General features: G+C 42.6%; 3 protein-coding genes and 2 long non-coding RNA genes across 6 annotated transcripts; 4 read left to right on the forward strand and 1 right to left on the reverse strand.

The window, feature by feature from the left end:
- Positions 1-28,322: 28,322 nt before the first annotated feature.
- On the forward strand, positions 28,323-101,779 carry LOC146576966 (protein NLRC3-like). Of its 2 annotated transcripts, XM_085268158.1 has the most exons (8): positions 28,328-28,526; positions 28,678-30,475; positions 31,670-31,843; positions 32,051-32,224; positions 32,399-32,572; positions 37,890-38,063; positions 44,088-44,134; positions 44,283-45,118. In XM_085268158.1, the coding sequence occupies exons 1-8, from the start codon at positions 28,490-28,492 to the stop codon at positions 44,831-44,833; spliced, it is 3,129 nt and encodes a 1,042-aa protein (XP_085124284.1). In that variant the 5' UTR covers positions 28,328-28,489; the 3' UTR covers positions 44,834-45,118. The 2 variants fall into 2 exon arrangements, with proteins under 2 accessions (XP_085124285.1, XP_085124284.1); XM_085268159.1 differs by lacking the exons at positions 31,670-31,843; positions 32,051-32,224; positions 32,399-32,572; ... (1 more) ...; positions 44,088-44,134; positions 44,283-45,118 and adding exons at positions 80,535-80,708; positions 89,764-89,937; positions 100,731-100,777; positions 100,926-101,779 and having other exon boundaries at positions 28,323-28,526.
- On the forward strand, positions 54,246-55,062 carry LOC146576967 (uncharacterized). The gene is made up of 4 exons (XR_014891620.1): positions 54,246-54,335; positions 54,427-54,487; positions 54,598-54,711; positions 54,972-55,062. It is a non-coding gene; the product is annotated as an uncharacterized LOC146576967 (long non-coding RNA).
- On the reverse strand, positions 58,884-64,994 carry LOC146576968 (uncharacterized). The gene is made up of 2 exons (XM_085251657.1): positions 64,321-64,994; positions 58,884-61,218 (listed from the first exon to the last, which is right to left on the reverse strand). The coding sequence occupies exon 2, from the start codon at positions 60,901-60,903 to the stop codon at positions 59,392-59,394; it is 1,512 nt and encodes a 503-aa protein (XP_085107783.1). The 5' UTR covers positions 60,904-61,218; positions 64,321-64,994; the 3' UTR covers positions 58,884-59,391.
- LOC146576969 (uncharacterized) lies at positions 67,369-68,995 on the forward strand. The gene is made up of 4 exons (XR_014891704.1): positions 67,369-67,437; positions 68,450-68,570; positions 68,655-68,753; positions 68,893-68,995. It is a non-coding gene; the product is annotated as an uncharacterized LOC146576969 (long non-coding RNA).
- On the forward strand, positions 73,126-75,266 carry LOC146576970 (protein NLRC3-like). Its single transcript, XM_085268182.1, has 2 exons — positions 73,126-73,316; positions 73,468-75,266. Exons 1-2 carry the CDS (start codon positions 73,280-73,282, stop codon positions 75,264-75,266), a joined length of 1,836 nt encoding a protein of 611 aa, XP_085124308.1. The 5' UTR covers positions 73,126-73,279.
- Positions 101,780-115,899: the final 14,120 nt, after the last annotated feature.

Raw genomic sequence — 115,899 nt, forward strand, 5'->3', positions numbered from 1 at the left:
TTCACTATGAACAAACTGCTAATGCAGCATCACAGGACGTCAGCCATGGATTGGCCTCCCCAGACCTCAACATTACTGAAACATCTTAACAGAGGATGGAAACAAAGGGAACCAACATCCAAGAAAAGAGCTGCTGCTGAAAACTTCCTCACAGAAAACACAAACAAGCTTGACTAAGAGACTCCAGGCTGTGCTGAATTATAAAGGTGGACTGACCTCCAGGGTCCTTAGTATCATATAAGCTCAGTTTGTGTCTTATATACTTTCCATTTATATAACAAAATATATAGAAAGGAGGGTGGTTTAAGATGTGTGTAGAGTTTTATTCATTATCTTTAGACAAACAAAGAAAGCACCATCCATTCGTCTCCAGTCTGTATGAAAAACAGGGGAAAGGTCAAATTAAACCTTTGAAATTCCTTTCACAATAAATCCATAAATAAACAAAATAAAACATAGAAAAGTGTTTAAACCCACTTTTCCATAAAGCTGTCAATAGGAAATGTTCCAGTAAACATGTCTGTGTTTCTGCTGTTTTCCTTTCATGCGTCCACAGCTGACAGGTAACCCTATTGGAGTCGCCATAGTGACGGGTGGCGTCTCAGCTTCAGCGTGTTGATGGGCACAGCCACGGTTACCACAGCTGGAGTTGGTGTACGGCGAGCTGTGAGAGGACAGAGATGGAGAACGCACATTTAACTCTTTAACAGGAGATACGTTACGACTAACAGACGACTGCTGTCTACATGATGTCTTTGCAGCCCTTATGCTACATGTTACACAACTTTTCTTCATGCCAACAAGACTGAGGTGCCACATAGTCGACACATACAGCTGATTATGATGCATGTTTTACTATTGCTATGTTCACATCATCTGCTTGGCTTTATCACTGAAAGCCTGGAGATCCTCTGACGTGTGCATGGCTGATGTGAAGTATGATTAGTCCTACATGACATCAACAACAGAGGCAATGAAAGCTTTGTTGTTAACAGGTTGTAGGTAAAGTCAAATGTCTACTTCTACACTTGTGTTGGGTAAAGTTCTTCTCACTGCAGCAGATTTATATCTGTGCTTTCACAGGGCGTGATGTGGAGCTCAGCGCTGAGGTGCAGGTCTCCTTGGAGACGGCATCCTGGCTGAAATATTATCATGCTTCCAAAACATTTCAGCTTTTATTTTGAAAGAAACAAGACTTGAAAACGAACCCCCTTCTTCCTCTTTGTCTTTGTTCTTCAGAGGAGTGTCACCTGGACAAACTCAGGGCTGTTCTAGAGCCTTTGTTATTATTTGACTCCATAGAAATAAAACTGAATCGAATCAAACAAAAACTCCCAAACAGCTAAAACACTTTGCTTTATTCTCTTTTTTAACAAATACGTTGAAGTCCATCCACAACAACACAGCTGAGATCTCCTTTGTAATCAAGTGTTTACATCCTTTGTACAGATCTGCATACAAAACAATCATTTACGTCCCACAGAAGTCTAGTTACACGTAACTCTACAAGAACTGGTGAATGACAGAAACATGAGACACATGATCACAGGTGATAACAAAAAGAGAAAGAATTCATGTGTTAGTGATGTTTTTCAGCCCTGATGGCTCATGTTGGAGAAACAAGCTGAGGTACGTGGAAAGTTCACACACACAAGTGGGCGTGAGCGCACACACAGAGAGAAACACAACTGAAGCATCTGTTTGCTGTTTCTGCTTTCATCATCTCTGCTGCTGTGTCAGGCTGGGGTCTCTCAGTGACGTGGTTGAGGTGAAGTATGACGAGTATCCCTGATTCAGTCCATCGAGACAAAGGGCAAAGAAAGCTGTTGTTAACAAACTCTATGGTGATGTGGCATTTAGCTCTGACTCTACGCTCTGCTGAATCCTTTGAACCTGCTGATCAGTAAAGCTCTACGTGCTGCAGCAGATTGAGCTCATCTGTGTTCACAGGTGTGGACCTCAGCGCTGAGGTGCAGGAGACTTTCATTCAGTTCTCCCTGCAAACAGCATCCAGCCTGGAAATACTGTCATCTTTCCCACAAATGGTGCTCTTATCTCAGAGAAGAAGTCTGATGTAAATAACTGCAATCAACAGTGATGTTCTGCACAGATCACTTTTCCATTTTGCTCTCTAGATGAGTCAGCTGCCTGACCTTGTGTCCAGGTGATCGTCTCACTGAGGAGCTTTTGTTCTGAAAATCTCACGTCCATCACCTGTTTCCTTTTTACTATCTCTGCTCTTTCTTTATTCACAATGCTCATAATATCACACAATTATATTCATCACCTGCATGTTTTTATCCAGCTGCTGTTAGAACCAAACAAATAAAAAGGATGAAAAGCCTGAAATCCTTTGATTTATTACATTTGAAACAAATATGAGAGCATCCCTAACAGCACAGCTGAGACCTTTGTTTTAATCAAGCCTTTGTATCGACACACTTGTAAAGATTCATATACAAAACATAATAGAATAAATCAATATAAAATACACATAACCACAAAAATGCAGCCATGTTGTGAGTTTGCATCTAAAACATGCATGTTTCCCTTTGTACAGGCAGATTTACAGCAGACAAAGCAACACGCTGATCGACTTTGACCGCTGCAAAAACAAAATACCCACCAAGTCTGAAGTCGATCAGAGGAACTGTTGACAGACTGACAGACAAACAGATGCTTGATTCATTAGTGCGATTAAATGTTCTTCTTTAGCAGCATCACTTCATGTGTTTGTGTTCCAGGAATAAAGGTCTGTTTAAACTGGACGTCTCCTCAGCATCACTCGTGCTGTCATGGTTTCAAAGCTGTGCAGAAAGAATCTGAGGGATGATACAGAGGTGACCAAAGTTACAAACATCCAGCTGTGCTGCAAATGTTTGCAGAGCTCCAAACTCTTTGGCTTTCTGCAGAGCAAGTATGGAAGAAGCACCTGAGCTAACTTCAGTTTAGACGATATGAGGAAAAATGCTGCTTCCCAAAGTTTCCTACAAGTATCCAGTTTATATTTAGAGAAGCGAAGGCTCTTTATCCTGACAACTACTCCCTGGTGGATCCCTGTCCTGTGACAGCAGCAAAGACTGTGTATCAGTATCATCAAAGCCACTTCAATAACCAGTGTTTAAAGCTCTCTAGCAGATGGACTTCACTGGCAGCAGCCTCTGTCTGCTGTGTACAGAAGGTTCTCTGATGAAGCACACAGCAGATGCTGCACTACAACAGCAGCAGCAGCTCAGCTTCAGTTTGCTTCGACGCCCTTTTTGACCTGTGAAACAGCAGAAAATGAAACATTTCAACACCCGTTTGTTAGCGTGAGCTATTCTGCTGTTTTTCATCATTTCACAGGTGAAATAAAATCACAGTAATTTACTTCCTGTAGGAGTGATCGTGTCCAGCCTGACTGAGACCATGTGCTCCATCCTGCACAGGTAATAAACCTCTGACATGAAGGGCTGTCAAGTAGTTTTAGACAAATGGGGGTAAAAGAGATGTTAAAAGTTTTAACATCTCTTTTACCCCCATCTTTTATGAAGGAAATTGCCGTCCCGGGTTTCCTCCGTGGCGTGAGCGATAAGCAGAGTTCTGTCCTTTCCTTCTAAGATTCCTAATTATTTAAAGTAACACTCAGGTATGCCATTCAGCGTGTTAGTACGAGCTCGGGAGCAGCTTGGGAGAACAAGAAAACAGAGACTGCTTTAGGTTGCCTTCCCAATCGACTCAAAGGTTTATTTGATACACAGCAGTTTATATAGAGGAAAAAAAGGTTCGTGTGTCAGCTTTCCCAGTTCAAACCGGTACAGACCAAATAAGGAAACGTCTTCCTGCCTTGTGAGCAAAGTATCCCTTGTGTAGTTTATCAGTTCAGCTATAATTTATGATCATCCCAGCAAAATACACTCCTAGACATAAAATACAGAGTTCTTTCATCAGTGAATTCTGAAACAAACCACCTAGCCTTTAACGAGCCTTTTCCAGGAGATAAAGAAAAAGGGAGGATGGGAGTAAGGAAGTGGTCTCATCTCTGTGGTGTTTTCGACCTTGGGGTACCAGCTTGTGAGTCCTACACATTAATTCTTGGGTCACAGAGAAAGAGAAAAACAACTAGTAGATGGGCCATATTGAGTAACAGTTTTCCTGTATAAAACAATATCCTGTAAATGCTACTATGGTATCAAAATATCATAACAGTTCTCCCCTTTTATCATGAAATGATAACATAGTATAAAGACAGAATGTAATAACATAATATAAAGATAAATCATAAATGTGAAACAAATCATAAATGTAACTAGTCCTTTGAGGAAGCTTAATATCAAAATTTTAAAAAGAAGAAAAGAAAGAGAAGAAAACGTCATCCTCTTCTTGAACAATCGAGTAATTCACAATCTAATGCTCAATACATACATCAGGATCATCATCGATGACATCTGACACATAATCTGGGTCAATTTGTGCCAATTGCAAATACATTGAAGTAGCTGTACTAGTAGCTATACGGGTTATCATTGAACGTACACAGGGTACCACACAACAGACAATAATCATCAAAAACATGCTGCAACGGTTACAAAGGCTACAATTAGTTCCTTCCATCTTCCAAACGTGTCCTGTAGCCACTTATGTAGCCACTGACCGTGACCTGTATTGGCAATTAGTTCTATCTGCAATGCTTCAAGTTTATTCATAGCTTGTGTGAATGAACCGTTAGGAGCGGTATTATTGGGAATGAAAGTACAGCATACATCAACGGTCACTAGACCACAGGTACCGGTCCAATTAACAGGTAAAGCTAATCTAAGGGTATTATTGCACAACCAATAAGCATGTGGGATTGGTCTGGTCAGGCGCGTGACCATGTGTGATTTAACTAACTCCCCCCAGTCAGTATCATTTAAGACACCGTCTGGGGGAACAATGATCGAGTCTCTGCTCGAACTTGAACTGTGTGTGTGTTCCTCCAGATATGATACAACTTCAGCCACAGAGACAGCTAGCCATGTCTCATTACAGCGTGCACCTGGGGAGTCAGAGAAGAATATGTAGTTATCCTTTGTATAATCTATGTGTGTGTCTGGGCCAGTTAACTTTAGTCTGCGCAGACATATCATACTAGTATTAAAATGGAGAGGGATCTGTCCTAAGGGCAGTGAGGGCTTTAACCTATTCTTAGGGCGTTTCATTGGGGCGCAGGTCCCTGCGGTGTCATTAGATAACTTCAATAATTCGCCTAATGGAGTCTCAGGGTTAGTTGGTGTGTGTGTGTGTCTAAGTAGGCAGTCGAGAGGGCTCAGAGTCAACTGTAAAGCGTCTTTAAAGAGAGCATTATTTCCACCGATTTTCTCTAGTCCCTCAGTGAGGGGGAAACCGGATATGGGGTATCCTACTATTACCTGTTCTGGATTAGCCTTTGAACAGACATAACAGTTACTGTTTCCTAAATCACGAGCGGCTGTTCTGGCATTTTCATACCAGGCGTTAGCTCCTGTTCTAGAGGGTGCATAAAATGGTTTATTAGTGGCGTCTATGTTGCTATTTACTGATTTTAGGGAGCGTGAGGAGTGCATTAAGTAGGTGTCTTGCAAAATGGAGCATGAGGTATAGTCAGCAAAATATGACCTGCAGAAATGTGAACATGGTTGCAGTTTACAATACAAAATAGCAAAGAAAAATCCTAAGGTTAATGCGATAGATATGATAGATAACCTAAATATATAAGACAATATATAAGAAAAACAGTTCTTCAGTCGTCTCCTGGCCTGGTCCCAGGTTCGAGAGACATTGAATAAGCGTCGTATGATGACAATGGGCATTTCATTTTCTCCATTATCAGGATGGAATGAGTCTGGCTTTATCAGGTTAGACATCATGTGGTACTTTTGGCTTTCTGTTCCTGCTGGATGTTTGAGTACCTTGTTGTTGTTCTTTCAGGCGTTGTGTGTTAATCAGTGATTGTGTGTGTATGTACATTGGATCCTGGCGCTGGCTCGCCGGAGATGTCGTCTGCTTGATCCGACGCCTGAGATGGTCCGATTGGGCTGGTCTTAACCCTGCTGGCATGAACCCACTGAGGTTGTCCGTCTGTGAGGATGCTGGTTCTTCGTCACTGCCAGTACAGTCTGGGGCTGGAACACGCGCGGCCTCCCAGAGAGTCCTTGGTTTTAGTGGCTTCTCCAACATGCATCTCCTTGTCTCCACTGGTGGAACTGTGGAGGGGAAAGGCTGAGAGAGACAAACTTTCTGATAGTTATTATTCAGTTTTTCTATCAGGTTGTGAACATCAGTGGACAATGCAATATACATCACCTTCTACTAGCGGTGCCCCTCTGGAAGCTGACCATGGTGTTGGAAATAGTCTTATTTCAAATGGAAATAATTTGGTTACTGCAGATTGAGTCATTCTAATCTCACACAGGACTTGAGTAAGTAATTTGACCCAGGTCATTAAAGTTTTAGCACACTTTTGAATTACTTCTAATGTGAATGAAGATCCTCTATCACTGTTAATCTGGTGAGGTATTCCGAATCTGGGTATTATTTCATTGCACAACTTTTGACAGACTACTTCTGCAGTTTCTTTTGAGGTTGGATAAGCTTCTACTCATTTACTAAATTGATCCACTATTACCAGTAAGTACTTGATGCTTCCTTGCTCTGGCATGTGTGTAAAATCAATTTGTAATGTATGAAATGGAAAATCTGGTTGTGGTAAATGCTGATGTTTTGCTTTTGAGCTACCTACATTAGTTCGCGCACATGTTAGACAGGTTGCTAATATGCTTTTTACTGCATGTGATGTTTTCTCAATTACAAATCTTAATTTTATTGCCCCTATTACCCCTCTTTGTCCGACATGACTCACACAGTGAAAATGTCGGGCAAGGACTGGCATCAGGGAATATGGGAGGGCAATCAAACCCTTAAGATTTTGTATAAGCCATCTCTGTCATCTAAGGTACAGTCATTATTCTCCCAATAGGTGTAATCACATGCAGATGCTTGCTCTTGTATGAATTTTAAATCAACATTTGTGTCTAAATAGTCTGGGAGTGTAACAAGTGGCAGCTGTAGGGGTACAGATAATACTTCCTGCGGAGGTGGGAGCTGTGATGCAGCTGCAGCCTTGGCTGTCACGTCTGCTAAGGCATTACCTGTTGCTTCGTCTGTGTCAGCTGTACTGTGTCCATTCGTTTTTACAACTGCAACGGCCGATGGCAGCTGTATAGCCTGAAAAAGTCTTCGAACAAAATCAGAATTTAGCAATTTATTTTCCATCAGCAGATCTAAATCCTCTTTGTCTCCACAATGTGCCAAAGTCATGCACAACGCCAAATGCATAGCGGCTGTCTGCGTAAATCGTCACATGCTTATCCAAATGTAGCTCACAGGCATGTATTAAAGCCATGAGCTCTGCTTTTTGTGCTGAGTGAAATGGTAATGAGTGAGCCTCTAGTATGATGTCAGGCACTGTTACCACTGAATAGCCACAAAGAAATGAGTTGTCATTCGGCCTTGAACAGGACCCGTCCACATAAACCGTGGCTGAGTCTGGGATAGGTGTTTGCTCTAAATCTGGACATGGTGCTGTGGATTCCTGTATACGTGTCATGCAGTCATGATCATCAAGCCTGTCTGAGCCATCCTGTCGGTCACAAGAACACAGCATAGGATCAATAAATGTGCTGGCGAATTGGGTGTGCTGCTCGCTTTTATGGTGAGATTTGCATATGTTGTGTAGTTATGTTTGCTAGAATGGTCGTGACCTGGTGATTGGTGTGTAGAATAGTGTCATGTGAGAGTGTGAGCTTCTCGCAGTCCCTTATCATGATAGAGCAAGCTGCTACTGCCCTCAGGCAGGCCGGCATTCCTGAACAACCACGGACAGCACCTTTGAGTGGCGGAGATCAGCACTCCCTGTAATGCATTGAAAGAGGCAGTCATTTCTGTGGACCACAGTATTCGAGGAGGCTTGTCTTTTTTTACAACAGTCACGCAGAATGTGGTCATGAAAAGAACAGTCTGGTATCCACTGTCTGCAATAGTTCACCATGCCCAGGAAGGACAACATGTCCTTCTGTGTAGTGGGACGAGGGACGGAGGTCACAGCTTTGACCCTGTCTGCAGTCATGGAACGTTTTCCGTGAGACAGTGTGAATCCCAAATATTGAACAGAAGTCTGACAGTACTGCATTTTCTTTGCTTATGCTTTGTGGCCAGTCTTTTGGAGGTGCTGGAGAAGCATGTGTGTAGCAGTTCGACATAGTTTTTCACTTTCAGCACAGAGGAGGAGGTCATCCACATGTGGATCAGGGTGCAGCCCTGGAGGAGTGGAGCACCATTGAGAAAGCAGCAGAGCTGTCTATCATGCCTTGGGGCAAACGAGTCCAAGTGTACTGCTTATTTCTATGTGTGAATGCAAATAACGGCTGTGTGTCTTACTGAGAAAAAGGAGCGGAGCATAAATCCACCACGGTAAAGTGTGTATGCAATGCATGTCAATATGCTGTGAACATCTGAAACGAGAGGTGGCAGAGGAATGTTGACTGCATTAATTTGCCTCAAGTCTTGTATGAAACGCCATACGCCAGGTTTGTTAGGCTTTGGCACAGGATTGACAGGAGTGTGGGCTTTATTGCTCCTGTAGTCAATAAATCTCCTATGATGACATCTAGAGCTGCGGCTTTTTCCGTGGAAAGGGGACATTGCCTGACATATACTCGCTTTTTGTTTTTTAGCTGTGCGTGATAAGGTATGCAGTCAATAAATCCTATATCATTCTCACTTTTAGACCACAATGTCATATTCTGGTATTCAGCTGGCAATGTAACTGCAGAAATAGTACAGTGGATAGGGTAGGTTAGATCTATGTGACGACATATTTCGTAACCTATGTCTGAGTTATGTAACAAAATCACTGTTTGACCTTAGAGAAACAAAAGTGTGGCTCCCAGTCATGGGATTACCTGGTAGTGGCGTCTGTACACGTTTTTTTTTGGCACAGTGTGTGACATAGAGTACCGGACAAAAAGGATGTTGAGTTCATTCTCTGCTGAGGGTCCAGCTGACACAGAGGATGTTCCTTCTCCATCATGTCGGTACATAGGGCAGAGAAAACATAAGCTGTTATCAGTGTCAGCAAACATTTCACCCTTTATGTTAAATGAAATACACAAATTCATTTTTGCTTTGGGTGTCTGCGGCTGCTGGAAAACTGAGCTAAATTTGCACCTCTAGCTTGTCCAACAGTGCATAAAGCGTTTTATGAATACTAGGATAGATTCATCAGGCTTCTGTTTACACATAGTTACTGCATTTAAGTCACTTTTGTCTCTGGACATTGTTAGCAGGAATTTCTTTAGATTCTTAAAGAAATCGGCGACTTTGTCATTATTTACCCTCCTTTTGTCCATAGCGGTAACATTTGATGCATCACGTCGCAGCATTCTATCATATATTTTCTACAGGACTTTTTAAGCAGACTACTTTTCTTATCACAAATGATATTCAACATTTCTACTGACCTGTTTTCTGGCGATAATCGTTCGGGATAAGGCTCCGAAAAGAAATTAGAATGCATTGAACTTCTTAAGTTGTAAACAAAGTCAGTCACATAAGCACTTCCGCATGTTCTGGATACGTGATCATGGACGTCTTCACCGATTCGCGGACGTGGGTTACACGTAACCGGAAATGGGAGTTATACTGAGCCGTTATTTGAGACTTTATTTTGTATTTTATTAATTTTTTGGTTTTACAGGTACTTTAGATTTTTTATCGGACCTGTCTGTGGTCTTTGAATAATTCTGACCCATGTTCAGTGATTTCCAGAGGGGTTTACACGCTAGGAGGATTTATGTTAGTATTTTCGCTGCGGCACAGCTGAGGTCACTTTAAATTTATTGCTAGCAATTTTTTGTTTGTGTGAGCAACTCTCACTTAGCGAGCAACTTCTCGCTTAACGAGCAACTTCTCGTAAAACAACAGGCAACTTCCTGTGTCTTTCTGCTTTTAATTTACTGCTTTTAACCCTTGTATGGTAATCGGGTCTGTGAGACCCGTTTTCAGTTTTCTTTCGTTTTTTTTTTTGTTTTTTTGTTTTTTTTTAACAAAATTAAATTTAATTATTTACTAGCTTTCTCTGAGTGAGCAACTTCTCACTTTTTAACGTGCGTTTCAAGACAACAGGCAACTTCCTGTGTCACTCTTTGGTGAGCAACTTCTCACTTAACGAGAAGTATTTAAGACAACAGGCAACTTCCTGTGTCACTCTTTCTGAGTGAGCAACTTCTCACTTTTTAACGTACGTTTAATTAAACAATTAATTATTATTATTATTATTTTTTTTAAACAAAATTAAAATATTCAAGACAACAGGCAACTTCCTGTGTCCACCAACACCACACAAGGGTTAATTTACTTTATTCGGGGACTGAGGAAGTCGTCAGTGTATCTCTCTGGATCACTAAGTGAAACTTCGTCAGCATATCCCGTTTTTTTATGGATCGATCACTGAGAGAGGTATAATAGGTCTTTATATAAATATGAAAGACGCATATTTACCTTCTGTCAGTCCATCCCACTTCTGACACCAAAATTGAAGGAAATTGCCGTCCCGGGTTTCCTCCGTGGCGTGAGCGATAAGCAGAGTTTTGTCCTTTCCTTCTAAGATTCCTAATTATTTAAAGTAACACTCAGGTATGCCATTCAGCGTGTTAGTACGAGCTCGGGAGCAGCTTGGGAGAACAAGAAAACAGAGACTGCTTTAGGTTGCCTTCCCAATCGACTCAAAGGTTTATTTGATACACAGCAGTTTATATAGAGGAAAAAAAGGTTCGTGTGTCAGCTTTCCCAGTTCAAACCGGTACAGACCAAATAAGGAAACGTCTTCCTGCCTTGTGAGCAAAGTATCCCTTGTGTAGTTTATCAGTTCAGCTATAATTTATGATCATCCCAGCAAAATACACTCCTAGACATAAAATACAGAGTTCTTTCATCAGTGAATTCTGAAACAAACCACCTAGCCTTTAACGAGCCTTTTCCAGGAGATAAAGAAAAAGGGAGGATGGGAGTAAGGAAGTGGTCTCATCTCTGTGGTGTTTTCGACCTTGGGGTACCAGCCTGTGAGTCTTACACATTAATTCTTGGGTCACAGAGAAAGAGAAAAACAACTAGTAGATGGGCCATATTGAGTAACAGTTTTCCTGTATAAAACAATATCCTGTAAATGCTACTATGGTATCAAAATATCATAACATTTTACATTTCTCTTTCTTAAAGAGAAATGTAGTTTCTCTTTAAGGTTTTAACTTAAAACCTTAAAGAGAAACTACATTTTCTAAGAACTGTCTGACGTTCACCTCTCACACAGTGGATACGATTCTGCCGCTGCAGGAATAATCTTTGTGGTTATGAAACTGTCCATGTGTTTGCAGAAAATGTCACATGTTCAAAGCCATCCCAGCACCTGGGGTTTGTATAAGTGCAGCTGCTGGTGGGGAGATAGTCTCACTCTTCTATATAAAGAGTCACCAGGCAGCAGATCTTCATCTGTGATCTCCTCCATCATCACATCTTCACTCTTCAGCAGCTATGGCTTCACTTCGTGCCCTTCTGGGAGTGGTGCTGTGCTCCTCATGGTTTCTGCTTCTGCCTCAGCCGGACTTTGATTTACAGAGTCATCCATAATATTTTTTATTTTTTATTTTACTGCCCATCTATTTTCATACAAATGTCTCCGTCTTATGGAAAAGGGGTGGAGCTTATCCAACGAGGACAGGCAGGGCCCCCCCAGACAGTTTAGCAGTCTATACAGGAGGCTGACCTTTGCAACATGTACTTCTATAATGACTTCACCATTTAGGTTATTTGGTTATGTTTCACCCTGGATTTTGTGTGATAATATTTATTTTGTCCACTGATTTAAAAACAACAAACTATATGAATATAAAACAGAGTGAACAACAAAACATCAGCTTTGGAAACTTTGATGTAAAATTCTGCAGTTGTTTTCTCAGATATAGCATAAATCAAACTAACATACATCAGTGTATTATTAATGTGCACACACACACACACACACACACACACACACACACATGTTACAATAAACAGCTCTTATGCTTCTGTATGATTCTCAGTGCTTTCCATTTGCGTGTCCACAGGTTGCTGTAAGTGGTGCTTGACTGCAGTTTGCTCTCATTTCAAGTGGTTTGCTGTCACAAAGCCAACAGGAAGTCCGGCCATGGTTGAGCCAACTGAAGATGGGTTTGAAGGTGGCGTCCTCGTTTCCTCTGTGAGTGCGAGAGGACAGACAAAGCAAACACCGTTTGGACAGCATTAAAATATTTACACTGATGATTAATGTTGTGTCTTTGCACCTGTAGCGATACATGTTGGAAAATGGAGACTTTAGCCACCAAGACTGACGTGCCTGGAAACTTCCCTGTGAGTACGCCCACAAAGACAGGAAACAGTTTAGCCACCGCGGTTAATCCTCCATCATCATCATCCAGTATTTTTCACATCTTTTCTTCTGCTGTTTCCCTTGTTGTCAGTCACGGGGTTTGTGACTGAAATGCGTGTGGTCGACGGGAAGCCTGACGAGTACGGCCTGAATCATTCCATCAACACCGGACGGAGTGAAACCTTTGTTGAAAACAGATTATATGGTAACGTTGCATTTAGCTTCAGTAAACTGTGAAGTTACAGCAGCAGATTTACATCACGTGGCTTCACAGGAAGTAGTCTGGACCTCAGCGCTGAGGTTCAAGCAGCTCTGCTTGCAGACGGCATCCTTCCTGAAAATGTTCTACATCTTCCTAAAACCAGAACTTTTACATTGGTGCTGAAGTTCTATATAAAAACAGCCTGAAATACAAAGTGATGTTGTGCACTGATTACCTCACACTCTCCATGTTTCCTTCTACAGAGGAGTGTCCGCCTGAGTGTTTTGTCTGATCTGTTGTTGATCGTCTCATTGACACTGCATGCAGATCTGACACCAGGGCCCTGTTTCAGGAAGCCGGTTTAGTGGAAAAACTGAGTAAGTACACCCTGAGTTAACGAAAACTCTGGGTTTTCGGTTTCACAAAGCGAGTTCAGCTGAAGCCTGAGTGAGTCACTATGACGACACACGCCGTGAAGCTAACCTGCCCCCTAGCAGGTTTACTTCAACTAACCCTGACGTTCTCCGCCTCTGTGTCGGAAACCTGACTGTAGGAAGTGTCAGACATGGCGTGCCCCTTCCTTGAAGAGCCAGTAGATGTTGAAGCCCAAATTCTCCGCAGAGCTCTCCGCCGGGAGAGAGTGATCAGAGCGCGTTTGGACATTTTATCATTTCCTGATGATTTTCTGTGCGAACGTTACCGTTTCTCAGCACAATCTATAATTTATTTGGATAACATCCTCAGGCCATATATTACGCATGTGACACATCGCGGACATGCTCTCAGTTCTGTACATATTATTTGTATTGCACTTCGTTTTTTTGCAAACGGGAGCTTTCTGTATAATATTGGTGACGCTGAGCACGTTTCCAAGGCTACCGTCTGTCGGGCAGTCAGGAATGTTACAGTTGCACTGAAACGTCTCCTGTACTCGTTTGTGGTGTTCCCCGGTCATAGACCCACAAGATTTATCAAAGAGGGATGCCACAAAATTGCAGGTATCAGGATGACCAAAACTTAATTCATGATGTGGTGATACTTGAACTACTACTTAAATTTTACATTTATTTTCAGGGTTCCCAGGCGTGATTGGCTGTACAGATGGCACTCACATTCCAATCATTGCTCCTTTAGTAAATGAAGGAGACTATGTGAACAGGAAGTCTTTCCACAGCATTAATGTACAGGTACATAGTTCCCTGTAGCATTTCAAACTAACAAATTATTTTATCATAGTAATGGATGCTAATTTGTGTTCTCTGCACTGTGAAGATCATATATGATGCTGCCAACATTATCACAAATGTGGAAGCCAAGTGGCCAGGCTCTGTTCATGACTCACAAATATTCCGTGAATGTACACTGAGCACAAAATTTGGACATGGTGAGTTGAGAATACTTTAAAATATATAAAGACCAATTGCTTCAGGGACATTTGAACTGAAGTGTATCCTTCTGTCTTAGGAGAGTTCACTGGCTACTTGCTTGGTGATAGGGGGTATCCATGTTTACCCTATTTGCTTACCCCTTACCCTGACCCTGAACCGGGCCCACAGCAGCGATATAATCTGGCTCATTGCAGGACAAGAGCCAGAATTGAAATGACTATCGGAATGCTTAAGGCCCGGTTCCAGTGCCTGCAAAGACTCAGGGTCACCCCAGAAAGGGCATGTGACATTATTGTGGCATGTGTGATTCTTCACAACATTGCCACAATTAGAGGAGAACACTGTCCTTCTGAACCAAACATCAGCAGTGATCCAAACCATGAACATCCTGACCCTCCCACGGACATACAAGATGGAAGTGCAGTCAGAGACACCATATGTCACAATCATTTCTTTTGACCCATCACCTCAACATGTTGAAAGAAGAATAAACAGATTTTTTGTTCAACTGGCTTTATTGGTCGCCTGTATTTCCTGTACACAAAGTATTAAAAGATGTAAACCTCATAAAGTGTCTCTGTTGCTTCCTCCTCTGTAACAGCTGTCAATGTTTCTTCATTATTTTCCTGTAGTAAAGAAATAAACAACATTGCTGTTCTACTGTAAACTCATATAATCTGTGGAGTATTACTCACAACTGCATGTTGGTCTGGCTCAACAGGAGGCTGCACCAGATGCAGTACACCACCACCATCAACTGATAGAATATGAGGTTTATACAGGTCACTTATAACTTACAAGGGACCAAATGGCAATTAACAAACATACCAATCACCTTACACTTCATTGTCATTATGCTCTCAAAGACAACCAAGACTGAGGGAAGGCAAAATCAGTAGGAAAATAACTTCACTACAAAATAATTCATTATGGTAAAGAGTTTATCAAATGAATGAGCAGCACTGCAAAGGTGACTGTGAAGAAAGGATGTATGCACATCATGTATTATTTTGAATTTACCCCTTATGTAGGCACTTGTGTCTTGCGGGGTTATTGACTCAGAGGATGTCCCCGCAGAGATGCCTTCGGCCACAGGGCGCCCACTGTTTTGGCTGAGGGCCAACTGCTCAGCCTCTGTGAGTGGTGGTGGTGGAGGACCCCCACCTGTTTTTCGGGCCTCCGCTTTTTTTCTGTTGGCTATAACGGGCCACATTTGAGCATACAGAGTAAGCAAATATGTACTTGTAATGTGCTCAGATAATTTCAATAAGTGCTTACAGAAAGGAAATTAATGTAGCCTCTAACTGCAATTGATTTACATGGGACAAACAGACCAAGCACTATGGCTCATAATACAATTACACCTCACCTGTTTGGACTATATTTTTATATTTCATTTTTACTTGCTGCCAGGAACGTTTGGGGCCTGTTGGGTTGCACCTGCGCTCACATCACATCACAAAATAAAATGTATAAAATAACAAATAAAATAACATATGATAAAATAACGTGTTAAATGGGTGGAAATCCCTAGATCAATGTTTAAATTAACACTCACGCATTGACTCTGTCAGCTATGTTTTGCCATGCATGCTCCCTTTCTTTCGCAGCTGTGGCTGTGTTACTTTTTTCCGCGGAATTTGCGTGTTATCGGCATATGCTGCCATCAGAATTTCGGCCTCAAGCGCTGTAAAATACATTGATCACGCCTTCTTTCCCTCCGTCTCCATGGTGACTCGCTTAATCTGTGCTCCGCTTATCAGGGCTTTATGTATCCTCGTCCGCGCGCTTCACTTGGGGTTAAAGCAACTCCGCGTTGACTGAACTAATTGTTATCAGCCTTTCTGAAACCGAATATTCCGAGTTGGACAGTTCGGGATTACTCAACCCTGCGTATCGTTTTTCACTCTGAGTTTTCTAAACCGGCTTCCTGAAACAGGGCCCAGGGCTGGACTGGGACAAAAAATGGTCCCGGGCATTTTGACTGGAGACCGGCCCCCCAGGTATTAAAGGAAAAACCATAAAGCCTTTGAATGAAAACAAACGCTGTTGTCACAGTGATGGACGCTGTCTTGTTGGTATACATGCATCAGTCTAATAAACTTAAACCTGCACCATCCTCCCTGTCCTGGTATTCTAAACAGGAAGTAGACTGTTGGTCGAGTTAACCTCCTGAACATCTACAACACACGGTGGAAACCTGACATTAAGACAGAGACTAGAGGTGAGACATGATCATTGCTGATTACTGATGACAGATTTAGATATATTTTCATAAACCTTTCATTTGCCACATCAATAAACAGCACGGCAGGGCAAAATATGTTTTCCAACATGGCAACCTTTAAAAAGTGAAAGGAGACAGAAAGACAGCTGAGAAAGAATCAAACGGACTTTTTGATGCATTTTACACACAGTACTGATGCAGAATCTAGAAAATGTGGGAAACACTGGCATCATATGCAGTACTTACTTCTGAAGAAATTATGATGGGACCCTAAAAAAATGACTATGTACAATAATGGATTTCTATACATTTTACATCAGATGGAAACGTTTGTTGTAAGATTCAGATAATTATTTATTAAAAGTGAGACATTTTAAATGAGAACAAGAAAGAAAAGTATGTCTTTGTGCCCCCCTCTCCCTGTTAATGCCCTACCTGCCCCCCTGGCAACACTTTGCTAGACCCGCCCCTGCACAGTTACCAGCTGTCAGCTACACAAAAAGGATCCTGGTGTTATTTGTCTCTCAGAAACAGTTCATAACTTCAACTCATTTTGGTTTTGTCATGTTTTGTTCTTTACATTGTCTTTCTTCTATATAATTGTTAAACATTTAATAAATATGTCTACAAAAAGATTTTAAAAATCAGACATTTCACACAGACACCCAAATGATTTCTGACTGATGAAGGGGGCTGAAGGTGCCCTGCTCTTGCCCAGCTTCTGCTGCTCTCTCCCTGCTCACTGTCAGCAGCTGGCAGCCTCGGTCCTGCCTGAGACTCTTCATCTATCAGTGCCAAAGAATAGGGGAAATAGCAACGCACAACATGCACATTACAAAACAAGCACATGAATCAGCATTACATTCATTAGTGAAGTGCTGACGTTCGTTCCTAAACTTTGGGCCTTAATTAACATCACTGTGAACTAATGTTTGCTTTGCTTCTTAACCAGTGAAGCAGCGAGGGGCTTTCTGAGGTTCCTGCTCGTAAATGCCCAAAATGAGTCGAGTATTTCTCTGCAACTACAAACTCTGTTTTCATCAGAGGTGTAAATATTACAGCACTGTGTCAGAGTCACTGAGGCTGGAACACAGAAAAAGGAAGTAGATGTATTTATTTTTAGGCTTTATTGCCTGGAACCACTTTAAAAATACGCTTTGGGTCACAATTAACTGCAGAAAACCAGGAATCCACATATGAACATTATCTGTGCAGAGATTTATGCTTCTGAAGGTAAACAGTGAAAACTTGCAGCACTAAATGCACAGATAGCCAGGCGTTTCACATTTTGGGACCATCTGCCAGTTTTCATTTCTTAGGTATTGAAGAGCAGAAATGATTGAATTTTATTTACATGCTTAAAAATGTTTGCTTTTGAATATTATTTGAAGAATTACCCACACACTCAGGCACTGTGGGCCTGTTTCCCTTTGCACAACCGAGTGTTGGAAACGGGCCTTTTCTCTTTAAACTCTGAGGGGCTGTAACTTTGGCTTCTATTGGCAGATTTGCATGATTGACCCTCTTTTTAAAATAGTTTTAGCCAAGAGAATCAAGCTAACATCACTGTTTTTACGTCAGCTCACGTCACACGAGCTGTTTCAAGAAAAGTCCTCCTGTCACACAGCAATGCCTACATGAATCACACCACTCTGCTTAAATAATAATAATAATGTTTAGTGAAGCAGGTGAAGCAAAGGGCTGCTTTTAATAGGCTGGGAGACCCAGGTGTGCTGCTTTAGCTGCTGAGCCTCTCATGCTAGCCTCCATCTATAAGCTGGGATCACAGGAGCACTGCAGTCCTGACTAGATCAAGGATTGTTATTCATGCAGGTGACAAAAGTTTACATTCACAGAGTCATAGGATTGAGCCTCGTTTGAAAAGCAGCTGTTTAATGCAGCTGCTTAGAGTTCACACACAGTAGAAGAATCAGACTTGAGTCACATTTCAAACACTGGAAAAATACTCAGCAAGTAACAATGAAAACAGCACAGACTCAGTATATCCTGTTCAGTCCTGTGTTTGATATGAATGTGCTGTTCAGAGAGGATCTCATGTCCTCTTTTACAAAGCCTTTGTTTCATGATGTTTGTGTATAAATGAATGTAGGTGTGTTTCTAAGTGTGAAGGAGCCCTGGGAGAAAAGACTGAAGCTTGTGCCAAAGAACAAACAGGAAAGAAAGATCAGCATTAATGAAGACGAGCACAGAAGGAGCCCAAGCACGTGTTGCTTTTTCAGATTTCTCTAAAAGTGTGTGTTCATTTGTTCCATCCTTCACAATAAACAACAGCTGACAGACACACATGCACTCTGTGTCACTTCACAGGGGCTGATGAAAGTGGACACAGTAAAGGGAGAGCTGGACCTGCTCTACACATCCTGCACTCTGTTAACAGACTTTATTCTGCAGCATCAACAGATAAAAATATATGAAAATATAGAAACGTTTAACATTGTGACTGTTCACATTAGTGAAGCTGTTACTTTGCTGCCAGGTGGGAAAAGAAGCCTAAAGCTGAGTCTGATTAAACATCTGCTGCACCAGAGAGTTTCATGGCCCTGCTTTATCCTGTGCTTGCTGACCACCTCGTCCTGAAACCTCTTCATCATCCTCACAGTTGTGTGAAGAAAGAGGGAAGCAGGTGGAAACCATCTGTGCTGCTGTGTTCACTTGTGTGTGTGCGTCTATGGTCATATCTAATGTGTACCTACAGACAAACACAAACACCTGGCATTGCACAAGAGTCTCTATGGAGCAACCTGCAGATGTCAGAGATGTGATTAGAGGGTAAAGTGGACTAGTGAGAGCATCTATGTTGTTGTTGTCTGCTGGGGGACAGCATCAGCTCCAGAGATGCATCAGGATCAGCAAACTAATCTGCAAGGCTGCAAGTGTCACTGAAGGAGTTTGAGTCAGTGAGGGACTCAAACTCACACAGCTGCTCAAGAAGGCTCAGCAGCTGCTGTATTTCCTGAGGAGGCTGAGGAAATTTGGTATGTTGGCCAAGATCCTCAGCAGGTTCTACAGCTGCACTGTGGAGAGCAGCCTGACAGCTGCATCACTGCATGGTACGGCAGCACTACTGCAAACCGCAAACACCTGCAGAGAGTGATAACAACTGTGGAGAAGATCATCAGGACCCCGCTGCCCTCTCTGCAGAGCAGCTACCATCACAGAGTCCAGAGGAGAGACACACCTCTGCCCTCGAGACGAAGGTTGTGTGAAATGTAGAACATCCAGACTCAACAACTCCATCTTCCCCACTGCTATCAGACTCCTGAACAGCTGACCGACCTCAAACTGCAGTTTGCACATCAGGTCACTTTGCACACTAAGTTCATTTTGCACATTAAACTCCATGTACATCCATGTACATCGACATCTGCAGATCACACGTGTCTTCAGTTACTTATTTGTACTTATTTGCAGTTATTTATCTTTTTATTTTATTTTTTTAAGTTATTTTTTATCCTTATTTTATCTTTTTATTTATTCTTATCTTGTTCTTTTAACCATTATCTAACTTGGCATTGTGCACGGTGTGTTTAGATTCAGTTTAAATTCAGGGACATGGAGCCCCTGTTGATCCTCTACCTAATCACACGAGCCACGGTGTGAGAACGGGTGTGGGTCTCAATCAGCCAAGGTTTTGGGTGAACCCATTGTGAGATCTAGCCCCACGCTATCATGTGATTTCCTGTGATCAAATGTCCCAGGATGTGAGTGGGCGTTAAGACGTCCATGTCCCTCTTCAAGCAACTTAAAGAAGTCCAGACGCTTTTCTTTCCAAGCTCCTTCAACAACATCATTCATAGAACAGCTTCCAGCTTCTTTTGCTCGGCTACAGTTTGGATGGATTTGCATTTAAAGATGCAACAAGACTAAAATGGTTAGGGTCAGGAGGTCAAAGGTCAGAGCTCCTGTGGGTCTGAGGGCGGCCTCACGCTGGAGAAGGATGAAGGAGTCTGACCTGAGCCAGTGTTTGACATGAACACATCAGCACTGCTGTCAGTGAGCCTAACGACAGCCGTTAGCATCATTTCAGTGTTTCAGTCATAAAAACACTTCCTGTCACTGTGGTGGTTACAGTGACATCATGCAATTTGTGCTTTGACCTCCAGAGGGCGACAAATCAGCACAGACAGAGAGCTCCATTCAAACTTTGCTGCCATCAGGAATAATTCTTCAAATATAATCATCAGTGTTTGAGCAGTTATGATATCAGGGACAATCTAGACATGTGTGACAATACTGAACATGTCACATGACACACCTCAAACATCATGTGATCCACTCTCAGTCTGCACTTTCATTCATGACTTCAACAGGTTGAAATGAGCTTTGAAGAAACATTCAGTGAAATAAATCTTTCATGGATTCATGTGAGCAGCAGGTGAACTTTGTACCAACAACATCTTCAATAACAGAGTCTGAATGAAGCTCAGGTGTTGATGCTGCTCACTGATTGGACGCTTGCTTTCAGCTCTGCTCTCAGTCTTTACTGCACAGGTGAAGGTAGAAAGTGTGACTGGATCTATAGACTGGAAACAGAGAAACATGCTGAACATTTGAAGCTTTGCAGCAGAAATGTTCATGTTACAAATACAGCAGAGCTGATCTGGGATCAGTGTGTTCACACCTGCAGCTACAACAAGGTTTCATGTCTCCACACGTCAGCATGTGAACTTTACTCTGACTCAGTCTGAGCAGTCAGACGGCATATTTTTAAAGTTAACACATCAGCACACACAGAGCTGAGCCCCTCCCACCTGTGCTGAGTTTCAGGTGGAGCCCCGCCTCCTTCCAGGAAGCAGCTCACCTGTGTGTCCGTGTTTAGTGTCCAGGTGTGGAGTGGAGCTTGTTGTTGGTGTGTGAAGAAACTGTAAGTTTGCTTTGTTTCCTCCTTTAACAGTTTGTCTTTAGGAACTTTACTGTTTGTTCAGCTCGTGTTTGATTTCTTCACACAACAAACTGTGTGTGTTTGTATTTCCGGTCTCTCCATTAAAGTCAGTGTGTAATGTTTCCTGGCTAACATCAGCTGTGTGCAGCTTAGTTCAGCACAAATCTGCCGCTCCATAGTTCACGGTAACGGACTCACAGCTGGACCAACGAGGCCGAGTGTGTCCGCCACTCTGAGCTACGTTCGTGTTTGTGTACTTGTAGTTTGTACTTTGAGTTCAGTCAGAGCCCACAGAGGACGCAGCGTACGTGATGACGTCACAGCCCTTTACCTCCTTTACTGTCACTGTGATTAATATTTACACACGAGACACCTGCAGAGCTCTGACGCTAAGCTAGCACACAGCATGCTAACACTAAGCTAACGCTAAGCTAACACTAAGCTAACACTAAGAGTTCTTACAGACACGAGTTAAAAAGCTGCTTTTAGTTTGTGATCAGAGTCCAGGAGTGAGAGCAGCAGCAGAGCTGATGGATGATGAATTACTGGATGGAAGAAGCTTCTCATTAGCAGTGAATCAGTGTGTGTGCAGTTCTCTGCAAACTCAGCAGCAAGAATTAGTGTGAAGCTTTAACTCTGCTGATCCTCTTTGAATCCTGGATCAGCTGAAATGTTTAAAATGTTGTTCACACGTGTTGGACTGACTGAAGCTTCCAGTCACAGTGAATCAGTGTGTGTCAGTGAATGCATCGTGTGTGCTTCAGGCTCCATCTAGTGGACTGATAGCAGAGCAGCTGATGGCAGCTTCCTCTGCCTCACACTGCTGTCTGACTGCATCCAGCTGACACTGAGATGAAGCAGGAAAGAAGCAGCTGATATTTGGACAGCACACATGATGAAAGGAGGATTTCAGCTGATGTGCACATGAATGATTTGTGTTTCCTCTGCAGGTAGAAAGTGTGTGTGAGCTGAATTGAGCAGCATGGATCAGTGTGAGGACAGAGAGGAGGGAGTCCCTCCCTCTAAAAGCACTCTGTGTGGGGAACATGAGAGCCAGACCAAAGCTCAGAGGTGAGATGACCATCTCTAACTGTCCATGACTCTTCTCCATGTCACAGCTCAGCACTCACATCACTGCTCCATCATTATTCACAGGAACCAGCCTGGACCTCCACCCAGCTCTGTGTCCTTACAGAGTGACGCGTCTAAAGATCTTCCCATTGATTTTAAAGTCCAGCCTGTGTCTGCTGCAGAGAGGTGAGCTGTTAGCAACATGAACTCTTTGATTAAACTGCTCGATGTTGTTGGATATAAACTACAAACACGTCATTCCCTCAGTCCCATTTAAACTGTCTTTTTAAACAAGCCTTTGGTTTCTAAACAACTGAAAACCCACTTCAGCAAACAGGAAGTGATCAGAGCGTCCGTCCACTTCCTGTCAGGCCCTGCAAACATTTCATATTGAAGAAAAGTCGTTGACATCTCACATTTTTACTCCACCACATTCAACCATTTTGACATTTTACAGCATGAAACTCTTGTCACATGACTCCTGTTATGTTATAGAGTCATGTGACCACCAGGGAGGGATTTGTATGGATGAAACACATTCAAATCAATCTGATTCATCAATGGAAACATTTTTGGTGTAAATGCAGCAACACTGAAAACGCTGAAGATAAAAACACAACAGATGAAATATGAACAAATCGAGGCTTTGAATACACGTGTGTGTGCAGGGCTCTAGACTAACTTTTTGACATGGGCGCACCGGTACGCCTAACTTTAAAAATTTAGGCGTACCGGCACAAAAGTTAGGCGCACTCAAATTTTTCAACCGCATCGCTTAACACCGCAGTTTTACATGTGCACTTTCTTTGGGGGGGGGAAGTCCATACAGACAATATTAATTTCTAAATTATTAACTAACAAACTTGTGCTTAAAGTGCTTTGTCAATATTGTAGAAAATGTTAAAAACTTAATCATCATCTTGGCCTCCTCTGACGACCTGTTTGCTGCTGTCTGCTGCTGAAAGGCCGTGAGGAGAGGGGACACTTGGGCAGTGCATTTACTGCAGCATATAATGTGTTTTCTGGATACACTGTGCTTTTTCAGCATTCAAATATTGATGGCACCGTGTCAGAGCACTGGCTATGAATTTCAGACAGATCAGGCCTTAACTTAACAAAAAAGTTATCAATAGTTCTTTTCATCTTTTCTTATTACCCACAGCTACATCCACTTCTCTCAGGCCTAGGCTGCTCACTAGGGCTGGGTATCATCACTGCTTTCTATAATCCATTCAATTCCGGTTCTCAAAGTCCTGATTTGATTCAATTTAGCCTCAGACAGTGAGAAATATTATAATTCTGATCATTTATCAGTACTGATACACATGAGACTTCATCAGAATTGTGAAAATCACAGCAGATGCCTTTGTGTGAAAGTAACTGAGAATAAAACACAGGAAAACATGAAGGAGATTTTCCTGGTCTGGCTTTTTATAGCAGATAACCTTAAAAATATTCTGCAATTTTGCATAATTTTAAGAAGTTTAAATTTCTTCAGTATTGAACAGCAGAAATTAGGCTTTCTTGTCCGAGGTCATTTAAGTGAAAAAATAAAAAGCGCTGTAAACAACGGTAGACTGGTGGGTAATAAGCGAATGAATAATGCAGAAAACAGATTTGAGACGGGAAACTGTTCCTGAAGTACAGAGAGAGAGAGAGCTGTGCAGGAAGTGTGATTTTTATCGTGGTGGAAGCAAAACAGCAAAAGTCAGAGGGAATTCATGACGACATTGATCAAATGTGAAGCGCAGTTTGCTGCTTCTTTTGCTGCAGGCTCGGTGAATTTTGGTTGGAGAGAGACAAAACCTGCAGCTCAGAATCAGCGCAAAAAGACGTAAACACAGCGCGGACCCGAAGAATCGCTAAGCTCCGACAGCGTGTCCGTGTTCAGGCCGTCGGGTGAGAAAGCCGAGAAAGACGAAGCTGATTCTGATGTGTTGGGTCCGCTCCGTGTTTAGGTCTTTGTGTGGAATCCGTTAATGAATTGATATCGCTTTATTCAAGCTACTCACCTCTCTCTTCCACCTGCACTTTCAACTGGACCACGGCCAATCAGAGAGGTCCCGCCCCTGACTATCTCTGATTGGTTTAGTCCACGATAGGGGCATAATGGGTGTCTGCTGTTGACCACACGGAGAGTTACAGAGATTTTTTTTTGTTACCGGAACAGTTGGTCGCACAGGTGCGACCAAATATTTATTTTTAGTCGCACCACTGAAAAATTTGGTCGCATTTGCGACCAAATTGGTCGCACTCTAGAGCCCTGGTGTGTTTGAGACACAGAGATAAATGGATTGTGTGTCTGTCCTATTGCTGCGTGAGGGTTTTATTGTAGATTTTGTGCGTGTACACTTTTGACCACGAAGGTGTTGAAAGGGCGTAAAACAGTTGGAGGCACCAGAGTGAACACTAGTGCTGTCAGTAGATTAAAACATGACTAATTAATGACACAATCTTCTGTCATTAATCCTGATTAATCACAATTACTTGATCAATAGCTGCAGTTACATTTTCCAACTTTATATTTAAGCCTGTAACAGACGTTTACACCATATAATGAAGTCAATGCAGAATAAACACAAAGAATGTTAAACGCTTCAATTCAAAGAGACTTTGAATAGTTTTCAGTCTTTAACTCAGCTTCTCTGCTGTAAATACAACTTTGTAACAAACATATATACTAAAAGCTAAGTGTGCACTAATATATAATAATATATAATCTATGTTACTGCTGTTAATGAAAATGTTTAATCAGACTCATCACAGGGTTACTGTGGATTAATTTGGATTAATCACCATTAAACATCATTTTTAATGTAAACGAATCAAAGTTCATTTCATGAGCAAACAGACTCGAGAGAAAAGGGCAAATTTACACACTTAACATGTTTATTGAACATGTAAACATTGATTAACCTCCTGAATGAGCCGACCCCCCCAGGGACAGTCCTGCATGCTAATGATGGGCTCTGCTCTGTACCTGCAGGATTCTGTCAGCCACAAACTCCTCAGCTGATCCTGAATCTGAGCCCATCTGTCAAACAATCATTTTCTTCACAGGTCTGTGGAGGTGGCACTGATCCTGCAGCAGTCTAACACTCTCTGTCACTCTTCTTCAAGTCTTTGACACGAGGAACCAAAACTATGTTATTAACAACACTAACAGGTCTGCAGTTTGTCCACTTGGCATCGGTGCTTTGCATTGTTGTGATATTTTAAGCTGGAAGTGCTTCGGTGAAAAGAAAATTCCTTCTGTCACGATGTGCAGAATCCTTCATGTTGGTCGGCTGGTCCGTCTTGTTATTTTTTTAATGCTCAAACTTTCCATCGGGAGGTCAGTGTGTGTTTGTCATCTTCCATATTGAGCTGATTGGTTCAGCTGCCGTCACTAACAGATGTGCTGCACATCTGCACGTGTACAAAGGTAACTCTACTCGGACAAACTGCCCGAAGTGCGTTGATAGAAACATTTCAGGGATTTTGAGTTGTTCTGCTCTCCAGATGTGTCGTGTTAAAGGTTTTTATCATGTTAATCATGATAACAGATGAACCCTAACCCTACATGTTAATTTTGACAGCACTGGTAACTCCTTTTTAATGTTCTTCTGTCAGATCATTGATTAGACTCGACTCCAAATACGAGACTCAGAAAACTCAAATGAAAACTCAAATCAAAGCAATGAGAAAAGGACTTCTTGTGTTAGAATGAAAACATATGGAAGTGGTCAGGTTTCAAACACTCGTTGAATCTACTGCACAGTTACATTCAGGGACCTTTGGCCTCCTGAGAGCATTAGTTGATGGTTCATCACAGTTTTCTCAAAGTTTCCTCTGAGCTTCTGCAGCATCATCACTTCCATCACTGATGAAAGAAAGTTCATAGAAAACAGAAAATATATCTTCACAATCTGAGAGTTTAAAACTTGACAGACTTGATTCAGATGAAGTTATTTGAGCAGAAACTCCTGGATCTTTATCCTGTGTTGATCTAATCCTTCATGGTTCCTCCACAGAGTGGACCAGCAGAGCTCAGAGGTTCCCAGTGGTCAGTCTGCCCAGCAGCATCAAACACAGCTGGACTCCATATTTATGGTCTGTACATGTACAACAACTACTTTATTATTAATAATAATGCATTTATTTATAGGTCCCTTTCAGAACACCAAGGACTCTGTGGACTAAATGACCAAAAGAAACAAACTTTGAAATCAGACGGTGCAAATGTGATCACAGGGAAACGTTTTAAACATCGAGGCTTTAAACAGAAACCAAAGTGAAACAGTTTGTAGTCGAGATCAGTGGGAATGAAGCTGAATAACTGTTTCTTCAATAACTTTGAGCTCTTAAAAAAAGAAAAACTAGCTGAAAGTCTGGCTGCTCTTATGAAAAGTACAGAGAAATTATGGGTCGCTCAACACTTGTGCACAATATAGGAGTTTAAATAAATCTAAAGAATAACTCAAAGTCCTACAATCATACTGAGAAAATCATCTACAGCTAACTATCCAAGTGGATTTGTTTAAGACAGCTCCATCTGCTGGTGGCCCTCTGCAGGTGCATGAAAGGGGCATGTTTATATTGAAAGTAGTAGAGAAAGTAAACCCCACGGGAAGGAGGAGGACTCTCAGCAGCTTCCAGCTCATATTCAGGCATTTGACTTCTCACTGAAAGCAGCAAGTTTGAGTGTCTGTACCTTAGTTAGAAGAGATAACATGGTCATAGTAATTAGAGTTGATTGAGCAATGCTGTCCTTATAATGTAGTTTATGATTTTTATGGACAAGTCCAGTTTTTCTGTAGAGCCTCTCAACTTGGTGACAGCAGTCAAAGTTCACGTGTAAACCAGAGCAGCAAATCAGGTCCAAATGTGTTGTTCACAGTGAGTGGGATCATCATTGGCTGCTATGTTAACCTCCTGCAGCAGGATGTCTTTGGTCAGAGAATGGATAGATCACTAAGTCATTGTTGAGTTTAGGGAGACAGTAGACAGTTGGAGGAGGTTCAGCCAGTTGACACACAGTAGATAAAATAACTGAAGGCAGGAGCAGACACCTGTATGACTTTCCACCTCTCACATAGATTATTTCCCTGGGCAGCGCCACAGGGCTGGTAGATGTAAACAAAGCTGGAGGAGAGGATTTATTCATCTGAGAAAAGTCACAGAGTTGTGTCTTGATGCTCAATCATCCAGGTACGTAAATCCCAAAAAGCTTGATTCTGTTCATCTGGATGTTTTCAGTGGGAGAAACGTTTCATCATCATCAGGTGACTTCTTCAGTCTCAGCTGACTGCAGGTTTCAATCTCATAAACAGGACATTTGTATGACTGAAACCAGCCCACTGAAGGAACAATGGGCTGGGAGGTCAGTTCATTGATCATTGGTACGCATATTGTCAGGACCATTGATCAATGGTTGTTGATCAATGGTCATGAGTCCAGTTCACAGAGAGCTGGGGAATGGCTGCAATCACAGCATTGTAAGATGGTGACAGTTGTACCCTTAGGCCCCTCCTCCATTCAGAGATGGTCTTTCCTTTTCACATAAATGGCCTCCTTGACTCCGCCCTCAAACCAGCGTTCACATTTACTCAGGACCTTCTTGATGTGAAGTTCTTCTGCTTCGCTGGCTGCTGTGTCTGTGGGGATGGTGTTTGTTCTGTGTTGTAGTGTCCTGATGACGCCCAGTTTGTGCTCCAGTGGATGATGAGAGTCAAACCTTAAATACTGATCTGTATGTGTAAACAGAGTGAACCTTTAAGACCAGTTGTCTGTACGATCAACTCAGTCACCTGAAACATCTCCAAGTTTCTGGCTTTGATCATCAACCTGTTGGTAGTTCAGCTCTGAACACCAGTGAAATGTTTCTCCCACTGAAATCGCTGCATTCATATGAACAGCATCAACGTTTTGGGATCGTGGAGTTGTGGACAAAGTCTCAGTTAATCAGATAAAGTCAAACCTATAATTGGTAAAGAGTTCGCGGATGATATGCCCCTTGATCGTAAAGAAGTGGATGTTGTGTGGACTAAAGTTCAGAGTGGTGGGTCATTCATAAAGTATTCTGTTCCAGCTGCTGGAGGACAACATCATCACTTTTGTGAAGAACGAGCTGAAGAAGATCCAGAAGGCTCTGAATCCAAATAAGCCCCAGTGCTTGGGGTTTCAGAGGGAGGATGATGAGCAGAGGAGAAACAGCAGAGAGGCATTTGTGAAGATCACAGTGGACTTCCTGAGGAGAATGAAGCAGGAGGAGCTGGCTGACCGTCTGCAGAGACGTAAGAGGATTTATCTAAAGATTTAAGCTGCTGGATAAATGAGACACTTGTGACACCAGTGTGTTCAGTCATTTCTCAGTGGGTCAGAAATTGTCATCAGCATTTTGTAAAATGTGATTGTTAAAGTTGTATTTTTATTATTATTATTCAGAACTTCCAGCTGCTGTTTGTCATCGTAAACTTAAATCCACCCTGAAGAAGAAGTTCCAGTGTGTGTTTGAGGGCATCGCTAAAGCAGGAAACCCAACCCTCCTGAATCAGATCTACACAGAGCTCTACATCACAGAGGGAGGGACTGCAGAGGTCAATGATGAACATGAGGTCAGACAGATTGAAACAGCATCCAGGAAACCAGACAGACCAGAAACAACCATCAGACAAGAAGACATCTTTAAAGCCTCACCTGGCAGAGACGAACCAATCAGAACAGTGCTGACAAAGGGAGTGGCTGGCATTGGGAAAACAGTCTTAACACAGAAATACAGCCTGGACTGGGCTGAAGACAAAGCCAACCAGGACATCCAGTTCATATTTCCATTCACTTTCAGAGAGCTGAATGTGCTGAAAGAGGAAAAGTTCAGCTTGGTGGGACTTGTTCATCACTTCTTTACTGAAACCAAAGAAGCAGGAATCTGCAGCTTTGAAGACTTCCAGGTTGTGTTCATCTTTGATGGTCTGGATGAGTGTCGACTTCCTCTGGACTTCCACAAAACTACAATCCTAACTGACCCTAGAAAGTCCACCTCAGTGGATGTGCTGCTGATAAACCTCATCAGGGGGAAACTGCTTCCCTCTGCTCGCCTCTGGATAACCACACGACCTGCAGCAGCCAATCAGATCCCTCCTGACTGTGTTGGCATGGTGACAGAGGTCAGAGGGTTCACTGACCCACAGAAGGAGGAGTACTTCAGGAAGAGATTCAGAGATGAGGAGCAGGCCAGCAGGATCATCTCCCACATCAAGACATCACGAAGCCTCCACATCATGTGTCACATCCCAGTCTTCTGCTGGATCACTGCTACAGTTCTGGAGGATGTGCTGGAAACCAGAGAGGGAGGACAGCTGCCCAAGACCCTGACTGAGATGTACATCCACTTCCTGGTGGTTCAGGCCAAAGTGAAGAAGGTCAAGTATGATGGAGGAGCTGAGACAGATCCACACTGGAGTCCAGAGAGCAGGAAGATGATGGAGTCTCTGGGGAAACTGGCTTTTGATCAGCTGCAGAAAGGAAACCTGATCTTCTATGAATCAGACCTGACAGAGTGTGGCATCGATATCAGAGCAGCCTCAGTGTACTCAGGAGTGTTCACACAGATCTTTAAAGAGGAGAGAGGACTGTACCAGGACAAGGTGTTCTGCTTCATCCATCTGAGTGTTCAGGAGTTTCTGGCTGCTCTTCATGTCCATCGGACCTTCATCAACTCTGGACTCAATCTGCTGGAACAACAACAAACAACATCCAAGAAGTCTGAAACAGGAGAATCTGCAAAGAAACACTTCTACCAGAGTGCTGTGAACAAGGCCTTACAGAGTCCAAATGGACACCTGGACTTGTTCCTCCGCTTCCTCCTGGGTCTTTCCCTGCAGACCAATCAGACTCTCCTACGAGCCCTGATGACACAGACAGGAAGTAGCTCACTGACCAATCAGGAAACAGTCCAGTACATCAAGAAGAAGCTCAGTAAGAATCTGTCTGCAGAGAAAAGCATCAATCTGATCCACTGTCTGAATGAACTGAATGATCGTTCTCTAGTGGAGGAGATCCAACAGTCCCTGAGATCAGGAAGTCTCTCCACAGATGAACTGTCTCCTGCTCAGTGGTCAGCTCTGGTCTTCATCTTACTGTCATCAGAAGAAGATCTGGATGAGTTTGACTTCAAGAAATACTCTGCTTCAGAGGAGGCTCTTCTGAGGCTGCTGCCAGTGGTCAAAGCCTCCAACAAAGCTCTGTGAGTAAACATGTTGTCATCGCTTCATTGTTAAAATCATGGGAAATAAATCAGAAATGCTGAGTTCAAAGAGCACTGTAACATTTTTTTTAAAATAGTAAATTAAATGATCATCAGTCACTCGGTAAATATATGGTAGTTTTAATGTTTCACTCCAGCATTTCTAAAACACACTTTGTTCTGTAACTCTTATCAAAGGACAATCCAGACCCAGCCTATAAGAACATGAGCTCTGATGCTTCAGCCCCTCTGACAGGTTTATTATCCTCAGCTTGTTCATTTGTCTCCAACTCCAGGAGTTTGGTTGTTTTATTCTAAAGCACAAACTTCACCTGCCAGACTTCACCTACATCTTTTTCTGATGTTCATAATTTAAGTTCAAGTTTGTATCTCACTTTCAGTGCACACCCTCCCTTTTTAAATATAAATCTCTGCTGTGCTGTCATGTTTTCATCCTGTATGGAGGGAGAAACTCGGTCTTCATTACTGAAATTGCCTCTAAGGTCGTGTTTCTTGTCAGTAACCATATGTAACTGTAAGGCTTCCATAACCAGTGTTCCCACAGAATTACAGTGGGTTCACTCTGGGTCCTCTACAGTTTCTTCCCACTGTCCACAGACATGCAGTTAGGTTACCTGGTGATCTAAACTTCATGCAGGTGTGAGTGAGAGTGGTTGTCTGTCCCTCTGTGGGCTTAGTGGAAGAGACTGGATGGATCTCTGCTTTGTCTTTGATATATGCTGACAGCAAACATTCTCCATGAAGTCTGCATTTCAGCTCATCTCCTTTATACACACCTTTAACAGGAAGAGTTTTATACAGCTAGTGTTTAAAATCCAGTGTTATTCACAATACACAGGTAATGAGCATGATTATTGAATTACTAAAATTTTCTAAAATAATTGTTTTAGTTAATATTGTATGACAGTGTACACAGAATTATTAGCTCAGTAGGCAGAGTGGTCGCCCCATGATCATAAGGTCAGGGGTCGAATCCACCGAATAGTTACCTTGTGGTACCCCTGAGCAAGGTACCATCAAGGTACCAATCATGTGCACTGGACTGGTAGCACTCATAGTCTCATAGGTTTAAATAAATTTTAAAAAAAAAAGGGTTCAACATATAAACAAATTTAATTTGATCACATATATTGTTTGTTTTTTTTGTTGTGGTTTTTTCCCTTTCTCTCTCAGACTGAGCAGCTGTAACGTCTCAGAGAAAGGCTGTGAAAATTTGCTGTCAGTGGTCAGCTCCCAGTCCTGTAGTCTGAGAGAGCTGGACCTGAGTACCAACAGCCTGAAGGCTTCAGCAGTAAAGCTTCTGTCTGCTGCAGTGGAGAGTCCACATGCCAAACTGAATGTTCTGAGGTCAGATCAATTTGTATTATGTTTAGTTCTGTTTATGTGTTTGATGTTTGTTTTTGTTTGTCTTTATCCAGTTATCCTTGTTTCATAGCATTTTTATTCATTTCAAAGTTAAACGGAAGTTTTACTAACCTGCTCAGCACAAGACAATAAGCTATTGCACCTTGATTACACTTTAACAACAATCTTTATTCATGTTTTTATCTTCAGACTTAACATCTGTGAACTCTCAGAGGAAAACTGTGAAGCTCTGTCCTCAGTTCTCAGCTCGCAGTCCTCTAGTCTGACAGAGCTGGACCTGAGTATCAGAAAGCTGCAGGATTCAGGAGTGAAGCTTCTGTCTGCTGGACTACAACGTTTAAACTGTAAACTGAATACTCTGAGGTCAGATCAGAAAACATTTAGTTTTTAGAATTATTAATTAAAGTTCATACATATGATGTTGTATCTTAGTATCTTTGTTTTCTTTAAAAATAGAAAGTCAACATTTAATGTTGTGAAATGTATTAACAAACTCTACATGAGTACTTGTTTTATAGATTGTCTTTTATTTTTCAGACTGAGTGGCTGTAACCTGTCAGAGAGAAGCTGTGAAGCTCTGTGCTCAGTCCTCAGCTCCCAGTCCTCCAGTCTGAGAGAGCTGGACCTGAGTAACTCTGACCTGCAGGATTCAGGAGTGAAGCTTCTGTCCGCTGGACTAAAGAGTTCACAGTGTGCAGTGGAAACTCTCAGGTCAGGATTCAAACTTTTCCACAGATGATCATTTGAAATGTGAATTATATTATTGTATAAACAGGTAACTTTTACAGCTGTCAAGTGAACTTTTATTTACATTTGAGTGGATAATTGGACTCTGAATTACTAAAAGTTGTTATAGTTATGTCTCTGTTTATTTAAAAAAAATACTTCATGCACTGCCTAATTTAAAGATTTAGGCTCCTTTGGGCCCATAATATATATATTTGATTTCTTTGTGAATGAAATTAGGAGGATATTGGCGACTGCTGATTGGCTTGCTGTTTGTTTTTTATTCACAGTACTTAATTTTAAAGGCTGATTTCTCAAAATGAGATGTTTATCTTTTCTTCTACAACACGTGGAGCCACCAAATCTTCTTGCTTGATTTATTCATTACAGTTTGATTTAAAGAATATTAGACTCGTAACATAATAAATATATTTATTTCACTTCTTCTTGAGAGAAAGAAAGGGATGACTGGGTGAGCTCCAGTGGTTCATCCCAGCAGAGAGAGCGGCACACTGGGCTGCAAATGATCACAGTAGTAATGGCCATAGTTTGATAAAACAGGCAGTCTTACCCTGTAGATAATACAGGGTTCTGGTGCCGATGTGGGGGAGGGGAGTCGCCCGGTACTAACTACATACTACTAACTACCTCATCCAGATGTCTTCCCTACTAAACCTGATAAGAAGTAACTGCAGTAGCCTTATAGGTCAAATCAGTTTCACCTGTTAAAGTTAGCTCCACTATTAATTAGGGGTGGGGGAAAAAATCGATACTGTGTAGTATCGTGATATTTTGTTTGCTAATAATGTATCGATACAGGGACAGCAGAAATCGATATTTTGTTACAAACAATTTTTTCTCTGAAGTCAACATGCTCTGGAGTCAGAGCATGTTGACTTCAGAGCATGTTGATCCTTTTTCTGAGCAACAATCCTGACATTCCTTCACTGTCCAAATGTGTTTAACTTTTTTTTTGGCAGCAATAAACATGACAGTTTACTTATTTTAATTTAAGACATGTTTAATTTTAATTAAGTTTGAAACTTTTTTATTTAATGTAAAATTATATATTTTTTTAAATTTACTTTCAAATTCTTCAGTTGCTGAAGGGGCTGCATAGTTTTCATAAATTGCATAGTTCAGAATAGCTATAATTGTACCAGATGGTTGCATTCAGTTAAGTTGGACTAGACTGTAATACAAACCGTTCAGTTTGTCAACAATAAAACTGACTGAAATGAGAGAAAGACTGAGTGTGAGACTTTGATATTAGATAAAATGAATATTGATAAAGTTTACCTTTATGTGCAGAATTTAAATATCGCAAAATATTTTAAAAAATCGCAATAATATCGTATCGTGCGTTAAGTATTGTGATAATATCGTATCGCGAGTTGTATGGTGATTCCCACCTCTACTATTAATGGTGTCACTTGTTATTTCTGGGATGAGTTTAGTAGCCTGAACAGCTGCTTAAAGGAAAGTAATTAAATAATAAAAATAACCTAAGTCCGGGGGAACCTGCAAGAGCTGTTTGCACAAAGAATAATGCTCAGACTTTGAGGTTTTATCGTTTTACACAAGGTTTAAAAATGAATGTCCACAATTGAATTGCAGAAATTGTTATTGAGCTAATACTGATGTAGTTGTTATCTTTGGTAAGGAGAGGTTGGAGGAAGGATGAGCACAGTCAGGCCTAAAGATGCTCTTAATAATAATAATGGATTGCATTTATATAGCGCTTTTCGAGACCCTCAAAGACCCTTTACAATCCCACTACAGGGAGTGCAGAATTATTAGGCAAGTTGTATTTTTGAGGAATAATTTTATTATTGAACAACAACCATGTTCTCAATGAACCCAAAAAACTCATTAATATCAAAGCTGAATGTTTTTGGAAGTAGTTTTTAGTTTGTTTTTAGTTTTAGCTATTTTAGGGGGATATCTGTGTGTGCAGGTGACTATTACTGTGCAGAATTATTAGGCAACTTAACAAAAAACAAATATATACCCATTTCATTTATTTATTTTTACCAGTGAAACCAATATAACATCTCCACATTCACAAATATACATTTCTGACATTCAAAAACAAAACAAAAACAAATCAGCGACCAATATAGCCACCTTTCTTTGCAAGGACACTCAAAAGCCTGCCATCCATGGATTCTGTCAGTGTTTTGATCTGTTCACCATCAACATTGCGTGCAGCAGCAACCACAGCCTCCCAGACACTGTTCAGAGAGGTGTACTGTTTTCCCTCCTTGTAAATCTCACATTTGATGATGGACCACAGGTTCTCAATGGGGTTCAGATCAGGTGAACAAGGAGGCCATGTCATTAGTTTTTCTTCTTTTATACCCTTTCTTGCCAGCCACGCTGTGGAGTACTTGGACGCGTGTGATGGAGCATTGTCCTGCATGAAAATCATGTTTTTCTTGAAGGATGCAGACTTCTTCCTGTACCACTGCTTGAAGAAGGTGTCTTCCAGAAACTGGCAGTAGGACTGGGAGTTGAGCTTGACTCCATCCTCAACCCGAAAAGGCCCCACAAGCTCATCTTTGATGATACCAGCCCAAACCAGTACTCCACCTCCACCTTGCTGGCGTCTGAGTGGGACTGGAGCTCTCTGCCCTTTACCAATCCAGCCACGGGCCCATCCATCTGGCCCATCAAGACTCACTCTCATTTCATCAGTCCATAAAACCATAGAAAAACCAGTCTTGAGATATTTCTTGGCCCAGTCTTGACGTTTCAGCTTGTGTGTCTTGTTCAGTGGTGGTCGTCTTTCAGCCTTTCTTACCTTGGCCATGTCTCTGAGTATTGCACACCTTGTGCTCTTGGGCACTCCAGTGATGTTGCAGCTCTGAAATATGGCCAAACTGGTGGCAAGTGGCATCTTGGCAGCGGCACGCTTGACTTTTCTCAGTTCATGGGCAGTTATTTTGTGCCTTGGTTTTTCCACACGCTTCTTGCGACCCTGTTGACTATTTTGAATGAAACGCTTGATTGTTCGATGATCACGCTTCAGAAGCTTTGCAATTTTGAGACTGCTGCATCCCTCTGCAAGATATCTCACTGTTTTTGACTTTTCTGAGCCTGTCAAGTCCTTCTTTTGACCCATTTTGCCAAAGGAAAGGACGTTACCTAATAATTATGCACACCTGATATAGGGTGTTGATGTCATTAGACCACACCCCTTCTCATTACAGAGATGCACATCACCTAATATGCTTAATTGGTAGTAGGCTTTCGAGCCTATACAGCTTGGAGTAAGACAACATGCATGAAGAGGATGATGTGGACAAAATACTCATTTGCCTAATAATTCTGCACTCCCTGTATTCATTCACTCTCACATTCACACACTGGTGGAGGTAAGCTACAGTTGTAGTGGTAGGTTAGGTTTTGCCCAAGGACAAAATGACCAAGACAGAGAGAGCTGGCTCATCAGACAGACAAGCTCATCTTGTAACCTACTGGTTCGCTGGTCAGCACACCAGCTGACTAGCGAACCGGCTAACTAGCACACCAGCTAACTAGCACACCGGCTAAATAGCAAATCAGCTAACTAGCAGACCAGCTAACGGCAGCCACAAGCTGAAGGACGATTAAATGTAGTGGAGATATCAGAGATGACACTGGTGTGTCCGATTCACTCTTTAGCACTCTGGTCACTCCGGTGTGTCAGCCAGAACACCACTGAAGGCCAAATGATCCCAGCATGTGGAATAAAGAGCTTAAGGTTTGGTTTGAGACACTTTATTCTTTCACTGATTGATTCTTGCGGCTGTGATCATGTGTGTGGTTTCTTACAAAAAGGAAGTACACAATACAAATACATGACAAATAAGATGAATAGATAAGTTACATATCCAGTTATATGTACGTACATCAGTATAGCTAATATAGCCATATATAAGGACAAAGATCACAGTACTATAATGCAGTAATGTTAAACACAAAGGTGTATATCTACATAAATCTGTCCTATCAGTGATCAGGGTACTGTAGTATACTTCCACTACATAAACTATAGAAACTAAACGACATTAGTGTGACTTTAAGTTACCATCAGTACAGACGAACTGATGGTAGTTGTACAAAATAAAGGCATTGCAATTATTGTGAAGGGCTTCCGGTTAAACTAAGATCAGCTGATTACCTCATAACAAATTGTTTGCTATAGAACGCAGCTCCCACTCTTCATTAATATCATGTACTGTAACTCCCAAGTAACCATGGTTACCCAGCCACGCCCAGTAGTCTCCAGAGAGACCAACAGCTGGTGCACGTTGTAACGCCGTGGCTTTCATAATCTCTCCTTTTTCTACAGCTCATGTGTTCTTCTTGTGATGGTGCGTCTTGAGGGAGGCTCATACATGCCGTCATTTGTTGATCCTAAGAACGTTCCTCAGACCGACTTCTTCAACAACACTAATCGGCCTGCAGTTTGTAGCTACTCACTTCACTGTGGTGTTTGTTAGCTTGTCTTTCTTTGGTTTTATCCTGACTCCTCCCACAAGCTGATCCTACGTAGTCTGCCCAAGCCTCCCACCTCTGTTTGTTTGGGTGGTTTGTTTGCTGCCATCAACAGCGTGTAATGCATTTAAGTGATACTTCAGACATGAAGTACTGCGACAATAAAAAACTCAACTTTGCTTAAAAATAACTTTAGTTGTATCAACACTGCCCTCTGGAATAATTAGACTTTGGTGACAAACTGATGTGATCTCCATGTTTCCTTTGTTGGACTGTGGGCGAGTGTCAGAACTGAATGTACTGAGTAACATGTGGAGTTTAAATATGTGTCAGTTCCAGTTTTAGAGCTCTAAAGTGCAGCTATCATGTTAGGAATATGTTAGGAATAGACAGGAACACTGAGCACACTGAGGTCAAATCTTTATTTATCCAGTTCATCTGTAGGCTGAGCTCAGTCCATCCATTTAGTGAAATGATGTTTAAAGGTCTCCTTGTTCTGTGAGCGTGCACAGATCCTGAAGCAGAAAGCCTGGGTTAACAGAGAAATGATCATCACTGTGATGATGCTCACCATCTCTGACTGGGATTTGAGGTTTTGTCAAAGCAGCAAAGAAAGCCTAGCTATGTTGGACTGGGTGTGGAAGCAGCTCCCAGTTTGAGTTCAGGAGACAGACACCCTCTCTACTTTGACGATCAGCTTCAAACTTTCCTTTTTGATAAAACTTATAGTTAGAGCTGGATCAGGTGACCCTGAACCATCACTTAGTTATGCTGCTATAGAGATGGATAACAGATGGATTGTTGTTTTGTGTGTCTGCAGTCTGTCAGGCTGTCTGATCACAGAGGAAGGCTGTACTTCTCTGGCCTCAGCTCTGACCTCCAACCCCTCCCATCTGAGAGAGCTGGACCTGAGCTACAATCATCCAGGTGACTCAGGAATGAAGCTTCTGTCGGCTGGACTGAAGGATCCAGGCTGGAGACTGGACACTCTCAGGTATGGAGAGAATGTCTGATATAGGAGGAAGAGCTGGAATCATTTCCTGCTGATATTGTTAAAAGGTAAGATAAAACATTGCTAGCAGCAGCGGATAATGCTAACACACATAATAATTAGCATTACCTAATAATGGCAGCCTTCTTAGCATTAGCTGCTCATATTGTTATAATGCAAGGGAAAAGAGTTGGCAAAAACAGTGTTAGCATTAGTGGATAATGCTAATTCACCTAAATTAGCATTAGCTAATAATGGCTACGTACTTAGCATTACCTACTAATATTGATATAAAGCAAGAAAATATGGTATTAGCATTAGCTTCTAATGCTTTCTCATCTAAAATTAGAATTAGCCACTAATGGCATCCTATTTAGCATTAACTCTTCACATCGCAAGGGAAAAATTAGAATTCAATAAAAAAAAAAAGTGTTCACATTAGCTACTTGTATTGTTAAAAAGTAAGAAAAAACATTGTTAGCATAAGGGGATAATGCTAATTCACCTCAAATTAGTATTAGCTAATAACGGCAACCTACATAGCATTAGCTGGTCACATTGTTATAAAGCAAGAAAATATGGTATTAGCATTATCTGCCAATTCCTATTCACCTAAAATTAGCATTACCTGCTAATGGCAGTCTACTTAGCATTAACTCCTCACTGATGTGATGCTAATTCACATTAAATTAGCTTTAGCATTAGCTGCTAGCATCAGCCTACCTAGCACTAGCTGCTCACATTGTTAAAAGGGAAGAGAATACGATATTAGCATTAGCTGGTAATATTTATTCACCCCTAATTAGAATTAGCCACTAATGGCAGCATACTTAGCGTTAACTCCTCACATCGTTGTAATGCAAATGAGGCTAACTTGCATTAAATTAGACTGCTGTTATTAGCTAATGCTATTTAGCAGTAGCTGCTCACATTGTTATAAAGCAAAGGAAAACGATATGAGCATTAGGTTCTAATGCGTATTTGCCTTAAATTAGACGTAGGTGCTAATGGCAGCCTACTTAGCATTAGCAGCTCAGATGTTATAATGCTAGGAAAAAGAGTGTTAGCATTAGCCGTTCACATTGTTATAAAGTTAAGGGAAATAGTGTTAGCATTAGCTACTCACATTTTTAAAAAAAGTGTTAGCATTAGTGCATAATGCTAATTCATGTCAAATTAGCATTAGTTAATAACGGCAGCCTATTTAGCATTAGCAGATAATGTTGACCTTGGCCCACTGGAAAAGTTAAGAACTAAAGATTTAGGAGTGTTTCTCGATAGCTCTTTCTCGTTTGAGAAACAAATGAATTCTGTTATTAAAACCAGCTGTAAGGTTTATATTGTTGATTTATGCTTAGAAATATTTACTCATATATGCTTAGAGTTGTATAATTGATTGCATAATGATAGAGGTTTGATCCTTAGTAGTGTGTAAAGACTCTGTGTGCCTTCCAGAGTGCTCTGGCATGCACACACCACTTGGGGCCATGAGAGAGGTCGTACCCTCTCTTACTGATTTATGGTGTAGGACAGGGGTCTCAAACTCAATTTAGCTGGGGGCCGCTGCAGGCAGAGTCTGGGTGAGGCTGGGCCGCATTAGGTTTTCCACAAGAAAGGCATGGTTAAAAAATTCCAATCTTCTCAAATCTCTTTATTTTTATTTTTTAACACAAAATATGAAAAATGAATAAACAAATTAAGAATTAATAAGAAAAAAAATCAATCTGTAATACATAAATAAAATAATAATAAGATATTTTTAGTCAGTGAACTTGTGTTTTTCTTTCAGTCTTCTATATCTGCTGTATTTAGATTGAAATGTCTGTATTAACAGTTCTATAACCTTCTTCTGAACATGAATGGAACACTGGAGAAAATGAACTGTTCTTCTGAACATGGCTTCTCTTGCCTACTCCTTGCTGCTAGAGACCTGGCAGCGTTTCCTCTCGCATAGCCGAGCCAGATTTGGCCTGAGGGAGGAAGCAGTTGCGACCCTCAGTATGTCTTGAAGATGATCATCCGTAAGTCTGGACCTGTACTTGGACTTATTGAAGTTCAAAGTGGAGAAGAGCTTTTGGCACAAGTATGTGCTACCAAAAAGGCACATGGTCCGCTTGAACATTCGGGAAAGCCGAGGGAAACTAGGGCTCAAGTCTCTCAAAAATTGTCCAAGCTTGTCTGCTTTTCCACTCACCTCCCTGAACTTTGCTTTGAGTTCAGAGTTGCACTGCAGCTCAATGAGCTCCATTTGAAGCACAGAAGGGGCATCTTGCACATCAAAGGAGAAGGGGTCCGCAAAAATGTGAAAGGTGGCTCTGTGTGTCTTGAAGTCAGCAAATCTGTGATCAAATTCCTCCTGTAGCCTCAAAATGACATCAACATACTCGTCAGCACTGAATGGTGTGCCTGCATCCACGAGTGCCTTGCATGCTGGGAAATGGCAAAGGTTTGTCTGAGAGAGCTGAGCTTTCCAGAGCGCCAGTTTTGTGGAGAATGCTCTCACGTTGTCATAGGCAGCACTGACAAGTTGCCCCTGGCCTTGTAACGTCTTGTTCAGTACATTAAGCTCATGTGTCATATCAACAAGAAAAGCTGAGTCCATGAGCCATTTGGGATCAGTTAGCACAGGAACACTAACTCCATCCTTCTCCATGAAGGCTTCACTTCTGCTCTCAACTCAAAAAGTCTCTTTAATACATTTCCCCTGCTGAGCCAACGTACCTCAGTGAAGTCGAGCACATCCCCATATTCTGACTCCATTTCCTCTAAAAAAGCTCAGAACCTTCGGTGCTTTAAGCCCCTGGATCTGATTTGGTTGATGCATTTCACAACAATAGACATCACATTGTCAAACTTCAGGCATTTGCTGCAAAGGACCTGCTGATGGATGATGCAGTGCAGAGCAATGGCCTCCTCCACGCCTTCCTCTTCCAGTTTGTTTTGTGCCACCAGTCCATGTTTCCTCCCTGTCATTGATGGCGCTCCATCTGTTGTTATTCCAACAAACCTCTTCCATGGCAAACCAACATTCTCAATGGCATCACACAGCTTGTAAATATCTGCTGAGCGGTGGTCTGGCCATGCATTGGAATTACTGTGAGCAGCTCCTCCATCACTTCAAAACTGTCATCAACACCACGGACATACATTGGGAGCTGGGCAGTGTCGGTGATGTCTGTGGTCTCATCAAGAGCGACTGAGTATACACTGAAACATTTGGCTTTCTCACACAGTTGGTCATAAATGTCACTTGACAGGTCAGAAATGCGATCTGCTGCGGTGTTGGCAGAAAGGCTGATGTTGCTAAACTGACCTTTCTTTCCCGGACAGACTATATTTGCAGCCTGCAATATGCACTTTTAGACAAATGCACCTTCTGTGAATGGCTTCCCTGCTTTAGCAATCATCTCACTAACCACGTGGCTCCGACTGCTGCATTATTCTCTTTGGTTGCTTTCTTGGAGAAATCTTGCTGCCTCAGTAGATCTGTTTTAAGACTGGCAACCCGGTTCGCTCTCTCGTCTCCCTGGTATTTTGCATCCAGCTCAGCATGTCTAGTTGTGTAATGACGTTTCAAATTGTATTCCTTGTGCAGCGCAACTTTCTCTGTGCAAATAAGACAGGTCGGGGTGCCCCTGTGCTCAACAAAGAAATATTGCATTTCCCACTTTTCCTGAAATTGTCGGTGCTCATCACCAACCTTTCTCTTCACCGCAGGCTTTGAAAAAGACATGTTTGGGGCTATGTGACATTTATAATTCTACTTGGTGTCACTGTCGCATTGAAGTTTCAATCAAGCGTTTAGCCGACGGACGGGGAACGTCTCAACGCGTAGAGAACGTCATTTCTGCTTCTTTTTCTTGCAACCGTAGCACGGCGATCGGCAGATAAAAAGCCGGTAGCAGTCTCCTTTGTTTTTACGCTCGATGTTCATGTCTTTCATGACGACACGAACACCGTGGCGTTTGCAGATGGTAGAAAGTGCAGGGATAGCGAGCGCAAAAAAGGCGACTGCTCACGGCGCCGGGCTGTTGTTACAGGAGAAAGAAGCGGAAATGACACCGTGACATATAACAAATAACATCAGCTGTTTCTGATGTTAGTTGTTTTGACTGCTTTTACATTATATTGAAATATATGTAATGTTCATGTTTGCTGCAATGCAAACGCAGTGATGCAAATAAAAACATGGAGCCACAAATTACGGTGCGACCCTATAATTAGTCCGGGTTACCGGGGACTGTTGTTGCCGATGAACAGGTGTCGCTATGTGACTGCAGACTAAATTGGGCTGCATTGAGTTCATGACTTTTCTTTTATCCCGCCGCCTACGCATCACTGTGAGAGTTAATATGAGATCTCTCTCTGTGGAAAAATAACTTTAAATCCCACTGACGTGTGTATAAATCTATATACGTATAATGTCCCGCTGGGCAGCAACTTAAAAAAACAACTTTTTTTGAAGTGTTGTGAACGCAGCGCGCTGGGGCGAATGTCGGCGTTTGCCCAATAGAAAGGAGGAAGCCAGCCAGGCACAGGAAAGAAAGAAACACTCCAGGGCAACGCTGCTGGAACTTTGACTCATTGAGAAATGTTTCCCTGCTTGCATCAAGCCCGGCTGGTGTCCCCTGAGATCCATATCCCACCCTGATTGGTGGGTTAATTCAGCTCCGCCCACAACACTGTAAAGTGTCATACATTATCAAACTAACATTACATTTTCATATTAAGGTGGGGCCAAAAACTATCGTCCTGCGGGCCGCAATTGGCCCGCGGGCCGCGAGTTTGAGACCCCTGGTGTAGGAGGACACCTACTCTGTGTCTGGTTAAGTATAAGAGCCCTTTGTTAGGGGGACCGCTGGACTCTTAGCACCAGCTTTGGGGTCACAGGGTCACATCTGGAACACACACACGCACACGCACGCACACACACACACACACAGACACACACACACACACACACAGAGACACACACACACTCACACACACACACACACACACACACAGACACACACACAGACACACACACAGACACACACACACACACACACAGACACACACACAGACACACACAGACACACACACACACACACACACACACACAGACACACACACACACACACACACACACACACACACACACACACACACTATGCACACACACACACACACACACACACACTATGCACACACACACACACACACACACACACACACACAGACACACACACACTCACACACACACACACACACACACACACAGACACACAGACACACACACACACACACACACACTATGCACAGACTGGTACTCTTTGTTCATACCTGTGTAAGACGTCATAATGAACTTGTGCATATTCATGTAAGCTCAATAAAGAGCAGTGTTACGAGGGAGCAGACGAGAGCGACTGAGGTCAAGTGAAGGAACGGCGCTGTCACAGTTCTCTCCCTCATCAATTGTCTGGTTCCAGCGGTGGGTCTGTGCTAGACGACCCATCACCAGCTTTTTCCACTGGTTACCAGTACGTGGTAGAATCCACTTCCAGATCTGGTTGTCTTTAAATCTGTGAATGGATTGGCTCCATCTTATCTCTCTTTAACAAAAGAATCCAAGTGGAGCCCTCAGGTCTGCAGATAAGCAGCTTCTGACCAGAACTAGACGTAAAAACAGAGGTGAGCTTTATCGATGGCTGCAGCCAAACTCTGGAACAGTCGCCCTTCACATCAGGTCGTCACCAACACTGGACATTTTTAAAAGCCGGTTGGAAACACATTTGTACTCTGTAGCTTTCAATCCTGACCAGTCTTTATAGTCATTACTGTGTATGTTTCCTATTTTCTCTCTACTCTGTGCAGCACTTTGGCTCAAGCTGTTTTTAAATGTGCTGATAAATAAATGTAGATTTCTTTGAATAAAACAGTGGAGCCGAGCTTTGAGCTCAGTGTGTAACAGTGTGTGTGTGAGAGCCATGTAATGTCCATGTGTGCATGCTGACTGTGCTGCTCTGACCCCCCTCCTCCTTTCAGGGTGGAGCCTGCTGGAGTCCGATGGTTGAGACCAGGTCTGAGGAAGTGTAAGTGTGTTTTTAATGGGATTCATGAAAACAAAGCAGCACACATTCAACCATCTTCATCATGTCAGGAGTCATCATCAAAGTGTCAATCAATGAACAGATGATGGATCAATAACTGCAGCTGGATTGTGTTTGTTCTCTCCATCAGATTCCTGTCAACTCACAATCGACACAAACACAGTGAACACAAAGCTCCAACTGTCTGACAACAACAGGAAGGTGACACGTGTGGAGGAGGTTCAGTCATATCCTGATCATCCAGACAGATTTGATGGTTTATATCCTCAGCTGCTGTGTAGAAATGGTCTGACTGGTCGCTGTTACTGGGAGGTCGAGTGGAGAGGAAACGTTTTTATATCAGTGAGTTTCAGAAGCATCAGAAGGAAAGGAAGCAGTTATGACTGTTTGTTTGGATGCAATGATCAGTCCTGGAGTCTGTACTGCTCTGATGATGGTCCTCAGTCTGTCCTTCACAATAGCAGACTAACAGTCATCTCCTCCTCCTCTTCCTCCTCCTCCTCCTCCTCTGTCTCTAACAGAGCAGCAGTGTATGTGGACTGTCCTGCTGGCACTCTGTCCTTCTACAGAGTCTCCTCTGACACTCTGATCCACCTCCACACCTTCAACACCACATTCACTCAAACTCTTTATCCTGGGTTTTGGGTCTGGTCTCCTGGTGCATCAGTGTCCCTGTGCTGAGTGGAGTGTACAGAGTGTCTCCTGTTACAGAAACACTCTGACTGTTGAACAGATAGTTCAGTCTGTACATGTCTGTCTCTTTCACTCACAAACACGTTTTCAGATTCATGGATTCAATCAGTTGATGTTTGAAACTCTTCTAAATGATTCCTTGTAAACTTCTTCAGTCACAAACAAACAGGAAGTGATGTCACATGTGTTCCTGTCCACACAGCAGAATGAGTCTATTGCTGACAGTGATGTACAAACAGAGTGAGCATTTCTGAGGCCCAAAATAAACTGAGTAGTTCACTGAATGAACAATGGACTGTGAGCTCAGTTCCTTCATCATTAGTATGGATTATATATGTATATGTATTATATTAGTATCATATATATCAGGTGCTGCTGCTTTCAGTCATTGTGCAAATGTGCTGTTTGTAAGCTTGTAAAGCTGCAGTCAGCTGAGACTGAAGAAGTCACCTGATCAGTGAGCAAACGTTTCTGAAAAGGTCCAGATGAACAGAATCAACCTTTTGGGATCAGCCAGCAATGCAGCATCATTGTTGTTCAGCTTCAGAGGTTTGCAGGAATGAACTGATGACCAGAAACAGCTGCAAAGTCCAAGAAAATACCAGCTGGAGTTCAGCTGCATTTGAAGAAGTCAAAGAAAAGTAAGGATGGCAAAGGGCGACGTTTTCTTCCAAAGAGCTGCAAACATGGTCGACGCCTCATTAGAAGAATCATCTGGACATTTGTGAGGAACTCTAACCAAGAAAGCAACGTCACACAGATCCAACAGACAGTTTCCATGACTGCAAGTGTTGAGTGGAAAAATGCTACATTGCATTATTGCATCCTCTCACCACAGGAGGCGCTGTTGGCACCACTGATTGCTGATCAGCTGTTCTCTGATGATCTGATTGATACTGTGAATAACGGGACTCACTGAACTCTGTGACACAGTGAAGATTACAGAGTTTAACTTCAACATCTGACTGACGTCACACAGACAGAAGGATGAACCAGTGAGGCACAGAACACAGTTACTGGAGATACTGGATCAGCTCCATGTGAACCTCTGATGGAGAAGCTGCTGAGCCAGAGAAACATCAGGACATGACAGCAGCTGCACTTATCTAACAACATGTAGCAGAGCTGATCTATGTTAGAGGATCTATCACAGCAGCTGAAGCCAAAGTCCAACACTGGATACCAGCTGAGCCTGTGCTGAGTGTAGTGTTACAGGAAAAGGGCAGAAACACTGGTAGCTCCCAGTGATGCTGACTGGGGCACAGAGCTGAATGATGCAGCATCAGGACACTGTTTCAGTCTGACTGACAGAGAAACCTGTAGCTGTATCTACATGTGAGGCAGAGGCCACACAAGCAGCTTTCTATGTTTCACAGTGACTGAGATCTTCAGTGGGGGTGGACATGCTCCTGTACAGACCTCTGAGGAGAACCAAGGTGCAGTCAAAGAGTCCAGTCTGTCCTCACAGATGTGAACATGTGCTTTCATCAGGTCTGCTGTCAGCTAGCAGGCTCACATCAGAATCACTGTTCCTGAAAAACACAGTCTGTGTGACATCATCAGTCAGCTGATGGTCCCAGATCTGAATGGTTTCTGTCTCTACTGAGGAAGTCAGAGAATATCACTGAGGTGTGGATCAGGTCTGAGTGAGCTGTGGAGGGACAGCTTTAAACAGTCCACAGGTCTCACGTCCTGCTCAGTCTGGTAGCAGATACCTCGTATTGTTCCAGATGTGCTGACATCAGCAGCAGCACAGCTGTGTGATACCATGAATCTCAGTTATTGATCCAACACACAGTAAATACAAAGATCAGGATTTCTGAGAGTAATCATTATGAGTCTGAACACATGATCACTGAATGTTAGTCTCCACAATAATAAGCTAACACAAGCAAACACAGCTTTCAGCTCTTATTTTGAAACTGGCTTATTTAGAGAGCTGTGATGTGAGCGTGCCTGGCTCTGAGGCACTTGGGTCAGCCTCTGTTGTTTAGAAGTGTTACAGACTGTGAATGACACAGACCTGTCAGTTTCCATGTTTGTCTGTAACACAGCTCAGGGCTCCATGCTGAACGCATCCATCCAGTGTTATTGATCCAGGACTGATACCAGCATTGGGATCAATACTACAACACACAATCACATGTGTCCACGTGATGTGTTTGACCAGCTTTATTCATTAATGATCAATCAGCTTATTTACTGCATCTGAGTCCAGCTTCATTTAAATGATCCAACCATGAAAATGACATCAGTCCTACAGAAGCACTTCATGCTAACAGGAAGTCATTGATTAAGGTGGAATAACACAGAGACACAACCACTCACAGCTAACCTGACCCCACTAACTGCATGTGTTTGGACTGTGGGAGGAAGCCGGAGTACCGGAGAGGACGCACACAAACACGGGAGAACATGAAGCACTGAAACAAAGATGGTGGATTTGACCTCAGGACCAGGCGGGGTTACGGGGGTCATGACCCCCCAATAATAGATCCAGCTACACTGAAACTGTCAATTTCATTTACTTTTCCTGTTTTAAAGCTATCAGGCTGCTTTGTGGCTCACTCAATACTAAACTAAGATACTTTCAGTGTGAATCATTTGCAGGAACACAGGCAGGATTTAAAGTGCAGAACTTTACAGTCTCTGTCTCAAAGTTGGTCTGAACATGCTAACAGCTCTTTGTTTTTTTCAGTTTTCACTGGTTTGATGTAATGAAAGAAATTTTAAAGAAGCAGACAATTGTTGTTATTTTAGTTCTATAGTTTCATAAATCGTGGTGTGGATCTAAGTCAACATTCAGAATAAATAAGATAATACAGCACTTTGATGGTTGCCTTTGTATTTTCCCAGCAGTGCTCAGGTTGGTTCTCGGCTACATTTACATACAGATGTTAATGTGTTCAGCAGCTGGACTCATCTGAGGAAGGAACATTGGAAAGGTGCTCAGTGCACAACTGCATCACTAATTTTATGTAAGACCCTGTGTTTTATTGTATTTATATATTTGTAACATTTGACTCAAACACTTTTGGGAAGGATGAAAATGTTTTCAGGAGGAAGTTTTTCCTTCTGTCCGACTGCAGTACACACAACACTGCGTCTCCCCCCATTATCACACTTCCTCAGGCTGGTGATGAGCGCCCCCTGGTGTCAGTGTTGATGACGTCATGCACAGTGAAACATAAACAGTGTCTGTTAATAAAAAATCATGTGTCCATTTTCATGTTTGCATCATGTTTCTGTAAAATCATCAGCTGTTTCTGAACCTTCTTCATTGTTTGACTCATTCCAACAGCTGTGAGCTGTGATGGAGTCAGAGCAGCTTCATCACTGATGTTCAGGTGAAGCTGAACTTAATAAACTGTAGAAATGATCAGGATTCAGGCTGGATGTGTAAAACACTTCTGTGTGAGGTCGCAGTGCTTCATATGTGTGTGTGGGCTGAAGCACACACGTGTGAGTCCTCAGAGGTTTCACACACATCACTGCACACACTTATAATCCTAGTTTAAGCTTGTGGATCATATCGGACACATCAGCAGCTCTTTGGAGACAAAGATTTGAGATTTAAGATGAGTCATAGTCTTTCTATCCATGGTAGCTTCCACTGCTGAGGCTCGGGAAACATGAAGAGGATGATTAAGAGCAAGCATCAGCTCTGTCTCATCTAACTACACAGTATTATGATCATGCACTTATGTCTCAAACTAAGACACAATGAGACAAAATGAGTTCTGTGAGTCTTTAGATTATCAGTAAATTCTGGTGACAGTTTGACGCTCAGTGGAGCCATTTTTGGTTTGTGATGAGTGTTTTGTGAGCTTCTGTTTTGTGAATCGCTCTTTGTAATTTAGAAGATCGTGCAGAAATGTGCGCGCCCTTATCTGAGAGGACACGGAGAGAGTGTCGCAGACTCGAGGTGAGGAGATAAACCTCGGAGCTGGATGGCCTGCACGTTACCCATGTGCATCTTTTCAGTGACATCAAGTGAACCCATAATAAGCATTTCTATGTCTTAGACATCATGTCCATTTCTAATGAGAGATTATTTTTAAATGAGGGAAACCTGGTCTAACAACACGCTTCCAACAGAGCTAAAGGTTCACCACAGTGAGACGGTGGGACTCTGATAAGAACTGAAACACTGTGTATGAACAGCTGAGACAAAACTATATATAAACACTCATTTATTCCAGTTTAGTTTACAATGATTTTAAAGTAATGTGGAACGATTCATGTTCATGAGCTGTTACAAACACAACTATTGATTTGTCTATATATGGTCGGACTACAAGGCTCGTGTTGAGGCTCTTGGAATAATGTGTGAATTACAGCAAGAAATGATGGTTTTCCATTTTACCAAAGTGGAATAAAATCACCACAGCAAAGAAATCATGTTATTGTCTGCAGCTAAAATATATGGTGAACATGGTTTTATAATAATGTGCAAACACAACCTCACTCTGCTCTATACGAGGAGCCAACCACAGCTGTCCGGGTCTTCATCCACCACCTCCACCATCTTTGCTCATCATCATTCACTTAATTGCTGATTGGTTTAAATCAAACTCCATTACAGGTTCAACTCCATTATATAACAGCATGTTGACTTTGGATCTGGTGTGCAGTGCCACCTTAAAAGATGAGGAAACTAAGAGATTACAAAAAAAGAAGTGGAGGAGTTAAAGAGCTGCAGCAGATTAACAGTTTCTGACAGTCATGTGTTAGAAATAGGACGATTAGATGAGCTGAGGGATCCATCTACTGCTCAGTGAAGCCTCATCAGAAACAGTCTCAGTGGAAGGATGGCTCTATTGTTAAGGAAGGACACAGGCAGAAAGACTGGCGTCTGTCACACAGGAACTGGACTGAAAATCAGCTGCACATATTCATCAGTACGTGCAAACATATTATAGGTGTGGAATTCAGGACAGTACCATCAGAAGTTGATCCACTGTGCAAATGTCTGATTGGCAGTGGCTTCATTTTTCACTATGAACAAACTGCTAATGCAGCATCACAGGACGTCAGCCATGGATTGGCCTCCCCAGACCTCAACATTACTGAAACATCTTAACAGAGGATGGAAACAAAGGGAACCAACATCCAAGAAAAGAGCTGCTGCTGAAAACTTCCTCACAGAAAACACAAACAAGCTTGACTAAGAGACTCCAGGCTGTGCTGAATTATAAAGGTGGACTGACCTCCAGGGTCCTTAGTATCATATAAGCTCAGTTTGTGTCTTATATACTTTCCATTTATATAACACAATATATAGAAAGGAGGGTGGTTTAAGATGTGTGTAGAGTTTTATTCATTATCTTTAGACAAACAAAGAAAGCACCATCCATTCGTCTCCAGTCTGTATGAAAAACAGGGGAAAGGTCAAATTAAAACTTTGAAATTCCTTTCACAATAAATCCATAAATAAACAAAATAAAACATAGAAAAGTGTTTAAACCCACTTTTCCATAAAGCTGTCAATAGGAAATGTTCCAGTAAACATGTCTGTGTTTCTGCTGTTTTCCTTTCATGCGTCCACAGCTGACAGGTAACCCTATTGGAGTCGCCATAGTGACGGGTGGCGTCTCAGCTTCAGCGTGTTGATGGGCACAGCCATGGTTACCACAGCTGGAGTTGGTGTACGGCGAGCTGTGAGAGGACAGAGATGGAGAACGCACATTTAACTCTTTAACAGGAGATACGTTACGACTAACAGACGACTGCTGTCTACATGATGTCTTTGCAGCCCTTATGCTACATGTTACACAACTTTTCTTCATGCCAACAAGACTGAGGTGCCACATAGTCGACACATACAGCTGATTATGATGCATGTTTTACTATTGCTATGTTCACATCATCTGCTTGGCTTTATTACTGAGAGCCTGGAGATCCTCTGACGTGTGCATGGCTGATGTGAAGTATGATTAGTCCTACATGACATCAACAACAGAGGCAATGAAAGCTTTGTTGTTAACAGGTTGTAGGTAAAGTCAAATGTCTACTTCTACACTTGTGTTGGGTAAAGTTCTTCTCACTGCAGCAGATTTATATCTGTGCTTTCACAGGGCGTGATGTGGAGCTCAGCGCTGAGGTGCAGGTCTCCTTGGAGACGCCATCCTGGCTGAAATATTATCATGCTTCCAAAACATTTCAGCTTTTATTTTGAAAGAAACAAGACTTGAAAACGAATCCCCTTCTTCCTCTTTGTCTTTGTTCTTCAGAGGAGTGTCACCTGGACAAACTCAGGGCTGTTCTAGAGCCTTTGTTATTATTTGACTCCATAGAAATAAAACTGAATCGAATCGAACAAAAACTCCCAAACAGCTAAAACACTTTGCTTTATTCTCTTTTTTAACAAATACGTTGAAGTCCATCCATAACAACACAGCTGAGATCTCCTTTGTAATCAAGTGTTTCCATCCTTTGTACAGATCTGCATACAAAACAATCATTTACGTCCCACAGAAGTCTAGTTACACGTAACTATACAAGAACTGGTGAATGACAGAAACATGAGACACATGATCACAGGTGATAACAAAAAGAGAAAGAATTCATGTGTTAGTGATGTTTTTCAGCCCTGATGGCTCATGTTGGAGAAACAAGCTGAGGTACGTGGAAAGTTCACACACACAAGTGGGCGTGAGCGCACACACAGAGAGAAACACAACTGAAGCATCTGTTTGCTGTTTCTGCTTTCATCATCTCTGCTGCTGTGTCAGGCTGGGGTCTCTCAGTGACGTGGTTGAGGTGAAGTATGACGAGTATCCCTGATTCAGTCCATCGAGACAAAGGGCAAAGAAAGCTGTTGTTAACAAACTCTATGGTGATGTGGCATTTAGCTCTGACTCTACGCTCTGCTGAATCCTTTGAACCTGCTGATCAGTAAAGCTCTACGTGCTGCAGCAGATTGACCTCATCTGTGTTCACAGGTGTGGACCTCAGCGCTGAGGTGCAGGAGACTTTCATTCAGTTCTCCCTGCAAACAGCATCCAGCCTGGAAATACTGTCATCTTTCCCACAAATGGTGCTCTTATCTCAGAGAAGAAGTCTGATGTAAATAACTGCAATCAACAGTGATGTTCTGCACAGATCACTTTTCCATTTTGCTCTCTAGATGAGTCCCAGCTGCCTGACCTTGTGTCCAGGTGATCGTCTCACTGAGGAGCTTTTGTTCTGAAAATCTCACGTCCATCACCTGTTTCCTTTTTACTATCTCTGCTCTTTCTTTATTCACAATGCTCATAATATCACACAATTATATTCATCACCTGCATGTTTTTATCCAGCTGCTGTTAGAACCAAACAAATAAAAGGATGAAAAGCCTGAAATCCTTTGATTTATTACATTTGAAACAAATATGAGAGCATCCCTAACAGCACAGCTGAGACCTTTGTTTTAATCAAGCCTTTGTATCGACACACTTGTAAAGATTCATATACAAAACATAATAGAATAAATCAATATAAAATACACATAATCACAAAAATGCAGCCATGTTGTGAGTTTGCATCTAAAACATGCATGTTTCCCTTTGTACAGGCAGATTTACAGCAGACAAAGCAACACGCTGATCGACTTTGACCGCTGCAAAAACAAAATACCCACCAAGTCTGAAGTCGATCAGAGGAACTGTTGACAGACTGACAGACAAACAGATGCTTGATTCATTAGTGCGATTAAATGTTCTTCTTTAGCAGCATCACTTCATGTGTTTGTGTTCCAGGAATAAAGGTCTGTTTAAACTGGACGTCTCCTCAGCATCACTCGTGCTGTCGTGGTTTCAAAGCTGTGCAGAAAGAATCTGAGGGATGATACAGAGGTGACCAAAGTTACAAACATCCAGCTGTGCTGCAAATGTTTGCAGAGCTCCAAACTCTTTGGCTTTCTGCAGAGCAAGTATGGAAGAAGCACCTGAGCTAACTTCAGTTTAGACGATATGAGGAAAAATGCTGCTTCCCAAAGTTTCCTACAAGTATCCAGTTTATATTTAGAGAAGCGAAGGCTCTTTATCCTGACAACTACTCCCTGGTGGATCCCTGTCCTGTGACAGCAGCAAAGACTGTGTATCAGTATCATCAAAGCCACTTCAATAACCAGTGTCTAAAGCTCTCTAGCAGATGGACTTCAGTGGCAGCAGCCTCTGTCTGCTGTGTCCAGAAGGTTCTCTGATGAAGCACACAGCAGATGCTGCACTACAACAGCAGCAGCAGCTCAGCTTCAGTTTGGTTCGACGCCCTTTTTGACCTGTGAAACAGCAGAAAATGAAACATTTCAACACCCGTTTGTTAGCGTGAGCTATTCTGCTGTTTTTCATCATTTCACAGGTGAAATAAAATCACATTTACTTCCTGTAGGAGTGATCGTGTCCAGCCTGACTGAGACCATGTGCTCCATCCTGCACAGGTAATAAACCTCTGACATGAAGGGCTGTCAAGTAGTTTTAGACAAATGGGGGTAAAAGAGACGTTAAAAGCTTAAAGAGAAACTACATTTTCTAAGAACTGTCTGACGTTCACCTCTCACACAGTGGATACGATTCTGCCGCTGCAGGAATAATCTTTGTGGTTATGAAACTGTCCATGTGTTTGCAGAAAATGTCACATGTTCAAAGCCATCCCAGCACCTGGGGTTTGTATAAGTGCAGCTGCTGGTGGGGAGATAGTCTCACTCTTCTATATAAAGAGTCAGCAGGCAGCAGATCTTCATCTGTGATCTCCTCCATCATCACGTCTTCACTCTTCAGCAGCTATGGCTTCACTTCGTGCCCTTCTGGGAGTGGTGCTGTGCTCCTCATGGTTTCTGCTTCTGCCTCAGGCCGACTTTGATTTACAGAGTCATCCATAATATTTTTTATTTTTTATTTTACTGCCCATCTATTTTCATACAAATGTCTCCGTCTTATGGAAAAGGGGTGGAGCTTATCTAACGAGGACAGGCAGGGCCCCCCCAGACAGTTTAGCAGTCTATACAGGAGGCCGACCTTTGCAACATGTACTTCTATAATGACTTCACCATTTAGGTTATTTGGTTATGTTTCACCCTGGATTTTGTGTGATAATATTTATTTTGTCCACTGATTTAAAAACAACAAACTATATGAATATAAAACAGAGTGAACATCAAAACATCAGCTTTGGAAACTTTGATGTAAAATTCTGCAGTTGTTTTCTCAGATATAGCATAAATCAAACTAACATACATCAGTGTGTTATTAATGTGCACACACACACACACACACACACACACACACACACACACACACACACACACACACACACGTGTTACAATAAACAGCTCTTATGCTTCTGTATGATTCTCAGTGCTTTCCATTTGCGTGTCCACAGGTTGCTGTAAGTGGTGCTTGACTGCAGTTTGCTCTCATTTCAAGTGGTTTGCTGTCACAAAGCCAACAGGAAGTCCGGCCATGGTTGAGCCAACTGAAGATGGGTTGAAGGTGGCGTCCTCGTTTCCTCTGTGAGTGCGAGAGGACAGACAAAGCAAACACCGTTTGGACAGCATTAAAATATTTACACTGATGATTAATGTTGTGTCTTTGCACCTGTAGCGATACATGTTGGAAAATGGAGACTTTAGCCACCAAGACTGACGTGCCTGGAAACTTCCCTGTGAGTACGCCCACAAAGACAGGAAACAGTTTAGCCACCGCGGTTAATCCTCCATCATCATCATCCAGTATTTTTCACATCTTTTCTTCTGCTGTTTCCCTTGTTGTCAGTCACGGGGTTTGTGACTGAAATGCGTGTGGTCGACGGGAAGCCTGACGAGTACGGCCTGAATCATTCCATCAACACCGGACGGAGTGAAACCTTTGTTGAAAACAGATTATATGGTAACGTTGCATTTAGCTTCAGTAAACTGTGAAGTTACAGCAGCAGATTTACATCACGTGGCTTCACAGGAAGTAGTCTGGACCTCAGCGCTGAGGTTCAAGCAGCTCTGCTTGCAGACGGCATCCTTCCTGAAAATGTTCTTCATCTTCCTAAAACCAGAACTTTTACATTGGTGCTGAAGTTCTATATAAAAACAGCCTGAAATACAAAGTGATGTTGTGCACTGATTACCTCACACTTTCCATGTTTCCTTCTACAGAGGAGTGTCCGCCTGAGTGTTTTGTCTGATCTGTTGTTGATCGTCTCATTGACACTGCATGCAGATCTGACACCAGGGCTGGACTGGGACAAAAAATGGTCCCGGGCATTTTGACTGGAGACCGGCCCCCCAGGTATTAAAGGAAAAACCATAAAGCCTTTGAATGAAAACAAACGCTGTTGTCACAGTGATGGACGCTGTCTTGTTGGTATACATGCATCAGTCTAATAAACTTAAACCTGCACCATCCTCCCTGTCCTGGTATTCTAAACAGGAAGTAGACTGTTGGTCGAGTTAACCTCCTGAACATCTACAACACACGGTGGAAACCTGACATTAAGACAGAGACTAGAGGTGAGACATGATCATTGCTGATTACTGATGACAGATTTAGATATGTTTTCATAAACCTTTCATTTGCCACATCAATAAACAGCACGGCAGGGCAAAATATGTTTTCTAACATGGCAACCTTTAAAAAGTGAAAGGAGACAGAAAGACAGGTGAGAAAGAATCAAACGGACTTTTTGATGCATTTTACACACAGTACTGGTGCAGAATCTAGAAAATGTGGGAAACACTGGCATCATATGCAGTACTTACTTCTGAAGAAATTATGATGGGACCCTAAAAAATGACTATGTACAATAATGGATTTCTATACATTTTACATCAGATGAAAACGTTTGTTGTAAGATTCAGATAATTATTTATTAAAAGTGAGACATTTTAAATGAGAACAAGAAAGAAAAGTATTTCTTTGTGCCCCCCTCTCCCTGTTAATGCCCTACCTGCCCCCCTGGCAACACTTTGCTAGACCCGCCCCTGCACAGTTACCAGCTGTCAGCTACACAAAAAGGATCCTGGTGTTATTTGTCTCTCAGAAACAGTTCATAACTTCAACTCATTTTTGTTTTGTCATGTTTTGTTCTTTACATTGTCTTTCTTCTATATAATTGTTAAACATTTAATAAATATGTCTACAAAAAGATTTTAAAAATCAGACATTTCACACAGACACCCAAATGATTTCTGACTGATGAAGGGGGCTGAAGGTGCCCTGCTCTTGCCCAGCTTCTGCTGCTCTCTCCCTGCTCACTGTCAGCAGCTGGCAGCCTCGGTCCTGCCTGAGACTCTTCATCTATCAGTGCCAAAGAATATGGGAAATAGCAACGCACAACATGCACATTACAAAACAAGCACATGAATCAGCATTACATTCATTAGTGAAGTGCTGACGTTCGTTCCTAAACTTTGGGCCTTAATTAACATCACTGTGAACTAATGTTTGCTTTGCTTCTTAACCAGTGAAGCAGCGAGGGGCTTTCTGAGGTTCCTGCTCGTAAATGCCCAAAATGAGTCGAGTATTTCTCTGCAACTACAAACTCTGCTTTCATCAGAGGTGTAAATATTACAGCACTGTGTCAGAGTCACTGAGGCTGGAACACAGAAAAAGGAAGTAGATGTATTTATTTTTAGACTTTATTGCCTGGAACCACTTTAAAAATACGCTTTGGGTCACAATTAACTCCAGAAAACCAGGAATCCACATATGAACATTATCTGTGCAAAGATTTATGCTTCTGAAGGTAAAAAGTGAAAACTTGCAGCACTAAATGCACAGATAGCCAGGCGTTTCACATTTTGGGACCATCTGCCAGTTTTCATTTCTTAGGTATTGAAGAGCAGAAATGATTGAATTTTATTTACATGCTTAAAAATGTTTGCTTTTGAATATTATTTGAAGAATTACCCACACACTCAGGCACTGTGGGCCTGTTTCCCTTTGCACAACCGAGTGTTGGAAACGGGCCTTTTCTCTTTAAACTCTGAGGGGCTGTAACTTTGGCTTCTATTGGCAGATTTGCATGATTGACCCTCTTTTTAAAATAGTTTTAGCCAAGAGAATCAAGCTAACATCACTGTTTTTACGTCAGCTCACGTCACACGAGCTGTTTCAAGAAAAGTCCTCCTGTCACACAGCAATGCCTACATGAATCACACCACTCTGCTTAAATAATAATAATAATGTTTAGTGAAGCAGGTGAAGCAAAGGGCTGCTTTTGATAGGCTGGGAGACCCAGGTGTGCTGCTTTAGCTGCTGAGCCTCTCATGCTAGCCTCCATCTATAAGCTGGGATCACAGGAGCACTGCAGTCCTGACTAGATCAAGGATTGTTATTCATGCAGGTGACAAAAGTTTACATTCACAGAGTCATAGGATTGAGCCTGGTTTGAAAAGCAGCTGTTTAATGCAGCTGCTTAGAGTTCACACACAGTAGAAGAATCAGACTTGAGTCACATTTCAAACACTGGAAAAATACTCAGCAAGTAACAATGAAAACCAGAGATGGGCAGTAACACGTTACTTGTAACGCGTTACTGTAATCTGATTACTTTTTTCAAGTAACGAGTAAAGTAAGGGATTACTATTGCAAAATCAGTAATTAGATTACCGTTACTTTCCCGTAGGAACGCTGCGTTACTGCGTTACTAAAACCGTGATTTTTTTTGCGAGAATGTCTCATGACAGTGTCGTAAGCAAGTGCGACGTTCGTGACAGCAGCTGTGTGCAGATCAACAATGGATAATATATCGAGTGCAGAGAGAGTATGAGCGTGCAGCGTTTAAAGCGTGGAAGTACTGACCTTACTTTGAGTTTGATTCCATAAAAAGTGACAAAAACATTAGCGTCCATCGTGCGTGGGAAGAAAACTTCTTTTTACAGCGAAAAAACCCCCTAAACTTCCGAGCAAGCACCGAGTAGCTACGACGTGATGGGAAACTCACAGAGACACTCGCGCGGATTCTTCAACTGACCGCAGCACACCTGCACCAGGGTAACCCTCCGCCTACCCTGCTCCTGCTTTACAGGTGAAAATAGAGCAAAAGGACCGCTGAGTCTTTGACTTTATTTATTTTCTGCTGTGTTTTACTTGCATCTGTTTGAAAGAGTGAGTGAAAACACAAAAAATATTTTATTTTATGTGCTGGAATGTGTAGAAAATAGGTTTAAATGTTAAACTAATTTATTCAAGTCAGAGAATGTTGCATATAATTAAATGTTTTGCTTGATGCATAAAGTTAAAAGATTAAAACTGATAAAACAAGTTAAAAAAAGAGACTTTTCCATTTGATTACATTTTGTATGATGGATTATGTAGAAAAAGTAGAATTGGGCTGAAAGATCTATCGCTTTATCACCTCTTCAGGTTGTAAATCGTGTTTTTAAAAAGTAACTAAGTAACTAAGTAACTAAGTAATTAATTACTTTTGAAAATAAGTAATCAGTAAAGTAACGGGATTACTTTTTGGGGGGAGTAATCAGTAATTAGTTACTGATTACTTTTTTCAAGTAACTTGACCAACACTGATGAAAACAGCACAGACTCAGTATATCCTGTTCAGTCCTGTGTTTGATATGAATGTGCTGTTCAGAGAGGATCTCGTGTCCTCTTTTACAAAGCCTTTGTTTCATGATGTTTGTGTATAAATTAATGTAGGTGTGTTTCTAAGTGTGAAGGAGCCCTGGGAGAAAAGACTGAAGCTTGTGCCAAAGAACAAACAGGAAAGAAAGATCAGCATTAATGAAGACGAGCACAGAAGGAGCCCAAGCACGTGTTGCTTTTTCAGATTTCTCTAAAAGTGTGTGTTCATTTGTTCCATCCTTCACAACAAACAACAGCTGACAGACACACATGCACTCTGTGTCACTTCACAGGGGCTGATGAAAGTGGACACAGTAAAGGGAGAGCTGGACCTGCTCTACACATCCTGCACTCTGTTAACAGACTTTATTCTGCAGCATCAACAGATAAAAATATATGAAGATATAGAAACGTTTAACATTGTGTTAAAGATATTCTATTATCAAAGTACTCAGATGCAATGAAATATCACTCAGACACTTAGAGCAGTTTTAAACGTGCACGGGTGAGAGACTCAGGGAGAGACTCACACACCTCCTTGGTGCAGTCTGGCTTTATTTATACACATCATGAAGCATACAAAAAAGGAAATATCATCCTTATCTTGTCAAGAAAACAGGTGTGGTTTATCAAAAAACTTCGTGTTCTCTACAAGGTTGTTTCTTACTCGTGGGTGGCGGTTTCCTGCTAGTGTGAAGGCAAACAGTGACAATGTGAAGGCAAAGACTGATAATGTGAAGGCAAGCAGTTTCCGTTATAAAGTAGGGAGCCAGCAATTAAAATATGCAGCTGGTTGAGTACAGAACAGAAATATAAACACTCTTAGCTGATTATTATATGAATAATAAAATCTTTAAAAGCAAAAATACTCTGACATTCCCTCCTGTTGTTTAGATTTCTCACATGACAGTACTGTTATTTTTGTCAGTTCATAACCTCTTGTCTAAACATTTTCGGTTTGAACGTCATAAAACAGTCCTGTGTTCAATTAGACTAAACATTACTGTATGGATCATCTTTCAAAATTTCTTCCATTTGAGACGTCATCACATAAGCATTGATAGAAGTTGTCACCATGTTTGATACCATTTTCTTCAGACAGGGTACTACACATGTTGTGAAAACACATAACAGTAAAAGCAAAAATGCTATTCCAACAAGTCCTTTAATCAGAAGGGACTTCCATGAACCACCTAGTAACCATGTCAACCAATCATCAGTGCTTGTGACATAGTCTTGTTGTTCAGCATCTTTAATCTTTCTCAAGGTGTTCAAAGCGTCGGTCATGTTTTGTGAGTGTATGTTGTCTGGGATGTATGTACAACATGTAGTGTCAAACAATACACACAAACCTCCTTTTTCAGCTAGAATCATGTCTAGTGCGACTCTGTGTTGCATCACTACAATGCGTATTGCGTCGATTTCTTCATTTTGCGCTTTGTTGATTTTCATTGAAGCATTTAGGAACAGTCCAAATCGATAGTCAAGTGTCTCGATCCTCAGCATGTTTTTCCCAACTCCTACCCAAGGGAACAAGGAGTGGAGGACTTTCTGACCATCAGTCCATAGTTTGAAGTTCTTGGGCACATCTGATCCATAGATTGAGTCATGTGGCATTACTTCAGTGACTTCAGCAACTTCACGTTTTGCTCTTGACGTGTGTGTTTCTGCTGTGATCTTGAAGGTGTGGTCTGAAATTAGTACTGGTGCACACAGACCGGTGGAGTTCGGTGGGAGCATGAAGTAGGTTTTAGGCCCGCAGGCCCAAGCGGCTCCCTGGACCCAGAAAGTTCCATTTTTGAAGGTGTGTATTCCTTTGGATTGGGTCAGGTCAAGTGTCTGTGTGCAGTTGCGGTTTCGTCCAAGTTTCCTGTTTCCATCGGAGAAGTTGAAACACATTGGGTGCTGTATGTCCGGCGGCAAAACTATGGCGAATGATTTGTTTTTTGTGTTGTTGGCTTTGACGTTTACCCAATGTTTTTCGTTGCAGGTGTAGTTCCAGTTCGTCAGGTTGTAGGCACAAGGGGTTGTCTGTTCAATTAGGATACGTCGTTGTGAAAGTGGTTTCGTGACACGTTTGACGTCTGTGTCACTACACCATGGAATTAGGTCTTCTTTCTTTGTGCTTTGACCTTTTAGGGTCAGTCCTGTTGCCATCAAATCTCTGCGTGTGCAATTGCCAGTTGTTGCTTTGTTGAACACACACATCGCTTCGTCAAGTTCAGGTGCCTTTCCATATATTGTTGCGTGTACGGCTGTTGTTGGCATATGTGAACATACATAGCATTCCGTGCTGTTGTCGGTGCGTGTTCTATCATACACATATCTATACCACGCGTTGTTCATCCATGGGTGGTTATGGTCTTGGTTCAGGTCACGCAGATGCGAATTATCATGTGTCCATCTTTTTTGCAGGTGGTGTTGTTTATTTCCTCTCATCTGGGTGAGTGTTAGTAGGCTCACTAGGAGCGCAATGCTGGCCACTAGGAGGACAAGTGTCTTCATGATGACCAGGCACACCTAGACTTCTGGTGAGTAGACTATTGGCGAGAAGTAAAAAAGGGCGGGATATACCCAATCAGCCCTTCCCTTCACCAATAGATCACCTAGAAGCCAGGGGAGCCGGCGTCTAAGCGTCTGGATTGTCACTCACTTTTTTACAGTGGCTTTGGTGGATCCAAGATGGTCTTTCTGCTATTTTGCAGGCGGTGGGTGTGGTAAGTAGGACTTGGTATGGGCCCTCCCACCTTGGTGAACTCCAATTCTTTCTCTGGAGTACTTTGATCAGGATCCAATCACCTGGTTGTAACCTGCAAGACACTGGAGAGAAATCACTCGGCAGTTGGTTGTTTAACACAATCTCTTTATTTTCAAACAGTTTAGTCATCCATTCTGCTAGGGTAGTTTCCCTTATTGATTTATTAATAGGTTCACTGGTAATTGGCAATGGAAACGCTCTCCCGTGGATGATTTCAAAAGGTGTAAGTTTCTGAGAACCTTGTGTTATTCTCATCCACATCTTTACTAGGCCTAGACATTCAGGCCATGGTCTTCCTGTTTCTTCCATGCATTTTCTTAATCTCTGTTTTATTGTGCCGTTAGTTCTTTCCACTAATCCTGCGCTTTGTGGGTGATATGCACAGTGATGTTTGATGCTAAATCCTAGAGCTTCAGAGACTTTGCTGATGATGTCATTAACAAAATGTGTTCCATTGTCTGACCTTATCAGACTGGGAATGCCATATGTGGGGATGAAGTGATTGCATAAACACTTTGCCACTGATATTGCATCTGCTCTTTTTTACTGGATAGATTTCTGGCCATTTTGAAAATACATCTATAATTACTAGAGCATATCTTGATGCTTGGCATTCGTTAAGTTCAATAAAATCCATGTGGGTTTCCTTGTGAGTTGTGTTGTTTTTTTTGTTTTTTGTTTTTTGACAGAATAGGCATGTTCTTACAAATTATTCGCTAAAGTTTCAAAATTTATAGTGTGTATTGCATTGTTTATCTATACTATATCTCCCTCCTGTTGACACAGGTGTTTACCTCATGTGTCACTACAACCGCTGTCCTGTGTAATGACTCTGTTAATATAGGTTTTCCATCACAGACCATTAAGTCATCTTTCAGTTTACTCCACATTTCAGCCACTTGTTTTGTTCAGTGATTGTTGCAGCTTGTTGTTCGGTTTTTAGTACATCAAGTGGTATTTGTAGGCAGTAGTTGGTTTCTAGTAGCTCTGCCGATTGTTTGCAGCCTGTTTTGCTGCTTGTTCTGCAAAATTATTTCCTTTTGTGACAATATAATTGTCTTTTTGATGTGCTCCACATGTGCACAGTGCCAATTGTTTTGGCAAGGTGATCACTTCCAGCAAGATTTTTTTTTTCTTCTCTATAGATGGAACATTACATTCTCACTTGAGGCATTTTTAGATAATTTCTAGTTTTTCAAAGAATTCACACATCTCACACATCTTACATATTTTAAACAAGTATTGTCACAAATTTGTTTCCAAATCAACAAAATAAAATAATCAAACAAAACCGAAAACATACATGAGTCAGGACGCAAAAAGAAAAATGCTGCTACTGAAACAGAGCAGACATGTGAGGGAAAACTGAGCTCACAGACAGCTGCATGTGTTGGCTTTTATGCAGCTTCTGCTCTAAAAACAAATAAATAAAAAATAAAAGAAAATGTGTAACATGCTCATCAACTTAGCGGTGTCCACATATTTAATTCAGCTTCACAATCCTGTAACTTTAGCTGTTGTCTACAGGGTTTGGCTTATTAGTTGTTACTATAGATGTGCTCTATATCTCAGTAATATTTTATCCAGGTTTTCAAGCATGTCAAGTGCCTCTATGCACCTAAGTAGTTTAGATATTTCCTTTATTTTCTTCATCTCATATGTCATTATACTGAGTTTGAGCAAACCTTAAGCTTGATGCAGACTACTTCATAACAATTGTCCATCTCACATCATACTGACTAGGTTACTTCTTATTATTATCATCTTTTTCTTTCCATATAATAACAACAGTATATTACAACATTTTATCAGTGTATATAAAAGTGTATATTACTATACTACTACTGAGCCAATTTAATAGTTGGGATCATCTTACTCAGCAAACAGATAACTTAGAATTCATCCAATCTGTACAAATTTGCTTCTTCTCTGAACAGGTTTGTGCCTACTTTTTAGACTGGTCTTCTGTTTGCCTCATCTCAGATCCAACCTTCGGTCACTTTCATTCTTTCTGTTGCATGTCTAACCAAGCAATTTATTATTATATATTTTATATTTTATTTTGTGTCCATCAAGGGCTTCGGGTGATCTGCAGCTTCACCTTTTCCCAAGCTGGAGACATTTACCTTTTCACACACTTTCCTTGGCTGACCAATGACACAGCCTTAATGTACCTTATGCATCTCTCTATTTTATTTAAAAGGTTTTCGTGTGAATTATTTCCTTTTATTTATTTTATACATTCTGGGCATGAACGTCTTGCCAACTATGTTTCATTGTTAATATAAGTTTACAGGTTGTTATCCTTCCTATTATTAGTTTCAATACATTAAAAATAAGTTCTAATGTAATTTTGTCTTTATTTATTTTATTTTTGTACTTCTTATATTTATATCTATTCGTTGAGGTCTGTTTCCAACCTTTTTAAACTACTTTGATCTCTAGTTTTCACTTAATAAGGGTTTTATCAGTCACTGCAGTTTGTCCGGCGCCTGGACATTTTTCTCTAGCCACTGCTCGTCAGCAGTGAGTTTTGTTGATTTATTACCCATTTTTCTTTTTCCTCTTGTTATTATTATTTATTTATTTATAAATATATTTGCGTTTACACACACACATACACACCCGTGGTGCTTTCTCTGGCACAAGGAATGGGAGAGGCTATTGACACGGCCTTCTACTTTCAAGCTAGCCTTGAAAGCGGTGTCAATTTTATGTGATGAAACACAACCTTTTCCCGTTCCACCAGAACTCGAGCAACCAACGGTAAACAATTCGGTGGAGTAGTTCAGCCTCCTTAATGTGCTGTAAAATCAACTTACTCCACCAACAAAACAGTAAAACAACAGATTATACGCGTAATGAGTTTTTTATTCTGGGCAACACTGTGTCTTTCTACATTGCTCCAAGCCCTCTTTCAGGCGAGCTGCTTCGTAACCTCTACGAGTCCTTTTTCAGACGAGAATGTTACTATCCTGTCGTATTTTGACATTAAACTTGCTCCAAGCCCTCTTTCAGGCGAGCTGTAACCTCTACCAGTCCTTTTTCAGACGAGAATGTTACTTAATTAATCTGTCATACATTGACGGGAAACTATTTAATGTATAGACCACAGGTTGCCTCAGTCGTTTTGCGCAAGATGTGAGTGAGTGCTAAATATTCACCTGAGTTATTGTGTGGTTGCTTTGGTTTCCTTCATCAACCCCTGAAGTCGTGGACCTCTTATAAGAACGCTGGCCAGAACCCGAACGTCACGTCTCTGGACTTTATCCTCTGCCTGGAGAGGAGTCGACAGCGTGGGCTTCTCACGACGTCAGGACTTGACGAAGGTCTCCTATTGGAGCATTGAAAAAAATATCAATGTCCACTCCGGCTCGAAGGACCAATTAAATGTTAAAGATATTCTATTATCAAAGTACTCAGATGCAATGAAATATCACTCAGACACTTAGAGCAGTTTTAAACGTGCACGGGTGAGAGACTCAGGGAGAGACTCACACACCTCCTTGGTGCAGTCTGGCTTTATTTATACACATCATGAAGCATACAAAAAAGGAAATATCATCCTTATCTTGTCAAGAAAACAGGTGTGGTTTATCAAAAAACTTCGTGTTCTCTACAAGGTTGTTTCTTACTCGTGGGTGGCGGTTTCCTGCTAGTGTGAAGGCAAACAGTGACAATGTGAAGGCAAAGACTGATAATGTGAAGGCAAGCAGTTTCCGTTATAAAGTAGGGAGCCAGCAATTAAAATATGCAGCTGGTTGAGTACAGAACAGAAATATAAACACTCTTAGCTGATTATTATATGAATAATAAAATCTTTAAGAGCAAAAATACTCTGACACATTGTGACTGTTCACATTAGTGAAGCTGTTACTTTGCTGCCAGGTGGGAAAAGAAGCCTAAAGCTGAGTCTGATTAAACATCTGCTGCACCAGAGAGTTTCATGGCCCTGCTTTATCCTGTGCTTGCTGACCACCTCGTCCTGAAACCTCTTCATCATCCTCACAGTTGTGTGAAGAAAGAGGGAAGCAGGTGGAAACCATCTGTGCTGCTGTGTTCACTTGTGTGTGTGCGTCTATGGTCATATCTAATGTGTACCTACAGACAAACACAAACACAAACACCTGGCATTGCACAAGAGTCTCTATGGAGCAACCTGCAGATGTCAGAGATGTGATTAGAGGGTAAAGTGGACTAGTGAGAGCATCTATGTTGTTGTTGTCTGCTGGGGGACAGCATCAGCTCCAGAGATGCATCAGGATCAGCAAACTAATCTGCAAGGCTGCAAGTGTCACTGAAGGAGTTTGAGTCAGTGAGGGACTCAAACTCACACAGCTGGTCAAGAAGGCTCAGCAGCTGCTGTATTTCCTGAGGAGGCTGAGGAAATTTGGTATGTTGGCCAAGATCCTCAGCAGGTTCTACAGCTGCACTGTGGAGAGCAGCCTGACAGCTGCATCACTGCATGGTACGGCAGCACTACTGCAAACCGCAAACGCCTGCAGAGAGTGATAACAACTGTGGAGAAGATCATCAGGACCCCGCTGCCCTCTCTGCAGAGCAGCTACCATCACAGAGTCCAGAGGAGAGACACACCTCTGCCCTCGAGACGAAGGTTCAGAAGTGTGAAATGTAGAACATCCAGACTCAACAACTCCATCTTCCCCACTGCTATCAGACTCCTGAACAGCTGACCGACCTCAAACTGCAGTTTGCACATCAGGTCACTTTGCACACTAAGTTCATTTTGCACATTAAACTCCATGTACATCCATGTACATCGACATCTGCAGACCACACGTGTCTTCAGTTACTTATTTGTACTTATTTGCAGTTATTTATCTTTTTTTTTTTTTTTTTTAAGTTATTTTTTATCCTTATTTTATCTTTTTATTTATTCTTATCTTGTTCTTTTAACCATTATCTAACTTGGCATTGTGCACGGTGTGTTTAGATTCAGTTTAAATTCAGGGACATGGAGCCCCTGTTGATCCTCTACCTAATCACACGAGCCACGGTGTGAGAACGGGTGTGGGTCTCAATCAGCCAAGGTTTTGGGTGAACCCATTGTGAGATCTAGCCCCACCCTATCATGTGATTTCCTGTGATCAAATGTCCCAGGATGTGAGTGGGTGTTAAGACGTCCATGTCCCTCTTCAAGCAACTTAAAGAAGTCCAGACGCTTTTCTTTCCAAGCTCCTTCAACAACATCATTCATAGAACAGCTTCCAGCTTCTTTTGCTCGGCTACAGTTTGGATGGATTTGCAGATGCAACAAGACTAAAATGGTTAGGGTCAGGAGGTCAAAGGTCAGAGCTCCTGTGGGTCTGAGGGCGGCCTCACGCTGGAGAAGGATGAAGGAGCCTGACCTGAGCCAGTGTTTGACATGAACACATCAGCACTGCTGTCAGTGAGCCTAACGACAGCCGTTAGCATCATTTCAGTGTTTCAGTCATAAAAACACTTCCTGTCTCTGTGGTGGTTACAGTGATCATCATGCAGTTTGTGCTTTGACCTCCAGAGGGCGACAAATCAGCACAGACAGAGAGCTCCATTCAAACTTTGCTGCCATCAGGAATAATTCTTCAAATATAATCATCAGTGTTTGAGCAGTTATGATATCAGGGACAATCTAGACATGTGTGACAATACTGAACATGTCACATGACACACCTCAAACATCATGTGATCCACTCTCAGTCTGGACTTTCATTCATGACTTCAACAGGTTGAAATGAGCTTTGAAGAAACATCAGTGAAATAAATCTTTCATGGATTCATGTGAGCAGCAGATGAACTTTGTACCAACAACATCTTCAATAACAGAGTCTGAATGAAGCTCAGGTGTTGATGCTGCTCACTGATTGGACGCTTGGTTTCAGCTCTGCTCTCAGTCTTTACTGCACAGGTGAAGGTAGAAAGTGTGACTGGATCTATAGACTGGAAACAGAGAAACATGCTGAACATTTGAAGCTTTGCAGCAGAAATGTTCATGTTACAAATACAGCAGAGCTGATCTGGGATCAGTGTGTTCACACCTGCAGCTACAACAAGGTTTCATGTCTCCACACGTCAGCATGTGAACTTTACTCTGACTCGGTCTGAGCAGTCAGACGGCATATTTTTAAAGTTAACACATCAGCACACACAGAGCTGAGCCCCTCCCACCTGTGCTGAGTTTCAGGTGGAGCCCCGCCTCCTTCCAGGAAGCAGCTCACCTGTGTGTCCGTGTTTAGTGTCCAGGTGTGGAGTGGAGCTTGTTGTTGGTGTGTGAAGAAACTGTAAGTTTGCTTCGTTTCCTCCTTTAACAGTTTGTCTTTAGGAACTTTACTGTTTGTTCAGCTCGTGTTTGATTTCTTCACACAACAAACTGTGTGTGTTTGTATTTCCGGTCTCTCCATTAAAGTCAGTGTGTAATGTTTCCTGGCTAACATCAGCTGTGTGCAGCTTAGTTCAGCACAAATCTGCCGCTCCATAGTTCACGGTAACGGACTCACAGCTGGACCAACGAGGCCGAGTGTGTCCGCCACTCTGAGCTACGTTCGTGTTTGTGTACTTGTAGTTTGTACTTTGAGTTCACTCAGAGCCCACAGAGGACGCAGCGTACGTGATGACGTCACAGCCCTTTACCTCCTTTACTGTCACTGTGATTAATATTTACACACGAGACACCTGCAGAGCTCTGACGCTGAGCTAGCACACAGCATGCTAATGCTAAGCTAACGCTAAGCTAACACTAAGCTAACACTAAGCTAACACTAAGCTAAAGCTAAGCTAACGCTAAGCTAACACTAAGAGTTCTTACAGACACGAGTTAAAAAGCTGCTTTTAGTTTGTGATCAGAGTCCAGGACTGAGAGCAGCAGCAGAGCTGATGGATGATGAATTACTGGATGGAAGAAGCTTCTCATTAGCAGTGAATCAGTGTGTGTGCAGTTCTCTGCAAACTCAGCAGGAAGAATTAGTGTGAAGCTTTAACTCTGCTGATCCTCTTTGAATCCTGGATCAGCTGAAAGGTTTAAAATGTTGTTCACACGTGTTGGACTGACTGAAGCTTCCAGTCACAGTGAATCAGTGTGTGTCAGTGAATGCATCGTGTGTGCTTCAGGCTCCATCTAGTGGACTGATAGCAGAGCAGCTGATGGCAGCTTCCTCTGCCTCACACTGCTGTCTGACTGCATCCAGCTGACACTGAGATGAAGCAGGAAAGAAGCAGCTGATATTTGGACAGCACACATGATGAAAGGAGGATTTCAGCTGATGTGCACATGAATGATTTGTGTTTCCTCTGCAGGTAGAAAGTGTGTGTGAGCTGAATTGAGCAGCATGGATCAGTGTGAGGACAGAGAGGAGGGAGTCCCTCCCTCTAAAAGCACTCTGTGTGGGGAACATGAGAGCCAGACCAAAGCTCAGAGGTGAGATGACCATCTCTAACTGTCCATGACTCTTCTCCATGTCACAGCTCAGCACTCACATCACTGCTCCATCATTATTCACAGGAACCAGCCTGGACCTCCACCCAGCTCTGTGTCCTCTAAGAGCAAACGGGTGAAGCATTTCTTTCGTAATTTAGGGCAAAAAAAGTCATCTGACGAAAAGTAAGTTCATGTCAGTATTAAAATGTTTGAAATTTTAATCAGCTTTTACTATTTAACAATTTATACTTTATTTATACTTTTTATGTAATGTATTGGACACATTGGATGTGACACATGTTTCATGTTCACTTACTTTTAGCGTCAATCAGAAACCACCCAGCTCTGTGTCCTTACAGAGTGACTGGTCTAAACATCACCCCATTAATTTTAAAGTCCAGCCTGTGTCTGCTGCAGAGAGGTGAGCTGTTAGCAACATGAACTCTTTGATTAAACTGCTCGATGTTGTTGGATATAAACTACAAACACGTCGTTCCCTCAGTCCCATTTAAACTGTCTTTTAAAACAAGCCTTTGGTTTCTAAACAACTGAAAACCCACTTCAGCAAACAGGAAGTGATCAGAGCGTCCGTCCACTTCCTGTCAGGCCCTGCAAACATTTCATATTGAAGAAAAGTAGCTGATATCTCACATTTTTACTCCACCACATTCAACCATTTTGACATTTTACAGCATGAAACTCTTGTCACATGACTCCTGTTATGTTATAGAGTCATGTGACCACCAGGGAGGGATTTGTATGGATGAAACACATTCAAATCAATCTGATTCATCAATGGAAACATTTTTGGTGTAAATGCAGCAACACTGAAAACGCTGAAGATAAAAACACAACAGATGAAATATGAACAAATCGAGGCTTTGAATACACGTGTGTGTGTTTGAGACACAGAGATAAATGGATTGTGTGTCTGTCCTATTGCTGCGTGAGGGTTTTATTGTAGATTTTGTGCGTGTACACTTTTGACCACGAAGGTGTTGAAAGGGCGTAAAACAGTTGGAGGCACCAGAGTGAACACTAGTGCTGTCAGTAGATTAAAACATGACTAATTAATGACACAATCTTCTGTCATTAATCCTGATTAATCACAATTACTTGATCAATAGCTGCAGTTACATTTTTCCAACTTTATATTTAAACCTGTAACAGACGTTTACACCATATAATGAAGTCAATGCAGAATAAACACAAAGAATGTTAAACGCTTCAATTCAAAGAGACTTTGAATAGTTTTCAGTCTTTAACTCAGCTTCTCTGCTGTAAATACAACTTTGTAACAAACATATATACTAAAAGCTAAGTGTGCACTAATATATAATAATATATAATCTATATTACTGCTGTTAATGAAAATGTTTAATCAGACTCATCACAGGGTTACTGTGGATTCATTTGGATTAATCACCATTAAACATCATTTTTAATGTAAACGAATCAAATTTCATTTCATGAGCAAACAGACTCGAGAGAAAAGGGCAAATTTACACACTTAACATGTTTATTGAACATGTAAACATTGATTAACCTCCTGAATGAGCCGACCCCCCCAGGGACAGTCCTGCATGCTAATGATGGGCTCTGCTCTGTACCTGCAGGATTCTGTCAGCCACAAACTCCTCAGCTGATCCTGAATCTGAGCCCATCTGTCAAACAATCATTTTCTTCACAGGTCTGTGGAGGTGGCACTGATCCTGCAGCAGTCTAACACTCTCTGTCACTCTTCTTCAAGTCTTTGACACGAGGAACCAAAACTATGTTATTAACAACACTAACAGGTCTGCAGTTTGTCCACTTGGCAGTTGTGTCATCAGTGCTTTGCATCGTTGTGATATTTTAAGCTGGAAGTGCTTCGGTGACAAGAAAATTCCTTCTGTCACGATGTACAGAATCCTTCATGTTGGTCGTTGTTATTTTTTTGAAACATTTCAGGGATTTTGAGTCGTTCTGCTCTCCAGATGTGTCGTGTTAAAGGTTTTTATCATGTTAATCATGATAACAGATGAACCCCTAACCCTAACCCTACATGTTAATTTTGACAGCACTGGTAAATCCTTTTTAATGTTCTTCTGTCAGATCATTGATTAGACTCGACTCCAAATACGAGACTCAGAAAACTCAAAACTCAAATCAAAGCAATGAGAAAAGGACTTCTTGTGTTAGAATGAAAACATATGGAAGTGGTCAGGTTTCAAACACTCGATGAATCTACTGCACAGTTACATTCAGGGACCTTTGGCCTCCTGAGAGCATTAGTTGATGGTTCATCACAGTTTTCTCAAAGTTTCCTCTGAGCTTCTGCAGCATCATCACTTCCATCACTGATGAAAGAAAGTTCATAGAAAACAGAAAATATATCTTCAGAATCTGAGAGTCTAAAACTTGACAGACTTGATTCAGATGAAGTTATTTGAGCAGAAACTCCTGGATCTTTATCCTGTGTTGATCTAATCCTTCATGGTTCCTCCACAGAGTGGAGCAGCAGAGCTCAGAGGTTCCCAGTGGTCAGTCTGCCCAGCAGCATCAAACACAGCTGGACTCCATATTTATGGTCTGTACATGTACAACAACTACTTTATTATTAATAATAATGCATTTATTTATAGGTCCCTTTCAGAACACCAAGGACTCTGTGGACTAAATGACCAAAAGAAAACAAACTTTGAAATCAGACAGTGCAAATGTGATCACAGGGAAACGTTTTAAACATCGAGGCTTTAAACAGAAACCAAAGTGAAACAGTTTGTAGTCGAGATCAGTGGGAATGAAGCTGAATAACTGTTTCTTCAATAACTTTGAGCTCTTAAAAAACAAAAACCAGCTGAAAGTCTGGCTGCTCTTATGAAAAGTACAGAGAAATTATGGGTCGCTCAACACTTGTGCACAATATAAGAGTTTAAATAAATCTGAAGAATAACTCAAAATCCTACAATCATACTGAGAAAATCATCTACAGCTAACTATCCAAGTGGATTTGTTTAAGACAGCTCCATCTGCTGGTGGCCCTCTGCAGGTGCATGAAAGGGGCGTGTTTATATTGAAAGTAGTAGAGGAAGTAAACCCCACGGGAAGGAGGAGGACTCTCAGCAGCTTCCAGCTCATATTCAGACATTTGACTTCTCACTGAAAGCAGCAAGTTTGAGTGTCTGTACCTTAGTTAGAAGAGATAACATGTCAGTAGTAATTAGAGTTGATTGAGCAATGCTGTCCTTGTAATGTAGTTTATGATTTTTATGGACAAGTCCAGTTTTTCTGTAGAGCCTCTCAAGTTGGTGACAGCAGCAGTGGAAGTTCACGTGTAAACCAGAGCAGCAAATCAGGTCCAAATGTGTTGTTCACAGTGAGTGGGATCATCATTGGCTGCTATGTTAACCTCCTGCAGCAGGATGTCTTTGGTCAGAGAATGGATAGATCACTAAGTCATTGTTGAGTTTAGGGAGACAGTAGACAGTTGGAGGAGGTTCAGCCAGTTGACACAGTAGATAAAATAACTGAAGGCAGGAGCAGACACCTGTATGACTTTCCACCTCTCACATAGATTATTTCCCTGGGCAGCGCCACAGGGCTGGTAGATGTAAACAAAGCTGGAGGAGAGGATTTATTCATCTGAGAAAAGTCACAGAGTTGTGTCTTGATGCTCAATCATCCAGGTACGTAAATCCCAAAAAGCTTGATTCTGTTCATCTGGATGTTTTCAGAGGGAGAAACGTTTCATCATCATCAGGTGACTTCTTCAGTCTCAGCTGACTGCAGGTTTCAATCTCATAAACAGGACATTTGTATGACTGAAACCAGCCCACTGAAGGAACAATGGGCTGGGAGGTCAGTTCATTGATCATTGGTACGCATATTGTCAGGACCATTGATCAATGGTTGTTGATCAATGGTCATGAGTCCAGTTCACAGAGAGCTGGGGAATGGCTGCAATCACAGCATGTAAGATGGTGACAGTTGTACCCTTAGGCCCCTCCTCCATTCAGAGATGGTCTTTTCACATAAATGGCCTCCTTGACTCCGCCCTCAAACCAGCGTTCACATTTACTCAGGACCTTCTTGATGTGAAGTTCTTCTGCTTCGCTGGCTGCTGTGTCTGTGGGGATGGTGTTTGTTCTGTGTTGTAGCGTCCTGATGACGCCCAGTTTGTGCCCCAGTGGATGATGAGAGTCAAACCTTAAATACTGATCTGTATGCTTAAACAGAGTGAACCTTTAAGACCAGTTGTCTGTACGATCAACTCAGTCACCTGAAACATCTCCAAGTTTCTGGCTTTGATCATCAACCTGTTGGTAGTTCAGCTCTGAACACCAGTGAAATGTTTCTCCCACTGAAATCGCTGCATTCATATGAACAGCATCAACGCTTTGGGATCATGGAGTTGTGGACAAAGTCTCAGTTAATCAGATAAAGTCAAACTTATAATTGGTAAAGAGTTCGCGGATGATATGCCCCTTGATCGTAAAGAAGTGGATGTTGTGTGGACTAAAGTTCAGAGTGGTGGGTCATTCATAAATATTCTGTTCCAGCTGCTGGAGGACAACATCATCACTTTTGTGAAGAACGAGCTGAAGAAGATCCAGAAGGCTCTGAATCCAAATAAGCCCCAGTGCTTGGAGTTTCAGAGGGAGGATGATGAGCAGAGGAGCAGCAGCAGAGAGGCATTTGTGAAGATCACAGTGGACTTCCTGAGGAGAATGAAGCAGGAGGAGCTGGCTGACCGTCTGCAGAGACGTAAGAGGATTTATCTAAAGATTTAAGCTGCTGGATAAATGAGACACTTGTGACACCAGTGTGTTCAGTCATTTCTCAGTGGGTCAGAAATTGTCATCAGCATTTTGTAAAATATGATTGTTAAAGTTGTATTTTTATTATTATTATTCAGAACTTCCAGCTGCTGTTTGTCATCGTAAACTTAAGTCTAAGCTGAAGGAGAAGTTCCAGTGTGTGTTTGAGGGCATCGCTAAAGCAGGAAACCCAACCCTCCTGAATCAGATCTACACAGAGCTCTACATCACAGAGGGAGGGACTGCAGAGGTCAATGATGAACATGAGGTCAGACAGATTGAAACAGCATCCAGGAAACCAGACAGACCAGAAACAACCATCAGACAAGAAGACATCTTTAAAGCCTCACCTGGAAGAGACGAACCAATCAGAACAGTGCTGACAAAGGGAGTGGCTGGCATTGGGAAAACAGTCTTAACACAGAAACACAGCCTGGACTGGGCTGAAGACAAAGCCAACCAGGACATCCAGTTCATATTTCCATTCACTTTCAGAGAGCTGAATGTGCTGAAAGAGGAAAAGTTCAGCTTGGTGGAACTTGTTCATCACTTCTTTACTGAAACCAAAGAAGCAGGAATCTACAGCTTTGAAGACTTCCAGGTTGTGTTCATCTTTGATGGTCTGGATGAGTGTCGCCTTCCTCTGGACTTCCACAAAACTACAATCCTAACTGACCCTAGAAAGTCCACCTCAGTGGATGTGCTGCTGATAAACCTCATCAGGGGGAAACTGCTTCCCTCTGCTCGCCTCTGGATAACCACACGACCTGCAGCAGCCAATCAGATCCCTCCTGACTGTGTTGGCATGGTGACAGAGGTCAGAGGGTTCACTGACCCACAGAAGGAGGAGTACTTCAGGAAGAGATTCAGAGATAAGAAGCAGGCCAGCAGCATCATCTCCCACATCAAGACATCACGAAGCCTCCACATCATGTGTCACATCCCAGTCTTCTGCTGGATCACTGCTACAGTTCTGGAGGATGTGCTGGAAACCAGAGAGGGAGGACAGCTGCCCAACACCCTGACTGAGATGTACATCCACTTCCTGGTGGTTCAGGCCAAAGTGAAGAAGGTCAAGTATGATGGAAGAGCTGAGACAGATCCACACTGGAGTCCAGAGAGCAGGAAGATGATGGAGTCTCTGGGAAAACTGGCTTTTGATCAGCTGCAGAAAGGAAACCTGATCTTCTATGAATCAGACCTGACAGAGTGTGGCATCGATATCAGAGCAGCCTCAGTGTACTCAGGAGTGTTCACACAGATCTTTAAAGAGGAGAGAGGACTGTACCAGGACAAGGTGTTCTGCTTCATCCATCTGAGTGTTCAGGAGTTTCTGGCTGCTCTTCATGTCCATCTGACCTTCAGCAACTCTGGAAAAAATCTTCTTGAACAGAAACAAATAACCTCCAAGAGTTTTAGCTTTTTAAACCAAAAAGAATCTTTTCACCAGAGTGCTGTGAACAAGGCCTTACAGAGTCCAAATGGACACCTGGACTTGTTCCTCCGCTTCCTCCTGGGTCTTTCACTGCAGACCAATCAGACTCTCCTACGAGGTCTGATGACACAAACAGGAAGTAGCTCACAGACCAATCAGGAAACAGTCCAGTACATCAAGAAGAAGCTCAGTGAGAATCTGTCTGCAGAGAAAAGCATCAATCTGATCCACTGTCTGAATGAACTGAATGATCGTTCTCTAGTGGAGGAGATCCAACAATACAGGACTTCAGGAAGTCTCTCCACAGGTAAACTGTCTCCTGCTCAGTGCTCAGCTCTGACCTTCATGTTACTGTCATCAGAAGAAGATCTGGATGAGTTTGACTTTAAGAAATATTCTGCTTCAGAGGAGGCTCTTCTGAGAATGCTGCCAGTGGTCAAAGCCTCCAATAAAGCTCTGTAAGTAAACATGAACTCATTGCTTAAAATCTTATAATCGATAAAAATCTTAAAACCATGGGAAATAAATCAGAAATGCTGAGTTCAAAGAACAGTTAAAAAACATAAAAATAGTGAATTAAATGATTATCATTCACTCAGTAAATATTTTTTCAGTCCAGCAGGCCGTGTCAGTATTTCTGACACATTTTTGTCTATATCTCTTATCAAAGTACAATCCAGGCCCAGCCAATAAGAACATGAGCTCTGATCCTTCAGCCCCTCTGACAGGTTTATTATCGTCAGCTTGTTCACGTCTCCAAATCCAGCAGTTTGTTTTTTATCTCATTTTCAGTGCACACTCTCCCTTTTTTATTATAAATCTCTGCTGTGACTGTCCTGTTTTCATCCAGGATGGAGGGAAAACTTGGGCTTCCATCCATCCATCCATCTTCATCCGCTTTATCTGAGGCCGGGTCGCGGGGGCAGCAGCCTAAGCAAAGAGGCCCAGACCTCCCTCTCCCCAGCCACCTCCTCCAGCTTATCCGGGGGAATACCAAGGCGTTCCCAGGCCAGCCGAGAGATATAATCTCTCCAGCGTGTCCTGGGTCTGCCCCGGGGCCTCCTCCTGGTGGGACATGCCTGGAACACCTCACCCAGGAGGCGCCCAGGGGGTATCCTTGTCAAATGCCCGAACCACCTCAGCTGGCTCCTTTCGATGTGGAGCAGCAGCGGCTCTACTCTGAGCCCCTCCCGGATGGCCGAACTTCCCACCCTATCTCTAAGGGAGAGGCCAGCCACCCTTCGGAGGAAGCTCATTTCTGCCGCTTGTATCCGCGATCTCGTTCTTTCGGTCACTACCCACAGCTCGTGGCCATAGGTGAGGGTAGGGACGTAGATCGACCGGTAAATTGAGAGCTTCGCTTTTACACTCAGCTCCCTCTTCACCACGACGGACCGGTGCAGCGTCCGCATTACTGCAGCTGCAGCCCCAATCCGTCTGTCGATCTCCGGCTCCCTTCTCCCATCACTCGCGAACAAGATCCCGAGATACTTGAACTCCTCCACTTGGGGCAGGAACTCATCTCCGACCCAGAGTGGGCACTCCACCCTTTTCCGGCTGAGAACCATGGCCTCAGATTTGGACGTGCTGATCCTCATTCCCGCTGCTTCACACTCGGCTGCGAACCGTTCCAGTGCGAGCTGGAGGCCCTCACCCGATGAAGCCAACAGAACCACATCATCCGCAAAAATCAGAGATGAGATTCTGAGGCCACCAAAGCGAAAGCCCTCCGCCACTTGGCTGCGCCTAGAAATCCTGCCCATAAAAATTATGAACAGAACCGGAGACAAAGGGCAGCCCTGGCGGAGCCCATCACCCACCGGGAACGAGTCCGACTTATTGCCGGCAATGCGAACCAAGCTCTTGCAACGGTTGTATCGGGATCGAATGGCCCGTAGCAATGGGCCAGACACCCCATACTCCCGCAACACCTCCCACAGGACACCCCGAGGGACATGGTCGAAAGCCTTCTCCAAGTCCACAAAACACATGTAGACTGGTTGGGCAAACTCCCATGCACCCTCAAGTATCCTCGAGAGGATAAAGAGCTGGTCCAGTGTTCCGCGACCAGGACGAAAACCGCATTGTTCCTCCTGTATCCGAGGTTCGACTAGCGGACGAACTCTCCTTTCCAGCACCCTGGCATAGACTTTCCCAGGGAGGCTGAGGAGTGTGATACCCCTGTAGTTGGAACACACCCTCCGGTCCCCCTTCTTAAAGATGGGGACCACCACCCCGGTCTGCCAGTCCACAGGTACTGCCCCTGATCACCATGCAACATTGCAGAGGCGTGTCAACCAGGACAGCACTACAACGTCCAAAGCCTTCAGGAACTCGGGGCGGACCTCATCAACACCAGGGGCTCTGCCACCAAGGAGTTGTTTAACTGCTTCAGTGACCTCGCCCCCGGAAATTGGCGGGTCATTCCCCTCATCCCCAGACTTTGCTTCCTCCTCGGAAGACGTGTCAGTGGGATTAAGGAGGTCCTCGAAGTATTCCTTCCACCGCCTAACAATTTTCTCAGTCGACGTCAGCAGCGCTCCGCCAGCACTATACACAGTGCAGGTAGAGCACCGCTTTCCCCTCCTGAGACGCCTGACGGTTTGCCAGAATCTCTTCGAGGCAGTCCGAAAGTCTTTTTCCATGGCCTCTCCGAACTCCTCCCACACCCGAGTTTTTGCTTCAGCCACTGCCCGAGCCACATTCCGCTTGGCCTGTCGATACCTGTCGGCTGCCTCCGGAGTCCCACAGGCTAACCAAGCCCGATAGGACTCCTTCTTCAGCCTGGTGGCTCCCTTCACCTCTGGTGTCCACCATTTGGTTCGGGGATTACCACCACGGCAGGTACCAACCACCTTGCGGCCGCAGCTCAATGCAGCAGCTTTGGCAATGGAGACGCTGAACATGGTCCATTCAGACTCAATGTCCCCAGTCTCCCTCGGAATGCTGTTGAAGCTCTGCCGGAGGTGTGCGTTGAAGATCTCGCGGACTGGGGCCTCTGCTAGACGTTCCCAGCACACCCTCACTACGCGTTTAGGTGCACCAGGTCTGTCCAGCGTCCTCCCCCGCCACCTGATCCAACTCACCACCAGGTGGTGATCAGTTGACAGCTTAGCCCCTCTCTTTACCCGAGTGTCCAGAACATATGGTCGCAGGTCTGGTGATACGATTACAAAATCGATCATCGACCTACGGCCTAGAGCGTCCTGGTGCCACGTGCACTTATGGACACTCTTATGTTCGAACAGGGTGTTCATTATGGCCAAACTGTGATTAGCACAGAAGTCCAATAACAAAGCACCGCTCGGGTTCAGATCAGGGAGGCCGTTCCTCCCAATCAAGCCCCTCCAGGTCTCGCTGTCGTTACCCACGTGAGCATTGAAGTCTCCCAGCAGGACAACAGAGTCTCCAGGTGGAGCACCTTCCAGCACCCCCCCCCCCCCCCCCTCCAGGGACTCTAGGAACTCTGAACTGCCACTCGGCGCATAAGCGCAGATGACAGTCAGGACCCGTTCCCCGACCCTAAGGCGCAGGGAACAAACCCTCTCGTCCACCGGGAAAATCCCCAACGTACCGGCAGCAAGCCGAGGGGATATTAGAATACCCACCCAGCCCGCCGCCTCTCACCAGGGGCAACTCCAGACTGAGACAGAGTCCAGCCCCTCTCCAGGAGACTGGTTCCAGAGCCCAAGCCATGCGTAGAGGTGAGCCCGACTATATCTAGCCGGTACCTCTCAACCTCACGCACTAACTCAGGCTCCTTCCCCACCAGAGAGGTGACATTCCATGTCCCTATTGCCAGTCTTGGCAGCTGGGGGTCAGTCCACCAGGGCCTCCGCTCCTGGCCGCCACCCGGCACACAATGCACCCGACCCCTATGGCGCCTCCTGCGGGTGGTGGGCCTGCGGGAGGATGGGCCCATGTCTCCTCTTCGGGCTGTGCCCGGCCGGGCCCCATGGACTAAGGCCCGGCCACCAGACGCTCGCCCTCGGGCACCCTCCCCGGGCCTGGCTCCAGGGGGGGGCCCTGGTAACCCTATCCCGGGGAGGGTAAACTGTTCTCTCGATATCCTTTTCATAAGGGTCTTCTGAATCGCTCTTTGTCTGGTCCCTCACCCAGGACCAATTTGCCATGGGAGACCCTACCAGGGGGCAAAAGCCCCCAGACAACATAGCCCCTGGGATCCCTGGGACACACAAACCCCTCCACCACGATAAGGTAGCGATTCAAGGAGAACTTGGGCTTCATAATTGAAATTGCCACTCAGGTCCTGTTTCTTGACAGTATTCATATCTAACTGTAAGGCTTCCATAACCAGTGTTCCCACAGAATTACAGTGGGTTCTCTCTGGGTCCTCTACAGTTTCTTCCCACTGTCCACAGACATGCAGTTAGATTACCTGGTGATCTAAACTTCATGCAGGTGTGTGTGTGAGAATGGTTGTCTTTCCCTCTGTGGGCTTAGTGGAAGAGACTGGATGGATCTCTGCTTTGTCTTTGATATATCCTGACAGCAAACATTCTCCATGAAGTCTGCATTTCAGCTCATCTCCTTTATACACACCTTTAACAGGAGGAGTTTTATACAGCTAGTGTTTAAAATCCAGTGTTACTCACAGTTAAATAGCATAACAATTACTGAATTAGTAAGATTTTCTAAAATAATTGTTTTAGTTAATATTGTATGATAGTGTACACAGAATTATTAGCTCAGTAGGCAGAGTGGTCGCCCCATGATCATAAGGTCAGGGGTCGAATCCACCGAACAGCTACCTTGATGGTACCCCTGAGCAAGGTACCATCAAGGTACCAATCGTGTGCACTGGACTGGTAGCACTCATAGTGTCATAGGTTGGGTTTTTTTGTTTTTTTTAAAAGGTTTAACATATAAACAAATTTCATTTGATCACATATATTTTTTGTTTTGTTTTGTTTTTTCCCTTTCTCTCCCAGACTGAGCAGCTGTAACATCTCAGAGGAAGGCTGTGAAAATTTGTTGTCACTGGTCAGCTCCCAGTCCTGTAGTCTGAGAGAGCTGGACCTGAGTACCAACAGCCTGAAAGCTTCAGCAGTAAAGCTTCTGTCTGCTGCAGTGGAGAGTCCACACGCCAAACTGAATATTCTGAGGTCAGATCAATTTGTATTCTGTTTGGTTCTGTTTGTTTATATGTTTGATGTTTGGTTTTGTTTATATCAACTAACAAAAATAATCAATAATTTAACCAGTAAAGGTAAACTTTATCCAGTTATCCTTGTTCCATAGCATTTTTATTCATTTATAAGTTAAAGTGAACTTATACTAACCTGCTCAGCACAAGACAATAAGCTATTGCACCCTGATTACACTTTAACAACAATCTTTATTCATGTTTTTATCTTCAGACTTAACATCTGTGAACTCTCAGAGGAAAACTGTGAAGCTCTGTCCTCAGTTCTCAGCTCGCAGTCCTCTAGTCTGACAGAGCTGGACCTGAGTATCAGAATGCTGCAGGATTCAGGAGTGAAGCTTCTGTCTGCTGGACTACAACGTTTAAACTGTAAACTGAATACTCTGAGGTCAGATCAGAAAACATTTAGTTTTTAGAATTATTAATTAAAGTTCATACATATGATGTTGTTTCTTAGTATGTTTATGTTTCCTCTAAAAATAGAAAGTCAAGATTTAATGTTGTGAAATGTATTAACAAACTCAACATGAGTATTTGTTGTATGACTGTCTTTTATTTTTCAGACTGAGTGGCTGTAACCTGTCAGAGAGAAGCTGTGAAGCTCTGTCCTCAGTCCTCAGCTCCCAGTCCTCCAGTCTGAGAGAGCTGGACCTGAGTAACTCTGACCTGCAGGATTCAGGAGTGAAGCTTCTGTCCGCTGGACTAAAGAGTTCACAGTGTGCAGTGGAAACTCTCAGGTCAGGATTCAAACTTTTCCACAGATGATCATTTGAAATGTGACTTATATTATTGTATAAACAGGTAACCTTTATACAGCTGTCAAGTGAACTTTTATTTACATTTGAGTGGATAATTGGACTCTGAATTACTTTCAAAAGTAATTGGCGACTACCGATTGGTTTGCTGTTAGTTTTTTTATTCACAGTACTTACTTAATTTTAAAGGCTGATTTCTCAAAATGAGATGTTTATCTTTTCTTCTACAACACTTGGAGCCACCAAATCTTCTTGCTTGATTTATTCATTACAGTTTGATTTAAAGAATATTAGACTCGTAACATAATAAATATATTTATTTCACTTCTTCTTGAGAGAAAGAAAGGGATGACTGGGTGAGCTCCAGTGGTTCATCCCAGCAGAGAGAGCAGCACACTGGGCTGCAAATGATCACAGTAGTAATAGCCATAGTTTGATAAAACAGGCATTCTTACCCTGTAGATAATACAGGGTTCTGGTGCCGATGTGGGGGAGGGGAGTCGCCCGGTACTAACTACATACTGAAGTGTCTTGTGTTCCAAGAACACAACGACCAAGACAGAGAGATCCTACTGGCAACCTTCTGGTTACAAGATGAGCTTCCCAACCCCCAGAACCGCGGTCTTATCCTCCAGTTCTGTGTTGATGATAATCACATAATAGGAGAGCAGCTGGGCATCCAGTGGAAGTGTGATGGAAATCAAAATCCTGAATTGGATTCGGTGCGGTTGCGTTACTATTTTTCAACAACCAATCTTATATCAGCTGCATGGAAGTAGCTATAAGTAATCTGGGCGCTACAGCTTTAACCCTTTAAGACTTACCATAGAACCAAGTCCGCCACAGCTTATATTATATTTTTACATGCTGTGGAGCCATTTTTGGGAGCATTTCAAGTTGCTCTACATCAATACAACCATTACAGCCTAAATTTTAATAATATGCATGCATTAAGTGCATAGAAATTACAGAAATTGCAAAAAGTGCAATAAACTAAAAAAAAAATTGAAAATCGTTTTTGTTTTTTTAACATATATTTCTAGTTAGAGAAATTTAAGAGGCTTATCCCTCAAAACTGTAAATACAAAAAAGTTGCACAAAATAGTTTCCCACCACATGAAATTTATTTTGAGTGTCTTCATAGTTTTATTTTTGAAATACACTAATTTCTATACACTGCAGGAAAAACGAAAATAAATATTATAGTGCAAATTTGCAAAAAAGCAGCATATGCATCAAAATAAACTATTTCCAGCAGTGCAATATGAGTCCTAAGCATCCCAGAAACAACACAGAAAGTCAGAAAGTCAAACATAACTTTAAAAAACACTAGTATAGGGTTATGAGGCCATGATGGTAAAAAATACATTTCTGCAAAAATGACATCACTTCCGGTTTTGGGCAGGTCATGGCGGATATGCGATAGTTCACGCTGATGTCAATTCCAAAGTAGGAAGTGTTACAAACAGCTGATCGGATCGGCAAAGCGTGTTTCTGGAATATTATGTTACGCAAAACAGAGTGTGCCCACTCTGACCGGCTTTAAAGGGTTGAGCAGCTGCATGCACTCCCGCGGACAGCGATCACTTTCTGGCAGACGATCACTTTTTGGCACAACACCTGGAGCTAAGGGGGCAAAACAATCGCATGAGTGCTGCTGTTTGGCTGAGGAAGAATAAAGTATTCATGGTAAGCCAATCACATGACCACTTCAAGATTACAAAGCAACAAGGTGACATATACCAGTTTTTAAATTGTGTTGATAGGTCACATAAAACCAGAGTCATGATAAACTATATATACGCAGCGTTTTTTTCCTCAATAGTTTCGTCACTTTTACTGTCTAAGGACAGCACAGCAAGCACTCTCTGCTTATGAGCAAAAAAACCCCAAATCATCCCTTTCCTGTTGGTGGAAAAATGAACCATGTCGACCAATCAAAAAAATGATATAGCAACATGACATTTGGTTGTTTAGGAAGAGGGGGAAGTTTTAGGAGTGACGGTGTGAGATGTGAGAGATTTGTGACGTTTAGCGTATTTGGAGTGTGTGCATAGTATGTTGTGTTGTGTAGTTAGTGTGTAGGGGAAAAAAGAACAAAAAAAGTTAGTGTGTTGTGTAGTGGATAGTTTTATGTTGTCTGTCAGAACAATGAGGCAATTGCTGAATGTTAAGTGCCCTGAGGCGACTGTTGTGATTTGGCACTATATAAATAGAGTTGAATTGAATGGAATTGTTACAGGTGCTGCCACAAAACCAGCAAATGCAGATTACAGTGTAAACGGTGTCTCCAGGTAGAAACAGCAGTGATACACCTGCTGCTGTCAGACCTGCAGGTATCAGGCTGTGATGTTCTCCTTTATGGTGGACAGAAATTATTTTTTTGGAGTGGCACAAATAATTTGTGGCATCTTATTTAATGCAGAACAGCTGATTGTTCTGTAAATAGTTTGAAATAGTTATTTTTAAAAAATCAAGGTAAAAGGTAAATTGTTACAAATAACAAAATGGTTGTTTGCAAACCTTGTGTATAGGATTTTAAGGGTGTTCGTCTTGTAACCGGAAGGTTGCCGGTTCGAGCCCCGGCTCGGACAGTCTCGGTCATTGTGTCTTTGGGCAAGACACTTCACCTAGCGCCTACTGGTGATGGCCAGAGGGGCCGATGGTGCGATATGGCAGCCTCGCTTCTGTCAGTCTGCCCCAGGGCAGCTGTGGCTACAACTGTAGTTGCCTCCACCAGTGTGTGAATGTGAGAGTGAATGAATAGTGGCATTGTAAAGCACTTTAAGGCCCGAAAAGCGCTATATAAATGCAATCCATTATTATTATTATTATTATTATTATTATTATTATTAAAATATTATTAAAATATTAAAATTATTAGATTTCAAGTTAATGATTTATTAAACATGTTTGTGGTTGTAACAGTAAAAAATATAACTTTTTCTACTCATATTGTTTTTTGGTCTGATTTTAGGTCAATTGTGTTAATACAGTATGTCAAAATGAAAACATAACTGTAAATTCAGACACGTGAGGTTGTGCTGAAAAGAATGATACCAAACAGGCAAAGTAAATAGTTTTTAAAGGTGGAATATAGAGGTCAAATCAAAAGTAGTTAAAAATGGCCAATTATACCCTGGACCCCAGAGGGTTGAACATTTTTTTTAAAGTAACGCAATAGTTACTTTTCAAGTAATTAATTACTTTTAGTAACTGACTTACAATATTTTAACTCTAAGTAACTACGTAGAGTTAACTATAGTTAGTAGTATAGTTACTAGAGGTGGCACGATACCACTTTTTTATGTCCGATACCGATATCATAAATTTGGATATCTGCCGATACCGATATGAATCCGATATAGTGTTTTTTTAATCAACAAAACTGTTTTTTAAAATATCTTGCTGCATTTTGTATAAGTTCATACTCAAGTTTAAAACAACAACTACACTAAAGCTATTCTGTTATACCTGTATGCAAAAAAAATATTTCATAGTTCAGCAATACTGATCAATCTAATAAACTTAAACCTACACCATCCTCCCTATTCTGGTATTTTAAAGAGTACTTAGCGTAAATATTAAGCAACCTAACTAATAGGGTTCCAACTCCCAGCAACAACAAAAATAAATAAATAAAAAATAGGGAACCACCCCTCACGCTCCACCTCATGATGCTTAATCGACGTAATCAACCTTAATTTGATGCAGTGTGAAAAAAAATGCACAGAAATCAATTATTTTTCAAGAAATATTAAATAGATTCAACATCTTTCTTCAACAAAATTGCAGACTGCACAGATGGTACCTTCCCAAAGGAAAAAGTACTATAGCTTACTAGGGTATATATATTAGACTTAATAGTCACTATATACAGTAATTGACTTCTATTCATTTTACATCAAATTAAAACTTTGGGTGTCAGATAATTATTTATTAAAAGCTCGACATTTTAAATGAGAATAAGAAAGAAAAGTATGTCTTTGTGCCCCCTTTTCCCTGTTAATGCCCTATCGGCCCCCCTGACTAAACTTTGCTAGATCCGCCCCTGCACAGTTACCAGCGTCAGCTACGTAGAAAAAGATCCTGGTGTAGAAAGTAATATTAAATAAATTGTAACAACAGCTTATCAAGCTTAAACGTGCTGCTGTTGTTCAGCCGCTGGTTTCCTCTTTCTGGTGCAAAGTGGGCCAAAAACAAACAAGAGAGACGGACTCGAGACAGAAAAGCCGATCAGCTGATCATTAAGCAGTTTCATGATTGAAGTAGCAGCAAGAAGAGGCAGTCGTTTGTTAAGCTTAACGCAGGAATGCTTTACAAACATTCAGAGATGGACTTACACACTTGCTTTACTTCTCTCGGGATAACTTTGTCGGAGATGAAATGCCGGGTTGCTAGCGAAGCTCCAAATGCTATCCAGACCACCGACAGGTCCCGCATGCCACAGCTGCTCTATCACGTGATGCATACTGCTCCGACGTGCTAACGTTCTGAGGTGAGTTACGGCGTGTTGCAAGTTTTGTGAGGTGCTTTCGTGATATTTAATGGATCGGATTACATTTTTTATTTTTCTCCGATATCCGATCCAGTAATTTAGGTCAGTATCGGACCGATACCGATACGTAATATCGGATCGGTCCATCTCTAATAGTTACTAGTTACTTCTTGGTAACTACTAACTATAATTACTTGTTCAAAGTCACTTGCCCAACACTGATCCCAAACCATCTCCACTGGGTTTAGGTCAGATGACTGTATCCTCACTACAGACCGAATAAATCACCTGAATTTGGAAGTCTGCCTCCGTGTTCTTTAACCGGAGCACACCCACCGTACCTGGCCACTCTAAATCAGCTAAACTCCTGGAGACAACACTTTGTCCATTTTATTTAGACACAGCGGCACCTCTGAAGCAAAGTGTTGTCCATTCTTCAAATTTCTATCCCTGGATAAATGAAAATACTCAAAATTTCAAGAGATATTCTGTCAAGTTAGAACGTTTATGGAAGGCTTCCAAGCTTGAGGTTCATCGAGTACATCTCAAGGAATCAATATCCTCACTTAACAACATGATAAAAAAGCTGGAACTGAATAGTTTTCAAATCTAATGGCTTCAGAAAAGAACCAAAGTATTGTTTGATACAATTATGAAAATTGTCTCTCCTGATATTCCTCGTGTACCAGTCTATACTAAATCTGATTGTAATGAATCATTGAACGAACGTGGAAAAAACAGTTGCAGAACAACTTAACGACTTTCTGGAGAAAAACAGTGTTCTGGACATTTTCCAGTCTGGTTTCTGTAAACTGTCCTCCACTGAGATGGCTTAACTTAAAGTGTGTGGTGACATTCTGATGGCAGCAGACTCTGGAGAGTGCACTGAGTTGGATGTCTCCTCTGCTTTTGATACTGTTGATCACAGCATCATGATAAATAGGCTGAAGGACTTGTTCAGGATTACTGGTGTTGCTTTAAAATGGTTTGTCGTATCTACTGTATCTGAGAGATCTTTGACTGTCTGTATGAATCATGTGTTGTCTGAAACATCCGTTCTGCCTTCTGGGGTACCTCAAGGATCTGTTTTAGGCCCGATTCTCTTTTTGGTTTATATACGTCCTCTAGGCCACAGGTGACAAACGCCGGGCCTCGAGGGCTGGTGTCCTGCAGTTTTTAGATGTTTCCTTGATCCATCACATCTGATTTAAATGGTTAAATTCCTCCTCAACACGTCCTGAGGTTCTCCAGAGGCCTGGTAATGAATTTGATTCAGGTGTGCTGACCCAGGGTTAGACCTAAAACCTGCAGGACACCGGCCCTCGAGGCCTGAAGTTCCCCACCCCTGCTCTAGGCCAAATTATCAGATATTACAATAATATTTCTTATCATCTCTACGCTGATGACATTCAGACATTAAGTTATACTGTTCTTTCAAAGATTCTCAGTTTGATACATTTTCTTGTTTAAATAATTGTCTTTCAGGAATCAAATAATTGTGAAACTTCAACTTTCTCCAGTTTAATACGGATAAAACAGAAACTTTGATCATTGCTCCTGATCACATGTCTTCAGAAATTAGGCAGCAGATCAGTTTTTAGGTCCTTCCATTAAATCGAGTCTCAGAAACTTAGGTGTTATTTTCGACAGTTCAATGTTGCTTGAGAAACTCTCTAAACAACTGGTTCAAAACTGTTTTTATCATCCAAGAAACATTTCTAAACTCAGACTGGTGTCAAAGGCAGAACTTGAGATGATTCTTCATGCTTTTATCTCTACTCACTTGGAGTATTGTAATGGTCTTTTTACTTGTCTCAACAAATCAGCTCTGGAGCTTCACACTGTACAGAATGCTGCGGCGAGACTTTTAACTGGCACAAACAAGAGGTCACACATTACTCCAGTTTTGGCTTCTCTTCATTGGTTGCCACTAAATTTTAGGGTTCATTTTAACATTATACTCATAACTTTTAGAGCTGTACATGGTGAAGCTCCTCAGTGCATCTCTGACCTGTTGAAACCTCATGCTTCATACCGAGCACTTAGGTCTTTAGGTCAGAGGTCACTATTGGTCCCACAGACTCGGTTCAACACACGTGGGGATCGAGCTTTTCAGGCACCGAGGCTGTGGAACTCCCTGCTGTTATCTTTATGCTGTCTAGACTCCACTGACTCTTTGAAAAAGCAGATGAAGACATTTCTATACAAACGAGATTATGTGCTATATAAATATATTCTACTTACTTACTTGAATAATAGTTCATTTATGAATATTTTTTTATTAAAATATTTATTTTCTTTACTTTATCACCCAATTAAATTATAATTCTGTAAATAAGGGTGATAGTGTGGCCTGTGTAGGTTGTCTTCAGGTTCTCTGCTTCCTCCCACAGTCCAAAAACATGCATGCTGGGTTAACTGGAGTGATTGTGAGCATAAATGCATAAGTGTTTACCTGGCTACATCACCGTGGTTACAGATGCTGAACCTATAACCTGGTCTGGATCAGGTTATATTCAGAGTGTGTGTTTTAAAATTGACTGAAGTGCCTCGTTTTCACTGAGCCTTTCATTTACAGAAAGCTTTAAGTGTGATATAGATTCAGTCATATCTGACTAATGTCAGTGAGTGAGGCCGAGCTGTAAAGTCACATTTCTGCTAATTAGCACACCAGCTAACTAGCACACCGGCTATCTAGCAAACCAGCTAAGTAGCAGACCAGCTAACTAGCGAACCGGCTAACTAGCACACTGGCTAACTAGTACACCAGCCGACTAGCGAACCGGCTAACTAGCATACCAGCTAACTAGCACACCAGCTGACTAGCGAACCGGCTAAATAGCACACCGGCTAACTAGCACACCAGCTAACTAGCAGACCAGCTAACTGCAGCCACAGGCTGAAGGACGATTAAATGTAGTGGAGATATCAGGGATTACACTGGTGTGTCCGAGTCACTCTGGTGTGTCAGCCAGAGCACCACTGAAGGCCCAGCGTGTGGAATAAGGAGCTTAAGGTTTGGTTTGAGGCACTTTATTCTTTCACTGATTGATTCTTGTGGCTGTGATCACGTGTGTGGTTTCTTACAAAAAGGAAGTACACAATACAAATACATGACAAATAAGATGAATAGATAAGTTACATATCCAGTTATATGCATACGTCAGTATAGCTAACATAACCATATATAAGGTCAAAGATCACAGTACTATAATGCAGTAATGTTAAACACAAAGGTGTATATCTACATAAATCTGTCCTATCAGTGATCAGAGTACTGTAGTATACTTCTACTACTTACACTATGCAAACTAAACTGCATTAGTGTGACTTTAAGTTACCATCAGTACAGACGAACTGATGGTAGTTGGACAAAATAAAGGCATTGCAATTATTGTGAAGGGCTTCCGGTTAAAGTAAGATCAGCTGATTACCTCATAACAAATTGTTTGCTATAGAATGCAGCTCCCAGTCTTCATTAATATCATGTACTATAACTCCCAGGTCTACAGAGAGACCAACAGCTGGTGCACGTTGTAACGCTGTGGCTGTCGTAGTCTCTCCTTTTTCTACAGCTCATTTGTTCTTCTTGTGATGGTGTGTCTTGAGGGAGGCTCATACATGCGGTCATTTGTTGATCCTAAGAACGTTCCTCAGACCGACTTCTTCAACAACACTAATTGGCCTGAAGTTTGTAGCTACTCACTTCACTGTGGCGTCTGTTAGCTTGTCTTTCTTTGGTTTATCTTGACTCCTCCCACTAGCTGAATCTACGTAGTCTGCCCAAGCCTCCCAACTCTGTTTGTTTGGGTGGTTTGTTTGCTGCCATCAACAGCGTGTAATGCATTTAAATGATACTTCAGACTTGAAGTACTCCGACGATAAAAAACTCAACTTTGCTTAAAAATAACTTTAGTTGTATCAACACTGCCCTCTAGAATAATTAGACTTTGGTGACAAACTGATGTGATCTCCATGTTTCCTTTGTTGGACTGTGGGCGAGTGTCAGAACTGAATGTACTGAGTAACATGTGGAGTTTAAATATGTGTCAGTTCCAGTTTTAGAGCTCTAAAGTGCAGCTATCATGTTAGGAATATGTTAGGAATAGACAGGAACACTGAGCACACTGAGGTCAAATCTTTATTTATCCAGTTCATCTGTAGGCTGAGCTCAGTCCATCCATTTAGTGAAATGATGTTTAAAGGTCTCCTTGTTCTGTGAGCGTGCACAGATCCTGAAGCAGAAAGCCTGGGTTACAGAGAAATGATCATCACTGTGATGATGCTCACCATCTCTGACTGGGATTTGAGGTTTTGTCAAAGCAGCAAAGAAAGCCTGGCTATGTTGGACTGGGTGTGGCAGCAGCTCCCAGTTTGAGTTCAGGAGACAGACACCCTCTCTACTTTGACGATCAGCTTCAAACTTTCCTTTTTGATAAAACTTATAGTTAGAGCTGGATCAGGTGACCCTGAACCATCACTTAGTTATGCTGCTATAGAGATGGATAACAGATGGATTGTTGTTTTGTGTGTCTGCAGTCTGTCAGGCTGTCTGATCACAGAGGAAGGCTGTACTTCTCTGGCCTCAGCTCTGACCTCCAACCCCTCCCATCTGAGAGAGCTGGACCTGAGCTACAATCATCCAGGTGACTCAGGAATGAAGCTTCTGTCGGCTGGACTGAAGGATCCAGGCTGGAGACTGGACACTCTCAGGTATGGAGAGAATGTCTGATATAGGAGGAAGAGCTGGAATCATTTCCTGTGTCTTTCACTCACTTCCTGTTTGTTTCCTGCAGATGAGACATGAACAATCACACATGCAGGAATATTTTCAGGGACAGACACACTAGTCTAGCTGGATAGTACATGGATATTTATGTAGGGGGTCTTCAAGGAGTCTGTTTGCAGGAACATTAATGATAACTGATAAGTCATGTTGAGAGTTTCATTAAAAGTAGACTTACAGTTAGGTAATATTTGGACAGAGACAACATTTTGTAACTTTAGATACAAGTATCAGCCATGTGTGTGTTTCCCATGCTGTATGTCCACAGTCACAGTGACAGTCAGTGACACTGACAGAAGGATGAAACAAGGCTGTGAATCATTTCAGTCTGTGTGTATGACAAAGAGGCAGACAGGAGCAGCTAACATTTGGAAATGGAAGCTTACTGGAAACACTACATTCACGGCTGAATTCACAATAGATTTGTTCTCAAGTGCACATTTAGCAGCTAATGCTAATACTGTTTTCCCTTTGCTTTCTACAGCAGCTATTGCTAAGTAGGCCACTTTGCTCCGCTAAGGATTTGTGTGACCATGATGGAGACTCTGATAAGCTAATGCTGCTAAGCTAATGCTGTTTATGGGCCCTGTTAGAATCAATATTTCATTCTCATTCTGTTGTTTGAGAACAATATTAACGTTTCACATCATTATAACACAAGAGAAAAGGGTATCGGCATTAGCTACTAGTGCTTATTCACCTCAAATTACCTTTAGCTGCTAATGGCAGCCTACTTAGCATTAACTCCTCACTAATATAATGCTAATTTACATCAAATTAGCATTAACTGCTCATATTGTTATAAGGAAAGAGAAAACGGTATTAGCATTTGCTGCTAATAATTATTCACCCCTAATTAGAATAAGCCGCTAAAAGCAGCCAACTTAGCATTAATTCCTCACTTTGTTGTTACCCAACGGAAAAGAGTATTAGTATTAGCTACTATCATTTTTAATAAGTAAGAGAAAACAGTATTAGCAGTAGCGCATAATGCTAATTCACGTCAACGTAGTATTAGTTAATAATGGCAGCCTACTTAGCATTAACTGCTCACTAATATAATGCTAATTCGCATCAAATTAGCATTAGCTGCTCAAGTTGTTATAAGGAAAAAGAGAAAACGGTATTAGTATTAGCTGCTAATAATTATTCACCCCTAATTAGAGTTAGCCCCTAATGGCAGTCTACTTAGCATTAACTCCTGACATTGTTATAATGCAGGGGAAAAGAGTTACCATTATCGGATAATGCTAATTCTCATCAAATTAGCATTAGTTAATAACGGTAGACTTCATATCATTAGCTGCTGTCATTCTTACAAAGCAAACAGTATGAGCATTAGCTGTTAATCCTTTTTCATCTAAAATTAGAATTAGCCACTAATGGCGTATTGTTAAAAAGTAAGAAAAAACATTGTTAGCATAAGCGGATAATGCTAATTCATCTCAAATTAGTATTAGCTAATAATGGCACCTGCTTAGCATTAGCTGGTCACATTGTTATAAGGCAAGAAAATATGGTATTAGCATTAGCTGCCAATTTCTATTTACCTAAAATTAGCATTAGCCACTAATGGTAGCCTATAGCAAAAACTTCTTAATGCTAAATGAAGTTAATTAATGCTAAGTAGGTTTAACTGAAATTAAAGTAGTGTTAGCATTAGCTGTTGATATTGTTAAAAGGTAAGATAAAACATTGCTAGCAGCAGCGGATAATGCTAACACACATAATAATTAGCATTACCTAATAATGGCAGCCTTCTTAGCATTAGCTGCTCATATTGTTATAATGCAAGGGAAAAGAGTTGGCAAAAACAGTGTTAGCATTAGTGGATAATGCTAATTCACCTAAATTAGCATTAGCTAATAATGGCTACGTACTTAGCATTACCTACTAATATTGATATAAAGCAAGAAAATATGGTATTAGCATTAGCTTCTAATGCTTTCTCATCTAAAATTAGAATTAGCCACTAATGGCATCCTATTTAGCATTAACTCTTCACATCGCAAGGGAAAAATTAGAATTCAATTAAAAAAAAAAGTGTTCACATTAGCTACTTGTATTGTTAAAAAGTAAGAAAAAACATTGTTAGCATAAGGGGATAATGCTAATTCACCTCAAATTAGTATTAGCTAATAACGGCAACCTACATAGCATTAGCTGGTCACATTGTTATAAAGCAAGAAAATATGGTATTAGCATTATCTGCCAATTCCTATTCACCTAAAATTAGCATTACCTGCTAATGGCAGTCTACTTAGCATTAACTCCTCACTAATGTGATGCTAATTCACATTAAATTAGCTTTAGCATTAGCTGCTAGCATCAGCCTACCTAGCACTAGCTGCTCACATTGTTAAAAGGGAAGAGAATACGATATTAGCATTAGCTGGTAATATTTATTCACCCCTAATTAGAATTAGCCACTAATGGCAGCATACTTAGCGTTAACTCCTCACATTGTTGTAATGCAAATGGGGCTAACTTGCATTAAATTAGACTGCTGTTATTAGCTAATGCTATTTAGCAGTAGCTGCTCACATTGTTATAAAGCAAAGGAAAACGATATGAGCATTAGGTTCTAATGCGTATTTGCCTTAAATTAGACGTAGGTGCTAATGGCAGCCTACTTAGCATTAGCAGCTCAGATGTTGTAATGCTAGGAAAAAGAGTGTTAGCATTAGCCGTTCACATTGTTATAAAGTTAAGGGAAATAGTGTTAGCATTAGCTACTCACATTGTTAAAAAAAGTAAGTGTTAGCATTAGTGCATAATGCTAATTCATGTCAAATTAGCATTAGTTAATAACGGCAGCCTATTTAGCATTAGCAGATAATGTTGACCTTGGCCCACTGGAAAAGTTCAGAACTCAAGATTTAGGAGTGTTTCTCGATAGCTCTTTCTCGTTTGAGAAACAAATGAATTCTGTTATTAAAACCAGCTGTAAGGTTTATATTGTTGATTGTCATTTATGCTTAGAAATATTTACTCATACATGCTTAGAGTTGTATAATCGATTGCATAATGATAGAGGTTTGATCCTTAGTAGTCTGTAAAGACTCTGTGTGCCTTCCAGAGTGCTCTGGCATGCACACACCACTTGGGGCCATGAGAGAGGTCGTACCCTCTCTTACTGATTTATGGTGTAGGACAGGGGTCTCAAACTCTATTTAGCTGGGGGCCGCTGCAGGCAGAGTCTGGGTGAGGCTGGGCCACATTAGGTTTTCCACAAGAAAGGCATGGTTAAAAAATTCCAATCTTCTCAAATCTCTTTATTTTTATTTTTTAACACAAAATATGAAAAATAAATAAACAAATTAAGAATTAATAAGAAAAAAAATCAATCTGTAATACATAAATAAAATAATAATAAGATATTTTTAGTCAGTGAACTTGTGTGTTTCTTTCAGTCTTCTATATCTGCTGTATTTAGATTGAAATGTCTGTATTAACAGTTCTATAACCTTCTTCTGAACATGAATGGAACACTGTAGAAAATGAACTGTTCTTCTGAACATGGCTTCTCTTGCCTACTCCTTGCTGCTAGAGACCTGGCAGCGTTTCCTCTCGCATAGCCGAGCCAGATTTGGCCTGAGGGAGGAAGCAGTTGCGACCCTCAGTACGTCTTGAAGATGATCATCCGTAAGTCTGGACCTGTACTTGGACTTATTGAAGTTCAAAGTGGAGAAGAGCTTTTGGCACAAGTATGTGCTACCAAAAAGGCACATGGTCCGTTTGAACATTCGGGAAATCAGAATCAGAATCAGAATACTTTATTGATCCCTGGGGGAAATTATTTTTTGTTACAGTGCTCCATTTTAAACCAACATTAAGACAAGACAGACAATACGCTAACTAAGAATAGTACAATATATACATATATATACATACATACATACATAAGTCACTTATAAATAAATATTTGGAAAAGAAACGTGTAGTTGTAGCAGCAAACAGTGTGTTAAGTGGATGCGTTGTACAGGGAGATGGCCACAGGCAGGAATGATTTCCTGTGTCGTTCAGTGGTGCTTTTCGGTAATCTCAGTCTCTCACTGAACGAGCTCCTGTGACTGACCAACATGTCATGGAGTGGGTGGGAGGTGTTATCCAACATTGTCTTTATCTTGGACAGCATCCGCCTCTCCGACACCACCTTGAGGGAGTCCAGCTCCATCCCCACAACATTGCTGGCCTTACGGATCAGTTTATTAAGTCTGTTGGCATCTGCGACCCTCAGCCTGCTCCCCCAGCATGCAACAGCATAGAGGATCGCACTGGCCACCACAGACTCATAGAAAATCCTCAGCATTTTCTGGCAGATGTTGAAGGACCTCAGTCGCCTCAAAAAATAGAGACGACTCTGGCCCTTCCTGTAAAGTGCTGTGGTGTTTTTAGCCCAGTCCAGTTTATTGTCAATGTGTACTCCAAGGTATTTATAGTCCTCCACAATGTCAACACTGACCCCCTGGATTGAAACAGGGGTCAAGTGTTTCCTGGTCTTCCTGAAGTCCACGATCAGTTCCTTGGTCTTTGCCACGTTGAGCTGCAGATGATTCTGCTCACACCACGTGACAAAGGAGTCGACCACAGCCCGGTACTCTGTCTCATCATCCCTGCTGATGCATCCAACCACCGCAGAGTCATCAGAAAACTTCTGAAGATGGCAGGTCTCTGTGCAGTGGCTGAAGTCTGTGGTGTAGAGGGTGAAGAGGAAGGGGGAGAGGACAGTCCCCTGTGGTGCCCCTGTGTTGCTAATCACCTTGTCAGACACACACTGTGGGAGACGTACATATTGTGGTCTTCCTGTCAGGTAATCAACAATCCAGGACACCAGAGAAGCATCCACCTGCATCGCTGCTAACTTATCACCCAGGAGGGTCGGCCTGATGGTGTTGAAAGCACTGGAAAAGTCAAAAAACATGACCCTCACAGTGCTCGCCGGCTGGTCCAGATGGGTGTAGACACGATTGAGCAGGTAGATGATGGCGTCCTCAGTTCCGAGACGAGGCTGATAAGCGAACTGAAGGGGATCCAGGTGTGGTCTTACTATGGGTCGCAGCTGGTCCAGGATGAGCCTTTCCAGGGTCTTCATGATGTGGGAGGTCAGTGCCACGGGCCTGTAATCCTGGGGGCCACTGGGACGAGGCGTCTTTGGTACAGGGACGAGGCATGATGTCTTCCACATCACCGGGACCCTCTGCAGACTCAGACTCAGCATAAACAGTTTATGAAAGACTCCACACAGCTGGGGGGCACAGGCCTTGAGGACAAGGGGACTCACTCCGTCTGGTCCAGCAGACTTGCCTGAGTGAAGTCTCCTCATTTGCATCTCAACCTGGTATTGAGTGAAGGTGATGGGTGGGGGAGGGGTGTCAGGACTCTCACAGGAGGCAACATGTGAAGAGAGAGGCTGGCACAGTGGTGTGGCTCTGGATTCCAGGCTGACTGCAGGTGAGGTTGTGGGGGTGGGAGCAGACACTGTGGTGTCGAATCTATTGAAAAACAGATTCAACTCGTCGGCTCTATTCTCACCTCCCTCAGCTCCCCTGCTGTTGGTTGGCCTGAATCCAGTGATGGTCTTCATGCCCCTCCACACCTCTCTCATGCTGTTCTGCTGGAGTTTCCACTCCAGCTTCCTCCTGTAATTGTCCTTAGCCTCTCTGATCTTGTCCTTTAGTAACACCTGGACCTTCCTCACCTCCTCTTTGTTGCCCCCTCTGAAAGCCCTCTTCTTGTTGTTGAGGAGGGCTTTGATGTCCTTAGTCACCCACGGCTTGTTATTTGGGTAACAATGAACAGTCTGAGCTGGAACAATGGAGTCAGTGCAGAAAGTTATGTAGTCTGTGATACACTCAGTAAGCCCATTGATGTCCTCGGCGTGAGGCTCACAGAGTGTTTCCCAGTCGGTCACCTCGAAACAGCCCTGTAGTTCTGCTATTGCCTCCTCTGACCACCTCCTAACAGTCCTGGTGGTCACAGGTTCCCTCCTCACAATTGGCACATAGCGGGGGGTGAGGTGAATCAGGTTATGATCTGACCTACCAAGTGGGGGGAGGGAGGAGGAGCTGTATGCATCCTTGACATTAGCATACAGTAAGTCTAAAGTTTTCTCTCCCCTGGTGGGACAGTCCACATATTGTTTGAATGTTGGTAGTGTATTGTCCAGTGATACATGGTTGAAGTCACCCGAGATCACAATAAAGGCAGTCGGGTGCTGAGTCTGTAGCCGAGCTATGGCAGAGTGAATAGTGTCACATGCAGCTGTGGGGTTAGCAGAGGGGGGAACATAAACAGCCACCAAGATGACGTGAGAGAATTCCCTGGGTAAATAATACGGCCTGAGTCCAACAGCACACAGTTCAGTGTCCGGGCAACAAATCCTTTCTTTGATTGTTATGTTGGCAGGGTTACACCACCGGTTGTTAACTAAAACAGCAGGCCCACCTCCTTTCCGCTTACCGCTAGCGATGCTGTCCCTGTCCGCCCGAACAGTGTGGAAGCCTTCCACGGAAGCATTCTCATCGGGAATGACCTGGTGCAGCCATGATTCGGTGAAACACATCAGGCTACACTCTCGGTATTCCCTCTGACTCCGTACCAGTGCTGAGAGCTCGTCGATTTTACTTGCCAACGATCGCACATTTCCCATCACGATAGACGGCAGACACGAGGGAAACTAGGGCTCAAGTCTCTCAAAAATTGTCCAAGCTTCTCTGCTTTTCCACTCACCTCCCTGAACTTTGCTTTGAGTTCAGAGTTGCACTGCAGCTCAATGAGCTCCATTTGAAGCACAGAAGGGGCATCTTGCACATCAAAGGAGAAGGGGTCCGCAAAAATGTGAAAGGTGGCTCTGTGTGTCTTGAAGTCAGCAAACCTGTGATCAAATTCCTCCTGTAGCCTCAAAATGACATCAACATACTCGTCAGCACTGAATGGTGTGCCTGCATCCACGAGTGCCTTGCATGCTGGGAAATGGCAAAGGTTTGTCTGAGAGAGCTGAGCTTTCCAGAGCGCCAGTTCTGTGGAGAATGCTCTCACGTTGTCATAGGCAGCACTGACAAGTTGCCCCTGGCCTTGTAACGTCTTGTTCAGTACATTAAGCTCATGTGTCATATCAACAAGAAAAGCTGAGTCCATGAGCCATTTGGGATCAGTTAGCACAGGAACACTAACTCCATCCTTCTCCATGAAGGCTTCACTTCTGCTCTCAACTCAAAAAGTCTCTTTAATACATTTCCCCTGCTGAGCCAACGTACCTCAGTGAAGTCGAGCACATCCCCATATTCTGACTCCATTTCCTCTAAAAAAGCACAGAACCTTCGGTGCTTTAAGCCCCTGGATCTGATTTGGTTGATGCATTTCACAACAATAGACATCACATTGTCAAACTTCAGGCATTTGCTGCAAAGGACCTGCTGATGGATGATGCAGTGCAGAGCAATGGCCTCCTCCACGCCTTCCTCTTCCAGTTTGTTTTGTGCCACCAGTCCATGTTTCCTCCCTGTCATTGATGGCGCTCCATCTGTTGTTATTCCAACAAACCTCTTCCATGGCAAACCAACATTCTCAATGGCATCACACAGCTTGTAAATATCTGCTGAGCGGTGGTCTGGCCATGCATTGGAATTACTGTGAGCAGCTCCTCCATCACTTCAAAACTGTCATCAACACCACGGACATACATTGGGAGCTGGGCAGTGTCGGTGATGTCTGTGGTCTCATCAAGAGCGACTGAGTATACACTGAAACATTTGGCTTTCTCACACAGTTGGTCATAAATGTCACTTGACAGGTCAGAAATGCGATCTGCTGCGGTGTTGGCAGAAAGGCTGATGTTGCTAAACTGACCTTTCTTTCCCGGACAGACTATATTTGCAGCCTGCAACATGCACTTTTAGACAAATGCACCTTCTGTGAATGGCTTCCCTGCTTTAGCAATCATCTCACTAACCACGTGGCTCCGACTGCTGCATTATTCTCTTTGGTTGCTTTCTTGGAGAAATCTTGCTGCCTCAGTAGATCTGTTTTAAGACTGGCAACCCGGTTCGCTCTCTCGTCTCCCTGGTATTTTGCATCCAGCTCAGCATGTCTAGTTGTGTAATGACGTTTCAAATTGTATTCCTTGTGCAGCGCAACTTTCTCTGTGCAAATAAGACAGGTCGGGGTGCCCCTGTGCTCAACAAAGAAATATTGCATTTCCCACTTTTCCTGAAATTGTCGGTGCTCATCACCAACCTTTCTCTTCACCGCAGGCTTTGAAAAAGACATGTTTGGGGCTATGTGACATTTATAATTCTACTTGGTGTCACTGTCGCATTGAAGTTTCAATCAAGCGTTTAGCCGACGGACGGGGAACGTCTCAACGCGTAGAGAACGTCATTTCTGCTTCTTTTTCTTGCAACCGTAGCACGGCGATCGGCAGATAAAAAGCCGGTAGCTGTCTCCTTTGTTTTTACGCTCGATGTTCATGTCTTTCATGACGACACGAACACCGTGGCGTTTGCAGATGGTAGAAAGTGCAGGGATAGCGAGCGCAAAAAAGGCGACTGCTCACGGCGCCGGGCTGTTGTTACAGGAGAAAGAAGCGGAAATGACACCGTGACATATAACAAATAACATCAGCTGTTTCTGATGTTAGTTGTTTTGACTGCTTTTACATTATATTGAAATATATGTAATGTTCATGTTTGCTGCAATGCAAACGCAGTGATGCAAATAAAAACATCGAGCCACAAATTACGGTGCGACCCTATAATTAGTCCGGGTTACCGGGGACTGTTGTTGCCGATGAACAGGTGTCGCTATGTGACTGCAGACTAAATTGGGCTGCATTGAGTTCATGACTTTTCTTTTATCCCGCCGCCTACGCATCACTGTGAGAGTTAATATGAGATCTCTCTCTGTGGAAAAATAACTTTAAATCCCACTGACGTGTGTATAAATCTATATACGTATAATGTCCCGCTGGGCAGCAACTTAAAAAAACAACTTTTTTTGAAGTGTTGTGAACGCAGCGCGCTGGGGCGAATGTCGGCGTTTGCCCAATAGAAAGGAGGAAGCCAGCCAGGCACAGGAAAGAAAGAAACACTCCAGGGCAACGCTGCTGGAACTTTGACTCATTGAGAAATGTTTCCCTGCTTGCATCAAGCCCGGCTGGTGTCCCCTGAGATCCATATCCCACCCTGATTGGTGGGTTAATTCAGCTCCGCCCACAACACTGTAAAGTGTCATACATTATCAAACTAACATTACATTTTCATATTAAGGTGGGGCCAAAAACTATCGTCCTGCGGGCCGCAATTGGCCCGCGGGCCGCGAGTTTGAGACCCCTGGTGTAGGAGGACACCTACTCTGTGTCTGGTTAAGTATAAGAGCCCTTTGTTAGGGGGACCGCTGGACTCTTAGCACCAGCTTTGGGGTCACAGGGTCACATCTGGAACACACACACACACACAGACACACACACACACACACACACACACACAGACACAGACACACACGCACACACACTCACACACACACAGACACACACACAGACACACACACAGACACAGACACACACACACACACAGACACACACACACAGACACACACACACAGACACACACACAGACACACACACACACACAGACACACACACAGACACACACACACACACACACACAGACACACGCACACACGCACACAGACACGCACGCACACACACACAGACACGCACACACACAGACACGCACACACACAGACACGCACACACACACAGACACACAGACACACACAGACACACACAGACACACACACACAGACACACACAGACACACACAGACACACACACACACACACACACACAGACACACACACACACACACAGACACAGACACACACACACACACACACACACACTATGCACAGACACAGACACACACACACAGACACACAGACACAGACACACACACACACACACACACACACACACACACACACACACTATGCACAGACTGGTACTCTTTGTTCATACCTGTGTAAGACGTCATAATGAACTTGTGCATATTCATGTAAGCTCAATAAAGAGCAGTGTTACGAGGGAGCAGACGAGAGCGACTGAGGTCAAGTGAAGGAACGGCGCTGTCACAGTTCTCTCCCTCATCAATTGTCTGGTTCCAGCGGTGGGTCTGTGCTAGACGACCCATCACCAGCTTTTTCCACTGGTTACCAGTACGTGGTAGAATCCACTTCCAGATCTGGTTGTCTTTAAATCTGTGAATGGATTGGCTCCATCTTATCTCTCTTTAACAAAAGAATCCAAGTGGAGCCCTCAGGTCTGCAGATAAGCAGCTTCTGACCAGAACTAGACGTAAAAACAGAGGTGAGCTTTATCGATGGCTGCAGCCAAACTCTGGAACAGTCGCCCTTCACATCAGGTCGTCACCAACACTGGACATTTTTAAAAGCCGGTTGGAAACACATTTGTACTCTGTAGCTTTCAATCCTGACCAGTCTTTATAGTCATTACTGTGTATGTTTCCTATTTTCTCTCTACTCTGTGCAGCACTTTGGCTCAAGCTGTTTTTAAATGTGCTGATAAATAAATGTAGATTTCTTTGAATAAAACAGTGGAGCCGAGCTTTGAGCTCAGTGTGTAACAGTGTGTGTGTGAGAGCCATGTAATGTCCATGTGTGCATGCTGACTGTGCTGCTCTGACCCCCCTCCTCCTTTCAGGGTGGAGCCTGCTGGAGTCCGATGGTTGAGACCAGGTCTGAGGAAGTGTAAGTGTGTTTTTAATGGGATTCATGAAAACAAAGCAGCACACATTCAACCATCTTCATCATGTCAGGAGTCATCATCAAAGTGTCAATCAATGAACAGATGATGGATCAATAACTGCAGCTGGATTGTGTTTGTTCTCTCCATCAGATTCCTGTCAACTCACAATCGACACAAACACAGTGCACACAAAGCTCCAACTGTCTGACAACAACAGGAAGGTGACACATGTGGAGGAGGTTCAGTCATATCCTGATCATCCAGACAGATTTGATGTTTATCCTCAGCTGCTGTGTAGAAATGGTCTGACTGGTCGCTGTTACTGGGAGGTCGAGTGGAGAGGAAGAGTTTTTATATCAGTGAGTTACAGAAGCATCAGAAGGAAAGGAGGCAGTTATGACTGTTGGTTTGGATACAATGATCAGTCCTGGAGTCTGTACTGCTCTGATGATGGTCCTGATTATGTCAGGCACAATTACAGACAAACATCCATCTCCTCCTCCTCCTCCTCCTCCTCCTCTGTCTCTAACAGAGCAGCAGTGTATGTGGACTGTCCTGCTGGCACTCTGTCCTTCTACAGAGTCTCCTCTGACACTCTGATCCACCTCCACACCTTCAACACCACATTCACTCAACCTCTTTATCCTGGGTTTAGACTCTGGACTCCTGGTGACTCAGTGTCCCTGTGCTGAGTGGAGTGTAAAGAGTGTCTCCTGTTACAGAAACACTCTGACTGTTGAACAGATAGTTCAGTCTGTACATGTCTGTCTCTTTCACTCACAAACACGTTTTCAGATTCATGGATTCAATCAGTTGATGTTTGAAACTCTTCTAAATGATTCCTTGTAAACTTCTTCCTCTTCAGTCACAAACAAACAGGAAGTGATGTCACATGTGTTCCTGTCCACACAGCAGAATGAGTCTATTGCTGACAGTGATGTACAAACAGAGTGAGCATTTCTGAGGCCCAAAATAAACTGAGTAGTTCACTGAATGAACAATGGACTGTGAGCTCAGTTCCTTCATCATTAGTATGGATTATATATGTATATGTATTATATTAGTATCATATATATCAGGTGCTGCTGCTTTCAGTCATTGTGCAAATGTGCTGTTTGTAAGCTTGTAAAGCTGCAGTCAGCTGAGACTGAAGAAGTCACCTGATCAGTGAGCAAACGTTTCTGAAAACGTCCAGATGAACAGAATCAACCTTTTGGGATCAGCCAGCAATGCAGCATCATTGTTGTTCAGCTTCAGAGGTTTGCAGGAATGAACTGATGACCAGAAACAGCTGCAAAGTCCAAGAAAATACCAGCTGGAGTTCAGCTGCATTTGAAGAAGTCAAAGAAAAGTAAGGATGGCAAAGGGCGACGTTTTCTTCCAAAGAGCTGCAAACATGGTCGACGCCTCATTAGAAGAATCATCTGGACATTTGTGAGGAACTCTAACCAAGAAAGCAACGTCACACAGATCCAACAGACAGTTTCCATGACTGCAAGTGTTGAGTGGAAAAATGCTACATTGCATTATTGCATCCTCTCACCACAGGAGGCGCTGTTGGCACCACTGATTGCTGATCAGCTGTTCTCTGATGATCTGATTGATACTGTGAATAACGGGACTCACTGAACTCTGTGACACAGTGAAGATTACAGAGTTTAACTTCACCCTTTAAGACTGACCACAGAACCAAGTCCGCCAGAGCTTTTGTTATATTTTTACATGCTGTGGAGCCATTTGTGGGAGCATTTCAAGTTGCTATACATCAATACAACTGTTATAGCCCTAATTTTAATAATATGTATGCATTAAGTCCATAGTAACTACATAAATTGCAAAAAAACCCTCTGCTCATCCATCTCTGTGTGTATCAGGATACATTTTGTTCATAATACACAGAAAAATCAGAGTTATTACCTGTAATAAATGTGAAAGATTCCTGCAGTGATAACCAGGCAGGACTGAAACACATCCAAGCTGTCACCACGGTAACAGCACCGTCCATCCACAGGGGAGGGGAGGAGCAAAAAGAGGGACTTTGACCATTTTATACTAAAAACACTCAACTAATGTTTCTAATATGAAACAAATAAGCCCACATTAATGTGAGCGTTTATTAAATAATAATAATGATGATTTCCTCCTGATCTCATTTCCACAGCAGAGAAAACTGTGGTGTATATTGAGGTGGAGGGTGTGGTCTGTGGCTCAGGTGTAGAGTGAGGGTGGGGTGCACCACAGCAGCATGCTGGGACTGCTGAGGGTGGAGGAGGGAGTGATGATGACATCAGAGCTGCAGCACAGAGACCAGTGAACACACAGTCTGTTCATCTTTGCATAGATACAATATACAGCACAATATTGAATGACAGACACGCTGTGGGAGCTTCCACAGATACACTGACGTCAGCATCCAGAGTCCTCCTGCTGCTCCCCCCTCAGAGCCCCGTGATCAGCACCAACACATTCAGTTAGATGACAGAGTCCAGCTGCAGCTAGAATCAGCTCCCCTCTGTGAACAACAGCACAGCGTCAGTGTTTCACACTCAGTGAAAGGAGGAAACAGCAGAAGAACACCATGTGTGCTACGTTTCCCAGGACACACTACAAACTGCACAAATACAGAGCAGCACGTGGAAGGACCTGGAGCTGCATTTACAGAGCTGCAGACAGCGTGATGTCCTGTATGGACAGGTGGAAGGAAGCAAGTCCTCAGCTGGAACACTCGTGTTTGTCCACAGACAGGAAACACAGCAGGAAACTTCCTCACAGAAGTGCAGCTCATGGATAACACACTTCCTGTCAGTCAGAATGAGGCTGCAGCCAAACACAGAAAGGTGTTTTTGTCCAGATGAGCCCAGAGAAGAAACACGAGTGTTCACAGACATCAGAAGCTCAGAGAGGTGAAACATGAGGTTGGAGTCCTCGTCAGCATCCAGAAGAGCTGCTGTGAAACCCTGAGTACTCATGACAGACTCTGATGGCACAAACACATCATGATTCAAACAGAAAGACAAACATGGAGCTCCTGATCCTCCTGCATGAGAACAAGCTGACATGAGCGCTGTGTCTGAGAGTGTCTCCCTGTCACAGTGACAATAACACAGCTGCTGCTCACAGTCATTAAACTGACCTGAGGTCAGCTGTGCTCCTTACATATGAACCATGTGACCTCACATCAGTGCTGTGGATGACTGTAGTCATAGAAGAGTAGAGCTGTAGCAGGTGGTGTGAGGAGGAGGTGGTGTATTCTAGTTAACGCAGTACTGAAACACTCCAGCAGAGGGCGCTGTTAAGTCCTTATTGTAACACAGTTACTGTGTGCAGTTAGACTTCATACATAATCTGCACTTATTTCCATCAGACATGCTGTCAGTAAATGATTGGTTTCTATTGATTCTACTTCCTGTTGACTCGTTTGATGACAGTGAAACAATCACAGCTGATTGTGTGATGATGTAAACTGTCACTGTTACATTCAGTGTGTGTGACATAATGTTAGTGCAGGCTGATAACAGCCTGGTTCTGTTAGAAACACATGAACGTGTCCATAGATCAGTGTGTGTTTAACATGAGAGCTTCAGCCCTGCTGATGTGTTAAATAAAGACATGCAGGAAAACTGATGAGACTCTGAAATAACTCTTTATATTTATAATGTAACTCTGCATCAAAAGAACAACAAAGGATCCCAGACAGGTTTCTGTGAACAAAGACCATTCTGATGTTTCTGTGTTTCTAACACTTTGACATTATTAGTAAACAGACTGCAGTGAGCAGCATTTATAAAGAGCTTCTATATAAAGATATGACAGCTGTTTGACAAGTTTATCACTCTGTGTTTGGACCTGATCAGTCCAGCTGTTTACTTGAAACATGTTCATTTACCTGTTCTGTTATATTCATGTTCTTGTCTCTGTTGAAAACACATTTTAATGTCCCTCAGATTTTTCTCCCAGATGAATAAATATAAAAATGACACAAACTGACTGCAGCTACTTTTTGTCCTTTCTGTCAAAAACCTTCATGTGACTCATGAGAGACACGTTTCAGCTGTTTGTGACAGATCAGAGGCCAACAAGTCATTTATAACACTTTCCATCATTGTTTAAAGTTCTCAGTGTTTCTGTGTTGCTGCGTATAGGATCTCCCAGCATCATCACTGTGCTGTCCAATCATTGTGTGCGAGGTTACCCTTATAGTGCGATGTGTGTTTGCACAAAGAGAAGCATGTGTGTCAAATATAAATAAGCACAGAACAGAAACAGCTGCTCGTTTCTTCTGTTTAGAGTCAAGTTAGTGTTTTGTGTCTTTGTTTGAGGCCTGATGTCGAGCAGAGGTGTGTGTAACTGCACTGCTCTGTTATATGTGTGAAGTGTGTGCTTCTCTTCAGCATCATCTTTGTCACTGCTGATTCCTTTGTGTCATCATGTGTTGAGAAGAGAGAACAGTTATAACGGAGGAGCAAAAGGAAGCCCTGAAATCTGCATCCAACAAGGAAGTGTTGGCTCACCAGTGATCCCAGCAGAGCCACTGGTTTGGCTCCAGTTGTTCTAGATTCAATGATGTTGTTGCTACAGATACATGTCAGCATCTTTATTGAATTTTATATGAAGCAGAAATGGTGTCATTAGGAGAAGAAGAGGAGAACAAGTCCGGCGAGGAGGCAGCAGCTCTTAAAGATGAAACAGCAGCTCAGCCCTGAGCTCAGAGAGCTGCACATGAAAAAGCTCCTCAAGCAGATCCTGTCAGAGGTTTGTCATCAACAGGAGGAACTGTTCACATCATAGGATGAAGATGCTGTCAGCTGGATGAAGAAGGTTATTTAATGCAAACGTTCACACTGAAGTCAAATTGTTGTCGTGTTGAACAGATTCATGTACTGATCGTCTCCAGAATGTTAGAAGAGCTTCAATGAATCATTAGAAACAACTTACAGCTGCACAGCTGTGTCAAACACATCTGTGTGTCATTGTGGGATTGTTGTGTTTCTACATGTGACACACGTCTAAAACATGCACACAATCTGAACACAAACAGGGACTCATGTGTTCCCACAGCCAGATGCTGAGAGCCATTTCCTTGTAGTCCTGTGTCTACATACATGAACCATTAGATGTTATTGGAATGATTGTCAGCTCTGATAGTTTCATGTGTGTTTAGCTGGATGCTGTTTGATCCTCGACATGTTTAAAGGTGTCCAGTCCTGAGACACTGGGGCTGGAAACAGCTGTGATGTCATTGGACTGTCACACAGACAGAAGTGCATGAAGTGAGCAGCCGAGGAGCCGCTGATGTTTTGGATTCAACAGCATTTGAAAGGTCGACACAGACACATTTGCACACAGAAAGCTGAATCTGTCATATGCCACAGTGAACTCACTGTTCAGTGTTTTTCAGGAAGCTTCTTAACTGCCTCTGCTGCCAAACAAGCAGCTGATGTCCTTGAGAAGAAGCTGAAGAAGTCTTCAACAACAAATACAGGAAGTGGACTTTCAAATACTAGATTCACTTTAGACTCACAGAGAAATGACTCAACCAGCTGTGTTTGACTATATGAAAGGTCAGTGTGTGTCTGCACACAGACTGTTGTGTTGGACTGTTATTCAGTTGTCTGCTGAATGTTTTCAAATGTCTGCATCTCAGCTGTGATGAGGCTGGGGGTCATGGGAGGCCACCGTAGCAGCCTCTTCAACATCATGACATCATCATAAATGCTGCTGGACTGTCTGATGGGCTGACGGTGAAAAAGCCGTCGGGAAGGAAACAGAAGACATTTCAGAGGCTGCAGCAGATTTCTTTGATTCGGGGCCTTTCTCAGCTTTATTGGACAGAGCAGTGAAGATAAGTGACAGCAAAGCAGAGAGAAAGGGGGCGTGGCCCGGGTCAAAGCCAGGCCAGCTGCTCTCCACCTCGTGGTCACCTGCTCATCCTAGTGAGCTCCACCAGCAGCCCTTTCACACACTTTACACTGTCAAACACTGTGTGTGGACCTCAGCTAACAACAGGCTACATTTAAGTCTGGACTACATGCTTTTATATTGTTTTTATTCCATCAGCAGCTCAACATCATGAGCAGCTTTGACATAAAGACATCAAACTCAAGCTGACTTTAAACTACTTTTAATACAGGGGCTCAAAAACAACAACATCTTTATTATATATCAGGACACAAAGTCATTTCATCTCAAAGGGAAACAGCTTTATTTGGAATAACCAGCACTATCAACTGGTTTGGGATCTCCACCAGTTTCATGTCTTTGCAGCTTCTCCAACAAAGTTCCTGTAAAATCAGCATGTTTGTCTTTATTGGTTTGATAGTGATTGATTATTCAGTCCCAATCTGCTGTCATCTAAAGAACAAAATGATGTTTCTATGAGTCACAAAGCTCCAGATGTTGTCGGCTTCACAAAGAAAACAAAGAACTTAAACACAAAGTGTTTGGAGCCAAAATGTTCCCAAGCTGCTCTTTTTGAAATGGCAGAGGTACAGTGGTGTCTAACAGCACACTGTGGAAGGCAAACATGTTATTGTTGGATGAAACTTCATGAATCCTTTGTAGATTTGAGCTGTTGGAGCCTTTCTTTTCTCTTCAGGTGTACAGATGCTGAGGAGGCAGGTGAAGCAGGTGGAGCTGTTGTGATGCTGGCAGAGGGTGTGTCTTAGTAACTCTGTGAGGCAGAACTGGATCCAACATTGTGGATGTGTTGATGTTGGAGCCATTAAGAGTCTCTGGCCACACTGTAGGATTTCCCTTTGATCCACTGTGGGGGCATTTTGGAGTCTGTCAGTGAAACTCTTCATGTTTGTGTTTGACTCCAGTTTATAGAAACAGAGAAATGTGTCATGCTTTTGTTCGGCCTCCACAAATACACACATTTGTTCATTGGTTGGACTTTTTGGAAGGAGACACATTGAAAACCATGTTAATAAGATCTTGTTGTTTCCTGTGGATCCGACACAGAGAGTGGACTTCAGACAGAAAGCGTGGAAGAGATTTTAGAGGCCGTGTGTGGCAACAGGAAGTTTCTGTGTGTTTGCTGATCTTACATGTGGAAAACAACACGTGATGTTTGTGAAGTTCTACAATGATCATTGTTCTCACAGCATTTTGAGTGGGAACAGTTCAAACTGGGAGTAGTGGGAGTTATTTACTGATTGAAACAAGCTGAATGTTTCTGTGACGATGAAGATCAGCAGCTCAGCTGATCAATGAACTGACATCTATCAGTCGTTTCATGAGATGAAGTCATCAGCAGACATTTGTTCTGACTGTGTGATGAATGTCAGAACGTCAGGGCTCTGCTTTAGTCACTGCTTGATGATCATTGGCTCATTGTTGAATCCAGGGGCCCAGTCTGACCTCTGACCTTTGCTGCAGGTCTTCTGTGTTATCTCCACTTTCATGTCTGATCTTCTGCTGTATCGTCCAAAATAAACATCTGGATCATTTCCAACACTTCAGCAGATCTTTAGTTTGGGCAGTGCAGCACAGAATAACACATATTGTACTATACTGCCCACTTCCTGATCTTATTGGATCTGTGTGTGAGGTTGGTGAAGGAAACACATGTTTACTGAGTGAGTCGCTGCCATTAGGAACTAGTTTTTATATCACAGCCTGGAAATCACACAGGACCATTTCTGCAAGTGAAAAGTCGTCATTGGAGGAAAATGATTATGTAGTTTGTGCGACTGAAGAATTGTCCCAACTACATGTGCTGCTGACCTTTGACCTTTCTTTAGGTGCACAGAGGAGTCTGTGGAAACATCCAGAACTGAGGCAGTGCTACAGATGCTTCAAATAAAGTGGTGTATTATCCATGTTTTCTATGGATCACATCCAGTATCCTGATCTAACGAGCCCCCTTTTTGTGGATTTTAGAGCCTCTGACTTTTGCTGCGTCTCATTTCAAGCACAAGAGCAAGAAGTGGATGAAGAAATGGAGCGAGTGGGGTCAGTGTGGTGCACGTCAGCTGTGCTCACACATGCTTTCACAAAGAACATGTGTGTTCATCGGCAGCATCAAGGTGCACTTTAGTCTTCATAATAATAAAGTATTCTGACTTTATTCTTCTGAATCCTCACAGTCATGTTGCAGCTCTGCTTTGCTTTAAGAAAATGTTCTACCAGGATGTTACTTTCCTAAACGTGTTCTCCAAATGTTCCAAAGACTTTGTTCTAAGTCGTTCTACATGATGAAACATCCACACTAAGTTTAAGAAGGACACACAAACACCATCTGTCCTTTCATCATGTGTACAAACGTGTTCAGATGTCAAATGTACCGTGAATGGATATAAATGTGGATCGTTCCAATAACATGAGACAGTTTTGTAAATCCAAACTTCTGTGGTGCATTTGATGACCTGCAGAGGAGAACAAGTCGGGCTTTTCAGCCCTAACACAACCTCTTTGTTCTCAATACTACAAAACCTTCAAAGGCTGATATGCAAGTTTGCATGAATCACCAACACAGTAGTGTTTGTTTCTAGTATAATTATAAATAAGCTGATCAAATATCTGCTGACTGATTAGATCCAGTATTTGTTACAGATGAATTGGATATCACAGCATGTTGTTAATCCGTCATATCAAACTAAACCGTGTTGCTGGTGTAAATATCCTCCAATCAAGTCAGATGAGGGCTGCTGTTGCCAGGTAACGATGATGTCACACTTCTGATCTTTAGCATCGTAGCGCTCGGAGTCTGATGTTGGCTCATGTGTTGTCACCAACATGACGTTCTACTAGTCAAGGCCTCACCTTAACCCACTGATGCTGATCACACAGACCCACTAATAGAACTGTTTCATCAGGTTTATGCAGCGTCAGCATTAATGTCACATTTAATCAGACACATTTACATTACAAGCCCACTACAACCATTATCAACATGTTAAATTACATTATACATCTGCACTGATTTAAAGTATTTTAGCCTGATTCATTTTTTCCACCTTAACAGTTCATTCCTCAAATCAAACAAGATATTTGACCCTCAAAAAATGTACCAACAAATAATTTTGTAATAAAACATTTATTTTTCAGCTTTTACAAGTGAAGTCAGACAAGTGTGTTTAAGAGTGAAACCAGAGTGGAAGCTGCTCATATAGAGTCCAACCCAGGCTAAAGTAAGCTGAGTAGAGCAGCACCATCAAAGTGTCGGCTCTCTGGACACGGTGCAAGATCGCCATCTGCAGGACAAAACTAGTTTTTCTCGCCCTCCTCGTCAACATCAAGATGATGTCATCGTACAGCAAAACATGCAGATCAGGTGACGTGACTGTCTGAGAGGCGGAGTTAAACTGTGGCAGGTAAGCATGTGGAGGAGGAGCAACAACATGACGCTGGAACATCATCATTGCATTATACAGTTTCCTAACTGGATGCTGTGAACAAGAACAGCTGTGGAACCAGGGTCCTGAGTGTCATCTATGGATGAATGCTGGTCAGTGTGTTGCTGGTGATGAATCACAGCGTCCATCTCACAGTGGCATAGCTGGACTGGCCATCGGGCATACCGGGCATTTGCCCGGTGGGCCGCTGGCGATTTTTTGTTTTTGGGCCGATGGATTTTTTATTTTTATTTTAGGAAGGGTATATATAATGAAAGGTGTTGGATTGGCCAATTGGTCATGATCGACTCTGGGCTGGACCAATTACAGCCGAGGAGGCCGGATGCACCCGCCCCCTTGTTTAGCAATCACGTGATTTTCGCGCATTGCATGCCGGGAACTCGTGGCAAAACAATCCAAGTACCGCATCAAATGCAAGCATTTGCAGCACCGCAAAACGTTCATTCTCCGGTTCCAATACCTTCTTGTTTTTTCTTTGCCGCACAAAAAAGGAATGTACAAAACAAAAGGAGAACAATGCCGGTCCGTACAAAGACAGACTCGACGAAAAGACCAAAGAAAAAATCAAAGGAGTGAAAGGGTCAGACCCTTACAAGCACACAGAGTGGACAAAAGACGTTAGCGTGCTGCCCAACTTTCACCACGCTCAGATTTATAATCATACGGTTCTTGGAGTGAGTCCATACACTCGTGAAGTTTAGTAACTTCAGGTCACTGCAACAAGCCCAGGTACAGTTTACCGACGGATGGGTGCAGGACCTTGAAACGCACCGTGTAGAAAGTAAAGACCATCGTACGTATCATAAATTTACCAGTCTCACAAATCGTCGTCATAAATACACATTCGTTAACCGTTTATTAATATAACCTTTGAGCTCAACGGTAATTAATTAGTAGTGGAAATAATTTCTGGTTCATTACAGAAATGTAGCAGTGACAATAATACTGTATGCTGTAATCGTACTGGACAATTAGTGATACAAAAAACCTGTTTTATCCTGTGAATAAAAGTATATGTTTTTGTCAATGTACCATAATAACAGAAGCGAAACGCAATATTGTGTCAGGACAATTCACTATTTATGCACAATAAATAAAGGAGCATAGCGCGACAATTTCTGTTAAGCGCCAGAGTTGCTTGTAACCTATATCATAATTATGTTATGAAGAATGACGTATTAACTACTACAAAACTCTGACCTTTGTGGGAATGCTTGGAGCAGACTAACCTGTGAGCTGGGGGGTTCTGGGACGTTATATTTGATCTTTGAATGGCTGCAATCCAGTCGCCTCTTTGTTACTTCGGAAACACGGCTGGAACAATTTCTCTTCAATGACGTAATCCGACCGATCTCTTTACCCGTCGGCTTCCCGTGGCTGTCATGCGACCGGCTATTGCAGTTAATAATACAACAGCTTCTTGACATTTTTGTGTTTCTTTTTATCGCTGTATAACTGATTTTAATTGAAAGCCTGCGTGCGCTAGTACCGCTTGCCACGAGTTCCCAGAATCCTTTGCGGTTCTACCCGTGAATGACGTCACATTTTCAATCTCTATATAATATGCATGTTAAATTTTATATTTGGGGTAAAATATCAAGTCTTTTCAAGTAAACCGGTTCAAGTCCAATTCAAGTCCCAAGTCATTGGTGTAAAAGTCCAAGTCAAGTCACAAGTCTTAGAACATTTTTTCAAGTCAAGTCTAAAGTCATAAAATTAATGACTCGAGTCTGACTCGAGTCCAAGTCATGTGACTCGAGTCCACACCTCTGCGGAAACGCATTGATAATTTCTTCCAGTTCAGCAGAGGAGACCATGTTTCACAATTTAGAAATGTTAGGAGTGAGATAAAGATTTTACACAGTTGAAACTCAGAGAAGACTCAAACATTACACCAAGATTTTGAATGCTGAACTTAGCATGTGAACAAAAACAGAATAGAATGCGTTTTATTGTCACTACACACATGCACAATAAGCTTCAGAGCATCTCCTATTCAGTGCAGACGTGGGAAAGAAAGGGGGTGAGTTGCACAGTTCTGCAGCACTATCTACAAATATAGAAACAAAACATAGTGCGATATATTTACAGTGTGGGTTACTGCACGTAAATTAAGTGTTGCACTGTGGTGATGATAGTTGTGTAGTCTGTGTATAGAGGTCCTAGATTGGGGGGTGGAACTGTGTTTATCATGTGTGAGTTCAGGTTACGGGTGGAAAAAACTGTTGTGAGTCTGTGGGTCTCCTTGCTGATGCACCTGTAGCGCCTCCCTGAGGGAAGCAGGTTGAACAGGTTAGAACCGGACTGGAGCTGTCATGGATAATGCTTGCTGCTCTGCTGAGGCAGCGGGAGGAATAAATGTCCATCAGGGAGGGGAGAGGGCAGCCGATGATCTTCTGTGCTGTCTTGACCACACTCTGAAGCCTCTATCCGCCTTAGTGCAGCTGCCGTACCATACCGTGATGTCAACAGCAGGTTGGAGTTCAGCTTGTACTTCCTGAAGACTCTCAGGAAGTGCAGCCGCTGTTGGGCCTTCTTGACGACCGCTGAGATGTTGTCTGTCCAGGAGGTGTCAGCAGAGATGAGGACACCAAGGAACCGGGAGGTGTGGACCCTCTCCACACACTCCCCGTTGATGTAGAGGGGGGCCAAGTCAGTGCCTCCTGACGTTGACAATGACCTCTTTGGTTTTCTTAGTGTTCAGTCCCAGGCTGTTTTCTGAACACCATGCTGCCAGCTTCAGGACTCTTTATGCTGATTCTTTCATCCGGGCTGGACTTCTTATTCTTGACTGAACTTGGCTTTGCCCTGGTGAGTTCTTTTCTTTCTCAGAACCAACCCGATTCACCTTTCTAAGCTCACCCCAGTCTACTGACAGAGGTGGAGGGCCAGCTTCAGTTTTTAAAAACAAATTTCGATGTCGGCCGCTGTCATCATGTACCCCAGCTTCGAGGTGCAGTTATTGGAACTGAACTGAACCTCATTTCTTTGCGCTGTGGTGTATCGCCCCCCGAAATTTGTTACGGATTTTATTTCTGAATTTGCTGACTTACTGTGGAGTGTCGTCTTACGCTATGATCGTATTTTAATTCTTTGTGATTTTAACTTCCACGTTTGTTGCGAGGACGGCTCACTAGTCAAAGACTTCCTTGCTCTTATGAATTCGTTCTGAGACGTTATATTTGGTATATCCAGACCATCCGTCGGCTCTTACTTCGGAAACATGGCTTAAAAAATTTCTCTTCAACGACGTAATCCGATAAAAAAAAAAACGATCTCCCGTCGGCTTCCCGTGGCTGTCATGTGACCGGCTATTGAAGTTAATAATACAACAGCTTCTTGCCATTTTTTGGGTTTCTTTTTATCGCTGTGTGATTGAGTTCAATTGAACGCCTGCGTGCGCTAGTACCGCTTGCCACAAGTTCCCAGAATCCTTTGCGGTTTCACCCCTGAATGACGTCACATTTTCAATCTTTATCCTGGTGGGCCGGTCTCTAGTCAAAATGCCCGGGCCGATTTTTTGTCCCAGTCCAGCCCTGCACAGTGGAGTCACAGCTTTTCTTCAGCTGCTCTGCTCTTCAAATGTAAGGCATCGACGGCTCTCCTTTTCAGCTCCGTTGGAATATCACCTTCTTCTGTCTGAGAAATGTTCATGAAACAAACCTGACAAAACACAAACAGCAGCACTAACAGTAAATTGTAGTTATAAACCCACATTTGAACTCTACCTACTTGTTCATCGAGGCATGAGTACAAGGACAAGGAGACGTCACAGACATGTGGAAATTGTGATGTGAAGACGGTGGACTGTGGTGGCCACTGCAGACTGTTGGACTCTGTTTGTTCTGAAGGCAGGACTGTGATGCAGTTTTCTGCCTCGCCACTAGAGGGCGCGGCCGTTTTGTGGGTAATGTTTTGACTGGGATGAAAAATGGTGTTCATGGAGGCAGTGTGAATCACAAGTTATGCTCGGGAGCAGTTTATGTGGGTTCGATGAGAGTGTGCGTCCATAAGACTGAACCACACACATACTCACACCCACGCTAAATCTGCCATTAAAGAGCTGAACGATCATCCCCTGTCCTCGTTATTTTCTGGAGGGTCATAGTGGCACTTGACCTGTGCACACCCTGCGATCACCACCGTAGAACTGAACCTCATAGCAGAAATCATCATAACACTGTTACAATCTTCTTCAGTCTCCTGTTACAGTTTATTTATTTATTTTGTTATCATTTATTCATATTTATTTTTCAATGAAGATGACGACCAACTGCGGCTTGAGTCATTGAATTTACACCAAGCACAGGTGACCGAGAGGTTTTGCAGGTCTTTCCTCCTTACTGCTGTCAGACTCCACAACATGGTCTCTGCAGAGGACCCCACATGTGCAGACAAACACACACCATCCCATACACAATTGTAAATCTCGTCCTGTCTCCTTGATGTGCAATGACACCAAGTGCAATTTTTCCCCTTTGTAACAAAGTATTTTATTCTACGTACTATTATGTCATTCTGTTTATCTTAGTCTATTCTACTGTTTTTCTCTTTTTCTCTTAATCTTTTGCTGCTCTTGTACTTTCTGCCGTGGCCATCTGACTTCTGCTCATCCAGATCACATCCAGGAAACTTCCAGCCGTGATTGGCCCGTGCAGGCTTGTGATCAGATGCTGCTCTTCTAGGGAGCGCTCAATTTTCTTTTGTTTTGTGTCCTCTTGGGATTCGATATCACAGGGTGTCAGACGCTGATCCATCCTCCTCCTCTTCCGCCTTCTGCTGGGTCCCTTAGGTTAAAGCAGCTCGTGGACATCCATGGAGGAAGAAGCTGCTTGCTGAGACAGATCCACGTCCATCATTTCATTTAAGAAGCCCAGCTAATAGACAAGATGCTGGAAAGTCCTCTTGTCCTTAAATGCATCCTTGTATGGCTGTTTTTGTGCACAGCCTGGATTCTCAGTTTGTATCGTTGGATTTTCTCACACCGGCTCACAAATGTAGGATTTTGTTTTCAGGTGGTGCTGAAATGAGTCGTAGGGCTTCAGGGTTCAGGATCAGGTCTCAGTGCTGCTGGCTGAACTTTGTCTCATGTTCTGAGTCTTAAATAAAGTCAGTCAGGATTATTTCTTGTGCCGAGTCTCATGAGAATTTTGTGATGTCAGCTGGCACAGATTCAAACCAGAGCTCAGAAATCTGAAATATATTTGAGTTATAAATGGAGTTTAGAGAACGAGCTGCTGATGAAGCCAGCTGTGTACAGGAGGTCAAAGGTCAGGGCTCCTGTGGGTCTGAGGGCGGCCTCACGCTGGAGAAGGATGAAGGAGTCTGACCTGAGCCAGTGTTTGACATGAACACATCAGCACTGCTGTCAGTGAGCCTAACGACAGCCGTTAGCATCATTTCAGTGTTTCAGTCATAAAAACACTTCCTGTCACTGTGGTGGTTACAGCGACTCAGTGGATTGGGAAACTCATCTGTAACCAGAAGGTTGCAGGAACAACACCTGCACCACCATAACAAATAAAACATAAACATTCACTTTGGCTTTTACACTCAGTCTGCACTTTCATTCATGACTTTAACAGGTTGAAATGAGCTTTGAAGAAACATCAGTTCAGTGTTGAAATATTTAAACGCTGCAGGAAGAACAACAACAAAGTGATGACGGATGTTTGTGCTTCAAACAGGAAAACCAGCAGAAATAAATCACAGCCTGCCAGAGGTTTGGGAATTTCCGAGGTTTATTTGAACGCAGCACAGTGTTT

This window comes from Mchenga conophoros, linkage group LG3, assembly GCF_057382185.1.
Source record: "Mchenga conophoros isolate Kocher_MC1m ecotype Shallow Benthic linkage group LG3, M_conophoros_male_GT1.1, whole genome shotgun sequence".
Lineage (NCBI taxonomy): Eukaryota > Metazoa > Chordata > Actinopteri > Cichliformes > Cichlidae > Mchenga > Mchenga conophoros.

What these genes read in the sequence shown, in the direction of transcription:
- LOC146576966 (XM_085268158.1), top strand. Translation starts at nt 28,490, where the DNA reads ATGAAGCAGGAGGAGCTGGCTGACCGTCTGCAGAGAC. An exon ending in TGTAAACTGAATACTCTGAG is followed by an intron (nt 32,225 to 32,398) that starts GTCAGATCAGAA and finishes TTTATTTTTCAG; the next exon opens with ACTGAGTGGCTGTAACCTGT. An exon ending in TGTGCAGTGGAAACTCTCAG is followed by an intron (nt 32,573 to 37,889) that starts GTCAGGATTCAA and finishes GTGTGTCTGCAG; the next exon opens with TCTGTCAGGCTGTCTGATCA.
- LOC146576970 (XM_085268182.1), top strand. Translation starts at nt 73,280, where the DNA reads ATGAAGCAGGAGGAGCTGGCTGACCGTCTGCAGAGAC. An exon ending in GGCTGACCGTCTGCAGAGAC is followed by an intron (nt 73,317 to 73,467) that starts GTAAGAGGATTT and finishes ATTATTATTCAG; the next exon opens with AACTTCCAGCTGCTGTTTGT.
- LOC146576968 (XM_085251657.1), bottom strand. Translation starts at nt 60,903, where the DNA reads ATGAAGACACTTGTCCTCCTAGTGGCCAGCATTGCGCTCCTAGTGAGC.